The sequence below is a fragment of the Mustela erminea genome, chromosome 12, assembly GCF_009829155.1.
Source record: "Mustela erminea isolate mMusErm1 chromosome 12, mMusErm1.Pri, whole genome shotgun sequence".
In the NCBI taxonomy this organism is placed as follows: domain Eukaryota; kingdom Metazoa; phylum Chordata; class Mammalia; order Carnivora; family Mustelidae; genus Mustela; species Mustela erminea.
Window position 1 is genome coordinate 42,227,641 of NC_045625.1, and position 144,179 is coordinate 42,371,819.

The 144,179-nt window shown below is 40.3% G+C and overlaps 1 long non-coding RNA gene across 1 annotated transcript; it reads right to left on the reverse strand.

The window, feature by feature from the left end:
• Positions 1 to 26,937: 26,937 nt before the first annotated feature.
• Positions 26,938 to 114,678, reverse strand: LOC116570340. The gene is made up of 3 exons (XR_004277399.1): positions 114,605 to 114,678; positions 59,006 to 59,169; positions 26,938 to 27,064 (listed from the first exon to the last, which is right to left on the reverse strand). It is a non-coding gene; the product is annotated as an uncharacterized LOC116570340 (long non-coding RNA).
• Positions 114,679 to 144,179: the final 29,501 nt, after the last annotated feature.

Below are 144,179 nucleotides of genomic sequence, written 5' to 3' on the forward strand. Positions count from 1 at the left end.
GACCTAAACCTTACATCTTATATAAAAAAATAATTCACAATGGATCATAGGCTTCTTAGAATCTGAAACTATGAAACCAAAAAACAGGAGGGATGTCTTTGGGATCTAGGGCTATACAAAGAATTCCTAGATTTGACACTAAAATTATGATCTATAAAAGGAAAGATAATTGAACCTCATCAAAATTGAATTTTTTTCTCTGTCAAAGCCCATATGAAGAACATGAAATGACAAGTTACAGACTGGGAGAAGCTATCTGCAAACCACATATGTGACAAAGTGCTTCTATCGGAGTATATAAAGAACTCTCACAGCACAACTGTAAGAATCTGAGGGTTTTGAAGGGGCGGGGGGTGGGAGGTCGGGGTACCAGGTGGTGGGTATAATAGAGGGCATGGATTGCATGGAGCACTGGGTGTGGTGCAAAAATAATGAATATTGTTATGCTGAATATAAATAAAAGATAAATTTAAAAAAAGAATTGGATTAGAAAACGTGCAAAAGACATGAAGAGACTGTACAGTGAAAAAAATATGCTGATGGCAAGTAAGAATGCGAGAAGATGGTCAACATTATTAGTCATTATTTAAAATGCAAACTAAAACCCCAATGAGATATCACTACACGCCTCCCAGAATGGCTACAACAACAAAAAAATACTGACAATACCAAATGTCAGCAAGGATGCAGTGGGAATGTGAAATGATACAGTCATTCTGGAAAAAAAAAAAAAAATGCCTGGCAGTTTGCTAAAAACTAAACATCCAAACTACCCAACCCAACAAAGGCATTCATGACCATCTATCACCGAGAATAAAAACTTATCTTCATATAAAAAGTCTGCACATAAATTCCCTAGCCATTTTATAATAGTCAAAAGCAGAAACCAGCCCAGATATCCTTCAGGTGATGAGTGATTAAGTAAACCGTGGTTCATACATCCTGTGGAATACTACTCAGCAGTTAGAATTAAGTACTGATACACACAAAAACTTGGCTCGATCTCCAGGGAATTAGGGAATTAGAAACAAAAAAGTTTATCCAAAGGATTACATTCTGTATGATTCCATTTGTATGACATTTTTTAAGTGGCCTATTTTTAGAAATGGAAGATGGAGTAGTTGCAAAAGGTCTGGGACTGGGGAAGGTAGAGAATTGGGACAGGAGGGAGGCGGGATGGCTAATGACGACAACACAAGAGATACTTACAGTGTTGGGATGGTTTGGTGTCTTGACTGTGGTGGATACACAAACCTGCACCAGTGATCAAACTGTATGGATTATAATATAGACAAAGACACAGACACACAAGGGGCTGCAAGTGAAATTGGGAAATCCAAACATCAATGGCTTCTATCAATGTCAGTATCTTGGTCGTGATGCTATACTAGAATGCTCCAAGATGTTACCATCAGGAGATACTAGGAAAAGCTAGTAAGGGATGGCTATACTATTGCCTTGTAGTTGCAGGTAAACCTAGGATGATCTCGAGCAAAAAACTGATTTACAAAAAAAAAAAAAAAAAGTCTCTTTTAATCCACTCCTAATTAAACTTCTTTCACTTCTCCCATTACCTTTTACTTTAAAAAACCTATCAGGCAAGTCAGAGAAGTTATTAGATGTTTCCAAATGAGGTTCCTCTGTTGGTTCAGATCTCTCCTGAGTTCCTTATCATGTGACGTACAATATCTGCCGTTAGCAATTTTAATGGTTCCAGGTGGATCCAAGGGCTTTAGCTATCTTAACACCAAGGCCATAGCTTCAGTGTGTCCTCCCCATTGCCCACCATCTATCCAACGAAAATAAGTGCCAGATTTGCATACCCCCCCCACATGGCAAACAGGTGATTACTTATAATCTAGTCACAAAAGGGCCTATAAAAATCCTTCAAGCCAAAAAGAACACAGAATGACAGCAGATGCCCCCAATCTTAGATGAAGAACTAAAGATGTAAGCAGAATAAACAAAAAGAGCATAAAAGCTCTTGAAACGAAAGCCAACCTTCTATTCCATTTAGCTAGGTAAATGCATTGCTCACCACAATTCCATTCGAGCCAGCAACCATGGTTAATCATAAGACAGGCTAGAACCTGGTACACCACCACAAGGAGATACTCCCAGGCTACTGGAAGGCAGTGATGTATTGCTCAACCCTCCACACCCGACACACAATGATGACCTATAGTGTTCACAAGACCCAAAACCTTGAGTCCTCACATGGAGCTGAACTTGCAGGTGGATGCTTGGTCATCCATTAGAATCGTACTTCAATTTCTTTAGCAGCAAAGTCAATAGCAGTATTAGGGCGGGCAAGGTAGATGTTTGGTCCCAGAGTATTTGCAGATGAAGCCTCAGTGGCTCCGACTTTATTTCTACAGGCTGAACCACGAGTGCTGCTAGTGGGGCATGAGCTGCATTCTCACGTTATCCAGAGGTCTCACCCACTGTCCGTAGGCTCGTAACAAGCAAAAAATTCAGGACTTTTGGTTCTAAAATTTCAAAACTCCCTTCTCCCTAGGTTAAGGGGCCCAACCCAACTAGCAGCATTTCCCATGGGTCAGGACTAACGTGAACATCATTCATCCAAAATTTCAAGGAGTGTGGAAGTCAGAGAGAATACTCAGACAAGAGCTTAGGATAGAAAACAGTTTATAAGCCAGAGAGAAGTTCCAACGGTCAAAAGCCACGGAACCCCAAAGAAATAGTAAGCACCAGATAACGGAGTCAGAGATTCAAGTATCGAGAAGGAAAACAAGATCATTATAATTTGAAAGAGGCCTTAAACTCTTACCAGGAATAAATGTGTCCAACTGAGCCCACTTCGTGCCTCCAGATGCATTGTGGGTGGGAAGACCAGCTGTTAATATAGGACTAAGGATAAGTAGGCAGAGAAAACACGGAAGTGATTAAACCTACTCAGAACACCTGTGTGCCCTGTGTACTGAGTACACCTGTGCACTCAGCTCAGCTAGTCATTGGGGAGTACCAGACTCAACAGTTTGTAATATAATCATTTAGAAATTCCAACCACGGTCTCCATCTAAGTTCCACAGGGAGTTCCGGGAAATAGCTAAGGCACCAGGGAAGGAAAAGATTAAGAGGGTTTCAACATTTACTCTCCCAATTAGATGGCTTCTTATGAAGAACCAGTTTTTTGCTCCCAGGTTTGAGCAGGAGAGCAAATTCCAAGGAAGTCCCATAAAAAGGTGAGTACACCATGACCCTACTATATTGCAAATCAGGTAAATACAGATTAAAAAGAAAAATGAGACCTCACTGGAGAAGCTTTAGGAATTCGAACAGGAAGGCTGGCAGTGAGCAGGCTGCAGATGAAATGTTTGGCAATCATAAACAGCCAGGCTGGCTGGGGAGGAGGCAGGTGGCATTCACGACAGCAAGCTTCCTTCAAAGCAAATACGGGTGCACCGAGGCAATGCAAGACGCAGCATTCAAACATTCACCTTTCTCTCACTGGCTCTGGGGACAGGTACTCTTATTCAGAGCAATGATGGTTGGTAAAGTATTTCTATTCCCTGCAGACACAGATTTAATCAATTGTGGAGTAGATATTCCCCAGACAAGAAGTCTCATGGAGAGAAATTCAAAGCAATGATATAATTCCACTGGGCACTCATGAAAAAAAAAAAAATACTAGTAACCTTCTTGTTCCTTTTGGGCAGGTTTGATTCTCCAAGGATATCACCCCCTTCAATGAGGAAATTCATGGCTATTGCCATGGGAGCTGAGGCTGAGTACTAAGTTGCTCGGCTGTAGTGAATCTGGCAAGGGAGCTCCACAGGAGAAACAGGCAAAGAAGTCCGGGATTACCAACACGAGAGTGAGCGGCAGTAGCAGGTTTACTGAAGTCACCTGGGTCACATTAGGTGTTGCTCAAACTTAAAGCCATGTCATCCTCTAAGGGAAAGAAACAAATGCATTATAAATAAGCTATTTCCAAAAAGTCACTACTTCCTTCTCTTGAAGAAGCTGCTCAGGAGCAAAAAGAAGAGGGCAGCCGTTCCATGTCCTGTTTCTTCCCATCTTCACATTTAAATTCCTCTACCTGACTGCCCGGGTCCTCTACTGCCCTGTTTCCTACTACCCTGCCTTCTTTATCCTCACATACATCTGCCCATTCTGCGTCACCCGTTCTTGTCAGGTAGACAGGAGGAAAGAAAACAGAAGTATGGCCTGGTAGTTTTTCCATGTAAAAATGGATTCTTATATTAAAAAGACCCTTCTTTTATGCAGAGTAAGACATGGAAGGGAGGAGTATAAGGAATCCTAGAAGATGGAAAGAGCTGGCCATGGAAGCCTGAAGGGCTAGGTCAGGCACTGATCTCACCGTCTGTCAGTCTTTGTCCATTGGCCATTCAAATGGTGCAAAGGGAGCCATCACTCAGATGCGGGCAAGTAGAGAGTAATCCAACATGAAATGTAAATTCTGAAATGTCATAAGTCCAATGCTGCGGTACACTGTTGGTTCAGCGTTTCCCAAAGCATAGTCCATGGATTGAAATAGGGGTCAGTGATGAAAGAGTCCATGCTTCAGTAAACTTTGGAAAAGCTAGCCAGACCGAAGTAAGTGTACATCGGTCTACAAGACTCTTCACAGACATTAATTGTGAATATGGACTGGATTTTCCAAAGGTGTAGGCAACAGTGATAATACCGTAGTACCCCACATTTCCCATTCCTCTTCAACCAGGAAACGCTTTGCTTCACTGAACATCGTTAAAGAGTATTGCTTTTTAGAATCCACTTTGGAAATCCCCATATTATGGAGAGTTAATAAAAATTAACAGGGTCTATGCTTGTCAAAGACACCCCACAACCACAGCGAAACTAGATGTAATGAAACCTCAAAATCACAGTTAAGTGGACTTACCTTCACCAAAGTGGAGATCTGGGAAGCGGCTATCCTGAAGATAAATTAGACTGTACCAGAAGAACCAGGCTAAGAAGGAAGGCAAAGTCCATGGAGATTTTCTGGAGAGCCAAAATAGGCAACCATAAGGCCAGAAGAGGGTGTTACAGAGGCAAGAGGAAACCCCACAGGGATTCAGACATGGATGATTTTACATTTATGTGGCTCCAGAGTTGATAAACAAAACGCTAGCCCCTGATTCCCGAAATAATGTGCTACCAGAGCTCCTTAACATGCCAGCTTCATTTGCAGAGTAATGAAAGGAACATTAAGTTAGGAGTCTTGAAAACTAGATGTTCAGTTACCCCATGGTCTGCTGGAGCCAGCCTGCCCCGGCTCAGCAAGCGCCAATTAAGTGCATCTTGTCCCATTTCCAAATAAAGTCACATTGGTAGCCATGGTAAAAATATTTACATTACTGAAATTCGACAAACTTTACAAATCAGGGCTTTCTTACTACCCCTCATTCCCCACTGCCCGCCACTCTGTACAGAGAGCTGCTTATTAAACATTTACCAGCACACACCACAGGCCATGACCTAGGTTGGTGACATTTGGTTTATCTAGCCTTATTTGTGAAGTTAAATGAATTGTAATGAGTCTCCACTATTTCAGAGTATAAGGACCCAACTATAAACTAAAACAAGGTATCAGATCTATACATGATAGTTTGTATTCTTTGAAGTTATTTGTTGGGGAGAGAAAAAGACAAATAGCTATTATGAATTGAACAAGTTCTGAACACTGTATTTGTTTTAATCACAAAAGCATCTATAGGTTTGATAAATATTAAATATGAGGGGGAAAAGTGATATTTATTTGATAAGAGGCAAGGCAGCATTTAGAATAACTAAGATAATTGCATTCCCCACTCTTGTAAGTCTTGGCCCATGATTTGAGAACCAGTGGGCTCCCTGGCGATTCCCCCAAAATGGCCCAGCGACGGAATCACTGGAGATTGCTGAAACTCAGTTTGCCATTTCAGGTGCCAGCCCAACTTTTTTTTTTTTTTTTTTTTTTTTTTTTTTTGTCAGTGAGAGAGAAAGCACAAGTAGGTAGAGCAGCAGGCTGAGGGAGAGGGAGAAGCAGGGAGCCCAATGGGGGATTTGATCCCAGGACTCTGGGATCATGATCAGAACCAAAGTTAGCTGTTTAACCAACTGAGCCACTTGGGCACCCCAGCCCAGAGCAACTTAATGAGAATCTCCAAAAACGAGCAAATTTCCCCAATGATTCTTACGTAGGGTGCCTGATAGTAGAGTTACCATAGCCATCCAATTGGGATGGTCTTGATGATCTTTTATTTCCTTTTTATATACATATTCTACAATCCTGAGAGCCTCTTTAATCCACTTTGAATAGATGACATTTGAAAGATCATTTTTATTTCTGGAGACCCCAGGGAAAAAAATGGAAACACATCAAGAGCAGTGGCCAATAAGGTGAAGAATCTGCAAATGATACCTTAGGGAAAACAATGATTAAAAAGAAATAAACTCAAGGAGCACCTGGGTGGCTCAGTGGGTTAAAGCCTCTGCCTTTGGCTCAGGTCGTGGTCTCAGGGTCCTTGGATCGAGCCCCGTGTCGGGCTCTCTGCTCATTGGTGAGCCTGCTTCCTCCTCTCTCTCTCTGCCTGCCTCTCTGCCTACTTGTGATCTCTGTCTGTCAAATAAATAAAATAAAATAAAATAAAATAAAATAAAAAGAAATAAACTCGGGAATAATTCTGCTTTAGAAAAAAAAATATTGAAAAAACTGTTGAAGAAAACTCCCTAATCGGTCCTCTACATTTCTTCCACTCCTTGCTCCAGCTTTGGGAACTAGTCCTTTGCAATCTTAGATTAAGTGTTTAGAAAGGTACTCCTTGTAACTAGGATGACCTTATATGGTCTAAACCAAGACCATCGAAGAATGGAAGGAGGGGCCATCAGTAAGTAATTCCCCTGGGATTTCAGGCAGAAAGGTATAAACTTGGACTGCCCCAAGCATCCTGTGGTCTAATTTCATTTGTTAGCTTACAAAAGCCAGAAAATAGCTACTCTCCTCTCCCTCCTGGCGTTTTTCTACTTAAAAAAATGTATATTAAATACATACAAAATTATTATATTGTAGAGTATAAAAAAATAACTAACAGCCCACCTGCAAGCAACCACTAACAATTCGGGGAATGTCAGCATTGTACTTGGAAGTCCCTCTGTTACTTTCACTTCCCATCTCCGTTCTCTCTCTCATCCACCATCCCTAAGAGTAACCAATACCTGGAATTTGTGTGTGTCATCTGTCCACAGTTTGGTCGTCTGTCTATAGCTAAGAGCCAGGAAAACATGGGAAGCAGGGGATGAAGACCCCCACTAACCCAGGGAAAGATAGCTCTGCCCTGTATAGCCCACAACTGGCTGACTTAGACTATTTTCCTACAGCTGTTTGAATTACTAGGTAAAGACCCTGGATTTGGCCATTTCCCAAGCTGACTGGATGTGGTTGATATAGAAATGCCATTTCCATACAGCTGTGCAGAATGCTGAGGGTTTAGACTGAGGAAACAGGGGAATCTGGCACCAAAAACCTTCACAAACCAATGATTGTCACAGTGCTGTGCACCCAAAAATCAACCACAGCAGCACTTTAGAAGTAAAATGGACTCATTTAAATCAAAAAGCCAACTGAACTCAGGAGTTAACCAGAGAAAAAAGCAGTGGGAGAGAGAAAAAGCTAGGCTGTGGCCTGGCCCCTTTAGCCCTTGTTAAGTTGGGAAGTGTTTTCTGAGATTCTGTGTTTTACCTTACACAGTCCTATTGCTTAGCCCCACATTTGCTTAAATCTCATTTGAAAGGAAGACAAAAGCAGGGAATAATTATATCATGAACAGTATGGGCAGTATGCTACTAAACATCCTTATATCCAAGTGCTAAACTGTGTGCCCCAGGCCACTGGAAAACCAGGAAACCTTGCCTACTGCCCTGTAACAAGGGAGTGCTTGTGAGGTAGAATGAAGTACACACTAGTGATGTGAAAAGGGAAAGATCAGGTTGGCTGACAGCAGAGAAATCTTCATAGCAGTAGCAACATTTGAGCTGGGCCTTCAACACACATTAGGGAATGAGGGAATGCAGACTGAAAGCATTCTTATACTAGGAACGAAAACAATTGGTGTTCATTCTGTACCAGGGACTGTGGTAAGCACTTTGTGTGCCTAATTTCACAGACTCCTACCAATAAACCTCTTAAGTATAAGCATGCCCATTTTACAGACAAGGAAACTGAGACACAGAGAGGTTAAGAAACTTGGCCAAGGTCACACAACTAGGCAGCAGTAGTTGTAGTAGTCAGGATTCACACTCTTGGGATATTGGACCCAATAGCCAGGATGCCTACGGAGAGCAACAACAGGAGAGGGAAGCCCAGACATGGACGAAACATGGTGATTGTCAAGGACTTAGCAAAGATTAGTCATATTGAAGGGCCAACAGGGTGTTTGGGCAAGTCATTCCTCCGCTAAAATTCCTTAACTATCTGCCCCATCTGTTGTGCCTTATACACAGAGATGTTCAAGACTGCTTGTTAAATTTAATTGGCAATATAAGGAAAGGCCCCCGCACAAGAAGCTATGATATAATTGGGATTCTATGCCTATTATGTCTTCTAGTTTGACTAATATTTTGAAGTTTAACAGGGCATGAACAAGTTCATACAGGGAAAAATATCTTCAATACATCAATACAAATTGGAAAAATAGGGATAACACAAGAAGGAACATGTGAGGAGACTTTCAAGAGCTGTGAAGTCATCTTTTATTCATCTCTTCATTCAGCACATATTTCCCGATTGGCCATTTTGTATTAGTCCCTGTGCTGGGGCACCGGGGATGTGGGCCCCTCTGAAGGGGCAAAGCCAAAGCAAGAGCTTCTACTATGCTTCATAACAAAACAGAATTCAATGAGCAGCTGCATTGTTCATTAAACAATGGACATTTATCGACTCCTAATATGTGTTGGATACTCTAAGCAATGACAGACATACATTCCTGTCCTCAAGGGCCTCCAAGGGGAGATTAAAGCAGTGAACAAATAATGGCAACACAGCAGAATGAGTATCACCTACAAGGGGTTTATAAACTAAAACAAATGTCTGTACTAAAGGGGAATATATGATCCTGATCTGGTCTGCATCTGTTGAGTTCATTCAGAAAGAGTTTGGTAGTTTCCTGTGTTGGTTGACTAAGAAATTCATCTCCCTGGATGCCAACGACCAGATCAGGTGACCTAAAAAAATCTTGCATCTCTAGGATTCTAATTTTGCACTCCCACGACAGCTGAGAAGTCAGGGAGCGCAGGCAAGAAGAGGAAAATAAGAGTAACAGAACACCAAGTACAATATAATACGTACCCAGATTTGCTAATTCATAAGCTGGTTGAAGTTTCAATTTCACAATATTAAAAACATGGCTTTTGCCTAATTGCTAAATTCTAGAATGTCAGTGGTGGTCCACAAAAAAATCACATTTCATTAACCAGAAAAAGTGAATTCAAGTAGTTACGTTTCATCAGTTTGTTAGAAAATATAAAATTAAAAAAAAAAAACCTCAGTAACTCAATTGCATTATTTAAAAGACTAATTCCAAATCAAAGCTCAATCAATGATCACATAGAGGAAGGATTATAACAGCAAAGACAATTTTTTATTAAAATTACTAAAAGAGGGGCGCCTGGGTGGCTCAGTGGGTTAAGCCGCTGCCTTCGGCTCATGTCATGATCCCAGGGTCCTGGGATCGAGCCCCACATCGGGCTCTCTGCTCAGCACGGAGCCTGCTTCTGCCTCTCTCTCTCTGACTGCCTCTCTGACTACTTGTGATCTCTATCTGTCAAATAAATAAATAAATCTTAAAAAAAATTACTAAAAGAAAAATCTGATCTCAGGCTATACCTCACTAGCTTGTGTGATGTTATGCCAGCCACTTACTCTTTCTGGGTATCAGTCTTCTCATCCGTACAACAAGGGGATTGGCAAAAAGTTCCATCTGCATCCTGTGATATTATGAAAACCTAGCATTTTAGAATCATAGTCAAGAGATGGCAAATATTTTGGCCTCCAGTGATGCCTACAGTGGATTGGTGTTTATGAGCTGCCTGGAGAATGGAGAAAGATTCTGATGCCCGGTCCAAGCTCAGAAGGAAAAGAGCCAAGGACTTTACTACTATCTGGATGGGGCACGTGGAATGAAGGGCACACAGAATGATTTTTCTAATTGAAACTCGTTTTTTTAAAACTAGAAAAATTGAACTCAGAATGGTTTAGTGACAATGAATAATCACAGAACAAATTCGTGGATAACACAAATTCTAAGTTGAATTTTTATGACCTATCTCCTGTATTCTTTTTTAAAAATGACAATTATTGTATCCTCTTTCATCTTGTTTCCAAAGAATTGAAGTGGCTTACAAAGGTGCACATAATGCAGTGAGATCAATGGCTACAAAAATAAGACAAAAGGAAATCTATACTTCATTTTATCATACTCAGTGCAGTCAAATTAATTTATCCAGAACATTCACTTCATATTACTACTCTTCTCAGTGATTCCCTGAAGTCCTTCATTATTTTTCCTCAACAGCCCTTCCGAACCCGTACTTGAGTCGTACTATTCTACAATTCCCCACACACCCCACAGTACATCCTCATTAGGGAACACCTGACCGGCATGTAAGTCATCTTCCCTTAGCAAGGAACTTCCAGATCTTCCCCTGGAAACTAGGTTTATGTGCGACTTCACTCTCCTTGTTGTGGTTCATGAGACTGACATAAACGTAAGGCAAGAAGATTCTCTTCGCTGCCTTTTATTTATTTATTTAGAATGTTTTATTTATATATTTTTAAAATTTATTAAGTTAGTTATTAGTTCTTTGAGAGAGAGCAGGCGTGTGCATGTTTGAGGTGGGAAGAAGGGGAGGGGCAGAGGGAGAGGGAGAATCTTAAGCAGAGTTCCCATCCAGAGCAGAGCCCACTGCAGGGCCCGATCTTACAACCCGGAGATCATGACCTGAACCAAAATCAGGAGTCAGATGCTTAACTGACTGAGCCACCCAGGAGCCCCTCTTTGCTGTCTTTTAATCAAAGAGTTGGGCGTGGCTATAGTCCACCGTGTGAATGGAGAAGCAAACAAAGCAAGTCTATCGAGAGAAAAAAAAGAAACCCAAGTAAAAGAACTTCGAGTTCCTAATTGCTTCCCAGCCTTGACACCAATCTCTCCCTAAGGCCTGGCTCCATGTCTGCCCTTGAGTTCCCCAAAACATGCCTGAAACCCTACACTAATTTCCACCCTCTTAACTTTATTCTAGTTAATTATTCTGCATCCCTATCTGTGTCTTTGCCTTACCTGCATCCTGCCTGAAGTCCCTGTTCAAGGTCACTTCCTCCAGAAAGCTCGTTCTAATCCCCTCAAACAGAAATAATGCCTTAATCCCATAAATTCCTACAGTACAGCATTTATATATTTCTGATGACATATCTGCCTTATACCTTCACGATTATGCATCCTATTTTTTTTATCATAATTTCTAAGCCGCTTGTGGGGAAGGAGCCATGCCTCACCCATTACTGTAATCTCCATATACCAAGCACAGTGGAAGAGGGCAGTCATCAATCTTTGTTAAGAGAATGGATGAACAAATGGACACCTTTTATTCATTCTCTACTGTTGTGCATATCCCTAAACCTCTCTCCTTCAGGCTGGTATTACAGAAGTGGAGATTTGATCAGCCAATTTATCCAGCTAATGTGTGCAATGTAGACAGACAAATAGGATAATTGTGACCCAAAAATCTACTCCAGGGCCAGAATGATGCCGTTTGGTTGTCAATATTGATCACGTTTAATTAGAAAATTGCCAGATCTCTGCTGTTCTTAGTCCTGTGTGGGCATCACCTAAAAGCAAAGGGATGACAAGCTGTTCTGAGCATCTGCAGCCTTTATATAATAAACATGTTTTCATTTAAGAAGATTTGTGCCTGTTCCTGAGTAGGATCAGAGCCTTTTAGAATTGCATATCTTTTCCCCATACAAATTTTCTTCAGTGGTTATGAAGAGGGAACTATTAATGTATAATTCCTAGAGTTATTAAAGTAATGTTAATTTATTTTAATTCACACCATATAAATGAATACTTGCATAGTAGATGCATAATATGGTTAAAAATCAAGATTAGGGTTTAAGAAATAATCACCGCTGGAACAGAGTGGAGTCACCTGAGGTGCATTGTGACTTTGGGAAGTTGGTTATTAACACGTCAGTTACCTGTGTCCCTTCCAAACACCTCTTTGGTCTTTCATGACCTTATCAGAGCCCTTTCCAGATGAAAGCATAGTTATAATCACTCAATTTTATGCCATACACTCAGTTTCTCAAGTAACAGCTAACTCTCATGGTGTGACTTGCTATTAGATCTGTCTATATCTATGTTAACCTGCCATCAGTAATAATTAATGGATAGAGCAGCAAAAATGTAAGTGTTCACTTTGCCAGTATCCATAATCTGAAATGGTCATTCAGCAGTAACCAAATTGTTCACCTTGGCATTCAGGCTTATGTTGCATTTGCATGCAGTTAACAGGTAAATAAACCTTAAGTGTTTGTTTATTGAGTTTAAACTCATTCCATTGCTATTATCAAAAATAAGCCAAGAATTAAGACTCTTAATATCTATGACATTTTCTTATCTGTGCTTATCAACCTTAGTTGGGTATGCTTAAATCCACACTTTGAAAAGGCATTTTGGAAAAGCATCATTCAATATCTCTAACATAAACAGCTGATTGTCATATCTTCTGTAATTTCAAAGTCTTTTTCAACCTGAAAAGAAAAAGTCTTATAAGATTGGTGAGAGAGATTTGAAAAGAGAATTCTTCCTTAACTTGGGAAGTTCTTTTTAGCTACCTAGGGTAGAAAGTGGAAGACAGACCCACAAAGAAAATTTTTAGAAATCAGCATTAATACTACTTTCCTGAAAGAACCAAGGTCAAAAATTGTTTTACATTCTTTCAGTCAAAAAAAAAATTCTTTCTGTCATCTTACTTTGCATAGATATAGATGTAAGTGTGATTAGAATTGAGATTTAAAATTAAAATGGTACCATACCATTTATATGGTCTTGTAAGATGCTCTTTTCACTTGACAGTATAGCATAAATATTTATCTGATCCAGACGCTGGCAAATTTTTCTGGGAAGGGTCAGAGAGTAAATATTTAAGGCTTTTGGGCCAGTCTCTGTCACAACTATTTGACTCCACTGTTACAGCAAGAAAGCAATATGTAAATATGTACAATATGTAAATGGTGGTATGTAAATGAATAGGCATGACAGCATTCCCATAAAACTTTATTTACAAACACAGGTAGTAGTCATAGTGTGTTCATGGATTGAAAGACTCAACATAGCTAAGATCTCAATGCTCCCTAAGTTGATATACAGGTTTAACATAACTCCCATCATAGTCCCAGCATAATTCCTTTTGCAGATATAGATAAAATTATTCTAAAATTTATATGAAGAGGCAAAGAACCAGAAAACAATTTCCAGAGAAGGCTATAGTGGGAGGAATCGTTCTGTCCAATTTTAAGACATGTTTTATAGCTGCAGAAATCAAAACCATGTGGTAGTGCAAATTATGAATCTGACAAAAATCTCACCAGATTAGATATCACTACAGATGTATTGCAACAGCTAAAATAAAAAAATAATAACAATACCAAATGCTGACAAGGATGCAGAGCAACTGGATCTCTTACACATTGTTCAGGGGATTATATAATGGTATAGGCACTTAGAAGTTATTTAAACATCTAAACATATACTTACCTTCCGACCTAGCAATCATATTTCTAGGCATTTATCCCAGAGAAATAAAAACTTATGTCCACACAAAAACCTACACACAAACGGTCACCGCAGTTTTATTTGTAACAGTCAAAAACAGGATACGAACATAAAGTCCTTCAATAGGTGAATGGTTAAACAAAACGTTATATTCCATATCATAGAATATTATTGAGCACTAAAAAGAACTGAACTACTAATGCATGTAAAATTTAGATGCATCCAAAGACATGATGCTGAGTGGGAAAAAAAAAAAAGCCAGTTCCATAAGTTATTATTTCACTTCTGTAACATGCTCCAAAATGACAAAATTACAGAGATGAAGAGCAAGGTTTGGAAATGGTAAGGGAGAAGGGTTGGGTATGACTATAAAAGAAGAGGACAAGGGATTTCTTTGGCTAACGTCATAGTTCTATATCTTGATTGTGGTCATGATTATAGGAATCTACGCACACACTGTACTAATAATGTCAATTCCCAGTTTTGACCTTGTACTGTAGTTATTTGTAAGCTGTATCAGCAAAGGATATCAGGTGAAGGATACATGCTGTACTATCTTTGCAACTTCCTATGAATCCATAGTTACAGCAAAATAAAAAAGTTAAAAAAACAAAGCAGATGGCAGGCCATTGCCATAATCTGGCTGTAGTTTGTTAACTCCTGACTTAGACATTAGATATTCTGACAATAATATTTGTATTAGCTGCGCAGTCTGTCTTTCATCACATACATACATATATATACATGTGTATATATGTATATATGTATACGTATATGTATGTATTTCCAATTTTTCTCTTTCTAGAACCAAGACCTAGGATGTTTGATATCTTTATTTTAAATTTTTATTTATTTTTAAAATCTCTTTTCAGTGTTCCAGAATTCATTGTTTTATGTTTTTACACATCTACGGTTATTTCTTTAGAATAAATATCTAAAATTACAGTGTCAAATATAGACATAGCTTTAAACTTTTGGCACAATATTGCCAAATTACCTCTACAAAACCTTCAAGTCCTGAGTAAGATATCACTTCCTACGGGAAGACTCCCCCAGTCTCAGATGTCCCTCTTACTGGCTTCCACAGTACCCTGAACTTCCTCTACTATATCATTTATACTCTGTGGTCACTTGTTTGTTGCATAACTTCAATTTCAAGGTCTAGACCTTAATCTCTGTAGGACAGAAGACTTTAATCTCCATAGGGCTATGTTTGTCTTACTCCCTTTTTTATGCCCAGCATGAACACAATGCTTGACAAGTTGTAGGTACTCATTAAATACTCTTTGAATCAATGAATGAGAAGGGAATATATATATGTGTATCGATCATAAAGGAAATGTTTGACTTTTGAGAGTTTACAACACTAATAGTGAGAGTGTTTTCTAACACCCTCCAGGAAAAATGGTCCCTTACCTATGAATATAGTTATCAGGTCAAAATTGAGACTAACACTATAGGCGAGAGATGAATTCATCAGATTGTCATAGCTTGATGAAACTGCCACTGAGATCACCCAAATAACTTTCGTAGTGAGTGTATGCTCCCACGATCACTTTTTAGTTATTATTTGTTTTTTAGGCATAAAGTATAGACTACCCTCATGGAGAATATGCATATGTCATACAAGCTTAAGTTTTCTGGCCTCTGTGACAATTATATATTTTACTAAAAACTAATAAAGAGACATCTGATTTGTGCATTAGTTGCTTATGAATTTTATTACAGAATACATTCCTCAGAGCCTCCCCTAGAAGGTAGTAATCATATCAATGTGCTACCAACCCCCATCCCTCCAGGTTATTGTTTGCGTCCTCAAACTATAACAGGCATAATTTTTAAATCTCTGTGGTTCTTATACCCAAGTATTTTTATTTCATATGACTTTTTTTTCTTTTATAAAATTTCAAGTCTCTTCTAAAACTCCTCATGTAGCCTCTGCGCTTTTTCTGCCTTCACCAGAATACATTCGTTGACTGTAACTGAAGTACATCTAAATTTGGGGAGTTATTTTAACGTTCCTGCTCCTGATCATACTGCTATGGCCCCTCTTTGGCATGGGGTCTGAAACGTGATATTATTCTCTATCAAAACTCCTCTATCTATACCAATTTGCTCCTCATGTCTAAGGATTTGTTGCATTTAACACACCACTAAATTTATCTAAGGTAGTCAAGTTATTATAGGTAGAGTGGCTTTTAGAAAAGATCAGAAAATATGTTTAGTGGCTGAGATTTAAATATATGTAAAGCAGAATTTCTTATTTGAGGATTATATTCTGGACCATGAATGCTATAACAAGTTGCTAAGGGAGACTATGGAATTGTATTCTGTCTGACCTGGAAAAATCTGGAGAGAGGAAAATCTGGAGGAGCTGGCAAGACATTGCAGAGGAAACACATCTGGCTGTAATCCTGTCACTCCCTTATAGAGGGACTCTGTGCTCGCCACTTCACCTCAGAGCCTCTGTTTCCTCCTCTAAAAACCAACGCAGGTGGACCAGAAGAAAGATAAACTCCTTACCAGCTCAGAAGTTCTATGATTCTGTGATAAAGCTGGTCTATCCCCTTGCTCTCCAATGTGAAGTAGAGACATTTGTCTTGGAAATCTATGATTTACAATCTAATCAGGATCCCTTCCCTTGGATGTCCATCTGTAATGCTCCTTTTTTCATGCAGATACTTTTCATTGTCCCCCATACTTCCTAATATAAGGAGACCCTCTCAGGACTTAAGCTCAGTTGGTTCCCATTAGCTATCTCTCCTTGTCACCCAAGCGTCCTCTTCCCATTTCTCATCTAGTAACCAGCTCTCATTCTTCTCTTCTCTAGGCCAGCTCTCTAATCCTACCTAAACCAGTTGTCATCAGTGAAAGAAGGTCCAAGGCAGTGCTCAAAATCGCATTCTCAAATACCACCACATGTAAACAAATGTTCCTCCCTTAATTCTAATCTAAGGAAGGAGAAAGACAACTAATATCTGTTAAATAACTAGTCTGTGCCACGTCAATACATATCACATTCACTTCTTATGACTATCTGTTGACATATATACAATACTTCCCCCTATTTTGTTGAAGTTGAAAAACTGATGCTCAGGTAAATTAAATAAATTGCTGAGATCAAGAGGTAGTAGCGGCAGAACTGGAATTCAAACTCCCAGTCCCTCTACCTTGAGAGTTGTTCTCTTTCCACCAGACCATATAATATCTTGTGGTCCACAAAACTCCTGGGTCCTGGGGTATTATCTCCGGGCCCTCCAAGAAGAGTGGATGGGACTTAGGCTCCAACCCTGTTTTTACTTTAAGGATGTCCAGAAAACACATGCTTGGTGGTATTTATTTTGTAATTATTACTATGTAATTTGAAGAAAAAAGACTCCACTGCTTTAGAAATGTCTGTATAGCACTTGTTTAAAAAACAAATGGCATGGGGCACCTGGGTGGCTCAGTGCGTTAAGCCTCTGCCGTCAGCTCAGGTCATGATCCCAGGGTCCTGGGATGGAGGCCAGCATCAGGCTCTCTGCTCAGCAGGGAGCCTGCTTCCCCATCTCTCAGCCTGCCTCTCTGCCTACTTGTGATCTCTCTCTGTCAAATAAATAAATAAAATCTTTAAAAATAAATAAATAAATAAAATAAAAAACAAATGGCATTCTAACCTAGGGTATTGCCTTTTCTGATGTGTAGACACTTATTCTCATAGGCATCTCAGGTGATAATCTCAGATTGAATAACCATTCTCACCAGTCACACATTCTTATGGGCAGACTAAGAAATAATGGAGCTATAGTAGATCTTCAGCAAATGTTAATCTGCATCACTTCTCCCAGCTCTATCTAACTAACCTCAGCCACGTCACAGATGACTGTAGGGTGGTAGACCAGTATCCTAGTTTGGAAAAATTCTACAGTTCCTGTAGATGTACAATTGTAATTTCATGGTAACATGCTCAGGGCAACATCAAATTGTGTATCCACCTTTTTCTGTTGTTGTTGTTGTTGTTGTTGTTGTTTTTTCTCCTGCACCTGCATCTACCCCCTTCTATTCTTTGAGCCAATAGGTCATAATGTGTGAAAATAATGTCTACACAGAGAGAATGGAGGTGTTACAAGCTGCATGTGTGAGCAAATGATAGATAACTAGATGTATTCCTGGCCAGTGTTTTTTGAAACAGACCATTTAGTAACTTTGCAGTCAGAGAAGGGGAAATAACATCTGAAATTAGCTACAGGGCTTATAAGTGTCCAGCATCAGAAAGGTCAACGTGTGATCAACAGGTAAGGAAGAAGCCAAAAGAAACAGCAGCAGGAGGAACAGATAAGGAGCAAAAAGCATTGAACAAATAGCCTCAGACTTGAGAGATGGCCTCTGGGTGTTTGTTGGGCTCAGAATTTGCAGCACTGAGTTTGAGTATTTCCAGCCCTTTTTATAATTATATCATTCATCAAAGAAGCCACACTGAAAATGGAGATCTAGATTGAGTTATTTTCCTGCTGACTGCAAGGTACTTACAATTTGTCTGGGGATGGCAGAGGGACAAAGATGAAGACCTCCCATTTCCTACATGGGACTGCTTCACAAAGGTGGAAGATGGCCAATAGTCACCATTGTGATCCATGAATCCTCTGCAGAGGCAGTGGACCACAGATAGAACATTCCAAGATGCTTAACTGATGCTTTTCTCACAGCCTCCATATTACTGCCAAGACCAGTGCCTCTACAGGAGCATGACATCGTTTCTCAGATATGGAACTAGATCATGTATGCAGGCATCCTCAGTATAACAGGTGCTGTGTTAAAGATCTTCTCTAAAGCTGATACTTTCTCTGAATTGAATTCATTTTTGCATACAGTAAATCTGAGATGCCTAAGGGACCGTCACATGGAAATACCAGTATTCAGTGGGACACTACCGTCATATGGAAATACTAGTATTCAGTGGGAAGATATGGCCTCGAATTCAAACAGGAGAGGCAGGTTTCTGCACGTGGGAAGGGCTGGACATGGAGATGGGCCATTAGTCAACTGTGCAGTTAGAGACCAGAATCCCCTATTCTGAAGGCTGAGCATCACATAGCATGTCTCTAACCTTATCATTTACAGTATTTTGATCATGGTTGGTCAGTGACCCTAATTATGGACTGCATTTATTCTGCACATTTCAAAATAAAATCTTAAAAGTCACTGGGCACAGTGTTAGGAAAAGGAAACTTCTCGAATGACTTATTTCCTTGGTTAAGTGCTATAGGCCTTCCCCCACATCCCAGACTTGAAACTTTTGCTCTAGTAAGTGCTTCAGTGTCTACCATTCTCCATCAACAGAAGGGCTAGTGGTTTAGGTCATGGCCTTGTCTCTTCTTTTTGGCTCGCAATGAAGAAAAAACATACATTTTAGATTTCAGTTATGAGCTCTCCTGGTTGACCCTGCTGGCTTTGAAACCATAAAATGATCCCTCTCTGTGTTTCATGTTTCTCCTTTAAAAAAAAAAAACAAGCGAAATTCAATTGGTAGGAACATGTGATGAAGAAAATTGGAGTGAAACTGAAATTGCCTTAAACACCAGATGCCAAAAGAACAAACCTGGATAATGATCTAACTTTTAAATATATTATGTGCTTTCTAACAAAGAAAACAGGCAACATAAATGTCTCATAATGTCTACCCATTTAAAAACATTAAATTCTACTGGAGCAGAGGTAAAGGGATTAAGAGAAAGAAAAATACAGCTAATATCATTTGAATTCCTACTGTGTGCTGGATACCTTGGTATATACATTAAATATTATTTCACTGTCTCTAGGCAGTTCGGGAAAACACTGATAGTCTGGATGGAATTTAAGTCTGTCTCAATTTGAGCTGTAGAATTTTCAGATGCCCACAATAAAAGCCTTTTGATAATTCTTTCATTTTTTATTTTTCAAAGATTTTCTTTTTTTAGGGGCGCCTGGGTGGCTCAGTGGGTTAAGCCTCTGCCTTCAGCTCAGGTCATGATCTCAGGGTCCTGGGGTCGAGCCCCGCATCGGGCTCTCCACTCTGCAGGGAGCCTGCTTCCTCCCCTCCCCCCTGCCTGCTTCTCTGCCTACTTGTGATGACTTTCTGTCAAATAAATTTTTAAAATGTTTTTTTTTAAGTCTTCTTTTTATGTTAAAAAAAAAAAGATTTTTGTTTTTATTCATTTACTTGACAGAAAGAGAGAGAGAGACCACAAGCCAGGGGAGGAAGAGAAGGAGGGGGAGAAGCAGACACCCCATTGAGCAGGAGCCAATGTGGGGCTTGATCTCAGGACCCCAGGATCATGACCTGAGTGGAAGGTGGACAATTAATGACTAAGCCACGCAGGCACCCCTTTATCATTCTTTTAAAAAATAAAAAACAGGAGTTCTATTAAAGATAGTATGTCAGGATTCCCAAAATCTATCCAATGTTTGGAGATTCATCTAGAAAGATTCATGGGATTCAGATATGGTTGTGCTAATGGCTAAGATTTATTATGGCAAAGTATAAGGATAAATGGCTGAATCATAAAGGGAAAATGTGTAAGCGGAGTCTAGAAAAATCCACACACATTTTTCCTAATGCCCTCTCCCTCTCTGAGTGGCTCAGTCGGTTAAGTATCTGACTCTTGATTCGAGCTCAGATTATGATCTCCGGGTCCTGGGATCAAGCCACGTGTTGGGCTCCGTGCTCAGCGTGGAGTCTGCTTGAGATTCTCTCTCTCCCTCTCTTCCTCTCCTCCCCCTGCTCATGCTCACGCTCTCTCACACGTACACTCTTGCTCTCACTCACTCAAATAAATAAATAAGTAAATAAATAGAATATACTGGCTAGAGGGGTTCATATCCATTAGAAGTATTTGCTCAGACTGAACCTAAGCAGAATTAAAGTAAAATATTTAAACTTAACCAAATGAACCAGATCTACTGTTTTCACAATCATTTAAGTTTAGTCTTCAAATGGTTCCAGATGCCTCACGAGTAGTTTAAATGCAGCCCTGGGCAATAGAACTTTCTATGAGAGTGGAAATGTTCTTGGGGTCCAATATAGTCACTACTCACCACGTGCAATTACTGAGTACTTGAAACGTGGCTAGTGCAACTAAGGAAATAAATTTGTATTTATATTTCTTTTGAGTCAATTTCAATAGTTACATGTGGCCAATGACTTCTGTATTGAAAACACATATTTAAATGGGCTCCTTGCCTTGTTTTTATTCATTCTAGGAGCTTCTTTCAAAATGTGTTGACAGATCAGTGATTTGGAGATGGTGTGTGTGTGTGTATCTTTGTCTTTAGGAAGTGTCAGCAGCACCATTTATAAATATACATACCTAGTTATCAGAAAGAGATTCTAGTACTACTTTCAATCACTACTTACTTCACCTGTCATCTCCTCAGGTTTGTAACTTAACTCATTGGAACTCTACAAGCAAACCTCATTCATTTAAGTGGAGGGGCCAAGTTAAACCTCCTGAACATCCATTTGTTTGAAGTCTCACAGAATACATTAATTTTTCTTAAAAAATAAATAAAAAAGAGGAAGAGGTAGTGGTGATGACTGGTAATGTCCAGCAAAATCTAGACCATGTATGAATAATGGGTCAAGTTATAGTTTATTAGAAAAAAGGATGGAATATTTTCTATTTTTCTGTAAGAATCATAATGTTCTGAAAATACAGATTCATCAGGACACCATGCAAATTCTAAAAATAAACTAGTAGAGAAATGCTGACACATTAGTCTAGCTTATGATGAGTAAGCTTCAGGGAGTGACATTCATTTGTTCATTAAGTTCATAACATGTTCTGCATGTCTCCAGTGCACAAGGCACTGTGCTAAGTACAATGGATGGTACAAAGATAACTCCCTGACCTCCAATAATTCTGATCAAAACCTGGCACCAGGAGTAGATAAATCTGTAAAGAGAAGTGTCAGCATAGTATATTCTTGACTGAATTTTCCAATCATTTCATTTTTACATACAGTTTTGCTTATGAGGTACGCTTAAGAGGTTATGATCAGAGCATTTTCAGTGACATATGGCCACAGTATTCATCCTTCTACCATAAAAACAGACACAACTAAATGCAATATAGCATCTTGGATTGGATCCTGGAACAGAACAAAATATTTGTGGAAAAACTGACAAAATCTGATTACACTCTAAAGTTCAGCTAATAGGAATTAACTTCTTCACTTTTCAAATATATCACAGTAATGTTAATATTAGGGGAAACTGAATGAAGAATGCATAGGAATTCTCTGCACTGTCATCTTAGTCTGTTTCTGATGTTATAACAAAAATACCATAGACTGGGTGGTTTAAACAACGATGTATGATTCTCACAGTTCTGGAGGCTAACGAGGCCAAAATCAAGGTGCCAGCAGATTTCTTATCCGGTGAGGACCCACTTCCACATTCATAGACAGGCATTTGTTCACTGGATCCTCACATGGTGGAATAGGAGAGGTAACTCTTAGGGACTCTTTTATAAGGGTGTACACCTAGTCACTTCCCAAAGGTCACATCTCTAAATACTATCACATTGGGGATTAAGGTTTCAACTAATGAATTCTGGGGTGTCATGTTTATTCTCTTTTTAGCAACTAACTTTCCAACTTTCCTGTAAGTCCAGAATTATCTGAAAATTATGTATATTGAAAATAGATATGGAAGAATAAGCAGGAATGTCTAAAGCCCCTTAGTGCTCTCTCTGAATTACATGGCAGTCACCTATCTGGGACTGGGGGTTGCCTTTCCCCTGGAAGGAGAAGCTGGACATGACCTCAACTACCCCCCCCCCCAAGGTCTCCAATAAATGCTATCAGCAACTGGCACTAAAGCCCAGATGATTCGGCAGTCTGTCTCAATCTATGTCTCCGGTGACAATGCAACTCTCACACTTGCTCTATAAAAATGCACAGCAAGCGGGGCTGGGGGTGGGGGGCTTCCTAAGTTCTATCCCCAGGATAGGGCCATCTGTGCCCAGACATACCCTTTTGAGAAGACAGGAGATCAGTGCATCTTCTCATCCTTCTTTCTGTGGATTCTCACAGAAGCCCAGTTCATGAAACTACGCTATAAAAATGCCATCACTGGGGCACCTGGGTGGCTCAGTTAGTTAAGCATCTGACTCCTGGTTCCAGAGGTCATGATCTCACAGTCTGTGAGACTGAGTCCTGCATCTGGCTCTGTACTCAGCAGGGAGTCTGCTTGAAGATTCTCTCATTCTGCCCCTCCCTGTACTCGCACTTCCTGTCTTTGTCTTTCCTTCTCTCTAAAATAAATAAATAAATCTTAAAAAAGAAGAAGAAGAAGAAGTCAGCATACGTTATCTTTGATTTTCCTTTTGGACGTTTCAATTTATTTCACTAACAGAATAAGAGTTTCACACTTAAGTTATGAGCTTAATGAACAAACCATCTTTTCTGTGGTTATTCATACTGAAAGTGGACAGTCAAAGGAAGGGGGTACTGAAGGGAGGGAGAAAGTAACTGAATAGAACGCAGACATGGATGTGGCAAAGCTAAATCTGAAAAGTATAGATCAGCCAGATAGTATTTTAATTAAAGACCCACAGTTCGTGTCATCCTCAATGGGGAAAAATGGAGAGTTTTTACTCTACAGTCAGGAACAAGACTGGGATGTCCACTCTCATCATCATTATTTAACATAGTACTGGAAATCCCAGCCTCAGCACTCAGACAACAAAGAGAAATAAAAGTCATCCAAATCAGCAAGGAAGAAGTCAAACTTTCACTCTTCACAGACAACATCGTACTCTACGTAGAAAACCTAAAAAGACTCCACCAACAAATTGTTAGAACTTAGAGAAATTCCAAACCAGTCTTTAAATGGTCATCTAACTTTAGTGTATGCAGGATTTGTGCAAGGAAGTATTTAAGTATAAATATTTAGATTTGCTTATTCAAAAAGCACTAATTTATATAAATCAGAAACTTCAACAGGTAGGTAAACTCACTAATTTGAAAAGCCTAGATGTATTTTTTGTAAGCAAATATTATAATTATGGATAGGAAAACCCCATTAATTTCCATGCATAAACTTAGAGGTTAGGGTAAAAAGGCTTTAAATAAAGAAAAATTCAAAATTTTGGAAAATGTGGGTAGAAAGCTCCTGCTTTCCTCAGACCTTAATCTGTACCCTTAATGAGGAACGTTACTGTCTTCACAATTTCAAAGGCAGCTGGAAGTTTTTACACATTGGTATAGGCAAGCCTATGCAAGACCTTCTCACATTGTGAACAGGTTTTTAAATAATGTGTGAAAATTCTGAGGTTGTAATAGACTTAGTAGTCTCACATGACAAAATAAGAGAAGAAAAATCAATTCCCACCCTAAGAATGAAAGAGTGCTCCTGCAGGGGCAATACATCAACTGAGTGAACAATTTCAAATTTGGGCAACAGACTTTGTAGAAGAGTAGATTTATATCCTTTGTGAAAATACTGGGTTCAGAGTTTCTTCAAATAGTTTTACAGGCAAAAATCAGTAAACTTCCTTAGAGCGGGGGAGGGCAGAAAAATAGGAAAAAGCAATTAAATGCAAAGCCCTCTTGTATCTTCTTTTTTCCTTGCCCATATGGCTTTCCACAGATCCTGATTTTTCTCAATCCTCTTCAAATCTGGAAGGCTTTTCCATTTTCTTGATAATCTATAGTAACAAAGCATTTTCAGCCTGCTTTGGAGAAAGTAAAGGTTCTCCTCCAACATGGTAAGGAGACTCCACTACAGCCTATATTAGCCTCTGATTACAAGTAAAACCACTTACCAAAACACAGAAAGCAGCTACCTGAGGACTCTAAAAAGTACACAAAAGGCATTTGGTTGGAGAGAAAGCCAGAAGTTGGAAAAGAAAACCATCTTTTCTGTGGTTATTCAACTGTGGTTCAGCAGTAATTCGGGGGGCTAAAACTTCATATTTCAGGCCAGACAAATGGGATAAAGAGCCTGAAAGGTTGGAGAATGCAGGGAAAATTTGAGAAAGGTGACACCTAAAGCAGGGGATACCCTTATTCTGAAGACCACTCTCAGATCACCCCTGAGCCTACAGGTGTGAGAGAGACCCAAATAGCAAAAGCACAGGCTCTAAGAATAGGGAGAAGATTCCAACCACATCTCAAATCACAGGACATCTGAGAGGCACATGTGCACAACAGGCCCAAAGCATCAGAGCAATGGATGGGATTGGATTCTCTGGATGGGAACCATCTCCCACAGAAGGTGTAAGAAAACTAAGATAAACAGATCAAGAACTTGCTGAAACAACAACAGCAAAAACAATCAACATTCTCTAGAACCAGGAACATTACTAGGGATCAAGAGGCGCAATGCAAATGATAAAAGAAAATGTAGCGACCCTAGATATCTATGCACCTATTGGTAGAGCTTCGGAAAACATGAAGCAGAGCCTGACACAAAAGAAATAGAAAAAATCCACAGTTTCATTTGAAGCCTTCAGCATTATTTTCTCAGCAATCAATAGAACAAGTTGACAGAAAAATCAATGAGCACATACAAGATCTGAACAAGATTATCAACTAATTTGATATAATTGACATTTATAGAATATGCCCAACAACAGCAGAATATACATTATTGTCAAGTCCACATGAAGCATTCACCAAAACAGACTACATTCTGATCCATCAAACAAACCTCAACATATCTAAAAAGAGTAAAATCTCATAGATAAATTCTCGAATTAAACTAGAAGTCAATAGCAGAAAGATAGCCAGAAATCACCAAATACTGAAAAATTAAACCCATTTCTAAATAATCCATGGGTCAAAAGCAAAGGTACAATGTCACAAGGGAAATTAGGAAAGATTTTGAATTGAATAAAAAGCAATGTCAAAATGTGTGGGATGCAGTTAAAGCCATATTTCAAGGAAGATTTATAATATCAAATACTTTCATAAATAAGAAGAAAGACCTCAAACCAGTTATCTATGATTTCTCCTTAAGAACTAGAAAATGGCAATAAATTAAACCCAGAGCAAGAAGCAGAAGGAAATAATAATAGAGCAGAAATCAGTGAAATTAGAAAGAGAAGAGTTTAGTAATAAATAAATATAAAAAGCTGGCTTTTGAAAAAAAAATCAATTAAAATTGATAAACCGCTAGCCAGAAACAAAGACACAAGTGACTAACATAAAGAATGGGAGGGGCACCTGGTGGTGGCTCAGTGGTTAAGCATCTGCCTTCGGTTCGGGTCATGATCCCAGGGTCCTGGGATCTAGCCCCACATTGGGCTCTCTGCTCCATGGGAAGCCTGCTTCTCCCTCTGCCACTCCCCCTCCTTGTACTCTCTCTCGCAATGTCTCTCTCTGTCAAATAAATAAATAAAATCTTTAAAAATAAAATAAAGAATAAAAGAAGGGACCTCACAAAGATTCCCACAGATATTAAAAGGATAAGAATTAAAAGAAAAAAAAAGGATAAGAAAATATTACAAATAGCTTTTATATGTGCATGAATTTACCCATTTAGATGAAATGGGTAAATTCCTTGAAAGATACAAACTATTAAAGGTCACTCAAAAGATAATCTGAAAAAGATAGTTTTTTATTATAGAAATTGAATTCATACTTGGAAACTCTGCAAAAAGCTCCAAGTCAAACGGCTTTCACTTCAGATAAATACTTAATAAAGAATGTCAAATATTTAAAGAAGAAATAATACTGATTCCATATAAACTCTTACAGAAAATAAGAGAAGACTTGCCAACTAGTTTATGGGATCAGCATTACCCTGATAACACAGTTACAAGAAAACCATAGACCAATATCCCTCATGAAAATGGGTGGAAAATATTCAATAAAATATTAGCAATATGTAGAAAGAACAATATATCATGATCAACTGGAACTTACTCCAGAAATGCTAGGTTGGTTTAACATTTGGAAATTAATATAGTTCACCATTTCAGTACACTAAAGAGCTAAACAAATCATAACCAAGTTAGTTGGCTTTTAAAAATGTAATGGTAAAAAAGAAAAAAAAAGTAATGGTAACAACTCTAGTACTAACTTACTATATAGATCTCCACCATATAATTTATAGGCAGTATCAAACATCTTGTCAAACACATAATGAATTATTTAAAATCTCACTGGCTTTGGGGGATAAACAAGTGATCAAAGAATGCATCTTAAAAGTGTAGGTGTCATAGACGAATTCTCCTCTTACTTAGCAGTTTTATCTTCTTTCGGGTCTCTCCTCCTCCCTGCGTTGCTGTTTCTCACTCCCAGCCCTGAAACAGAAAGTGATGGAGCATCTGCTTTATCTCGATCGCTTCCTGAAGTGGCCTGTTACAACAGGTTCTGGAGCACCATTCTGCATGCTTGTGTGACCTTCAGCTAAACAGTAGCGTCTCTCCAGCTCTAAGTGAGGGCATTTCACTACTAGAGCTTTCCCTCTTGGGAAAAGATAAGAAAATGCTTGAAATGGTCTCTTTTTGTGGGTTGAGCTGTCATGCGGTTACACCAGGTCCTGGTCCTGTGAAGTCACGGAGCTCCGTGGTGATTCACTGCCTGGGGAGCTGGCCCTGCCCGCCCAGCCTCCGGCTGGCACTCACCCCCTCCCCCCCAACCCCCGCTCCGCCCCAGGCCTGGGTCTTGGAGGACAGGTGCCACAACCGCCAAACCATGGTCCCCGGAATGCAGGGCAGGGGAGCCCCGCCCTTTATTCATAAGTGTTCTACTTTCCTCACTTGCATTTTCTTTGTAGACTACATACAATATTGTACATTTTAAAATAAGGGAATATTTGGAAATTTTATTCTCAAAACAGGCTGTCTTAAATCAGACTTTTAAATAAATTTTTGATTTAGGACGTCGTGTTCTTACGACTTTTGATCAATAAATGCTCCAAAATTCTTTAGAGGAAAAAAGAACATGTTTATTTGAATGAAATTTATATCCTCATTACATATAAATCATTCACCCGTTTATACAGTCAGTTAAGTTTCTATGAGAGAACAACATATGTACACTGGCACCTTACATTTCTAGAAAAATTGTTTCCTTTTGAGCTTTTACTCAAAGGAGGAGGCTTTGAGATTATAGGAAATAGCTTCTGGTGAATTTAATCACTTCTCCCAGCCTACACATACCCATTCCCTGTCCCTATTCCCATGAAAACTTAAACTCTAAATCTTCCTTAGGAAATACCTTCCTCATATCACCCCTCCTGACCCTGGATGTGTTCCCATTTGACAGAAATTTCATGAGGACAACAAATACATCTATTCATTTACTCTTATTTTCACTACCTAGCACTGCCTGAGATATACAAGGGAACTAATAATAAATAAATATACTTGAATGGATGAAAAACTAAGTGTACTATTGCCACCAAGGAAAAACTACCCCCAAATCACATTTACGAGGAAGTAAAAACATCTAGGAAGATGGAGAATATGGTTTACCTCCCTTGAGAAAATAGCATTTTTTTTATAAGAAGAAATATTTTCTGGAAAAATATTTTCAACCCAAATTGCTATGGAATATTATGTATCTATTGATAAAATTGAAGTAAATATGTAACTAGATATGCGAATATGTTTTTAATGCAATACATAATTTAGACATCATATGTAATTTGTTTGATTTGATCATATTTTTGTTTCAAAAAATATAAATGCACAGAGACAAACAAAATGGGATTTTTACAGGGAGTTGTTCAATTTATACCTTCTACTTTTTATACTGTAAAAATTTTAAACAAATAATCTTTCAGTCAGAAATAAAAAACTAAAAACTTTTGTGATTCTGTTTCAATTCTTCTGTTAAATACTAATATGGCAAGAATTTCAGTAGCATCAATGAATTCATCATTAGAATAAAATGTCAAATTTTGCTGCAATAAGACATGTATTTGGCCTTTTTACATTATTTATTTCAGGGTAACCGATATACAGAAAAGTGTACAAACCAAATCGCCTCAGCTTAATAAATTCTGAGACAAATTAGACTGTAATTTTCCTTCCTTGCTATATTCTTTAACTCTTCAAACATTCTCCTGCCTCATTATCTCTATCTCCTCCTTCTGAGATTTGTGTTTCATGTACAAAAATCTTTTTCACCAAGTCAACATGTCTTTGATGCTTTTTTCCTGGATTTTCCACTCCTTTTCTTCCTGAGCTTCAGTGTGGTTTCTATTGACTTTCCTTATCCTGTCTTCTCATGTGCAGGCTTTTCTTTAAACCATCTGTTACTGATTTTTAAAATTTTAAAAATTTGTTATTATATTTTTAACTCTAAATTTTCTATTTAATTCTTTTTTATTAAAAGAATAAGACTGAAATCCATGGGCAGATTGAAGAGAAGAACAGCAATTCTGGAAACAGAAAAACAACCACTTTCTGAAAGGTAGGACCGGCGGAGAAGTGAATCCAAAGCGACGGGAAGATAGACCCCGGGGGGAGGGGCCGGCTCCCGGCAAGCGGCGGAGCAACTGCGCACAAAATCAGGACTTTTAAAAGTCTGTTCCGCTGAGGGACATCGTTCCAGAGGCTAAACCGGGGTGAAGCCCATGCGGGGTCACCGTGGCCTCAGGTCCCGCAGGGTCACAGAAGGATCGGGGGTGTCTGAGTGTTGCAGAACTTGAGGTATTAGAACGGGGAAGCTGGCTACAGAGACAGAGCCGACAGTGAGCTCAAAGCTCAGGGTTGCCTTGAACCAGCCGCAGGCTCGGTGAGCTCGGAGCACGGCCGGAGGTCAGGCAGACGGGAGTTACTGGGTGCTGTTCTCTGAGGGCGCACTGAGGAGTGGGGCCCCGGGCTCTCGGCTCCTCCGGGCGGGAGACCAGGAGGCCGCCATTTGTATTCCCGTCCTCTGGAACTCTACGGAAAGCGCTCAGGGAACAAAAGCTCCTGAAGCAAACCCGAGCGGATTAGCCCGGCCCCTGGTAAGGGCGGTGCAATTCCACCTGGGGCAAAGACACTTGAGAATCACTACACTAGGCCCTCCCCCAGAAGATCAACAAGAAATCCAGCCGAGACCAAGTTCACCTACCAAGGAGTGCGGTTTCAATACCAAGGAGAGCAGCAGAATTCCAGAGGAGAAGAAAGCAAAGCATGGAATGCATGGCTTTCTCCCTATGATTCTTTAGTCTTGCAGTTAATTTAATTTTTTTTCTTTTTCATTTTTTTCTCTTCTTCTGCTAAAATTTTTTTTAACTTTTACCCTTTTCTTTTTTAACGTTTTTTAACTAGTTTATCTAATATATATATTTTTTCTTTTCTATACTTTTCTTTATTTGTTTTTTTAAAATTCTTTTCTTTCTTTCCTTTTTTTTTTTCTTCTTTCTTTCTTTCTCAACCTCTTTTTATCCCCTTTCTCCCCCCTCACGATTTGGGATCTCTTCTGATTTGGTTAAAGCATATTTTCCTGGGGTTGTTGCCACCCTTGTAGTATTTTACCTGCTCCTTCATATACTCTTATCTGGACAAAATGACAAGATGGAAAAATTCACCACAAAAAAAAGAACAAGAGGCAGTACCGAAGGCTAGGGACCTAATCAATACAGACATTGGTAATATGTCAGATCTAGAGTTCAGAATGACAATTCTCAAGGTTCTAGCTGGGCTCGATAAAGGCATGGAAGTTATTAGAGAAACCCTCTCAGGAGATATAAAAGCCCTTCCTGGAGAAATAAAAGAACTAAAATCTAACCAAATTGAAATCAAAAAAGCTATTAATAAGGTGAAATCAAAAATGGAGGCTCTCACTGCTAGGATAAATGAGGCAGAAGAAAGAATTAGTGATATAGAAGACCAAATGACAGAGAATAAAGAAGCTAAGCAAAAGAGGGACAAACAGCTACTGGACCACGAAGGGAGAATTCGAGAGATAAGTGACACCATAAGATGAAACAACATTAGAATAATTGGGATTCCAGAAAAAGAAGAAAGAGAGAGGGGAGCAGAAGGTATACTGGAGAGAATTATTGGGGAGAATTTCCCCAATATGGCAAAGGGAACGAGCATCAAAATTCAGGAGGTGCAGAGAATGCCCCTAAAAATCAATAAGAATAGGCCCACACCCCATCAACTAATAGTAAAATTTACAAGTCTTCGTGACAAAGAGAAAATCCTGAAAGCAGCCCAAGAAAAGAAGTCTGTAACATACAATGGTAAAAATATTAGATTGGCAGCAGACTTATCCACAGAGACCTGGCAGGCCAGAAAGAGCTGGCATGATATATTCAGAGCAGTAAACGAGAAAAACATGCAGCCAAGAATACTATATCCAGCTAGACTATCATTGAAAATAGAAGGAGAGATTAAAAGCTTCTAGGACAAACAAAAACTGAAAGAATTTGCAAACACCAAACAGCTACAGGAAATATTGAAAGGGGTCCTCTAAGCAAAGAGAGAGGCTATAAGTGGTAGATCAGAAAGGAACAGAGACAATATACAGTAACATTCACCTTACAGGCAATACAATGGCACTAAATTCATATCTCTAATAGTTACCCTGAACGTTATGAGCTAAATGCCCCAATCAAAAGACACAGGGTATCAGAATGGATTAAAAAAAAAAAAACCCATCTATATGTTGCCTACAAGAAACTCATTTTAAGCCCGAAGACACCTCCAGATTTAAAGTGAGGGGGTGGAAAAGAATTTACCATGCTAATGGACATCAGAAGAAAGCAGGAGTGGCAATCCTTATATCAGATCAATTAGATTTTAAGCCAAAGACTATAATAAGAGATGAGGAAGGACACTATATCATACTCAAAGGGTCTGTCCAACAAGAAGATCTAACAATTTTAAATGTCTATGCCCCAAAGTGGGAGCTGCTAACTATATAAACCAATTAATAACAAAATCAAAGAAACACATCAACAATAATACAATAATAGTAGGGGACTTTAACACTCCCCTCACTGAAATGGACAGATCATCCAAGCAAAAGATCAACAAGGAAATAAAGGCCTTAAATGACACACTGGACCAGATGGACATCAGATATATTCAGAACTTTTCATCCCAAAGCAACAGAATACACATTCTTCTCTAGTGCAAATGGAACATTCTCCAGAATAGATCACATCCTCAGTCCTAAATCAGGACTCAACCGGTATCAAAAGATTGGGATCACTCCCTGCATATTTTCAGACCACAATACTCTGAAGCTAGAACTCAACCACAAGAGGAAGTCTGGAAAGAACCCAAATACACGAAGACTAAACAGCATACTTCTAAAGAATGAATGGGTCAACGAGGAAATTAAAGAAGAACTGAAAAAAAATCATGGAAACAAATGATAATGAAAACACAATGGTTCAAAATCTGTGGGACACAACAAAGGCAGTCCTGAGAGGAAAATATATAGCGGTACAAGCCTTTCTCAAGAAACAAGAAAAGTCTCAGGTACACAACCTAACGCTACACCTTAAGGAGCTGGAGAAAGAACAAGGAAAAAACCCTAAACCCAGCAGGAGAAGAGAAATCATAAAGATCAGAGCAGAAATCAATGAAATAGAAACCCCCCCCCAAAAAAAATAGAACAAATCAATGAAACTAGGAGCTGGTTCTTTGAAAGAATTAATAAGATTGATAAACCCCTGGCCCGACTTATCAAAAAGAAAAGAGAAAGGACCCAAATAAATAAAATCATGAATGAAAGTAGAGAGATCACAACTAACACCAAAGAAATACAAACTATTATAAGAACATACTATGAGCAACTCTACGCCAACAAATTTGACAATCTGGAAGAAATGGATGCATTCTTAGAAACATATAAACTACCACAACTGAACCAGGAAGAAATAGAAAGCCTGAACAGACCCATAACCAGTAAGGAGATTGAAACAGTCATTAAAAATCTCCAAACAAACAAAAACCCAGGGCCAGACGGCTTCCTGGGGGATTTCTACCAAACATTTAAAGAAGAACTAATTCCTATCCTCCTGAAACTGTTCCAAAAAATAGAAATGGAAGGAAAACTTCCAAACTCATTTTATGAGGCCAGCATCACCTTGATCCCAAAACCAGACAAGGATCCCATCAAAAAAGAGAGCTATAGACCAATAATCTTGATGAACACAGATGCGAAAATTGTCACCAAAATACTAGCCAATAGGATTCAACAGTACATTAAAAGGATTATTCACTACGACCAAGTGGGATTTATTACAGGGCTGCAAGATTGGTTCAACATCAGCAAAGCAATCAATGTGATACAACACATCAATAAAAGAAAGAACAAAAACCATATGATACTCTCAATAGATGCTGAAAAAGCATTTGACAAAGTACGGCATCCCTTCCTGATCAAAACCCTTCAAAGTGTAGGGATAGAGGGCACATACCTCAATATCATCAAAGCCATTTATGAAAAACCCACCGCAAATATCATTCTCAATGGAGAAAAACTGAAAGTTTTTCCGCTAAGGTCAGGAACATGGCAGGGATATCCATTATCACCACTGCTATTCAACATAGTACTAGAAGTCCTAGCCTCAGCAATCAGACAATAAAAGGAAATTAAAGGCATCCAAATTGGCAAAGAAGAAGTCAAACTATCACTCTTTGCAGATGATATGATACTATATGTGGAAAACCCAAAAGACTCCACTCCAAAACTGCTAGAACTTGTACAGGAATTCAGTAAAGTGTCAGGATATAAAATCAATGCACAGAAATCAGTTGCATTTCTCTACAACAACAAGACAGAAGAAAGAGAAATTAAGGAGTCAATCCCATTTACAATTGCACCCAAAACCGTAAGATACCTAGGAATAAACCTAACCAAAGAGGCTAAGAATCTATACTCGGAAAACTATAAAGTACTCATGAAGGAAATTGAGGAAGACACAAAGAAATGGAAAAATGTTCCATGCTCCTGCAGGGGAAGAATAAATATTGTGAAAATGTCTATGGTACCTAAAGCAATCTACACATTCAATGCAATTCCTATCAAAGTACCATCCATCTTTTTCAAAGAAATGGAACAAATAATTCTAAAATTTATATGGAACCAGAAAAGACCTCGAATAGCCAAAGGGATATTGAAAAAGAAAGCCAGAGTTGGTGGAATCACAATTCCGGACTTCAAGCTCTATTACAAAGCTGTCATCATCAAGACAGCATGGTACTGGCACAAAAACAGACACAAAGATCAATGGAACAGAATAGAAAGCCCAGAAATAGAGCCTCAACTCTATGGTCAACTAATCTTCAACAAAGCAGGAAAGAATGTCCAATGGAAAAAAGAGAGCCTCTTCAATAAATGGTTTTGGGAAAATTGGACAGCCACATGCAGAAAAATGAAATTGGACCATTTCCTTACACCACACACGAAAATAGACTCAAAATGGATGAAGGACCTCAATGTGAGAAAGGAATCCATCAAAATCCTTGAGGAGAACACAGGCAGCAACCTCTTCGACCTCAACCGCAACAACATCTTCCTAGGAACATCGCCAAAGGCAAGGGAAGCAAGGACAAAAATGAACTATTGGGATTTTATCAAGATCAAAAGCTTTTGCACAGCAAAGGAAACAGTTAACAAAACCAAAAGACAACTGACAGAATGGGAGAAGATATTTGCAAATGACATATCAGATAAAGGACTAGCGTCCAAAATCTATAAAGAACTTAGCAAACTCAACACCCAAAGAACAAATAATCCAATTAAGAAATGGGCAGAGAACATGAACAGACATTTCTGCAAAGAGGACATCCAGATGGCCAACAGACACATAAAAAGTGCTCCATATCACTCGGCATCAGGGAAATACAAATCAAAACCACAATGAGATATCACCTCACATCAGTCAGAATGGCTAAAGTGAACAAGTCAGGAAATGACAGATGCTGGCGAGGATGAGAAAGGGGAACCCTCCTACACCGTTGGTGGGAATGCAAGCTGGTGCAACCACTCTGGAAAACAGCATGGAGCTTCCTCAAAATGTTGAAAATAGAACTGCCCTATGACCCAGCAATTGCACTACTGGGTATTTACCCTAAAGATACAAACGTAGTGATCCGAAGGGGCACGCGCACCCAAATATTTATAGCAGCAATGTCCACAATAGCCAAACTATGGAAAGAACCTAGATGTCCATCAACAGATGAATGGATCAAGAAGATGTGGTATATATACACAATGGAATACTATGCAGCCATCAAAAGAAATGAAATCTTGCCATTTGCGACTATGTGGATGGAACTAGAGGGTATCATGCTTAGCGAAATAAGTCAAGCAGAGAAAGACAACTATCATATGATCTCCCTGATATGAGGTAGTGGAGATGCAACATGGGGGCTTAAGGGGGTAGGAGAAGAATAAATGAAACAAGATGGGATTGGGAGGGAGACAAACCATAAGTGACTCTTAATCTCACAAAACAAACTGAGGGTTGCTGGGGGGAGGGGGTTTGGGAGAAGGGGGTGGGATTATGGACATTGGGGAGGATATGTGCTTTGGTGAGTGCTGTGAAGTGTGTAAACCTGGCGATTCACAGACCTGTACCCCTGGGGATAAAAATACATTATATGTTTATAAAAAATAAAAGATTTTTAAAAAATTTTTTAAAAAAAAGAATAAGACTAAGACCTTTTGATGAGATCCTCCATATCATCTGTTTTCCCCCTTATTTCCTTCTATTTGGGGATATATTACTCACAGTTACTTTAGCACCTTGTGTTTCTAAGTCCAATATCTGAATCTCCTGTGAAACTCTTTAGGGGCGCCTGGGTAGCTCAGTGGGTTAAAGCCTCTGCCTTCGGCTCAGGTCATGATCTCAGAGTCCTGGGATCTGGCTCTCTGCTGGGCAGGGAGCCTGCTTCCTCATCTCTCTCTCTACCTGCCTCTCTTCCTACTTGTGATCTCTGTCAAATAAATACATTTTTTAAAAAAACCTCTTTTTAATAATCTTCTATCTTCTCTCAGGTTATAGTCCTGTATCTCGGCACATATAATAATATTTTATTGAATGTCAGGTACGATCTGTAAGAAAATACATACAGTCTCCATATCTTATCTTCCTTCAGAAAAGGTTCACGCTTTCCTCTGAGACAAAACTGAATCAGAACTGGAAGCAATTCTGGAAAGTTCCTTTTACCTCCAGTTCACCTCTGCTATTAAGGTCTTCACCAGGAGAGGGCTTCACATCTGGTGGGTCCTGGTGAATCCCGAGTCTATCCACATTAGCGCCTGCAGGCTTCTGAAATACCTTGCTTTGTTTTCTCAGAGGGTCCTGAGAAAGGCCTGTCTCCTGTCCCTTTGTCACATGCAAATTCAACAAATATCCTGAAGCAGTTATCACGGTCTGTTCACTCCTCCCTTCTCACTGGGATCTTGGCCCCCAAAGTCTTCAGTTAAGTCTCACCAGCCCCATAAGACCACCCAACCCTCTCTTCCTTACTTTGTCCTTCAACACAGCTGTTCTGCCTAGGAAAACCTTGGATACTTCCTATCTGCAATTAGCAGATGCCCCCAGGACAGAGGTTGCAACAGAAGTTCAGCTCACCTCTCTCCAATTCCCCTTTCTACACAATCTTGGCCCCTCCAGAACTGGTTACTTTAACAGCGCTCTTACGGCTTTATACAGATTTTTAAAAATACAACTTTATTCATTGTCCTGATAGCAACGATCTGCAACAAGCTACTCCATCAGAATTATAAACAGAAATATCTCGTGGAATGTTTTTCATCACATTTTTCATCTGTCATAAAGAAAAAAAAATCTATGTTTTTTGATTAAAACAACTAGTAAATGATGTATCATCTAATGAAAATAAGACATAAAGATATTTCTATCAATAAATTTCCGGTATTGTTCATATGTATTTTTGATTCTGCAATTGACTTTATCAAGTGTTTCCACATATTAATTGAAACTATCTGCAACGTAATAGTTATTCAGAACTACAGGGACTCATGTAGTTTTTTTTTCCTTCCTAATGCATTGGTCTTTGCTGTAAATTTTCTTCATTTTGGAAGAATTCCAAATTCTTCATTTGGAAGAATTCCAAAATTGTCTTTTATATTTACTTTTTGTGATATTTTACTCATTGTTCTCATTATATCAATAAGTTAGCTAGAATTTTGAATGCTTACCATTGAAATTGCATCAGTTTTCCTTTTTTTTTTCATTTTCAGAGAAAAAGGGTAATTGATTATTTAAGCAATAAAATAATGAAATACCACAGGTACCATTATGAGTTCATAAAACATAATTAGATATTTCTTCAGGTACTTATTACATTAGTAGGTACTTATTTTGAAGCACATGGTATTATTTTGTTTACATGGTTTATGCTATGCAATAAACATAAATGCAGTCGATTTAAATTCTTCAGTGGCAATTTAACATAGAAATTGAACTTGAATAGAATGTTATAAATAATAATGTTATTTCCTCTTTAGTACTGCCTTTCAAAAGAAAAAGTTAACAGTTTTTGCTTATAATCATTTGCAAACTAATTATAGCATAAACATTGAGAGTTGACTGGTGGTTAATAGTTAACCCCAAACTCATGTGAAATTTCTCCAGAACATTAGATTGAAATCCTGAAAAGACTGTGAGCTCTCTATTCATGTAGAAGCTAATCATTTTTCTTTAATGTCCATTTAATATGTATGAACTTAAAGAGGCATATCTGGAAAACACTTTCATCCAGGAAATAAAGCAACAGCCCGCAAACAGTCGTCATATGACGACTCATTTATAAAAATGGAAAAAACAGTATAAATTGACTTTTACCGTGTTTCTCCCTTAAAGAACTTCCCAACCTTTAACTCCATCTTTACTCTCCATCTCATTCACATACATGTTTTTTTTGGAGTAGTATCAAGTAAAACTTTATACAGAGCTGTCTAAAAGCATGACAGATTTAAAATGTTTTACTATAAGAAATCAGGGAATATTAGTGCCTTTTCTAAGTAATGTTTCTCCTTTGTTTTGCACTTACCTAAATCTTTAGGAAAATAGAAATTCTTTCTAGAAAGGCTCTGGGAAGACACAGTTTAAAAGCACCCAGTGCTTATGCTCAAGTGGATTGGGGGAATCACATATTCTTCATTTATTTAACCAAAGAATTCTAGTGTTAGAAAAGACCTTACAGCCATCCACTCCAATCAAACATCTGATATGGAAATGCTCTCCTCAACTTGCTCAACAGATTATCTCACAGTTGTTAGGTTCTTCTAGTGAGTAGAAACTCACATATCCCAAAGCATCCTTAACATTATAAACTGAAATCTCCCTGGAGCTTTTCACACGTTAATCCTCATTAAAATGTTTTCAGAGGCAGCCCAAGATGGTGGCATAGGAAAACACTGAACTCACCATCTCCCATGTAAAGATGTAGAGAACCCACTTAAGACTGTTAGCTGATTTTTCAACATAATTTTGCAGGCCAGAGAAAGTGGCATGATATATTTAAAGCACTGAAGGAAAAAACTTCCAAACAAGAATACTGTTCCCTGGCAGGCTGTCTATTCGGAACTGAAAGATAGTTTTCCAACAAGCAAATGCTGAAGGAGTTCATCCACACTAAACCAGCCTTATAATATATACTAAAGGGACTTCTTTAAGGTGAAAGGAAAAGGAAGTAATTAATAACAAGAAAACATATGAAAATAAAAATCTCACTAATAAAGACAAATATATAATAAAGGTAAAGGATTAATCACTTATAAAGCTAATATAAAGGTTAAAAGACAACAGTAGTGAAATTAACTATATAATTAGTTAAGGGACACACAACATAAAAAGATGTAAAATATGACATCAAAACAAAACATAGAGGGAGGGGCAGTAAAATTTATAGTTTTTAGAATGCAGTAATTTAAATTGCTATCAACTTAAAATAGACTGCTCTATATATAGGTTGTTACATGTGAACCTCATGGTAACCACAAAGCAAAAACCTATGCTAAATAAACAAAAGGTAATAAGAAAGGAATCTAAACTAAACTAAACACTAAAGAAAAGCAACAAATTACAAAGGAAGAGAGCAAGAGAAGAAGAAAGTAACAGGGAGGAACTATAAAAATATCCAGAATACAGGGAGCTCTGGGTGGCTCAGAGGTTTAAGCCACTGCCTTTGGCTCAGGCCATGATCCCAGGGTCCTGGGATTGAGCTCCCCACCGGGCTCTCTGCTCAGCGGGGAGCATGCTTCCCCCTCTCTCTCTGCCTGCCTCTCTTACCTACTTGTGATCTCTCTCTGTGTCAAATAAATAAATAAAATATTTTTTAAAAACACATCCAGAATACAATTAACAAAATGGCAATAAGCACATACCTATCAATCATTATTTTAAATGTAAATGGACTAACTTCCCCAATCAAAAGATACAGTGGCTAAAAGGATAAAAAAAAGAAGACTCATCTACATATTACCTGCAAGACACTTATTTCAAAACTAAGGACACACACAGACTGAAAGTAAGGGGATAAAAAAAGATGTCATGGGGCGCCTGGGTGGCTCAGTGGGTTAAGCCTCTGCCTTCAGCTCAGGTCATGATCCCAGGGTCCTGGGATCGAGTCCCGCGTCGGGCTCTCTGCTCAGCAGGGAGCCTGCTTCCCTCTCTCTCTGCCTGCCTCTCCATCTACTTGTGATTTCTCTCTGTCAAATAAATAAATGAATAAAATCTTAAAAAAAAAAAAAGATGTCATGCAAATGGAAACAAAAATACACCTGGTGTAGTTATATTAATATCAGACAAAACAGATTTTAAACAAAGAGTGTAATAAAACACAAAGAAGGGCACTGAATTATGATGAAAGGGTCAATCCAACAACAGGATATAACATTTGTGAAAGATTATACGCCCAACATAGGAGGACCTAAATATATAAAGCAAATATTAACACACATAAAGGAAGAAATCGACATAACACAATAATAGTGGGAAATATACTAATGTACTTACCTCAATGGCTAGATCAACCAGGCAGAAAATCAATAAGGAAACATCAGCCATGACATCTTACATGACACATTAGACCAGATGGACTTGATAGATATATACAGAACATTCCCTCCAAAAGCAGCAGAATATACATTCTCAAGTGCACATGGGAGATTGTCTAGGATAGATAACGTTAGGCCACAAAACAAGACTCAATAAATTTAAGAAGACTGAAGTCAAATCAAGCATCTTCTCTGACCACAGTGGTATGAAACTAGAGATCAGTTACAAAAAGAAAACTGGAGATATCACAGACATATGAAGATTAAACTATATGTTACAGAACAACAAGTGGATCAATGAAGAAATCAAATGGGAAATCAAAAAAGACCTCGGGACAAATAAAAATGGAGATAAAATAATACACAATCATGGGATGCAGTAAAAACAATTCTAAGAGGGAAGCTTGTAGTGATACAAGCCTACCTCAAGAAACAAGAAGCAATCTACAGATTCAGCTCAATCTCTATCAAAATTCCAACAGCACTTTTCACACAAGTAGAACAAATAATTATAAAATTTGTATGGAACCAGAAAAGACCCTGAATGGCCAAACCAACCCTAAGAAAGAAGAACACAGCTGGGAATATCATGCTCCCTGATTTCAAACTATACTACAAAGCTATTGTAATCAAAACTGTATAGTATTGGCATAGAAAGAGACACATAGATTAGTGAAACATAATAGAGCACCCCCCCCAACACCAAAAAACCCATATATGGTCAGTTAATTTATGACAAGGGAGCCAAGAATACACTGGGGGAAATGAGAGTCTCTTCGATAAATGGTATTGAGAAAACTGAACAGCCACATATAAAAGAATGAAACTTGATACCATAAACAAAAATTAACTCAAAGTGGATTAAAGACTTGAATGGAAAACCTGAAACAAACAAACAAACAAAAACTCGTAGGGCACCTGGGTGGCTCAGTTGGTTGGGCCACAGCCTTCAGCTCAGGTCATGATCCTGGAGTCCTGGCATCCAGTCCTGCATCGGGCTCTCTGCTCAGCAGGGAGTCTGCTTCTCCCTCTGACCTCTCCTTCTCATGCTCTCTCTCTCTCTCTCTCATTCTTTCTCTCTCCAATAAATAAATAAAATCTTTAAAAAATGAGCAAATAAACTCTTGGAAGAAAGCATAGGCAGTTAAGGACTTTGACATTGGTCTTAGCGCTGAATTTTTGGATCTGATTCTAATAGCAAAGGCAACAAAAGCAAAAATAAATAAGGACTATATCAAACTAAAAATCTTCTGCAAAGCAAAGGAAACCATCAACAAAGTGAAAAAGTAACCTACCAAATGGTAGAAAATATTTCCAAATGACTTATCTGATAAGGTATATACAAAGTATATAAAGAACCCAAACAACTCAAAAAATCAAATAATCCAATTAAGAAATGGGCAGATCTAGACAGTTTTCCAAAAACAACATACGAATGGCCAATAGGCACATGAAAAAATGTTCAAGATCACTATCAAGGAAATGGAAATCAAAACCATAATGAGATATCACCTCATACCCATTAGAATGGCTTTTATAAAAAATTTTTAAAAAGAAAGAAAGAAATAACAACTGTTGAAAAGGATGTGGAGAAAAGAGAGTCCTCGTACACTGTTGGTGAGAATGTAATTTGGTGCAGTCTCTATGGAAAACAGTACGGAAGTTCCTTAAAAAATTAAAAATGGAACTACCATGCAAATCAACTATTCTACTTCTGGGTATGTATCCAAAGAAAACATAAACACAAATTCAAAAAGATATATGCACCCCTGTGGTCACTGCAACTTTACTTACAATAGCCCAGATATTCGAAAACCTAGGCGCCCATGAGTGGATGAATGGTTAAAGGTGAGATATATAGACAATGGAGTATTACCATAAAAAAGAAGGAAATCTTGACATTTTAAAAACAGGGATGGACCTTGAGGGTATTATGCTAAGTAAAATAAAGTCAGGCAGAGAAAGACAAATACCATATGATTTCACTTATATGTAGAATTTAAAAAACAAGACAAAAAAACAAACAAAACAAAACTCATAGATATAGAGAACAGATGGGTGTTTATCAGAGGGGAAAGAGAGTTGAGAGGTGGGCAAAATGGAAAAATAGCGTCAACTGTACAGCGACAGAGGGTAACTAGACATTGTGGTGATCACTTTGTAGTGTGTACAAATATCAAATTATATTGTACACCTGAAACTAATATAATGTTACATACCAATTTTACCTCAATTAAAAAAAAAATGATCCTCTCATCCAAGTCTCCAATTACATATGCATGTTTTCTTGCAAGGTGCTGTTTAATAACACATTCGTCTTTTTAAAGATTTGTTTATTTATTTGAGAGAGAGAGCTGAAGCAGAAGGGGCAGAGGGAGAGGGTGAAAGAATCTCCAGCAGACTCTGTGCTGAGCACAGAGCCAGATGCAGAGCTCCATCTCACAACCATGAGATCCCAACCTGAGCCAAAACCAAGAGTCAGTCACTTAACGGACTGTGCCACACAGGTTTAATAATGCTTTAAATGGCAACAAACAAACAAGCCCACTTCCAACGGTATCAGTCTAATCTTTCTCCCACAAGCAGTCTTTATATATTTGAAGACCTCCATGCTGTTGCACCTCAGCTTTCTCCTCTCTAAATAGTCCCCATTTGATAATAGTTTTGAGGTTTTCCCCAAGTAAATATTCATTAAGTGTCACTGGAGTGCAAATTACGATATTTGAAGCAGAATAAATAAATAAAATAACTTTTTCAATATACCTCCTCAAGAAGGACTTTAAGGAAGCATCTAGAGGAAAATAAGCCTTGATGAGTGACTAGTAATTATTTATTCATTCATATGTTTAAAGACAGGAGAGCACACTTTATATGCAAAATGTTGATAATTCAGAAATAAGATTTTAAAAATCTATTGTTAGATGCATGAATGAATCAATGCATGGTTAAGATATAACATATACCTTCAAATAACTAAGTCGGTTAGATCTATTTCTGAATACCTTTTACACTTAAAATCGTCTAAAATAGTCTCAATGATCACACAATGCTCTATATGAGTTTACATTTAAGTCATTAGGTGTGTTTGTATTTTATGACCTGAAAATATTTCCACTGCAGAGTTGATACACCACTATTGTGTCTTCAAAAAAAAAAAAACCTAAAATGCTACCTATTATACCATATTGGAAATACAGTTCTCAGCATCTCTCAGAAGTCCAACCTCCTGTGAACCATACCTGTGTACTTGTTTTCTGAACTTGGTGCCAATGAGTTCCAAAATAAGGTTTTCCAGAAATCAACTGGTAACTTTTTAAGTTTATTTTATCTTTTTAAGTTTACTATTTTTTAATTATAAAGTACATATACACACTCAAAGACTAAAAATAAGGATATTATTTTTTAAAAGAATCATCTCTTCTCCCTATTCGCAAGCCTACTATCCAGATGGATTCACTGTTGTCAGTTTAGAATCTATTGTTTTATTCTTCCTGACCTTATTTTAATGCTCACACAAACACATACACTGAATCACACAAATATTCCATGTCATAAATAAGTATGTCTAATGGTTAAAAAAAAAAAAAAAGTAGTCACAGAAACAAAATCCGAAATTCGTGATCCTTCCTCTATCCTATAACGCATCATTATTGCTCAAGTGTTCCCTTTTCTGTTGGTAACCTCGTAAGACTTGAAATTAGTATAGATTGTTTTTTATTTGGGTAAAATATGTAAGTAGTGGGTGCTTTATCTCAGGGTTATTTGGAGTTTTGAAAGTAAAATTTTGTCAACTCACATATTGGGCTAAATAACTCCTTGAGAAGCAGTGTGCCAAGCAGTTAATATAGAGAATTTAATTTGCTTCTTCTGAGTTTTACCATTGAGCTTTCTGCGGGAAAGCTCTCCCTAAAAACACACTTTATTGGCTCTAATTAAGAATGCATCCAGTAGTGTTCTCTCAGGCTTTGGATGCCTGCTGGCTTAATTTTTAAGCTTCTCCATTCTCAATAAAAGTGCTGAATTGAATTTAAAAGTCTATTCCTACAGAATTACCCCTTAGTGTGCACACCACTCATGCTTCTGTAGAAAAGATTAAAATACTATTTACTACACATGGCAGACATTGTTTTTAAAAAATGAATGGAAAATGAGTCTATAGTTTAGTAATAATTTTGAAATGAAAGGTTATTTCGAACATATGGCTTTTGTTTTTTGGTTTATTTTTACCCTGAACCAAGACAAGTTATTAATGGAGCCACAGAATATAAGAAAATAGCTGTTAAAAGTCTGCAAACAGATTCATGCCCTTTGTTTTTAAAGGCTGAAAATGTTATAGTTCTTTCTTTATAACCAAAGTGTATATGATTAACCTTGGGATTTTCTCATTAAGTAGACATTACCCTTGATTAGATTCCATGAGTGTTTTCCTTCTCCATTTTGCTGATTCCATTAATAAAGAAATGGCAACCTTTGGTGCCCTTAGTGACTAGTCCTAAATGGATTGGTTTTGTTTTTGTTTTTGTTTTTGTTTCTGTTTTTGTTTTTGTTTTGCTTTCAGGAAACTAATCAATATCATGCTGACTGATTATATTCTTTCTACAATAGAGGCAGAGATTTTGTACGCCAAATTATTTACTTAATTATTCTTCAAACATATATTGTATCCTACTACATGGCAGATACTGTGAGCATATAAGAAGGTAACAGTCTAATAGAAGAAAATCATCACATAAAAAGAATCATTTAAAAAAAATTAATAAAATAGTGTCACAGATACCACAAAGAGATAAAAACCATATACAGTGAGGCACGAATGATCTAGCAAGCAGCCTGGGCTCAGAAGAATCATATTAGATTGAAAGGCGAAGTCAGGACCGAAGAGGTTAAGGCTGAGTGGGTTTGGCAACATAAAGATCTGTCAAGGCTTTAGGGGGAGCACGGGCACAGGTTAAGACATAAAAAGAAAGAAACAATGGAAAGATCAATGTAAACTTTTATTAAATTTAATACTTTTTGCTTTCAACTAGATTGAAGTACTTACTTGGAATGATTACAGTGATCCCTATAGGGGCACAAAGTGCTCCAATTTCTAAAGAATCACCGTTTGTGATGCAGAGAATAAGCAGTAGTGAGGGTCAAAGTGAGCAAAGGAAAGAGAAGTGAAGAGACTGTTGGAATAGTCTAGGAGAAAAATATTGGCTAAAGAGGTCAAATTCAGGTGTAAGGACCTATTTTATACTTTTATTTTAGCCAGAGGCTTCCATTGAGGTTAACCCTTAAACTGTCCCTGCTCCCCTTCCCCCAAGGGACTTAAAAACAAGTCCTAGAAACCAGCTCCAGGTGTGGAGGCCAAGAAAAACAAGGCTGTACCCACCTCGAGTCTAGCACTGACATAAGTACAGTCATCTTGGCAAAGCAAAAGCCGGCACCTTGCACTGTAAGAGTGGGTTAGCATAAGAATGGCCAGGAAGCCATTTTACTGAGTGTCCCTAAACAGCCCACAGGGCGCACGTGTAACTTGGGATAAGAGAAAGTAGCTAAAACCTAAAAAACAACTTAATCATATACCACCAGGGCGGTTAGGCGGTGGCACCACAGGGACTAGATGTTAAAGAAAAACAAATAGTTAGCTTGCAGAGATCCAATCCTGCAAGACAGGAGTCTCCCTTGGTTTGCAAATGTCCTGGTGATTTACAACAAAAAGGGCTATCTCTTCAATGGCCCAATTTCCAGAGACAGATGGCTCAGTTCCTCAAGGCCTAAGGTTGCCCTCCCCACCATAAAACTGAAGGAGGCTGAGGCAGAAGGAAATGTAAATAAAGTTAAATTTCTTTTAAACCTAAATCTCACTTAACTGCCAGGATGGCGCCAGGGTGATGCTGAGGTGGCGAAAGTGTAAACAAAGTTAAACTGTCAAAGTGGGGCACAAGATATGTATGTAGCCATGAAGAAGTGCCTTGAAAATGCTATATAAACCCTTGGCTTTGAGTGCTCGGGGTCCTTGTTGACACCCACTGTGCCGGGCGGATACTTGCACCCCAGCTAGCTGGAAATAAACCTCGCTGTGTGACTTGCATTATCGAGAGTGTTCTCTGTCTAATTGAGGGGTGGTCGACTCCGTACCCTAACACAGGATATAATTTGAAGCTAAAACCAACTGGTTTTACTGATGAAGCATAAGGATATAGTTTGTGAAGGAAAGACAAGAATTAAGCATGGCCCTGGGTTTTCGGCGTGGGCAACTGAAGGAATGTGGTGCCATTTCCTACGGGAAGAATGAATGCAGGAGGTACAAATATGTGTGTGTGTATGTGTGTGTGTGCACACCCATGTACCCCCATGTTAGGGTGGAAGAAAACTAAAGACGCTGTTTGGCTATGGTACATTTCATACTCTGGTGGAGTGGTCCTTAGTTGTAAGACTGTAATGATCAGTGGAGAGTCTGGATGAGATCACCTAGGGACTCAGTGTAAACAGAAACATAAGATCCAAGAACTGATCCCCAGAACATGTTGACATTAAATACCAAAAAAGGAAGGAGAATATATGTATATATACAATACAAGAGTGTTCAACCATAAAAGAGAAGGAAATTCTGCCATTTGCATCAACATGGGTGGACCTTGAGGGTACTGTGCGAAATGAAGTAAGAGAAAGACAAATACTCCATGATCTCATTTACACATGGAATCTAAAAAAAATCAAACTCACAGAAACAGTAGACTGAAGGTTGCGGGGTGCGGAGGGGGGAGTGAAAGAAATGAGAAGATGTTTGTGAAAAGGTAAAAACTTCCAGTTATAAGAGGAATGTGTTCTAAAAATGTAACATACAGTAATATGATTGTAATAAGTTAACAATACCATATTGTAAAACTGAAATGTGCAAAAACAGTAGATCATAAATGTTATAACCACAAACAAAAAATAGCTTCATCAGGGGATGGATGTGTTAACTAACTTTACTATAATCACTTTCCAATATACACATACATCAAATCGTCATGTTGTACATCTTAAACTTACACAATGTTGTCAATTATATCTCAAAAAAGCTGGGAAAAACTGAAGAATGGGCCCGAAAATGTGACTGAGCAGAAAGAGTCAGTGAAAATGGTGATCCAGCACCTATGTGAAGGAAATGTTCCAAAGACAAGGAGATAGTAAACTATGTCAATTTTTTCTCATAAGCTCAACTAAGATGAGGCAAGAGAAGTCATCATTGAGTCTGGCAACATGGAGGACCTTAGTAACCTCAGAAAAATCAGTATGAGTGATTAGTAAAGTAGAGGGAATGAAAGCCATTGGAACATCTACAAAGCTACAGAGAAATGAGAACATAAAGACATTAATGTGGCATTTTGCTGTATGGGGGGACAGAGAAATAGGGTGATAGCTAAGGAAAGTGTGAGTCAAGACAGGGACTTTATGGTGCAAAAATATTTAATAGAACTACTTACATCATTAAGATGAGAAATAAAACAGCAGAAAGACTTAATCCAGTGGTAAGTGGACACATTTTGAATGCAGAATAAAGGCAATAATTGCCAGAGTCCTTCTCATGAGTACATGGGGGAAGGATCCCGTGCAGAGTGAGGAGGCTAGACTTAGTGAACAGCAACAATTCATCCAACTGAGCAGTCAGAGTATCAGACAGATTAGCTGAATGAATGGTAAATATCCCCAAAATAACAGAAGTGATGGTGAAGAGGAAAATAGTGCTAAATCTTCAATGAATAAAAGAGTGACCAAGAGTTTGAGAGATGAAGACAGGGAAGGTGAGTGGGGGAATGTTCTGATGGATTCTTTCAAGGAGATGCTTTTTTGAGAAAGGAAGAGGGAGAAATGTGTTGGAAGAAGAAATGAGGAGTAAGTAGTTAAGTATATCTCACTCCCCTCCATACTCACTATCTATTCATAAGAGACAAAAATAATAATATAACCACCCCTTGAGAAGGAAGACATGTCCTTGAGATGAGCCAGGTTCAGTTAGAAAAACAAAGTGAGGAGGACACTTCCAGAAGAGGAGAACATAAGGGACATTTACCTTTTAACACTCCGAGAGTTCAAACAAGGAGGTGAAAGGGTTTGGATGGATCAGAAGTAGTAAGAGAGTCTCATTAGAAGATTTGGAACATCATATGGGTGTTACATTTTGGACAATAATGGATTTCTTGAGAGATCTGAACTTTCTGATAGTGCAGGAGGTAAAGAGGCATACGAGGCAAAATGAGATTGGGTCTGATGGTCTCTCTGGGGACAACAGAAATCTGGTTCTAGGATAGCATCATTTGGGGGATTAGTGTCTTGCAGCTGGTGGTGAAGAGGCTGGAGTCTCATAGTCTGGCAGTGATGGGGTGCATTCTTCAGACCTCCCTGCTAAAGAAAACGTTCTAGTTAGCTGACAGCCTCCAACTGTTTCACCTTAGTGATCCACCATAGTTTTCACACCAAGGCCACACTCTTCTGGGGCAACTCCCAGCCAGACCTAGCAAGGTGGAAGTCCTAGGGACAGGCCATTTCTGCCAAAAGCAAGACTCTGCACTGGGCCTCCTTATGGGCATAGTCAAAACTTTCCCAGGCTACCCAACCTCCTTCTTTCCCAACTTTTCCACAGATGTCAAAATTGTTTCCAGGTCTGAGGCTTTCCTTGACTAGGTCTGCCTCCTTTCCTTCCCTCTTTCATAGGCATCTCCCACAATAAGCCTCTCACACTTGTAACTTGGTTTAGCGTCCACTTCTGGGAGGACACGAACGGACCCTTTTGGGGAGAGATGGAGAGGCTGAGCTGGAGTAAACTTGTGCTGGATTTTATTGGGAACTCTCACAGCTCTTGGATCTCTCTGGACATGTTATGATCAGGGATGACCTGGTTTACCAGGGATGAACTCTACGGATGTTCCTGCTATTAACCCCTGCTATCTGTGGTGTGGCCATCAAGTTAATGCAGAAGTTTTTCTATCCCTATGTACTTCATTATCCTCCTTGTATGCCAAACTAGGAATGCTACAAAACAGCAAGCAAGTCAGGAAAAATGTATTAAGGGCTTACTCTGTAGCAAGCTTTGGACTAGAGGCTTGCTCACTGCTTCAGAATACTTTCACTGAATACCAGGATACATGGGGCACCATCTTGAGTCAAAATCCAGGCCAACACTTGCTTTTAAAAAATCATTTACATCCTGCCTTGCTTATACCAGTACTGTGTCTGTCTTAGAGCAAGCATGTTCACAAGCTGTCATGTCATATAAATTCTCCCTGCTATCTTGCTGACTGGATGCTTCCAGCTCCTCCCAGCGGCATCTCAATTTTCCTCCTGGAATGAAGCTAACAAAGGGTCTCTTTCTCTCCATTGCATGTTGCGAATGTTTCAAAAATGACAACATACCTCCAGAATACTGGAATACATGAAAATTGGTGCCTTCATAAAAGGAGTTTCTGGTGTTGTCCACTTCAGGGTTTCCTGCGCCTAACAGGTATGTCTGCCAGTTTCCCAGTAGACAACCCAGCCTGAGTGAAGGCAAAACAATGTTAGCTCCCAGCTCATGAGAAACAGAGCTGTGGGTTTTGGGTTCCTTAGAATTCCTGTATTACTTATTTGACTGGTTTTTACCCTTTTCTGGGATGGTTGTTTAGAATCTCACACCTCGACACCCCTTTATTTTTCCCTTTAGTCAAAGGCTTAATGAGGAGCAAAATGTGTCTCTGCATCATAAACACATTTTAGAAGTTAACAGGAGTCCCTGGCCCCTGCTAAATGCTAACCAAATGTGTTAAAATCAGCAGTTTGATGTTGCCCATAGAGACAGCTGGGGAAGGGGAGGGGGGTTTGAGGGAATGTCTCACAGCTGGAGAACCCAGCAGGAAATGACACTATTGGAGACTTGCGACTAAACAAACAACAAAGTGAGAGAACAGAGAGAAAAGAGAGAGAGAATAAGAGTATGGGAAACCAGCCCAGCCGGGTCATAGAAGTGGTAAGGGGATACAGATGATACAGCTAAAATTAAAAATGATTAGCTGAGAACTGTCTAATTACTGAAATTAAATATAAAATCCACTAAGTGCTTACTATTCTAACTCCTGTGCATATGTGCTGTGGTATAATCTAAAAGTTTCATAAACTCACTTCTAAACACTTAGCAGTAATTAACTATAGGCTTCAACCAGAAAGTTGCAAGAGCTGGACAGTTGGAAATGCCCTCTCACCTGCACGTGCCACTCCTGGGAATAGAATACAAGAACACAACATGTCAACAAAGGTAGGTCTTAGTATCAGCATTGACTCTAATAAGATTTTTAAACAATGAAATTGCTGTATAAATCATATACTACTAACAAAACAAAACAGTACAAAGAATATTTGCATTTAGGAATTAATTTCCCCACGTTACAGGATGCTGAATGAATCTTTTCATGTTGTCTTCTGAAATTCAATAGATGGTAAGTAACACTAAAGAAGAATGCTACTTTTATTCTTTGCCAAGAATAACAGAACTAGTTTGACCATTATTAATCCCCACCACCGACCTAATAGCTTCAAATAGGGGAAACTAGGAATTCTAAAAGGTGAAAAAAAGAGAGCTGGTAGGAGATTTTTCTGAGATGAAAAGTGCAAAGAATTTATCCCCCCTCCTCTCTTTGGGGAAGAGGGCACCCTCCTCATCAACTGATTGAGAAGGATCTAAGAAAGTGTCCATAAAGTAATGTGTCTGTATGAAGGGAAGCTGGCATCCCTCACCTTGCCTAGATGTTTGCTGAGTTGCAGACATTTGTAGTCTGAAACCACTACACCCTCCTGAATGAAGGAGGATATAGGAACTCTCAGGAGTTTGATGTGTCCATTGGAATTTCACATACACAATCATAAACCCAGGATCTGCCTCTTATCTGGAAAATTCTAAAGGTAGGATTCTGGCTAGAGCAGCATGTGATAGCAAAGCAAACACAGACTGCCCAGAAAGGATGCATGAATTTCTTGAGAATTGAGAGGATGCCTTAGAAGATAAGTAGGCCATCTTCAAGGTATGAGACCTTGAGCTCACCACCAGCAGTAGGAGCAATAGGAACAGACAGAGGAGATGAACTAGAGAGTGCACTGCCCTTACTGGGTGCATGACTGGTGATCCCGTGCATCCTCCAAAGAATCCATCAATGTACCAGACAAAAAAGCCAAGATTTAGATACCTATCATGGGAAATATAGTAGCTACATGATATATATATATACACTACATTAAAGACAAAGTAAAGACCTTTTCTCGTTTTTCTCTAGTCTTTCTCCTTCCTCTAAACCTATAAGATATAGGAAGATTCACAAGAGAAATTAAACCAAGAAATAGCAATGAAGAATATCATGCTGTATACCCCATTACAAGACCCCAAGGTACAACTCAAGCCTGCTAGAGAGAGGGGAGAAGGTGAATAGGATGTGAGATTGAACTTGTTGTGTATACTGGCCTGACCGGTCATAAAAAATATATATAATTATTGATTATTACTATTTTAAATATAATAAATAATATGCATTTAAAATACAAATATGATTGATTATGAATGTTAATATTATATTATATATAGTCTTAATTACCATACATGACACAATTTTCTTTTTTTTTTTTTAAGATTTTATTTATTTACTTGACAGAGATCACAAGTAGGCAGAGAGAGAGAGAGGGGAAGCAGGTTTCCCACTGAGCAGACAGCCTGATGTGGGGCTCGATCCCAGGACCCTGAAATCATGACCCGAGCCAAAGGCAGAGGCCTAACCCACTGAGCCACCCAGGCGCCCCATACATGACACAATTTTCTAAGTGAAAGTACCTGGAAAGCTACAGTGTATACACAAAACAAATTTAGAGGTGGGAAAGACAGCAATGCTCTTGCCTTTTTAAGGTCATGATTTTTAAAGTCAAGGAAATAAAAGGTTTTTTATGTGTGTATTCCCACTGAGTTCATCTCATTTACTACATCAGTAATATACAGCACTGTGGGAAAATTAATAATTTTCAAGAAAGTGTGCTACTTGGGCTATGCTTTCTGTCCTTTTGTAAATTCAGGTCTTTTTAGCTATGAGAAGATCCACTGTCTGATCCCAGAGCAAGGAGATTTAATTTTAAAATATCAAGAATATAGAACTCCAAGGAGCATTTGGAATATGACAAGTGAAATATTCTTAAATGGTGCTTCCCAAAATGTGTTGCATAGAACTTTATAAGATGCTCTCTCCTTTGCAAAAAAAGAGATACAATCGTATAAGTTTGTAGGATTTGTATTTGTTATCTTTTGTCTTAGCTAGTCACAATTCATATTAGCATGTCTAATTTGAGGAATGCTTCCATTTTTTAAAATTGCTCATGTTTAATCCAGTACATTTGATATGCTTCCCAATATTCAGTCTCAGTACCACAGAGAGATCCGATGAGCAGCTATGGAAGAAACCTTTGGTACAAGTGCCTTGTCTATGAGTTCCCTCTGGGCACAGACAGCAGTGGGAAACACAACTTTCTTTTTTACATCTTCTTTCATGGACACTGATTTAGGGTCATAGGAAAGTGAGAAGGAAAAGAAAAAAGGCTAATGAAAGGGACATAACAGAAATTAGTAAGGATGAAAGTGAAGAGATTCCAAGGGAGGCAGAAGGTGGGTGTTCTTCTTTCCTGAAGGCTGAGATACTGCTTCAAAAGGTAAACTTCACAAGTGAAATCACGACCACAAAAGAGAAACCTCTGGCCCCAGCCTGACCACTCCCAAGGCTTCATTCACCAAAAAGATTTTGAATAAAAATAAAGTTGACCCAATGGTTGGAACATGGAAGATGAGCAGAAGGCAAAGAAGTATACATATTTCAAGCAAGATGGGGATATTATTTAGGTTTGGATATGGGGTTGGGAAGGGAGAAGGATCTCACAATTTTCTAGAAGGAATATATTCTTACTTTTCTCTCTGGGGAAGATAATCACTGGCCTTGGTTGCAGGTACTATGTAAAGTAAGAGTTTAAAATAGAACCAAGGAAGGAAACAGAAAATGCTCCAGGGTGGGCTGAAAAACTGCCTTGCCAAGCTTCATAGAGCATCAGTATATCAAATGAGCATTCAAGGTCCAGATCTGTCAATTCCACTCCCTCCAAAAGGAATAGGTTCTTAAAAATGCATCTATGCTATATTTAAATGAGGGAAACCTATCAGCCTCTCTTCGGAATTTACCGGTGGAAAGCCGCTGAGGGTTTTCCTTAGTGAAAATGACAAATAGCAAGGTTTGTCATTTAAGATATGCCATTACCTAAATCTTACTGAAAGGAAAGTGATTTGCATCAATTAATTGACTGTGTTTAAGGTCTGTTCTAATTTTCCCCAAACCACAAGAACCTCCAGTCTCCAATATTACCAAAGGGCTGCAGGCCAAGAAGAGAGAGGAGGGCTTCCTTTAAGTTCTTTGGAGTGACTGTGTTCCTTTCTTTTCTCCTCCCATTGTGAGCTGAGGAGTCCAAGATCGAGGTGCCAAAACATTGGGTATCTGGTAAGAGTAAATTCTGGGTTCATGTGAGGTCATCTTTTTTGCTGTACCCTCATCTGGTAGATTGGCCAAGGGAGCTCTTTGGTGTCTCTTTTAAGGGCACTCTTCTCATTGATGAAGGCTCCACCCTCCTAACCTAGTTACCACCCCAAGGCTCCACCTCCTAATACCCTGGCATAGGGAATTGGGTTTTAACATAGGAACTTTGTGGGGGACACAGTCTACAGCAGGCTCCAAAGTCAGGCTTTCTGGGTTCATATCTGTAGGACCTCAGCAAGTCCCTTAGCTTTTCGGGTTTTCTTTTCCACATCTGTAGAGTGGGGATAATAATAGTAAACATTTAATTGGGTTGCTAGGTTAACTAAAATGTTGTATGTAAATCCAATAGCACCAAGGCCATCAAACCTGTCAATGGGTGACTTGCTGACTAGTTAATCCTAACTTCCAGCCCATTTGTACCACGCCGTCATAGGAATCAGGGGAGTGTCACCAATAAAAGCTTCTGAGACACCCACGCCTTCTTTGGTTTAGTCTTACCTTATTTTTGTTCCTCAAGAAACAGAACAAAATAATACCCAGACCACTGAACTGAACAACACTCAAGCAAAATATTAGATCCAAGCAAGACCAGTAGAGATCAAGCAAAATGGCGGGAGAGGAAATGTTACGAAAGATGACTGAAAGAGAAGTAAAGAATGAGGAGCCACGGCATCCCCAAGGAATCAGAGCAGAAACTGCCGGCTAAATGGGGTTGAGGTTTAGTTCAGGGCAGGGCAAAGGGGCGCAAATCAGCAGGTAAAGTGCCTGCTTCCCTTGGGCACGGCAGAGCCCTCAATAGAATGGAGGGACACTGTGTGTTTAGAGAGAGAAAATGGGAGACACCATGTAAATAGACAGGGTCCTGACTGATCAAAGTGCGATTTACCATCCTTCCCAGAGAGAAGAAAAAAATCACTGAGGCCCCCTGGTGGGTGTGCTAAAGCAAATACCCAAATACCCGAGCCAGGAGCTATTGGAAGAACACACTCTTGCTTTGATCACAGGATGAGGCTGGAAGCAGCATTTTGTTGGTTACACTACATCTTATCTACCCTTTATTGATGCCAAACCACATTTCTTCCCCATTAGAACAGAGACCATTTTTTATTCTAGGCAGCTTTTCGACACGTCCTTTTCTTTTTTCTCTTCCCTAACCAGGGCTCAGTTTGAGGAGCTCACTTTCCGATATAAACTCTGCAAGTAATGTCGGGCCTCTACAGCTGGTAACGCTATGCTCTCCCCATAAAGCAATGCTGAGCACAGCACTTTGAGCAAACAGACAACTCCTTCCCGGTAGCAATGGGGATGTGGTAAGTCACTCAGGGCAGTCTACCCAGACAACGAGAATAAAAATTTCTAAGCCAGACTCGGCAGATATTTGATGTGGCCCTTGTCATTAAGTTTATTTTCTCGAGGCGATAATGGGAACCGTGCATAGCTAATAAATTGGCGTGTATTCCTTTCTTTTGGATTATCGACAGTGACTTAGAATGCCATTCTATGCAGGAGACAGAATAAATGCTGCCGTACAAAAGTGATGGCCTAGCATTTGTAGTACGATTGATTTTTCAGAAGAAAGCGAAGCTATAAGGCAAGAGAAGAACACAGCCAACCACTGGTTGAAATGTCTGTCCCCACATGAATAAGAGATGAAAGAAGATCAGTAAGTAATTCCATCACGAGGCCGTTCCCAGCGCCTGCCAACTCCGGTATCTTTAGAAGTTTTGATTCACGGGTAGGGATGTGAATATGTGAAATAATCAAGCACGTAACTTAGACTTTAAGTATTTACAAACAGCACCAGCAAACACTTTGATGGCATTCACGACGAGTTGGACGCTATTTTCAGCGCTTTCCATGTAGCATCACATTTAATCCTCACAACAGGGAAGTGCTATTATTATCCTCATTTCAAAGAAAAGAAAATCGAGGCACAAAGAGGTAAAGCAACATGCCCCAAGTTGCACTCCTCGCAAGAAATTATGGAAGCCCTAAGGGCTGCTCATAAATATTTCAGTTCTCCTCGGAGGCCCGTGATAGAATTGCACTTAGGTAGAATCTCTAACAGCCACTGTTCGATCCACCATGTTCTCTTTGCTCTGGCGTGGTTATCACGGAGGTAGGGACTGGGACGGAGCCCAGGTTTCTGAGTGACCGGGATGATCATAGGCCTCCCGACAACCTGAGTGGAACATTTAATAGGAGCAAAAAACACGGTGTTAAGCCTCTGCAGCCTTGAGAGCTGTCTGTCAACGAGCATACCCCAGCCTGTCCTGGCTGGAGAGTGACAACGCCGGCATGTGAACCCAGGCAGAGTCCGGTCTCTAGACCACTGTGTTACACGGCCTCCCGAGTGTGAAGTATTGCCTGTACGCCGAAAGAGCTTAGTGTCTGCTGGAAATGGGCAGACACCACAGAAGCAGCCTAATAAGAATGTTAAGTAGCACATGATGGATTTAGAAAATGAACAGCACAGAGTAAAGAAACGGGATGTCAGAGAATGGGAAGACCACGGTAGCAAGATAGGTTGGTCCAAGCCCACTGCGTTGAAAAGGTAAGAAACCCATTCTAATTAGCTCAAGTCAATTGGCGTGAGGTTATACATCTCTTGGAATCTAAAGTAAGGAAATTGGAAGAACTGAGCCACCTGTGAACTAAAAGTACACCTGAAAAGTCAGCAAACTTGTGTTCTCAGAGGTTGCATGTCCTCTCTTATCTCTTTTTCTCTTAGCTTTTCTTCTGTTTCTCAGCTGTACTCTTCCCCTTGGCCCAACATGGCACCCGTCTCACCTACTAGATCCATCTCTACCATGACGCAAGAGGCTTCATGTCACTTAGTGCAAGTTATTGAGAGACAGAATCTGCTTGGCTCAATCAGTTTCCCTTTGGCCTGATATGACCTCTGGTTCAATCACCTGCCAGGGAAGGGATCCCAGGGTTCACAGGCTAAAACAACCCCTTTGGCAGAAATGGGATGAGAGAATAAGTCTAAAGAAAAAGATGTGTGGTCAGCAATGAAATCAAGAATGATTTAATCAAAGAAGTAAGAATTTGATTTAGGTGAGCAAAGAGGAATACGGACGGCTAGGGTTCTGCAGGAAGAAGCATCAGCTCGTTTAAATACGCAAATGCTCCTGCAAGCTTGTAGGCAAGGAGGAAGCCAACAAGGGCTAGGAAGAGCAAGCTTAGGTTGCTCAGGGGCAGGAGGCTGGAAAAGTGAAATGAGTCATCAACAGATAGTCATCAGTGACCTTCACCTTTACCTAAAGTTTATTTTGTAAGTGTGCTCTTCTGACAATCTGGGCTGTGATTTCCAGGCCAAAGAGTATATGTCTTTTCTCTGAACTATCCATTTCCGTCATACGAACGTTTCTTAATCTCTTTCAATGATCTCCTATGTTTTATAGAAATTGATACAGAAGCTAATAAACATTTCTTATACCCTCTACAAGAGCGTCGGTTACCTTAAGGGAAGGGAATGTATTTTATACCCATTCCTAGCACCTAGCTCAGTCCCCTTTACCTAACAGAGTTTCATAAATGTTTTTTGGATAAGATAATTAAAAAATAAATGAATCTCACTTTAGGAAGAACAAAGAGCCAGCTGACTTATGTGGCAACACCACAAAGACTTCAAGTTCTTTGAAAAGCAAAGAACCTCTAACATCCTAGGAAGGAAAGCTCTTAATTACTACCCTGACTCCCCACTGTTCGTCTCTGCTCACTAACTAGTCTGGAGGTGCTGGGGGCCTCCCTCCATGCTCCTCAAAGTTAACAAACCACTTTTCAAAATAATGTATTAAGTTTTAGATATCTGAATCAATTTCATAACACCATAATATCTATTATGAGATTACTAGATCATGTGTGAATATAATGGCTGGAAGTTCACAAATTTAGTAACATCAGAAACTTCCAAGCCATCATCTGAATCTCAGCTCAACCTGACCTTAGGCAACTTACTTTACTACCAGGAGTGAAAAATCGGATATAATAACATTTACCTCATACATTTGGTGTGAAGATTACGTGAACACACACATAAAATTCTTAGCCTAGGGATGCATAGTCGGTGTTAAGAAATACTTGTTCTCTCCCTAGTTTCCTCTTTCCTTTGATGAGAACTGCCTTTTGCTAAGCCAAGTGATGTCTCATAACTCTGTGCCATATTGCTCTTTGGACAGATGGACCAGCTGCAATTTAGACTGCTGAATAGAACCCCCAGTGCTAAATTGTACGGCCACTCAGGCCTCAATGGCCTTTGATCTCTCCAGAGTGCTTCATCTCCTCTGGTCAGCGACTGTGCCTCCTAGTCACTCTGGAATAACAGAAGGTCAGAGGAGGGCCCCACACTATTGCAAGTGACAGACTATCTGAGGCATTGCAATTTGGCTCATTCCCTGTTATGACAATGATGGTAACAAGAACTGAAAATGGCACAACACAAATGCATTCCTGAGACCAAAACTGTAATAAAAATGGGAAATTTTACAGGAGCTGTTATCTCCAGAACAGGCTTCTCATTGTAATTGTGTGAATTTTTGTTTTTCTTTATTTCTTGTTTTTTTATAATCTTGTGTTCAGATCTTGGTATTGGCAGTCAGTGAAAATTGTTTGGGCAGTCAGGAAAACAATGATGTTTACCTAGTAACTAGGTTATAAAATTTGAATAGACCAAGGCAACAAATAAATGCTAAAGATAGTTTCCTTTGCAGAAATAATTTTCCTAAATTATACTTTTGACATATTAGGAAATAAGAACACATCAAGATCATGGTAAACAAAATTTGCATCTTGTAAAACACACACTCTGTTAAAGCAGTAGTTCTCAAATGGGAGCAAAGCTTCTCGGTTTGGCCCCTCTCCCCACATATAGCCACCCTCAAGGCGATATGTAAAGATATTTTTCATTGTCACAGTTGGGAGGGGAACGTCACTAGCATCTAGTGGGTAGAGAGCAGGAAAGCTGATAAACATCCTACAGTATACAGGCCAGGCCTCCTCAACAAAGAATTATCCCACTGAAATGTCAATAGTGATGAGACTAAGAAACTTATGTGAAAAGAAGTCAAACTTCTTGGCTTTGCTTAAATCCAATACCATAACATTTCGTTATCAAATGCTTCTGCATCTCATTTCCTTGGGATTTATTAGAGGAACATTGTTTTAAAAAAAAGGAAAACAGATAAAATAAAAACTTATAAAATAGGAACTAAAAAAACTTAATCTGAAACTTTTCAGGAGTCAGTATGAGCCACATAAGCAAACACTGTATTAGTCGCCTTTCTCATTAATGAACTCAATTCCCAACACTTATATTTTGCTTTAAATAGCACATTCAATTTTAATCATCTCATTGGATCTCCTCAAAAGTCCTGTGGGGTAGATATAATTGTCTACAATTTAAAAGGGACCAAGTAAGATTCAGAGAGGGTAAGTACTTGTCCAATGAAACACAGGTAATAAGAACACCACAGGAACCAACGAGAAAAATGAATGTTTGGGATCAGGAATGCTGAGCTTCCTTACGTCTCCCATTCACTAGCCACATGTCACTGTTTCACCCTGTGAAACCCTGGCCTCCGCACCTGCACAGTGGAAGTGGTGATAGCTAGCTCGTGGTGGGGGAGGGGAAGGCTGGTCACCAAAGGGACTGACTAAAGCCATGGATCCTAAACAAAGGAAAACAAAGGAACTCACCTTATATGAACTAAGACACAGAGGCGGTATAGTGCCAGGGCCCAAGCCAGATGTTCTGATTACAAGTCCAGTGCACTTTCCGCCATCCCATGAGGGCCCACCATGTTTCCTAATACTGCAGGAATTGACGTGGTAAATTTCAATAGCAAATGTGTATAGCTTGCCTAAGGAAAAGATAAAGAACAAAATAAAACCCTTAAAATCACTTAGAACTTTTTTACTTTCAACTGTGTATTGTTCAAAATTGACAGGAGATTTCTTTCTCAGCCAGGACAAGATAAGGAGAAACTTTCCATTTTCCATGATTGAATAGTGTGCGTTTTTGTGTGTGTTGGGGGTAGGGATGGGGAGAATGAAAGCATCTCAAAACAGTCTAAGGCAAAAAGGGACTTAATCATCTTCACTGAAATGAAGAGAACATGCTTTTATTTGTTCAGAGGAATCTCATACCAAGAGAGTATATTTTTCTCAAGCATCCAGCAAATCTTTGGGGGCCTGAATCAAAAAGAAGCAAAAATTAAAAAGAAAACTTGACCCTGTAATTCTACTTCTGGGAATCAACCTGAAGGAAAAATTATTTATATATATATATATATATATATATATATATATATATATATATATATTATACATATATTTTAATATCCAACACACATAGTATCATCAGTATAATTCTATAAATTATGTAATCTTTTATAAACATGAAAAATTGAAACCAAATGAAATATCCAACAAAAGGAGAATAGTTAGGCAATCATTAAAAATTATGGTGAAGGGCAGTTATAACAATACAATTAATGCCTGCTAAAAACAGTGGTTAAGAAGAAAGCAGAAACAAAATTACAGATTCAAAATAAACTTAATTTTGTTTTGGGGAAAGTCTAAATAAAAAGATAGGAAACAGTCTAATATGTTATAGTGGTAAGGTTATAAATAATTTTTTATCTTTCTTATTTTCTACTTCCTAGCTTTATAAAATGAGCATATATTCATGTTACAACAACAACAACAAAAAACAATAAATATAATGGCAAAGCTAAGATCACTTGAAAAAAAAGGAGTTGTCTTGAAAAAATACATAGAATTTTATGTGGGGAATTTGCTACTGCAAATAAAATAGTTCAGTAAGGCAGGGGGAAGAATGACTTGATTGTTACACTATTGCAAAGCCCTTAAGACCGAATTCCTCTCAGCCCATCAATTTCACATTGATTTCATCTTGACATGTAACATGCCCCTCAGTTCTACAATAAAAGAAGCCATGAAATATCAATGGTGACTTCTAGAGGACACACATACACATGTTGATTGAAGATTAATTTCTCAGCAGGGTGGCTCATCATCAATATCCTGCCTTTTGTGTGACATAGGTCAGGTGACCTTAATGATTAATAAGGGAACCTGCTTTGAGTTGGCTCTGGGTTTCCAGGAAGTATGAGTTATTCTGAAGTAAGCTCCAAGAGGATGCTCTGGATTGACCATATATTTCATTACAGAGCATCATAATCCGAGTAAGGGATTATCTGAATGGTCTGAAATGCCACTGAAAGCTACCATATGTATAAACATACTGATGGCTGATTCTAAATATGGGGAAGTCTTTCTGGATGGTATATACTACCTGTTAACCTCGACTATGTCCCATGATATATCTTTTTCACCCTTTTCTTTTTCCTCCACACATAATGTTCCAGCAAAACTTTTAATAGCACATGACCATGAGGGGAGATAGATTAAAGAAAATATTTAATCAAATGATCCGGATGATTTAATCAAATGGGCTAAATCCAGTAGGCATTTAAACAACTCAGTTGAAAGTTCAGTTTAAAAAGAAGTATAAAAGGGGCACCTGGGTGGCTCAGTGGGTTAAGCCGCTGCCTTCGGTTCAGGTCATGATCTCAGGGTCCTGGGATCGAGCCCCGCATCGGGCTCTCTGCTCAGCAGGGAGCCTGCTTCCTCCTCTCTCTCTGCCTGCCTCTCTGCCTGCTTGTGATCTCTCTCTGTCAAATAAATAAAAAAAAATAAAATCTTTAAAAAAAAAAAAAGAAGTATAAAAAAGTCTCATGGGGCACCTGGGTGGCTCAGTGGGTTAAGCCGCTGCCTTCGGCTCAGGTCATGATCTCAGGGTCCTGAGATCAAGGCCCGCATCGGGCTCTCTGCTCAGCAGGGAGCCTGCTTCCCTCTCTCTCTCTCTCTGCCTGCCTCTCCGTCTGCTTGTGATCTCTCTCTGTCAAATAAATAAATAAAATCTTTAAAAAAAAAAAGTCTCATAAATCCTCTTTGAGTGCTCTTTTGGATTATGCTGCAAGGTGTTTTTTATAACTGTAAGGAATTAATATATCATAATTATAAGATCTGGCTATATGTAAATTATGCCAGTTACATCCTATTTTATGTGATAATGCATAATAAATGCCTAGCACAGTGTCTAACACATAAAAAATGAAAAATAAAAACAAGAAAGCATAGATTCATAGCAACAGAAACATGAAGACAGAACAGATTTACCAGCCACTTTTTGATCAACATAATGAAAACAATTAATTGGTCCAAAATATCTACCCTCTGCCATGGTTGTGGGCAGATCTGCTTTGGGCAGTCACAATGACCTCACTTTCTTCCCCACCCAGAAAGGTCATCTCCATAATATGTGAACTTATCCTTCCCCCCAGTTCTGCACAGTTTTTCAACCAAAGACGGATATCTGTCCGAAGTTACGTCAATAAGTTACTCTATACATGACTTTGGAATTGGGATAGAAAGGCAAACAGACAAAAAACAGAAAAAAAGAAAGGCAGCCAGTTGCTATAGGTGGCTTTAGAAATGAACAGTATGAACATGGCCATCCTCCGTTGTGTGAATGAAGAGTTGGGAAAGGCTGCACTGGAGTATATGTGGAAAGAAGTCTGATTAGGCCCAATACAGAGACCTTCTTCCCTGCCCAAGTTATGATCCAATTGGGAGACTCAGGATACTTGTTAAACTCAAAATAGCCCATTTATTTCAGAGATGGTTTGTCATGGCTTTAGGTATGACAGAGCTGCCTTCCCAGTTCATAACCCCAGATTAGGCAGACCCACCCAGCACAGTTATTTCCCTGCAGGTATCTTCCAGACATCTTAAAACATATGTCATAGAATATTACGCAGCCATCAAAAAATGAAATCTTGCCATGTGCAATGATGTGGATGGAGCTAGAAAGTATTATGTTAAGCAAGATAAATCAATCAGAGAAAGACAAATATCATATGATCTCACTGATATGTGGAATTTAAGAAACAAAACGGAGGATCATAGGGGAAGAGAGGAAAAAATAAAACAAGACAAAACCAGAAGGGGAGACAAACCATAAGAGACTCTTAATCACAGGAAACAATCTGAGGGTTGCTGGAGGGGAGGGGGGGATGGGGGATGAGGTAACTGGGTGATGGACATTAAGGAAGGCATGCGATGTAAAGAGCACTGGATATTATATGAGACTGATGAATCACAGGTCTGTACCTCTGAAACCAATAATATATTATATTAATTAATTGTATTTAAATTTTTAAAAATTGTATACCATAATGGGATGAAGGAACAGAGCAGAATGTATGTCCTCTGTAAGCAGACAGGTCTCAAAATTAAGGAAGAGGCTGAGGCCAAACATGCCCAGTGTATTCTTTCAAATCTAGTTAGATGCGTTAAATACATCACCCCTTCCCAAGAAGGAGTGAGTGAGAGGGTAGAAAGTAGCCAGGAGTCTGACACTAACAGAGCTCTTTCGACATGGAAACATGGGATTGTTGGACTGAGAGTATGGACTAGATTCTAGCTGGGTGGCTCTTAGATTGCATGCCCCTAGTATCCTTCTCATAAATTTTCCTCTAGCTTAGATTAACTTAAGTTGGTTTCTCTTACAATCACAATCATCCAGAGTCAACTGTTTGCAATTAGCGGTCCACGTTAAACTCCCAAAGGACACCGCCAGTGCTGGTGTCCCAGCAAAATTAGTTCTAGTCTCTCCGTGTTTTGTTCTTATGTTAAAGGTGAGAAGGTAGGACTCATAGAGATAACATATACATGGTTCTAACACCGCTTGCTTTGGGCTTTAATGAGCACCATCATTAGAAAGATAGAAGGAATGCTGAGTCTCAGAAACTCTCTCATTTATAATCCATTAGTTGTGTTACACTGGACAGAAAGCAACAGAAAAGAGTTGATGAAGCAGAAGCTGAGAGATAAGATCCACAGGCATCACCAGCTACAACGTGAAAGCACAACAAAGCACTAGTGAGACCATTCAGGGGACACTGTGGTGTGGCACCCCATGCCTCTTAAGGACCGAGGCATCTATTCCTCGGCTGCTGGTAGTGTTGGCAACTGACAGCTTATAGCTGGGTCCTCTTCCTGGGATTCCCCCTTTACTGAAAGAGAGCTGCTTCTCCCAAGTTATGTCCCTGCTCCAAGAAGAGAATGGGACAGCCAACATCCAATGACTGCTGGTGAAGAGGTATAGAGACCTGGCTCCCTTTTCTGAACTCTAGATGTTTTTGAAGAGCATTCCCAGGTTCAGACTTCCCCCAAGATATGCTGAGGCTCCCTGTGTGACCACTTCACAGTTCAACCTCTCTCTTTGCCTAATCTTATTTCTCTCACTCCCTTCCAGATTTATTCCTAAAACTACTCCCCAGTCAATTTCTTGAATACAAAACTCTACCTCAGAGTCCATTTCCTGGGGGACTCGATTTGTGACACCCAGATGTTCAGAAACAAACAGTATCAAGGGCATTGTAGACCTACAGAGCCTTCTACAGTGATGGAAATGTTTCATAGCTGTGCTGTCCGGTAACCACTAACAGCACACGGCTATTGAGCACTTGAAGCGTGTTACTGAGAAAATTAAATTTTAATTTGATTTAATTAACTTAGGTTTAAACATCCACGTCTGGTCAGTGGCTACCATACTCAACAATGCCAATCCGAATATTAGGATAAAAATCAAAATTCAACATCATGCCATGATCCTACCAAAAGCCTGGGGAAAAGAAATCAAACATGGTGGGAAGGGGTAACTAGGTACTGGATACAAAAGAGGACAAAAATCCAGGCTGTTTTTTACTTATCCAAGGTAATATTAGCCTCATTATTCAGCTAAGAAAAAGGTGGCTCTAAACTGGTACCAGGTCATATATGTGGTAAGTAGGAAAGCCAGAACCTAAAAATGACTCTAAAGCTCATCCTCCTTTCAAAGTGCTCAAAAAGCAGCAAACCCAGTCCATAAGTAAGCAGCAAATATCTGCACATATTCTTAAGCCTTAATCCTTCTTCTCTTGTTTATGATTCTTAATTGTGCATAGCGATGTAAGAGCAATTATGTGGGAGGAACTGCTAGACATCCAGTGAGTCCTACCTGCTACCCGTTAACTACCTACCATGTGTTGGGTGCCTGAAGCAGATACTGACATGAGTGAGAAATTAAGTCATAACTGTAAGTTGTGGTGAGTGGGACTAACATCGTGCAACATACCTGCTGACTCTCCATATTGTGGAGCCCTGAGGCATAGTAACCGCTCAAAGGTACTACATACGGGCAGGTATAAATCTGGCTAAGATGGTAGTCATCAGTTCCTGTATTCCCTCTCCTCCTAGAGAACTGCCTGCCTCCTGCGCATAGGAGTGACTTCTGGGAAGGGAAGAGGCACTCCTCCCAGGGTGGGCACACCAGTCGTGGCAGAGTCTGTGTGAATGGCACCCCCCTGCATGCAGCTCTATTGGTGCACAATTTTTCTCGGACCCACGCTAATTCCTGTTTGCCCGTTTTGTTTTTTTTTTTAAAGAATGGGGTAGAGAGGACTCCTGGGCCGATCACAGCAAATCTGCAGTACAAAAGAGGTGATCAAATAGAAATGTGCTTTCAGCTTGAACCAAACCAGAAACAGACAGCGGAAGTCAGAGGTTTGAACTGCTTCACTTCTCCCAACGTAAGATTTATCCATTAGCCTCATGGCCCTGAGCTCCTTCACAGGTAATCCTGGGCCACCTATGTAGACAGCAGTCTGGATCATTTAAGGAGATCACAGCCAAGTAAAGATGGCACAGCAATAAATTATTGCTGTTCAGTGATAACGTCTATGGAAAAGGGATGTGCAGATGCTCATGGGAGCACAAGGAGGGACTACTCAGAGCTTCTCAGGTGCCTTCTTTTAGAGCTGTGTTCAGTGAGGTAAGAGACAAGAAAGCTACTGAACAATAGCTTAGTGTATGTGCCTGACCCATGGTGTGTTCGTGGGTGCTCTTAGCAGTCAACCCCAGTGCAGAGCATCAGCGCTTCTTCCAAAGGGGCCAGATTGGTCAATAAGTTTTTTGTACTGGTCCAGCCTAAGCCATCTATCAACCAAGGGAAGGGAAAACATGAGATGTATGTTTCAGGCTTCCATGCCATATCCAAATCCATGCTAGAGCTTTACAATCTCCTTTCTTCCAACAGATTATGTATATGCACAAAAGAAAGTATGGCCAAAACGGTTCTGCAAACCTCCTTTAACTCATTAATCATGAAGCTGGGCAATTTCAAAGTTGACCTTAGAGCACCTAAGGTCAGTACTAAATTTTCCACATAATCTGCATCCGCAATCCATGAGGGAAGACTCAAGCATGGACTCCTAAGGGCCGAGATGGTTCCATTCATCACTGTATGATCACTCCCCACCATGCCAGGTAGCCCACAGATGCTCACTATGTATTAGCCTTCCTTCTCCAGACAGTAGTTCAAAAATTTCAACACACATTTATAAACACTCTTTGTGCCCCACATCATTCTCAGAGCTGGGGCAGGGGGTGGGGAGATGAGTAAGGCATGTTGCTCCTTTGCTCTGCATAAACACAGGGCACTCAATAAATGTTCTTTGGATTGAATTGCTGACTGAGTGGTTCCACAGGAGCAGGCTCAGAATCACCAACGAACTCTGAACAGAAGCCTCCAAACAACTGAATCCAAAAAACTGATGTGAGATATAACGATAGGATACTGATAGACACATGGCTTGAATTTCTCAAGCAGTTGTGAGCACTGTCTCAGTAGACCTATGTGGATTTATTTCTTCCTATACTCACCCCCGCCCTGGCTTTTTTTGGAGCTGTGAAGCCCAGGATAAAGTTTTCTGTCTATGGTCATAGGATACAGGGAAACACACAGATCTACACAGGGCTTGAACTGACATCCTCCGTTAGCACCACGCTTCCGCCAGCTGGGCGCCCCGCTCACTGCAGATGGGCCCAGATGGATTTGCTATCACGTTGACACAGCTTTACTGCATGCTCTTCCGTATAATGTAGAACTGTTCTTCCGAGTTGTCGGCAAACAGCATTGAAATGGACAATTTCTGGATTTCCCGATTTTGTGAGCATATCTCTAGATTAACATTATGGAGGTTATAAAGGGTTTCCCTCCCCCCCTTAGTACTCTGGTCTATAAATCATGCTATTTACATTTGTTTGCCCCTAATTGTCCAAGGCAAACTGTCCTTGTCACTGGGAAATAAGGATGAGTGGTCACACAGCGGCAGAACACGGGCAATCACAAATAGTCAGGGAAACAAAAACGAGCAACAAGATGAATGTACTGGAAGCAAGCGTACAAAGAGAGGCGGCAGCGAGCACGGACCATTGCTTCGGCCATGCAGCCAGGGCCTCTGTGCATAAATGCTCAGCAGGCTTCGGAGGGAGAGCTGGAAATAAGTTTATACCTGAGGCCAAACAGACTGTCAAGTCAACTTGAGGCCAACAGAAGCACAGGTGAGAGGAGGCTGGACGTGATTGGCAGGGGCCACTCAGCACTTGCTGCGTCACATCCCAGACTGTCTAGTCTCCTCAAAGAAATGAGGTCTCTTGCTACTGAGCCAGTGTGGAAGGCCTGTCCGGCTTGCCTCTCTCCTGGGCCTCCCGGGTCCCAGACAAAAATGAAGGGGCCGTATAGAAAGAGCTAACACTTGGGGCTTGGGGATATGTGTGACGCACACCAGCAGTGGATCCTGCTCTCTTGTCACTAGTTCACCTACCAGAGAGGGGAACAGTCCCCTACACGGCCCCCAAAACCACAGCTGCCAAAATTTAACTTGTTTTGAAGCTCACGCAACTTTGATGTTTTCTGAACCCAGCCAGGCGCTTCATTAAAGCACCATGGAGCACACCAGCTCTGTTTTCCCTGGGGCGAGCTGGACGAGATCCAGGCTAGAGCACCAGGCACACACAGGCAAAATTATACAGGCACGGAGGTAAACCTCGTTATCTTCCCGAGACACACTTTTACCTGCTTTAGTTAATTGTTGTATTTGTGCAGGGAGGGGCGTCCCTTCATCAAAGACCTGTTTTTGAGAGACGGGTGGTGGTCTAGAGTCTGTGGGAGCCTGTCCAGTCAGAGGCTTACAACTGAAATGGAGGCCCAAGCAGGACAGGTGGCCGGGAACAGCGCTTCCTCCCACGCAGGGGAAGGCGATGAAGAAAATTCAAATTTGGGGAACACTTTGTTTTGTTTTTGTGGCACCAAATAGGTGCCACAAAACTGACACTTTGAGAACTATAGCTTATTGTATTGGAATCAGGATTATTTGACCTTAAGATCATTGACAATTGAGGGACAGCAGTTGGGGGAAAGAGGGGAGAAAAAATGCTTTGAATTCACTGTCATGCTCCTGAGACTTTACACAGTATAGTATTTATGTAAGGAGATGAGTCCCTTCAAAACCATATGATTTCATACAACAATCCCCAGTTCCTTTATTCATTCTTTCGTTCTCTCAACAGTATTTATTTTCTATATACCAACCATTGTGCTATACTGTAGGAATATGGCAAAAAAATAAGATAAATATGGTTCCTCTCTTTTTATAGCTAACCAGTTAAATACGTACTAAAGTGTGATTTTTTTTTTTAATGGAAGAGTATGGACAGGAAGCAATGTACACATATGGATCACAAGCCAAACTTATTTAGTGAAACATGGCAGCCTTTCCAAAAAGATGTATCACCAGGACATCTGGTTATGCTGGGATGATTAATGGTCCAAAGTCTCAGGGACTTACAAGTTCCATGCTAAGCCTAGATGTCCACTGTAGTATACCAGGGACCTCTGTTGGTCATGGTTACTCAGGGACCCAGGCTGAGAGAACAGCCGTCAACTCCAATGGTACCAAATGCTAAGGCAGAGGGACAAGTACCTCTGAGGGTCTGGCATTAGCATCTGAAAGTTCCACCTGTAAGTGCACATATCACCCTCCTCGATTCCCTTTGGCCAGGACTAATCACGCATCCCATTGAAGTAGGAAATGCAGTCATCCCAGGGGCCCAGTAATGACTTGTACAATAAGTAATGACTCCGGATCATGAAGCAGAGGGAGGTCTGGGGCCTGAGGAAAAGAATTCCAGACATATACCAAGACCACAACATGTGTGAAAGCCATCTAATTCCTTCTTGGAGTGCACTTCTCTTCTCTAGACACAAGTAATTACACACCTGCCTCCAGACTAGACTGTAAGTTCCTAAATTCATACTTCCTAGCAGAGTGCCTGACGCAAAGTAGATGCTCAGTACAGACTTGGAAATAAGGAAAACAAGATTGTCTTCTGGACTGGATGTAACAGATCAGAGCAAGAGCATGCAAAGTTCACTGCAGAACCATAACCACCTCTAGGCCAAAACAGATACTTGCTTGAAGACTTCCTGAACTGCCTCTATCCCACTCCCACTCAGAAAGAATTGAGCCCTTCTTTCTTCTTACCCCAAATATAAACTGTTCAGGTAATTTAAGGACCTGCAATACCTTTGTCTCTTTCATCCTCCTAGATGTTGAGAGCCGGGTCCCATCTTATTTGTCTGTGGAGCTATATAGAGACCAGTGCCTGGCACATGGTAGGGATTCAGTAAATATCTACTGGATGATGGAATGGATCTGAATTAAAAGGTATCAACAGAAGGCTGTTTGGACTGCAATGGAAGTGTGGGGAAGTCAGGGGTCGATAGACTGAAACAAACACCCATTTCAGTGGCAGGGATGTCTCCCAGGAGTGTTGCAAGTTACTGTAACTATAATATAACAAGTTATTATAAGTTGGAACCAAAACACACCAGCAACTTCCTCTACTCTAATGTCATGCTTACACATGACATTTGAGACCCAAAGTGCCATCAGCCTTCACAGACATCCTGGTCTCTCCAACACACCATTTTCTTTCCTCTTCCTGTCTGCCCAGACTCTATACCTCTGCCAGAAGCCAGTCCATGATGGCCACAACAGCATCCACCTTGTGTCTGTTTCACATGTGGATTTCACAAATGACTTCATGTCTCTTATTTCACCATCCAGAAAGGCAAGTTTTGTGGCATTCAGCCATAAATAATGATTTGTTGTCACTATCAATCAGAGGAAGAGAAAAAACAGTGTGTTGTCTTCACCTCTCCTTCAGGTTCGATTTTGCAGAGTAGCTGAGATGCTGTTCAGTCTCTTCTCCCAGCTCCGCTGGCCTTAGTAACTGCCCAAAACAGCAGGACTCCAGGCAAATATTCGGGCTTGTGACCAGAGAAATTTGAATGGAATGTCCATTTTCATGCATTTGAGGTGTACCAGGCTGCTCTAATTCTCAAGAGTCATACGTTCTGCCAGGAGACCCGACCCCATGGCGGCAAAGGCAGCCTGTCACTGTCACCACGGTTGCTCCAGGAAGGGCTTACGAGCTGCAATTTTTCACACCATTAATGCATTGCTTACACCAAGGAGCCCAGCTGGCAATCCTGGGACTGCATTAGAGGCTTTGGTGAAAAGCCCTGAGACGGAACTATCAAGGAGGAAGTGAAGGGTGATCACTGCGACTCTACCAGCTAACTCCATGGGGAACCAGTACTACTTACGCATTTACCAGAGCTCTGCTTCTGATTGTAATGGGGCCCTTGACAAACGGGGGGATTTTTACATTGCCACACTTTAGTGGGACTAACAGGATGCCAGCATCAGCTTTCAATGCCTTTTCCTGATGACCCACGCATAATAGCCTCCTGTGCATGGGCTTCAAGTATCCAGGACTCACTTTGCAGCTGATCCTTACATGTTTCTAAACATGCTCGTCATCAGACAGCTCTATACACCCTAACTTTCTATCATGAGCCTTATGGTATTGTTAATGGTTAAGAGCATTTCCTTTCCAGTTATACCACCTGGTTGCAAACCTCCATTCCTTCACTTGCTAATTGTAAGACTTCAGATAATTTACCCTCTCGAAGTCCCAGATTCCTTATCTTTAAAAGAGGGGTAATAAGAGCAACTACTTATGGTGAAGATTAAATGAGAAAACACAGTGCCTGGCACGGAAAATGAGAATGATTTTTTTTTTTAACTGCCCCCCCTTTTTTTAAAATAGAACACATGTTAGGGTTTCATAAAACGGTGAAATGATTACTAGGTAGAAATTACAGGAAAAAAGATTTCAGTAAGGTATTTCTTCCCAGTGTCAAGCACTGCCCAGGAAAAAAGGACATGTTTTCAATAAATATTCAGTGAGGACCTACTATTATATGAGCCACTAAGCTCCAGGTAGATAAGATGTCTGTCGCTGGATGTTTTAAGTGTGGGATGGGCAACCAACCGCCTGGTGAGAGCAGGACCCAGCAGAGTGCATTCACCCTGGAAAAGCTAATGCAACCTAGGGAGACCCTGGGGTAGGGAGAGTTTTAATCAGATTTCTAGACCGAATAATCAACTTGCACCCACTTGCATCAGCCTCAAGTTGCGTGTGGGCCACTTCATTCTGAGAGGTGTCTATATTTATAATGAAGGATAAAACCGAAGGGGGTTGGGAGAACAGCAGGAAAATTACATAATTGCCTATTCCAAATTGCTTGAAAGACTTACCTGAAGAAACATACATTATAATTAATGCCTCTGGGTTCCATTTAAGAAAATGCTGGAACAATTCAATTGCTTTGCTCCCAGGCACTCTTAGAATTTTTTCCGATTGTTGCCGTTATTATTTTACTGAAAAGTGTTAATCATTACTGTAGGCTCTTCAGTATCAAAATATGAACGGGGGAAATCTCCTTACCACCTTGAGCTTGCTTTTCCATTGATATCAACACTTGAAAGGAGAGGTGGGTACAGAAGCAGGAGCGCGGGTGGGGCGGCGGTGGGCAAAGGCATTGTGTAAATATACAGGTCCAGGTTATACACTAAGTAATGCTTTGAGCAGGCCAAACCCCTTCCATCTGACGAGTTCCCAACGCCCTCCCTGAGGACAGAGAACCTGGCGAATGAGCAGCTGCTAGGCTGCGGAGGTGGCAAGGCAAGCTGACAGCCAAAGCAGACCATGCGGTTAGTGGGTGAGAATGTACCAGGGGAAGAAAACTGGCAAAGGAAGGAGGACTGGAAAAGGCCCACAAGTTACATTCGGAGAAGGCAGCCCACCCCAATAAGCACATACAATATGCTCCCAGATGTCTCCTTTGTGTTCTTCATCTGCCACTGTGGTTCTCAAACTTGAATATGCACATGAGTCACCTGGAAATCTTGTTTAAATGCAGGTCCTAATTCAGTAGGTCTGGGGTAGAGCCTGCCATCCTGCATTTCTAACAAGATCTCAGGTGACGCTGACACTCACAATCTACAGACCACACACCTTACTAAGTAGCAATGTACTAGATCAGGATTGGCAAATTACAACATGTAGTTCAAACACAGCCAGCGACCTGCTTCCGTAAATGAAGTGGGATTGGAACCCAGCCACACCCAACTGTTTCCTTGTTGTCTGTAGCTGCTTTTCACAGCAACAGCAGAGCTGAGTAGTTGCAGCAGGGACTTCTGGCCCATAAAGCCTAAAAAAAACATTTACCATCTGGCCCTTTACAGGAAAATGTTCTAATCCTTGTTCTAGACAACACTTAGTATTGAAACTAAGAAAAAAGGATGAAACAGGGTTGTTTCAGCCTGAAGGAACTTGTATTACGAATTTCAACAAATAAGAGAAAAGTTCTTGCTTTGGCAACAGAAAATGATCATTTGTTTAAGATTTACTTATTTGAGGAGGAGTGAGAGAGAGAGGGAGAATCTCCAGAGACCCCATGCTGGGATCATGACCTGACCCGAAACCAAGAGTCAGACGCTTAACCAACTACAATGCCCAGATGCCCCAAAATGATCATTTTTATAGATACTTAAAGGAGATTCCTAGTCCGTAAATGAATCTAAGGAGAAGACATTTCAGAGTTCCATGGTTCTAGAGGAGAGACCTGGTCCCTTAGAAATATTCTGTAAGTTTGAAAAGAACTAATGAAATCCTGCATGTTATCATAAATTGGGTAAATTTATCATAAATTATCATACCATAAATTATCATAAATCCTGAAGTTGATCATTAATTAGATTCAGAGACACAAAAGTTTACGAAGCCATCTCAGATCAGTTGAAAAGAACATGTCTCTGCTCCTCACTGCCTCACCATGGTTTCCTTAGCAACTTGGTTCTTTTTCTTAAAAGAGGTACCAATAGCAACAATTGAAACTTAATTTTACATGACACTGCATTTTTCCAAAATTATTTTTCGCATGCAATATAATACTAGATCTTCACATTAATCCTCCAATATGGGTAAGCTAATTCTTTCTGATGCAGAGAAGCAGAAAGATAAAGTCTTCTCTCACAATCAGTCATAGCCATAAATGTCAATGTTGTTTCATAATGGCCAGTAGAGGGGACACGGGTATGACTCACGGAAGGGCACAGGCTTTGCAAGGCTGCCAAGCCAGCATCATATAGGTTTTTAAATTAAAGGAGGGAGTGGTAAGGAATGAGAAGGTTGTAACGAAAAATGGCAACCGAACCCAAACCTAAAGGAAAGAAGATGTTAATGGTAGCATTTTACACAGAATGTTCTTATGAGATAGAAATGTTCATATTAGAAAGTTGAGGCTCAGAATTAATACAGATTAATTACTGAAGGTAGGATTCCTGTTGGAATCATCTAACTCCAAACATTGTTTCTTTCTACTGTGATAGTGGCTTTTCAAGGATGATTCTTTTTTCCAGAGGATAATGGTAATCTGGGATGATAACGACAATTCTGATAATGATCACTGACTTTCACAGTTTGTTTCCCATGTGCCAAACCCTATCTTTCAAAGGACTAGCTCCAATAGATGGATGTTATATATGAAAAGATTTCAACTCAGTATAATTAAAATCCTTTAAATCTTTGGAACTGTCTGGCAAAAGAAATGGTGTATCATACATAATAAGCCTCACTTTCTTAAGAGAAGTGCCTACGATGAAGCTGAATCCACAAACGGCTTTGTAGCAGAGATTGCTTTTTGTTGGACTACGAAGTCAGGATGGATGACTTCCAGACTCTCCAATACTACATTCCCTCAAAAAAAAGCCAGTGAGTTTCCCAAAGCCACCCAATTACTCAGTGGTTCAGCCAAAGCTAAAACCTACATCTCCCACTTCTCTTTTCTCTACCTCCTTCTCAAGTGGAACTAGTAATATCAGATGTAACTGATGGGAAGATTGTTGAAGGACCAAGCACTATATTCCTGGAAGTGGAATGGAGTTCAGTATAGACACTAATAATGTAAATGGACGTAATTCTCAGCAGAACCCTGTGAGAGACTTACTGAACCTCATTTGAGCCACTGGAAGTTTTCCTCATTCCTCATCCTCTCAGTCCTTAAGATCCTGTTCTCCAATTACATGTTGGGCCAATTAGGACCGTTCTTGAGTACAGTTCTTGTTCTTCAGGTACCACCCAAATAGCATACATTATGTTTTGACCACGCTGGATTGCTACTTTCTTTTTCTAATTCATATGCTATTATACATAGCTTTCTATATCACAGTAATTTAGCTATGAAATATGTATGAGAAAGCTGAGTGAATGTGAAACAAGATATGGTGAAACCCCAGGGAATAATGTGCTCTCTTATTTTATAGCATATTGTAATATTTTATGATACCACGGATTCAGTCACATGTTTTCTTTATGGAATGATCTATCAATCCAATCCTTTTGCCAATGTAATTGAAAAAGCACTTACTGCAAAGCTCAACTCTGAGCCTAGTCCCCCACCAGGCATGGGAGTAAAAGAAAAGCATTCTCTAATGAGCTTGGGACTGTAATCTCAAGGGGTTTTACACTCAAGGAGATTTGCAAGCATGTAACCAACTGCTCGAGAGAAATGCAGCGCCTTCTAAAATAGCGGGCCAAAAGAAGTAGAATAGATAATAAGTAGCTCAGAAGTCGATTCAATATTGAATGGGAATTTCAACATTAATTTTCATGTTTCAGCCACATTATAGATTGACTAGAATACCCCTGATAATCATTTAATTTATTCTCTCTTGACGGCCATCCATATGTGCATCAGTTGTCATGCCACGTAATCAGCAGACAAGAACCATGTCCCATGTGAGCGAGATGAGCTGGTCTACTGTGGCTACGTTATGATTTCAAGCCTCGTTCCCTGTAATGCCTCTATAATGCAAAACCTAATGATTTTTTTCTTTAACCTGCATAGTCTCCAGAGGTGGCGCATCTGATTCAGTCTCTAAAGTAAGGTAAGCAGTGTGGTTTGGAGGTCAGCACAGCATGTCAGAAAGCAATAGAAACAGCTGTGCAGCCAAAGAAAGTGCTTAAGATTCTTTTGAAACTGACTTTAGCTTTTAGTACCAGAAAAAAATGAAATCAAAGGTACTGGTACTCCTCACCTTTATGCCAAGTATAGATTTTCATAAATTAGTCAAACACAGCTCTAAGAGCTAGTTTATCTGGAGGTTAATCTCAGATGAGAAATTAATGTTTAATTAATTTTAGTCAAGATAAAAGGTGCCCGATATGCTCCCTTTCTTTTTGTTTAGTTGGAATCTAATTACAAAGAGGTCATTCATTCTTTCACTGGCTCTGCAAATATTTGTTTAACTACCTGAAGCCTTTTGTTTTTTAACTAAAGCAAAACTCACTAGAAATTTCCATGTTGCGTGTTTCTTAATTTTAGATTGCCTAACTCTCCTAGGATACCATCCTTGCCTTGAGTGAGTAGTTGAGCAAATTTACATCAAAAATATTTGCCACCTGTAACCACTCCCTAATTAGCAAAAATGCCAAATCAGTGCCTTTGGATTTCTAAATGACTTCGACATAATGAAGCGGTACTATAGATTAGTTTAAATTATCTTTAGTCTGGGAGACTTTCACCATCCAATAAGTGGGTTTTATTTAACCCTCTCATCATGCAATAGTCTAATGTCTTATTTCTCAAGATCAGTGGTTTGCAGCCTTGCCTGTACACTGGGATCACCAAGAAATACGTGAAAACTAGTGAGACCTGGTATCCATGCCTGGCGAGACTGTTTAATTGGTCTGGGGTCAGGCCCAGGGTTTGTTTAAGTATCCTACGTGTTTCAAATGTGCAGCCGGAATTTAGAACCACCACTCTGAATTAGAAGAACACAAGAGAACACGATGTCCTTGCTTCACTAACAACCTTCTGGTGACTCAACAACTCTCAGGTCTGCTGATTAAAGTCGAAATCCCTCATGTGGTTGTCAGTGCCCTCTACGATCTGACGCCTGCTTCTATGTTGCTCCCTCTTCCCAGACCCTCAGCAGAGCACTTCCCAAGCTGCCAGTCTTCAAACCTGCCACTCCTTTCTGACGCTCTTCCTTAGAAAGCTGCTCCCTTTACTGGAACATGCCTCCCCCACCTCTTAATCTGGCCAACTTCTACTGATCTCTAGTTTGGGTTAAAGAGTGGCTTCGTGTAAGTAGAACATTGTAATCTCACCCCATGACTCTCATCCTAAAAGAAGTTTCCCTACCACACCTAACACTTTACTTGTTCATTACAGGGAAACCGCAGGGTTTTGGAGGACAGGAACCATGTCTGTATTCTTTACTGCTGTGTCTCCACTACCTAAGCCCAGTGTCTGACACAATAGGAACTCAGTAATTATTTGTCATTGAAGCACACCAGAAATTTGAGCAGGGAAATGTTTATATACAAAATGCTTACCTAGTAAAAAGTGATCCTGAAACAAGCTGAAGAGGACTGATAGCAAATGTTGGGGGTAATCACACCCTTAGGTGAAAGAGAATACACAAAGAGGGAACTAAAAATTTGGAAGGGCACCAACTCACCCCTGAAATTTAGACTTCATTGAAAGGATCCAACTATAACCTGCTGAAAAACAGAACTTTCACTGGGTGTTGTAGGCGAGAGCTGATCTGCAGAAGGTCACATTGTTGGGGTGCTGGTAAAGTTCATGGGGGTGCCATGGGGTAAAGTTAGGTTAATTAAAGTGCTCTCTGGGGTGTTTATAGATTGTTGTTGGTCTATAGGAAGTCTTCTACTGAACTGCTGGAAAGTCTCATGGGAGATTGAAGGCCACAGGGCCACCCACCTGGGGCCGCTGAAGGAGGAAGAGAAAAGCGCACCAGGAAAGCCTTTCTCTGCTAAGCCTGTAGTGTATCTCTAGCCCCCTCTACTGATAAAATCGAACATCACACCAATTCTCAAAGTGAAGTGTCCAGCCCAAATCAAAAAGCACAGCAAAGGGCAGAAGATTCGGAGCTGAGGCAATCATTTGAAAACTAGCAGTGTGAAAGAGATCGATGGATAGATAGATAAAAATATAAAAATATAAATACCTCCAGTAAAAAACTAAAAAAATATGAATCCCTTCACAAATGTAAGAATCAACCGTATATTCAAAAGAAAAAATGAAAACTTGACATGCACTTTCTCCGATTACATTTCTTATTATTTCTTTTTTTTCAATTTGCAGTTCAAAACCCACACCATATTGATGACTGCCATCTCATCTATCCCTATTAGAGCTGCACCCCTCTCTTCATGGATCTGAAAAGCCATGTAAACTGGATGAAAGCAAATCTTGGATTAGAAATCTGGTGGCTTTGTTTATTTGCAAGATGGACATTAAATTCCTTTAATTCCACTTTTCAGGAGATTCTGGTAGCTATGTTGCAAACACTGAGAAAGTATAAACCAGAGAAAATAAATTAATCAGGATATTGCTTGTCATACTTTCATATCATTAGGGATGTCTGAGTGCCAAATGAAAGCTTTGATGCAAAAATTAAAGCACAGAATTGTAAGATTCTTTTGATCCTTGATCAGTGCTCATAACTTCTGTGGAATATCAACTGTGGCAAAGAATCATTAGTTTTCAGCTAAATTTAAACTTCTGCTTTATTTAATAAGCAAACAGTGAAAATAAATGCACATAGCAGAAAGATGATCTTTAGCTGGTGTCAGGGACTGAATAAATAACCATCTATTCTAGCCTATCCTTTCATACAATCAAGTACTTGACTCAAAATCAAGTGAATTTCTGAAAGCAATTAAATTTGCTTAAAAACACTCATGCATTTTTGAGGGTGCAATTAATGCCACACCCTTTTTGGAAACCTTTCTAAAGAACAATTAAACGATATGCATAAATAAGGAAATAACCCGGTATATTTTTAAAAAAGCTTCATTCTAAAAAATCTGTCATGCAATATTTATAAGCTGCTCCCATACCATCAAAAGAAACCAAATAACTGACAATAGGAGAATTGTGGTACCATCTGATGATAGACACTCATATAGGCATTAAAAATAAGCAAAAGAGAACAGTTGTTGAAGATGGTGGGTAGGAGGACCCTAGACTCACATCATCCCATGAATACAACTAGGTCTTGCTCTCAAATCATCCTAAATACCCCAGAAACTGACCTGAAGACTGGCAGAACAAATTCTACAACTAAAGGAGGAGAAGAGTTAAGAGGTGCATAGATGTGATTTGGGAGAGAAATGCAGCTGCAGTTGCAGAGAAGGGCTAGAGACAGATAGCACACGGGGGAGTACACATGACACAGAGGAGTGTTTATGGTAAGAGGAATCCTCAGAGCAACTGACTTAGAAAGATAGAGGGGCTGAATTTCATGACTTCTGGCAGCCAGCAGGGCCTAAGCCTGGAGTTGAAATGTGGGTGACTGCTCTTGCGGACTGCTCTTGGAGAAAAGGCAGGCAAAAAACCCTGAGACATACAGCTGAAAAGTGGAGAGGAGAGCACCAGGAGCACACAGTGGGAAGGTTCTTTGCTCATTTCAGAGTGTGTCCCAGAGCATTCACAGCGAGAGGGCTCTGGGAACAAAGGAACTAAAAGGCACCACTTTCCTCCAGCATCCTACAGCATAAACAGAGCCACCTGTGGGAACCAGTGTAGCACAGACACTCAATACCTAGCTTGCTTACATCAAGCCCTGCCTCTTGCCCCCAAACTCCAGTGCAATCACCTTTCCCAATCTAGCTGGCTTCAGTCCCAGCAGCAGCAGGCCCTCTTCCCCAGAAAACAAGCCCAAATCCCTACTCACGCAGCACCTCTCACCTAGGGAATTTTGCGAAGCCTCAGTTCCAGTGGCAGTGGTGACAGGTCTCATTCTACAAGCAGACCAGGGCATAGTTAAAATGTACAACATTCAGGCCAGGGTAGGCAAAGAGCCTCTGCAGACAACTGGCCTGAAGGATAAAGTGGCCAGGACACAAAAGCAGAGCACATACAGCATACATTGGCGACTCCCAGAAGTGCCAGGCTCCTGGAATTAGGAGATACTACATTGTAGGCCACTACAGGACCTCTTCTTCATAAGGCCATTACCCTCAAGGGCAGGAAATGTAGCTGAATTTCTTAACACAGAGAAACAGGCACAGAGACTTAGACAAAAAATGAGAAAACAAAGAAATTTAGCCCAAATGAAAGAATAAGGCCGTGGCCAGAGATCTAAGTGAAATAAATATAAGTGACACGCCTGATTGAGTATTTAAAGCCACAAGCATAAGGATACTCACTGGCCTTGAGAAAAGAGTAGAAAACATGAGTGAGACCCTTACCACAGAGATAAGGAATAACACAGAGATAAAGGGCTCAACAAACAAAATAAGAAGCATGGTTGATGTAATGATCAGCAGGATGGAAGAAGCAAAGGAACAAATTAAGGACCTAGAAGAGAGATTAATGGAAAGTAATAAAGCTAAACAAAACAGAGAAAAAATGAATTATATATTTAAAAAAAAGACTTAGGGAACTCAGTGACTCCATCAAATGTAATAACATTCATATTACATGAGTCGCAGAAGAAGAGAGAAAAAAGAGGGCCAAAGTTTTTTTGAAGAAAGAATTTGAAAACTTCCCTAATCTGGTAGAAGAAACAGATAACTAGATTCAGGAGGCACAGAGAGCACCAGCAAAATTATCAAAAGCAGACTCACACCAAGACATACTGCAATTAAACTGGCAAAATGCAGAGCTAAAGAAAAAAAAGTTAAGTAGCAATACAAAAGAAGACAGTTGCATACAACTGAAACCCAATAAGGCTATTAGGGGATTTTTCAGCAGAAACTTCCCAAACCAGGAGGGAGTAGTATGATACATTCAAGGTGCTGAATGGGAAAAATCTGCAGCCAAGAATACTCTATCTAGCAAGGCTATCATTCAAAATAGAAGGACAGATAAAGAGTTTCCCAGACAAACAAAACCTAAAGGAGTTCAGGACCACTAAATGAACCCTGCAGGAAAGATTAAAGGGAATACTTTGATTGGAAAGGTGAGATCAAAAGTGACAGTATATAGGTAAGAAACACAGAAGCAGTACAAATAAATATTTCCTATAAAATCAGTCAAGGGAATCACAAAATAAAAATATATAAAATATGGCAACATACACCTGAAATGTGGGGAGGCGAGGACTAAAGAATGGGTTCCAACTTAAATAACCGTCAACTTGGTATAGACTGCTATCTGCAAAGAGGTGGTATACAAACCTAATGGTAACCATATATCAAAAACCACTAATTATATACAAAGAATAAAGAAAAGAAGTTCAAATATATCACCAAAGAAAATCAGCAAACCATGAATGAGAGAAAAACAAGAAAGAATCAGAGAAAATCTTCAAAAACAACCACAAAACAAATAATGAAATGATAAGAAATAACATATCTATCAATAATTACTTTCAGTGTAAATGAACTCAACACCTCAATCAAAAGACATAGGATGACAGAATGGATTAAGATAAAACAAAACAAAACAAAAGGCCCATCTATATGCTGCCTACGAAAGACTCATTATAGGCCTGAAGATACTTGCAGATTCAAAGTGAGGGGATGGAGAAACATCTGTCATGCAAATGAATGTCAAAAGACAGCCAAAACAGCAACACTAATACCAGACAAAATAGACTTTAAAACAAAGACTGTAGTAAGAGATAAAGAAAGACACTTTATAATAATAATGGGAGCAACCCAACAAGAACATATAACAATCATAAATATGTATTCATAGTTGATAACAAACACAAAGGAACTAATCAATAATAACACAAAAATAGTAAGGGACTTTTACATCCCACTTACATCAATGGACACACCAGGTAAACAGAAAATCACAAAGAAAGAATCCCTTTGAATGATACAAAGGAATGGATGGATTGAACTAACATATTCAGAACATTCCATCCTAAAACAGCAGAGTACACATTCTTTTAAGTGCATGAAGAACATTGTCCAGAATAAATCACACATTAGCCCACAAAACAAGCCTCATCAAATTCAAGACAATTAAAGTCATAACATGTACCTTTTCTGACCACAAGCTATGAAACTAGAAGTCAACCACAAGAAAAAAAAAAAAAAAAAAAAAAAAAACCTGAAAAGACCACAAATCCACAAATATGTGGAGGTTACATAACATGCTACTAAACAATAAACGGGTCCACCAGAAAATTAAATAAATAAATAAATAAATAAATACATAGAAACAAATGAAAATGAAAACACAACAGTTCAAAACCCTTGGGATGAACCAAAAGTGGTCCTAAAAGGGAAGTATATAGCAATACAGGCCTATATCAAGAAGCAGGAAAAATCTCAAATAAACCACCTAACCTTACCCCTAAAGGAACTACAAAAGAACACAAACAAAGCCTGAAACCAACAAAATGAAGAAAATAATAAAGATTAGAGCAAAAATAAATGCTACAGAGACTTAAAACAAATAAACAAATAAATCATTGAAATCATGGAGCTGGTTCTTTGAAAAAAAAAATCAATAAAATTGATAAACCTCTAGCCAGACTTATTAAGAAAAAAAAAGACTCAAATTAAATTTCAAGTGAGAAAAGAGAAATAACAACCAATACCACAGAAATACAAACAATTATAAGGTTTTGAGGGAGCATACCTCAACATAATAAAAGCCATATGAAAGAACCCATGGCTAACATCTTCCTTAACTGGGAAAAATTGAGAGCTTTTCCCCTAAGGTAAGGAAGAAGACAAGGATGTCTCTCAACTCTCAACACTTTTATTCAACATGGTACTGGAAGTTATAGCCACAGCAATCACACAACAAAAAGAAATAAAAGCATCAAAACCAGTAAGAAAGGAGCAAAACTTCCATTATTTGCAGATGACATCATAGTCTATACAGAAAACCCAAAAGACCACCAAAAATCTGCTAAAACTGATACACGAACTCAGTAAAGTTGCGAAATACAAAATCAATGTACAGAAATCTGTTGCATTTCTATTCACAACAATAATGAAGCATCAGAAAAAGAAATTAAGAAAAGAATCTCTACAACAGAACCAAAAATAAGAAGACACCTAGAAATAAACGTAACCAAAGAGGTAAAAAACCTATACTCTGAAAACAATAAAACATTGATGAAAGAAATTTAAGAAAACACGAAGAAATGGAAAGACTTTCCATGCTCATGAATTAAAGAATAAATATTGTTAAAATGTCTCTACTACCCACAGCAATCTACACATGCAATGAAATCCCTATCAAAATACCAATAGCATTTTTCACAGAATTGGAGCAAACAATTCTAAAATTTGTATAGAACCATGAAAGACACTCAATAGCCAAACAAATCTTGAAGAAGAAAAGCAGAGGTGCCTCGGTGGCTCAGTGGGTTAAGCCTCTGCCTTCAGCTCAGGTCATGATCTCAGGGTCCTGGGATCAAGCCCTGCATCAGGGCTTTCTGCTCAGCAGGGAGCCTGTTTCCGCCCCCCTCCTGCCTGCCTCTCTGCCTACTTGTGATCTCTGTCTGTCAATAAATAAATAAAATCTTTGAAAAGAAAAGAAAAGCTGGAAGTATCACAGTTCCAGACTTCTTTATATTACAATGCTGTGGTGATCAAAACAGTATGGTACTGGCACAAATCAGATGTAGAGGTCAATGGAACAGAACAGAAAACCCAGAAATAAGCCCACAAGTATATGGCCAATTATTCTTCAATAAAGCAGTAAGAAATATGCAATGGGAAAAAGCCTCTTCAACAGTGTTTAGAAAACTAGACAGCTACATAAAAAATAATGAAACTGAACCACTTTCTTAAACCAACAAATAAATAAATTCAAAATGTATTAAAGACCTAAATGTAAGACCTGAAACCATAAAAATCCTAGAGCAGAACACAGGCAGTAACTTACTTGATATCAGCAGTAGAGACTTTTTTCTAGATGTCTCCTGAGCCAAGGGAAATAAAAGCAAAAAATAAACTATTGGGACTACATCAAAATAAGAAGCATCTGTACAGCAAAGGAAACAATCAACAAAACTTAAAGACACTTGCTGAATAGAAGAAGATATTTGCAAATGACATATCCAATAAAGGGTTAGTATCCAAAATATATAAAGAACATATATAATTAACACCCCCCCAAAGTCCAATTAAAAACTGGGCAGAAGACATGAACAGATATTTCTCCAAAGAAGACATTCAGATGGCCAACAGACATGAAAAGATGCCCAACATCATTCATCACCAGGAAAAAACAAATCAAAACTACAATGAGATATCTTTTCACACCTGTCAGAATGGCTAAAATCAACAACACAACTGACAACAGGTGTTGGCAAGGATGTGGAGAAAGGGGAACCCACTGTTGGAGGGAATGCAAACTGTTTCAGTCACTCCGGAAAACAGTATGGAGGTTCCTCAAAAACTTAAAAACAGAACTACTTAATGATCCGGTAATCATATTACTCGGTACTTACTCAAAGAAAACAAAAACACTAAATCAAACACTAAACCTGAATCCCTATGTTTATAGGAGCATTATTTACAACAACCAAATTATGAAAGCAGCCCAAGTGTTCGCTGGTTGATGAATGGATAAAGGGGTGATACATACGCACAACAGAATATTGTGCAGCCAAAAAAAAAAAAAAAAAAGGAATGAAATCTTGCCATTCTCAACAACATGGATGGAGGTAGAGGGTACAATGGTAAGTGAAATAAGTCAGTCAAAGAAAGACAAATACCACAGGATTTCACGCATATGTGGAATTTAAGAAATAAGACAAAGGACAAAGGGGGAAAAAAGGAGAGAGAGACGCAAACCAAGAAACAGACTCTTAAATAAGAGTCTTAAATAAGACTCTTAAATAAAGAGAACAAACTGATGGTTACTGGAAGGTAGGTTAGTGGGGGATGGGTGAAATAGGGGATGGGGATTAAGAAATACACTTGTCATGATGAGCATCAGGAAATGTTGAATCACTATACTGTACACTGGAAACTAATAAAACACTATCTGTTAAAATAATAAGCAAAAGACTTTGAAATAACACAAGGAAATTATTATTTTATAATAATCTCATGTTAAATGAAAAAATTGGATACAAACTCATGCTCCCTATAGTTACAACTAAAAAGTGCATAAGAGAAAGCCTGGTAGGCTTTTTTTTTTTTACCATTTTCTGTAGGATGATCTTATACAAATCAGGATACTAGGAAAAAAGTAGATAAATATAAAATTTTGGTAGACTGCCAAATTGTCCCCCAGAAAGGTGTTGCACCACATTTACTTTTCCACTAACACTGCATTTAACATATTTTCTATGTGTTCTATAATGTGCATAAATAATATTTACACTGAGGAAAATAGCTTTTAGATTTTGCTCAAAAATTTTCAGAGTCCAATCTTAGAGATAGTGCCAATACTCTTGACAAATTGAATATAGGCAGTATAATTGTCTACTTCTTTTATAGCTCCCATATTTCCTAACATAAAAGACATGCCTGGGATGTCAATCTGTGTTTAATTCATGCAATTGCCTTATTTAGTTGAGCAAATATATGTACAAATTGTTAAACGAAAGCTATGAGGAGAAGCAAAAATAAATCAAAACTCTACCCTTAAATAACTCACAGGCTTTTACACATAAAAACTATGAAACCAGGCAGGTCAAGAGCCTACAGATGTTCACTATGATTTGGGAAGTGTATGGATAGGCAATGAGTAGTAGCCAGTAAGTATGGGACCCTAGAAAATCTCTTGCTAGAAATGCAAAGGAAACCATGGCAGAGCCTGAAGGGTACAATTCTATGTTTTCACCTTTGTTTTTGAAAATGATAAACCTCCTCCAGTGACACTGAAATTCAGGAATATTTTCCACTACCCACTTTTCAATAAAAGGATTAAACTTACTCCCAAACTGTCAGGTTCCACACATGCTAGCTGACTCTAGGAATATATGCATTAAATAAAACAATAACATAAAACTTTTAAAAGTGTTCCAATTTTTAAGATGTTTACACCTCACTCTAGTGAAAAAAAAATCCAAATAATCAGAAATCAAAGTTGTTTGAGTAAATACCTATTTAAAAACAAAACAAAAAAACCAGCTGAATCATATGGAAGATGTCAGCTTTTTAAGAAACTTCCAAGCTGTTTTCTAATAGCTGTGTAGTGAATATCTTGTTTTGATTTAAATTTTCCCTAATAACCAGTGATTCTGAGCACCTTATGGGCTTATTTATCATCTCCGTATCTTATTTTGTGACATGTCTTTTCAAATCTCTTTCCATTTCTTTATTAGGCCATCTTTCTATTTCTGGTTTAAGGGTTCTTTGTATCTTCTGGATAAAAGCCCTTTTTCAGATACATGGTTTGCAATTATTTTCTCATCAATGGCTTGCCTTTTCATTTGTTCAACATGTACATGAGTGTTCCTAGCAGCTTTATTTATAATAACCAAAAACTAGAAACAATATAAATGTTCATTAACAGGTGAGTGGGTAAACAAATTGTGGCATGTCCATGCAATGGAATACTATTCAGCAAATAAAAAGTAATAAACTATTAGTATACACAACAATATTGATGAACCTCAAAATAATTATGTTGAGTCAAAAAAACCAAACAAAAAATAAGAACATGTAGCGAATGATTCTATTTATATAAATAAACTCTCTGAAAGTCAAACTAGTCTGGGGCACCTGGGTGACTCAGTCAGCCCTGTGTTCAACTCTTGATATCGGCTGAGGTCATGATCTCAAGATGGTGAGATCAACCCCATGTCAACCCTATGTCATCAGGCTCCATGCCGGCTGTGGAGCCTACTTAGGATTCCCTCTCCTCTCTCCTCCCCTCCCTCTCCCTCTCTCAAAAAAAATTTAATAAAACAATAAATAAATAAAATGAAATAAAATTCAAACTTGTCTATGGTGACAGAAAGCAGATCAGTGGTTGTTTGGGGTATCCAGGGATGTATGAGGGGCAGGAAGGGAATGTCAGAAGGGATCACATGGGAGCCTAGGAAACTTTTAAAAGGGATGTAAATGTTGATGATCACAACTGTGGGCATGGTTTTACAGGTTGTTCACATGTCAAAACCTATCAGATGGTATAAGTTAAATACATATGTCTGTTATATTTCAGTAAGTATTAAGAATGCAATGGGGGGGGGCACCTGGATGGCTCAGTGGGTTAGGCCATTGCCTTTGGCTCAGGTCATGATCTCAGGGTCCTGGGATCGAGTCCCGCATCCGGCTCTCTGCTGAGAGGGGAGCCTGCTTCCCTCTCTCTCTCTCTCTCTCTGCCTGTCTCTCTGCCTACTTGTGATCTCTGTGTCAAATAAATGAATTAAATCTTAAAAAAAAAAAAAAAAGAATGCAATGGTGTGGGCACGCCTAGGTGGCTCAGATGCTTGGGCATTTGCCTTCGGCTCGGGTCAGGATCCTGGTGTCCTGGGATCGAGCCCCATGTCAGGCTCCTGGCTCAGGGAGGAGTGTGCTTCTCCCTCTCCCTCTCCCTCTGCTCATGTTCTCTCTATATATATCTCTCTGTCTCAAATAAATAAATAAAATCCTTAAAAAAAAAAGGAATGCAATTTGGGAAATGTGACAATATAGATAACTAAAGGTTGCTACAGAAGCTCAGAAAAAGGGCATCTCATTTTAACTGAGGGTTCAGGGGCTGCTTCCTGAAAGAATGGCGCCCAAGCTGAGGCTTGCAGAAAAGGACAGGAAGGGTGTGCGTGCCACCCTCTTGCACATTCTGACCAACAGACCTTATCAGCATTCATTTCATGTCACTTCAGAATCACTTCCAATACAGTCCTCTAAGTAGGAAATCCTAATCTAATAGTACTGGGATGAGAGGTAAAAATGAATTTACCACTCCTGGAATCAGAATTATTCTGGGGAGGAAGGGGCTCAAGGATTTTAGAATATTCTGTTTCAAAACTGGTTCTGTCTTGTCCCATCAGGAAACCTGAGCTGGTTAACCACAGGATACCAACTGTCCCCGGGAGCTCTTTGCAGACAGTATCTCATCAGGCTGGATTTCTCAAAGAAGACTTAGGCAGGAATTTTCATACAAGGCATTGACGGAGAGTGCCCTGAGGAGACAGGGAGGAGGGGTGCAGGGTAGGGTGGAGAGAGCAGCAGAGCCAAGCCAGTCCTCAGGTGGAGCCTTGTTTTAGTGCCATCCCAGAGGAACTCTGCAACAAAAGCTGCACAGCAAAGCTCTTCTCACCTTTGCATCCTGGGTTAATGAGTCACTGGCTATGGGGGCTGTGGGGTGTGTGTTGGGACGGGCGTGAGTCTCAAAGGACGGTAACTTTGCCAGCAATGTGGAAGACAGGAAGGGGATCTGTGAGCTGTTAGCAGCCAACACTCAGGGCAGCTGGGGATGGGGACCAGCCTGGAAAGAGGGATGGTAACTTGCTCTTTGCCACAGTAACTCACTCTTTGCCCCTTGCTTCTCATATTCTTACCATTAGGCTTTACAACAGGGATCCTAAGCTTCAATGCCTGCAGGAAGAGGCATGAGAGACAATGAATGAGATGGCTGTAGGTACAGAGGAATATTTTCTTTACCTTAAGAAAATATATATATACACTAACAAATGCAATAATAAGTAAGACTCAGGTGATCCTGGCATCAGGGAGAGAATAAAAAGAGGTAGAAACTGGCTAGATGGAGAACATTCAGCCCTAGCTCACCTAATTCTCACTGTCAGCGCCAATTAAAATAATAATCATTTTTAAAAAATGAAAAAAATTATTCACAGGTCAGAGTTGGCCCACGGGCAATCAATATGTAATTTCAACTTCAGGCAAATAATAAAAACATACTCCCCACAAAAGCTTTCCCATATTTTTGGAGCTCAAAAGTAGTAAGTAGGCAGCAACAAATAGATTTTTTTTTTTATTCCACCATATTTTTATTTTTCCACTGTATTATTTTTATTCCACTATATTAAAGAAATCTAAAAATCAAATGGAATAGTAATACATAAGAAAGACAAAACATTAGGGAAAGACCCAAAGTATACCAGGAATGGGGGGGGGGGGGTTTCACTTCCTTACGAAGGTGCTGATTTGATGTTTACTTTAAAAAGTTAAGTAAGTCAATTCAAATAAACTCTTTGTTAAGAGGCTCTGTTAGGAAAAAGGGGTCAGGGCCAGCCCCAGCCATGTCTATGGTGTCTCACAGGTGGGACCCTCAGATGTTGTCATGGCTACCAAGCAAGAGTCACTAGTCAACAGAGAACAGAAGCTGTCACTAAGTCTGAGTCCAAAACTGAAAGACCGGTATAGGTACCTTCCCTGGTGGGGAGCGGCAAAGCCGGTGGGGACACACACTCTGCCATTCAATGGCCTTGACTGGATTTTTCAGTCTTCTACTGAGTAGAAGACTGCTAAATGCAGGTTCATCACCACAGAACAATAGCTACTTACAATCTGCTAAGCATTGAGCCCTGGGGGGGAAGGCTGTCTTCCTCCAGGCCAAGAATTGTGCTAAGGCTTTTTTTTTTTTTAAGATTTTATTTATTTATTTGACAGACAGAGATCACAAGTAGGCAGAAAGACAGGCAGAGAAGGGGGGGTTGGGGGTAGCAGGCTCCCCGCCAAGCAGAGAGCCCGATGTGGGGTCCGATCCCAGGACCCTGGGATCATGACCTGCGAAGGCAGAGGCTTTAATCCAGAGAGCCACCCAAGAGCTCCTGTGCTAAGGCTTAGTTGAATGTGCTTGGGAAAGCCATGGTGTTACCAGGCCACTCTGCAAACAGGTCGCTGCCAGAGACGAGGGAGGAAGTATCCACCTGGTTCTGGTAATCTCACACCACTCCCTTTCCTTTAAAAATGTATGAAGTAAAGCTTTTTTTTTTTTTTTTAGAAAAACAAGAGAATCTTCATCACTATCTGGTGTGTCTTCGCGGAGACCCAAACATATAGATTTCTGTGGGTTCTTTAATTGTGGAAGCAATTTTAAACTCTGTCAACATTGGCCTTATTAACCCAGATGGTGTTAATTTGCAGTTCTCTACTTAGCTTCCGTGTTTCCTTTGCATTAAACAAGAGTTGATTCCTTATTCCGAATCTTACTACCGTCCGCTCAGGAGATACACTTCTACCAGTGGCGACCTGCGTGGTATGTAGATGAGCTCTTGGAGATGAATTGAAATCCCTCAGGAGATGGAATAATGTAGTTTAAAGGAAGCCCATATCCTACACATCTGCCCATATCCAGAGGGCCAGAGCCATTAAGGAACACACAATTCACACTGTGTTTCAATATTGCTGTGCTTCTAGATTGCTTCCCAGTAAATCCAACTCCTGACAGTCACCTGTAATTGATTACCCTGCCTTGTCCAGCAGCTTCTATTGTTTTTATTTATAATGAAACAGAACTTGATTCTCAGCAACCTCCCCAGGTCTCTTGGAAGCTATTTCATAAAATTAAAGTGTTCCTCCCATAAAAAAATAAAAAAATAAAAAAAACCTGCTCCCCCAAAGTACAAGGATTTGATTCAAGCCCAGCTTGGTAAGTGACTGGGAGGGATTTGGCCACCTACATTCTGACTGCTTAATGAAGCAGAGAAGAGAAACTCAGATTTCTCAAGCATTTACTAGGCACAATTCCTCCGCAGGGGCTTTATATATAGGCAATCTTGTCCATTTTCCTTCTCATAACCAAGAAAGGTGCTGCTATCAACATCTTGCAACACAATGAAAACTCAGGTTACTTATCATCGACCTAGTTAGAAAGAGGTCAAGTTTAGGGGTAGGCTTAAACCTTTGCTCAGCTTCTTACTAGCTCTGTGACCTAAGACTGATCTTCCTTTCCTCATGCCTAATATGGGGGAAATGGAACAGGTGTTGTACTAGTATTAGTTTAATGAGTGCGGAAGCCCCTTTACACACTGTCGGGCATGTAAAGGCAGTCTCTTTCTCTGAGCTTTCTCCTTTCTAAAGCTCATGGGCTTTGTGTGTGCATGCACACAGTCCTTGTGAGGTTGAAACCATGGCAGAAATGTTCTCCTTCACAACTGGCTGAAAACATAAGACCTGGGCAGGTTCTCCTGTGGCCAATTTTCATTCTCTGCCTCCACTCTTTACCACACATCCCTCTCCTTACTCTTCTGTATTTCTTACTCTACCTCTCCTGGTCTCTGTTCTACTACTTCCCCTCCTTTCTCCCTACCAAAGATTTCCTCCTTCCAGACTGCCAGCCTAATCCTAATCCCCTTGGTTAGGCACTCTGCCTCCAAAGCATCTTGATGACCTCCACAGAAGCACTTCCTGCCTCACCATAACCAGGACAGGCAGTGGCGGTGGACCTTGTGGATAAATATACACTTGGAGATTAAAGAGCATCCTGCTAAAGAATGAATGGGTCAGCCATGAAACTGAAGAAGAATTTTTAAAAATTCATGGAAACTAGGGGCGCCTGGGTGGCTCAGTGGATTAAAGCCTCTGCCTTGGCTCAGGTCATGATCCCAGGGTCCTGGGATCGAGCCCCACATTGGGCCTTCTGTTCAGCGGGGAGTCTGCTTCCCTTCCTCTCTCTCTGCCTGCCTTTCTGCCTACTTGTGATCTCTGTCTGTCCAATAAATAAATAAATTTTTTAAAAAAATTTATGGAAACTAATGACAATGAAAACATATCTGTTCAAAACCTTTGGGACACAGCAAATGCAGTCCTAAGAGGGAAGTACATTGCAATACAAGGCTCTCTCAAAAAATTAGAAAAATCTCAAATATACAAGCTAACCCTACACGTAAATGTCCTGGAGAAAGAACAGCAAATAAATCCTAAACCAAGCAGAAGAAGAAAAGTAATAAAATTTAGAGCAGAAATCAATGAAATAGAAACCAGAAGAACAGTAGAACAGTTCAACAAAACTAGAAGCTAGTTCTTTGAAAGAATTAATAAGATTGACAAACCTCTGGCCAGACTTACCTAAAAGAAAAGAGAAAGAACCCAAATTAATAAAATCATGAATGAAAGGGGAGAGATCACAACCAACACCAAGGAGGTTCAGACAGTTTTAAGAACATACTATCAGCAACTATATGTCAATGAATTAGTCAGTCTGGAAGAAATGGATGCATTCCTAGAAACTTATAAAATACCAGAACTGAAAAAGGAAGAAATAGGAAATTTAAACAGACCCATAATCAGCAAGGAAATTGAAACTGTAATCAACTCTCCCAAAAAAACTAGAGTCCAGGGGCACCTGGGTGGCTCAGTGGGTTAAGCCTCTGCCTTCAGCTCAGGTCATGGTCTCAGGGTCCTGGGATCGAGCCCCACATCAGCCTCTCTGCTCCTCGGGGAGCCTGCTTCCCACTCTCTCTCTGCCTGCCTCTCTGCCTACTTGTGATCTCTGTCTGTCAAATGAATAAATAAAAAATCTTTTTAAAAAAAAAAAAAGAGTCCAGGGCCAGATGGCTTCCCAGGGGAATTTCACCAAACATTTAAAGAAGAAATAATACCCATTCTACGGAAGCTGTTTCAAAAAATAGAAATGGAAGGAAAATTTCCAAACTCTTTCTATGAGGCCAGCATTACTTTGATCCCAAAATCAGACAAAGACCCCACTAAAAAGGAGAATTACAGACCAATATCACTGATGAACATGGATCCCAAAATATTCACCAATATACTAGCCAATAGGATCCAACAATACGTTAAAAGGATTATTCACTGCCAGCACATGGGATTTATTCCTGGGATGCAAGGGTGGTTCAACATTTGCAAAGCAATCAACGTGATAGATCACATTAATAAAATAAAAGACAAGAACCATATGATCCTCTCAAATGATGCAGAAAAAGCATCTGACAAAGTACAGCATCATTTCTTCATTAAAACTCTTCAAAATGTAGGGATAGAGGGAACATACCTCAATACCATAAAAGCCATCTACAGAAAGCCCACAGTGAATATCATTCTCAATGGGGAAAAACTGAGAGCTTTTCCCTTAAGGTCAGGAACATGACAGGGATGCCCATTCTCACCACTATTGTTCAACAGGGTAATAGAAGTCTTAAACCTCAGCAATCAGACAATGAAAAGAAATAAAAGGGATTTAAATTGGCAAAGAAGAAGTCAAACTCCCACTCTTCACAAATGACATGATACTTCATGTGGAAAACCCAAAAGATTCCACCCCAAAATTGCTAGAACTAGAATACAGCAATTCAGCAACACAGCAGGATACTAAATCAATACACAGAAATCAGTCACATTTCTATACACTGACGATATGACTGAAGAAAGGGAAATTAAGAAATTGATTCCATTTACAACAGTACCAAAAACCATGAGATACCTAAGAATAAACATAGCCAAAGAGATAAAGGATCCACACTCTAGAAACTACTCTCTAGAAACCACACTCTAGAAAGAAACTGAGGAAGATACAAGAAAATGGAAAAACATTTCATGCTCATGGATTGGAAGAATAAATATTGTTAAAATGTCTATGCTTCCCAGAGCAATCTACAAATCCAATGCAATCCCTATCAAAATACCATCGACATTTTTCGCAGAGCTGGAACAAACAATCCTAAAATGTGTATGGGACCAGAAAAGACCCTGACTAGCCAAGGTAATGTTGAAAAAGAAAACCAAAGCCGAGGGCATCACAATGCCTGACTTCAAGCTATATTACAAAGCTCTGATCATCAAGACAGCATGGTACTGGCACAAAAAGAGACATATGGATCAATGGAACAGAATACAGAACCCAGAAATGGACCCTCCACTCTATGGTCAACCAATCTTCATCAAAGCAGGAAATAAAAAGACAGTCTCTTCAATAAATGGTGCTGGGGAAATTGGACAGCCACATGCAGAAGAATGAGACTGGACCAATCTCTTACACCATATGCAAAATTAAATTCAAAATGTGAGATAGGAAAGCATCAAAACCCCAGAGGAGAACACAGGCAGTAACCTCTTCAACCTCGGCCACAGCAACTCCTGCAAGACATGTCTCTAAAGGCAAGGGAAACAAAAGTAAAAATGAACTATTGGAACTTCAGCAAGATAAAAGTCTTCTACACAGCAAAGGAAACTGTCAGCAAAACAAAAAGGCAACCTATGGAATCGGAGAAGATATCTGCAAACGACATAACAGATAAAGGGCTGGTACCCAAGATCTATAAAGGACTCACCGGACTTCAACACCCAAAAAAACAAGTAATCCAGTCAAGAAATGGGCAGAAGACCTGAACAGACATTTCTCCGAAGGAGACATACAAATGGCTAACAGACACATGAAAAAATGCTCTGCATCACTTGGCATCAGGGAAATACAAAGCAATACCACAGTGAGATACCACCTTACACCAGTTAGAATGGCTAAAATTAACAAGATAGGAAACAAAAAATGCTGGCAAGGATGTGGAGAAAGGGTAACCCTCTTACACTGGTACAAGCTGGTACAGCCTCTCTGAAAAACAGTATGGAGATTCCTCAAGAAGTTAAAAAATAGAGCTACCCTATCCCAGCAATTACATCACTGTGTATTTACCCCAAAGATACAGAGGTGAAATGAAGGGACACCTGCACCCTAATGTTCATAGCAGCAACGTTCACCATAGCCAAACTGTGGAAGAAGTTGAGAAGGATTTGTTGAGCTGGGAAAGACTGTTGAAGGACTTCAACAGATGAATGAATAAAGAAGATGTGGTTCATATATTCAATGGACTATTACTCAGCCATCAGAAAGGATGAATACCTACCATTTACATCAACATGGATGGAACTGGAAGAGATTATGCTGAGTGAAATAAGTCAATCAGAGAAAGAGAGTTAGCATAAAGTTTCACTCATATGAGGAATATAAGAAACAGAGGATCATAGGGAAGGGAGGGAAAGCCAAATGAGAAGAAATTAGAGAGAAAGACAAAATATGAGAGATTCTGGACTCTGGGAAATAAACTGAGGGTTGCTGGAGCAGAGGTGGATGGGGTAACTGGGTGATGGGCATTAAGGAGGGCATGTGATGTGATGAGCACTGGGTGTTATATGCAACTGATGAATCATTGAACACTACATCAGAAATTAATGATGTACTATATGTTGGCTAATAGAATTTAAATTTTAAAAACAGGAAATCAAAAGTAAAATTAATTAATTAAATGGCCCCTACTGATCTGAGATGAAGGTATATCTACATGACCCCTCCCAGTCCACTCAAAGACCATGAAGACAGGTACAGTCCTGATACCCTGAGGGCAGCCAATAATCACATACGTGACTTCTTTGGGTTCCACTCAATTGCCACAATCACCTCGTTTCTCTGAGTATTGACATGCAATTTTCCATGCCTGTTTTCCTTTCTTGGTCTTTGTCTACTTATTGGCTGGAAAATCAATGTATGCACTCTATTCTTACACCTCATGAATCTGAGAAAATTGAGGAAACTCACACTTCTGTGGCATAATTCCCTTAAATCTGAAAGGTCTAGTTCCAAAGCACACTGTTTACCATAGCCTTGTTCTCTATTTCATCTAAAATGTAATGGCAATAATGGTGGACAGCAGGTACACCTAGGTGGCTCAGTCAGTCAAGCCTCAATTCTTGGTTTCAGCTCAGGTCATGATCTCAGGATCATGGGATCGACCCCCATGTCAGGCTCGACAATCAGTATAGAGTCTGTTTGAGATTTTCCCCCGCCCGCCCCCCCCCTCCACTGTGCACAGGTTGTCTCTCTAAAATAAATAAATCTGGGGAACCTGGATGGCTCAGTGGGTTAAGCCTCTGACTTTGATTCAGGTCATGATCTCAGAGTCATGGGATCAAGCCCCCCATCGGGCTATCTGCTCAGCGGGGAGCCTGCTTCCTCTCTCTCTGCCTGCCTGCCTATTTGATCTCTCTCTCTCTCTCTCTCTCTCTGTGTCAAATAAATACATAAAATCTTTTTAAAAAATAAAAATAAAATAAAATAAATATTTAAAATAATAGTAATAATGATGATAGGGAGCAGATGTGCAGTGCTTTCTGCGTGTTAGGCCCTGTGCTGAGAGACTTCCACACCAGCCCTGAGAAGGTGATGATACTACCCTTATTCTATAGATAAGGAAACTCAGATTAGGCAGCCTTGTCGAAAACAATGATCAATGGAAAGGAAATGAAATATCTCCTAAGGAGCAGATACATGAGATGCTATTGTAGAAGGAATTATGAGCCTCAGACCAGATAATCCTGAGTTTGAGTCCCAGGCACTTGCCAACTGAATACACAAGGAAAGCTGCTTCACCTCAAATAGTGAAGCAGTGTTTTTTTTCATCTCTAAAATGGGAATAATAAATCCTATTGTACAGGGATTATTGTAGGCATCGTTGTAGGAGTAAACTAATATAGAGAATAGAGTCTGAACCGTAATAAAACCTCTGCAGGTGTTTATTACCTTCCCTCCCTTATCACTGCTAGGTTATCATATAACCCAGCCAGTGGGCCTTCCCGAGTAACGCTCCTGGCCATGGGCTAACCAATTCTGAAAATATGTATTTATTACCCAGATACCCTTTAGGGCCATTACAGTTTCGAGGAGATCTATCTCAGTTCATAGACCACTGGCCCAAGCAATCATTAAAAGCTAGTAAGTGTGTGTTTTGTCAATTCTGTTGTCACACATGAGCACTAAGTCTTTGCACTCCAAATCTTCTTGCAACATTTTTTCTAACTCATTACGTATTTCCGCCGTGGATTTTTTCACTCACTTCTGTTATATTTTTTGTTTAAGAGTGAGAGGGAAGATGGGATCGGGAGAGAGACAAACCGTAAGAGACTCTTGATCTCACAAAACAAACTGAGACGTGCCAGGGGGAGGAGTGTAGGGAAAGGGTGGTGAGGTTATGTACACTGGGGAGGGTATGTGCTATGGCGAGTGCTGTGAAGTGTGTAAGCCTGACGATTCACAGACCTTTACTCCTGGGGCTAATAATACATTCTATGTTAATTAAAAATTAAAATAAAAATAAAGAGTGAGAGGGAGCCAGCTCCTATAACCCATCTCCCCTGTAGTGATTCTGCTCGTCTACAAGAGTCTACCACACTGCGCGGTAGTGGACTGAATCCGTATGTCCCAGCAAACTCACACCCTTGAAAATAATGGCTTAAAATAGGAACGCTGACACCACCTTAACTTACACGGCATAAATTCAGGGCTGTAATTTTCTATGCTACTTAATCTCCTGATACAAAAACCTCTGTTGCTCAAGGGAATTCTTCATCCAGTCCAGAGGAAAAAAGTAAGTTAACAAACCAAATTAGCATGTAGTAGGGTTTTGTGGCTCTTATCATCCACATTAACCTCAGGGCTCTCCGAGGCTAACGTCTTTAGTTGTGCTGCTTTTTGCTTGCTGTCTCCAAACCACTAACCTTATTTCTCCATGGGGGAATTGAAAGCTGTGCTCTTTGCAAATCTCCCTCTGATTTTCATTTGGGTGTTTTTTGTTGGTTTGTTGGTTTGTTTTTGGTGGAGCTAAGTCTTCAGTTTTCAAAGTCAGAAGAGCTAAGCCCCTTCCAAAAGGAGCTTACTTCGGACTGACACAACAAGGGGCTCCTCTTTTTAGCAGACCCTTGCACAGACATCAAAACACTTCGCCATTTGAAATTCAACTTTCTTCTCTTGGCACAGTTGTGGGCCTCAGAAGAGACACATGGAGCAGCAGCGCCACCTGCTGGTTTTCTCTACATAATTTTTGCAGCACTGTAATTCTCTTGGGTTTGGGCTTTTGCATCAGAGAATGAGGTTAGCTCACTTCGGGATTCTATCACTCCCAAGCAAGTCAAATGCTAGAATATCTTTAATAACCTTTTTGTAGCCCCTGCCTAATGAGATGATTTATCTTTAGGCCTAACTTTCAAGATGGAGGGGGAAATGGTAAAGTCAAAATTGGAAATAAATAAAATGTTTGTCTCCTCCCAATGGCATCTTCCCCAGACACCTGTGGGCACTCCTGTTCAACCTGTTGTGTGTCATGTTGGTTGATCAAGGACCTAGCTAGCTGCATAGCTGACACCATGGCGTATGGTCAGCTTCTACCTCTGTATCAGAGTGGAAAAAACAATGGTCCAATAAGTGACTTTTTACCTGAGGCAGAAAAGCCCGCTTTCCCTTAAGTTGAGGGAGAGCTGCCTAAATATAACATCACAGCAAAAATGCCCCAAAACAGGAACTGCAGCTGGCACGATGGATGGCTTAGTGATCAACTGGACCAGTTGGCTGGTGCTACCAAGGACAGCAAAGTCATGAATCTAACCCTAAGGGCAAGTTTAGAAAAACTCTGTTCCATAGGAAGAGGAAACCGGCATCTCAGAATGCAAGGTGCCTACATGTACAAAAGCTGTCCAATTTTATTTTGCCAACTTATCAATACCATCACCTTCATCAGTGACAGAAAAATAAACACTGAGTATCAGCTATAGGAAAGAAAGTTATGCTGTGCCTTTCCCTAAGGAAAAAATTTCTATGCATCCCAAAACCCACAACGAGGCCATTTTGCCCTATCTACCTCTCCAGTGGACCACATTATACGATTTTCATATCCAGAAAAATAAAGATAAAGATGTTTCATATTCTCAAGGTTTTAAAGGGACTTACTATTCCTAGGAGACAGTAAGTCAACAACTTTCTCGCAGACTATATATATAAACCACTTAGAAATCAGAATTTTCCCACCAAAGCATTTAAACAGTTCTTTCAAGATCACCAACGATCTCCACTTGTCAAGCCAATGGTCAGTTTTCTGTCTTCGTGAATGGAAAGTGGAGAAATGGTCTCCGGAGGCCACAACAGGCTATGTCAGAAGTAGGTCTCTCTCCTTCCCTGCTTACTGGGGCAGTACCTCTATGACAGCAAGCAGGCTCTATGGGTATCTCATTGTACTCTTTCTGTTACATTTTAGAGTTTTTTTTACTGCTTTTTATATTGTGAAGGAATACATACATAAATGTTAAAATAGCATGCAGTAGAGGATGAGGACAAACAAAAACCACCCATAATCCCACTACTCAGAGATGGCCATTGTTAACATTTTGATGTATTTCCTTTGTATGCATGTGTGTGTATGACAGAGAAAGAGACTATTTTCCATTTTTCTATTGGGATTTTCCTCATATATGTATATGTATCCTGTACATATACATATTTACATATTCATATAATATATATCATCAAACATATCAGCCTGGAAAAGTGTTTTAATCTTAACAGCAGACACTGGAATGCATGTTAAGTAAAAAGGATTTAAAAAAAAAAAAAAAAAACTTTGGGATGCCTGGGTGGTTCAGCTGGTTAAGTATCTGACTCTTGGTTTCAGCTCAGGTCATGATCTCAGGGTACTAGGATCAAGCCTTGTATCCTGTGTGGTTGCACGCTCAGAAGGAAGTCTGATGGAGAACCTCTCGCCCCTCCCTTCACCTCACCCCCAATCATCATGCACATGTGTGCTCCCCCCCCCAAAACAAATAAATAAGTCTTTAAAAAAAAAAAAAAAAAAAACCTTTGTTAAGTGTGCAGGTGGGAAGTGGCACCCACCCCTCCCTACTCAAACTAAGAACTAAGGGTTAGCTGGCACCGAGGCTTAGAGGAAGAAAAAAAAGCTTAATGACGGAAAGAGGAATCTGGAGCTTCTAAAGCAATTCAGGAGGTAGACAATGGCAGGAAAAGACAGAGAGAAGAGAGGGACTCAGTGTGAGGACCATACAACAAGACCAACGAAAACCATGCCTCGAAGTCTATGAAACTGAGGAGCACTTGCATGCATTTGGGAATGAAACTGGATTAAGGAGATGAGGTTCCCATGAAGGAGAGCACAAGACAACATGCAAAGAAGCCAGAACCCGGAGGACTGAGGTCAGGAAGACAGATAACTGCTTGAGGCAGAGCAGAAATTCTTAGGACTTCTACAGCCCAGAGCATGGGTGAGTGTGTGTGTATGCGTGCATGCATGCACACTCACACACACACACATACTCTCACACACACACGGAACAAAGATGCTGCATTTCAGGAGTTTCCTAAATATCCATCATGCTGAAGTGGTGCGTGCGTGTGTGTGTGTGTGTCCATTTCTATTTTTAATAAAGTGCTACATTTATAATATTATTTCTACACAAATTACTGGAAAAGGCAAAAAAAAATCGGAGTAAAGGACACAGAAAAAACATAGAAAGTGGATCAACAGTTAAACTAAACATTTATCAGATTGAGCTATCTGTAACCCTGTGGAGGAAAAAAACAGCACCATGCCATCCTCCTCTCCTGGCCCCCACGTGCACACGCTAGGTAGGTCTGCCGAGTAATATCTATTTCTATTCATTTCCAAACTTACAAAGCTCAGGGCCCTTTTTCTATTTTACTTAAAGCAAGACTTTTCCAAATAAGGTAGCTTTTCATAAAACTATTCCCCCTCCTACATCTATGTTCCCAGTGTCAGCAAGCCATAGAGGCTGCTATTTTCCAGGGCTGTCATTGTATTCTGTAACAAAGCACCCTTCCCTTTAGCTGAGCTGAACACTAGAAATGCTTTCAAACTAAAGTTTTCAGAGAATCTAGGCATTTTTTACCTTTAGCTGTGGGGTCTGACTTAAGCAATTTTCATTCCTCCTCTTGATTGAAGCTCATTTTAAGTTTAGAGAACAGTAACTGTAATCCCAATTCTCCTTCAAGGATTCTAGAAATGGTAAAAACAGTATCACTTGATTCTTGGGGTAATAATCCATGATGTATCAGGACATCAGTGGATACAGAGGCATCTGAGAGCCAAGATAAACCAGTGACCATTCAAGAAATTGTCACCTGGGTCAGCAGTAGAAATCCTTAGGTTTTCCATCAAAAGATTGCTGGGAAGATTGTATCCAGGATGCTTTAGAAAGTGATACTACGGGCAGCAGTAACCAGGTCTGGAGGTGACAGTCTCTGAACCCACTGGCAATGACGTAGGGCAAACTGTCATAGAAGCATCATAATCTCTCCCTTGCTTTTTCCTAAACCTGACCCTGTGGTAGTTCCTACAGCTTGAAATGTTTTATCAAATCTCTAAGAAATGCTCATGGTAGTTTTTTGGTATGTATATTTAACTCCATAACAAAAACTTACAATTTAATGATGTACTAGACACTGTGTTATGCATTAGAGATTTAAATAAAAGAAGCATGAATAATGTATCCTCAAGTAACTCACAGCTCAGGCATCACCTCTCATAGGAAGTCTTCCTCAATCTATAGCCTGTGGTAGCAGAATTCTAACCTGGCCGCCAACATCCCTGCCTCTCTCCCTAAACCTGAAGGATCCCCTTTCCTTGAATGTGGGTAGGACACAGGTACAGGTCATGTCTATGACCCCATGACACTCCTGTGATTAGGTTATACTATCTGGCAAAGGTGAGAGGACTCTGCAGATGTAACTAAGGTCCCAAACCAGAGGACTATGAACTAATCAAAAGGGATATGATCTTGGGTAGGGCTGACTTAATCAGAAGGAAATCCTTAAAAGAGGAACTGAACCCTTTCTGAAGAGAGAGATACTTCTGCGGGTCTTGAAGAAGTAGACTTCCACACTGTCAGAGGGTCCAAGGCAATGAAATGGGTCTCCAGGAGCTAAGAGCAGCTCCTGGTTGACAACCCAGAAAGACAACAGACCTGAGTCCTATGAATACAAAGAAACATGCCAATAAGCATGTGAACTTGAAAGTGGACTCTAAGCTCCAGAAAGGAATACAGCCCATCCAACATCTTAATTGCAGCCTTGGGAGACCCTGAGCATAGGAACTAGCTAAGCCATGTCAAAATTCCTGGCCCACAAAAACTGAGATAGTAAATGTGTGTTGTTTTAAATCACTAAGTTTCTGGTAACTTGTGACACAAAAACAGAGAACTAGTACAATGCCCAATTCTAATCTAAAAGTATGCTATCAACAAGAACAAAAATGAAAGAAGCTATGTCCATAGTACAAAAAAAAGGCAGTACACAGAGAGGAAAATATGCACACTATTATCAGGAGATCTTGATTCTTTTTTTTTAAGATATTTTCATTTATTTCACAGAGAACACAAGCAGGGGGGAAGGGCAAAGGGAGAGGGACAAGAAGACTCCCCGCTGAGCAGGGAGCCCCATGCAGGGCTTGATCCCAGGACCCTGAAATCATGACCTAAGCTGAAGTCAAATGTTTAACCAACTGAGACACACAGGCACCCCCGGAGATCTTGGTTCTGATCCTGGTTCCTCTGTGACAGCTCTATCTCAGATCATTTTGAATGAGCTCAGCCTCAGGATACGACTACTCAAGAATGGACTGTCACCTCCCAGATAGGGTCATTTGGTAGACAGAACTTTCAGCAACATTCATTTGGTGTTGCTCAAACATCCGGGCCAGAAGTGGTATCTTGGTTTTGGCACTGTGTGCATTTAGTTCTTCTTTCTGACAAAAAGAGATCAAGAGGTTTTGCTGTTTGGAGAGGCTGTTCTTGAAACTGGAAATGGGCCCAGATCACTGGGAGATGCTGGCCTTTGAGTACACCATGGCCAAGGGTGCCAACGTCCAGCCCATCTGAATACTAGACCCCTGTAGTCAAGTTAGAAGCAGAGAGACCAGGATCAGGTTTCACATGATTAAGAATATAAATTTTAGGTTAGGTATTCTCTCCATCAACAGCCTTACCTATTGTTACTGTCCTCATCATATGGGCTTATGAAGTGCCAGGAGAAGTCCAAGATCCTTGCATCCCAGGGAGGTATTGCCTCCATCACCACACACTCTGAATGATAGTTGTCTCCTGCCTCCACGAACATATGCCAAGGCCATCACTTCCTGGTGTTAAGGTCTCTAATAGGTAAAACCCCTTTCCCTCATCGGAGCATTAAATAAATTTAAAGATAAAGCCATAAAATGGCAAATTGAGGCTCAAAATATTACCTTTATTATCAATATAAATGAAACTGGAGGATGTAACTTAGTGAGAAAGCCACATATGCTGGAAAATGAAACACAAGATTAAGAAGATTTGCACACTACTCCCCAAAGAATTGAAGATTTTTCCCTGGAGAAAAAGTGGAGAATTAATATTCTCTGTAGCTAGGTTTCACCAGGGCGGGGGGGGGGGGGCAGAAGGAGGGGGAGCGGGGCTGCCTGCATCCACTTTGTTCTTCCCAGTTTTACCAATGAGGTAAAGAGCGCCCCTCCCGCATCTTGTGAAGAAAGGAGACGAAGGGCGGCCAGGAGTTAGACTAACTGATTTCTGTGCACGTGAAGAGAGCACCAAGCCCGGCTGCTAAGTACAGCCCCAGGTGAGAAGTGCCCTTGTTCCACCGAGGGGAGAACACTCATCGGGATTTTCAGTGTGCACCAGAAAGGAGGAAAAAAGCCAGTCTGAAGTGGGCGGTAGGAACCGCGCACCAGGATGAAAAAGGAGCAGAGGGGAAGGGACACTAAGGACTCGCTGCAGGCTTCTCAGAAGCAGGGAGGGACAGCACGTAGAAGGTGAGGGCTGACGATAATCTGGAGAGCAGAAAAAGGAAGGGATGATACTCTCTCTCTCTCTTTTTTTTTTTTTTAAAGATTTATTTATTTATTTATTTGACACAGAGAGAGATCACAACTAGGCAGAGAGGCGGACAGAGAGAGAGAGAGAGGGAAGCAGGCTCCCTGCTGAGCAGAGAGCCCGATGCGGGACTCGATCCCAGGACCCTGAGATCATGACCTGAGCTGAAGGCAGAGCCTTAACCCACTGAGCCACCCAGGCACCCGGGATGATACTCCTGATCAAGGAAAAAGCCGACCAGCATGGAGCAGTGCAGTGTGAAGGACAGTCCAGACTCAGCCAGGTGAGAGAGGGGATGGAAGGCCTCTGCCACCTGAGCAGCAAAACACTGGAAGTCTTAGAGGTCCATTAGCCAGAATAAAAGGCTTAACTGTGTGAATGCCCTGATGGGGATAGTTTCAGTGATTTGGTCTGAATGGTTTGACCTTGGAAATGAAACGGCTAAATTTGGAAATCAAAATTCCAATCATTCGTAACATTTGCTTAAATACGTAATCATACTTTGTATCAGATATAGAGTTTCCATATCGATGCAAATCAAAATTATGACTCTATCTGTAAAAAACAAAAAAAAAATTGTTAAGAAAAACATTTGTTGCGGTGCCTGGGTGACACAGTCAGTTAAGTGTCCGACTCTTGGTTTCGGTTCAGGCCGTGATCTCAAGGTCATGAGATCAAGCCCTCCTTCAGAGTCCATACTCCGCGTGGAGTCTGCTTAAGACTCCCTCCCTCTCATTCTGCCCCTCCCCCTCTAAAATAAATAAATAAATCTTTTTAAAAAAATTTGTTACAAGACATTTCTATTTTCTAAGGAAATTACATTTTCTGGCCAGGAAAAGCTTTTAGACTTGCTTTGGTGGGCAATACAAAGCCACTGTAGGTGCCTGATAGGTGCTCCTTGAGGAAGGGAAGTGATCAAAGTGCTTCCAATAAAGGGAGGCCAAAGCAGAGACCAGACAGAACTATCTGCTGAGACCATCGAAGATGCTCTCTGGGCACAGGGCTCTCAAGAATCCATGAGATCCTTGAGGGGTGGTCAAAATCTCCCAGGCATAGCTTACAGGGCCAACATTTCAGAGAAAATCCTGCAGCATAAACCATTTTTTAAATTTCCACCTCTTTAGTCAGTCCTACGGAACCTTTTTCAAACTGGAGTATCTCAACCCTCTCCTTCTACCTGAGGCAATACTGTGAGAAAAATTCATCCTCGGAAGTCTTGACTGCTCCTGCCATCCTGCCGTGTACGTATTCTCTCCTCCAATTCGCAGAGGGGTGCAGAATATTCCATTTCCCCACTTCTCTCCTTCACAACGTACCTCAGACAGGTTCACCTTCACTCGAACCAGATAATGTTCAAGAGCCATTTGCTTGGGACATTTTAAGCTCTTGATGTACAACGTACAATGAAGGCTTTTTCCCCCATAAAAGAATTTGAGCCCCTGGAAAGTGGAGGAGGAAGATCTCCATAAAAGGCTTTCCAGAACATCAGGTGTTACCCCAAGGACAATAAGATCCTGACCCCACTCTCTAGCTTCCATCACTCCTGCCATGCACACAGCTTTCTATGCACCTGTTCCTTCCTCCAGGCCAATCCAGCTGTGTCACCCAGAGGCTGTGCTTCTCTCTCCTGCCTTGGAATAGAAATGCCTACCTCCAATATGGAAACTGCACCCCTGTAAGAGCTTCCTGGCCCCACCACTTTGATTCTCTCCTTACAGTCTGCATAAGTGCCTGAGAACACCTCAGCGCTGGAGGGCCATACTGAGCAGTGCAGTTTCAGACTTGTCTGTTGGAAGTGAGGTCACAGTATGTGGGGAGAGGATGAGGAGAATGTGCTCCACACACCTACTCCAGGTTACTGCAGTGAGCCCCAAGGGCCAGCTTCATTCATGTATTTATTCATTCATTCATTTATTCAATCAACAATTCTACCAAAGCACTTAGCTAGATGGGGCATAAAATATGACATCCACTTTCAAGACTTTGGATACTAGACTGTTAATATTAGGAGGACCTTGGAGACCATCTGCTCAAATTCTTGCCTATAGAGAAATCATCTTTCCAATATGCATGACAAGTATTGGAACAGAAGCAGCCCATTTCCTCCATTGACAACTCCAGTCCTCAGAAATTATTCTTTTGCAGGAAACCAAAATCTGCCCATATGCCAGTCTATTTCTAATGTCTAGAGACAAAACTTATTCTCCGTGGAAAATCCTTCAAATGTTTGCATGATTCTCGTTGACTATTCCCAAAGGCAGTATTCACCTGCTGGTTGATTCACTCATTCCTTACCAAGAACAATTTATGAGCTCTTTTCTATCCCAGCTGCTGTGCTGGGGACTGCTCTGGTGTTTCAGAGCAAAGAAGACACATGATGACCAGATCTTCAGATGGTGTTCCAAAAGTGGGGTATACAATCGTCCCAGTGCCCAGAGGGGCTTCTACTGGCTCTGAGCTACTATTGTTCTTTTCTCCTGGTGACCGAGTCAGGAACATAAATAGCTAAGAGAGGCCGAGCTCTATACTGGATCAGATAACACGGACTCTGGACTCAGACTGACTAGAGTTCCAAGAAGAACTCTGTCAATTACTAGCTGCGTGACCTTGAAAAACTTACAGAACCTCTCTAGTCGCAATTAATCAAGTATGAAATTAAGATGATAATGCCTTCTTTATCAGGTTATTGTGAAAAATATATGAGATACTACATGGAAAAAGCATTGCACAAATTAAGAGCAATTAGGGGAGATATTATTATTGTCAGTGCTATGCAAGTGTCCAAAGTCCAGAAGAGACTGGAAAACAAAGGCCTTTATTGCTCTTTAGGGTTGACGGTTGGTCCCTTCCTTCCAGCAGACTCCTACCGACCTACATTTAAAGCTGTTCTTTCTGTTCCTCTATTGGTGAGAAGGGGAAATAAACATCACTCTCCTGGTGTGTTAGATTTACAGCCTTGAGAAAGCTCAGTACCTGCCACGAATGGGCCTGCTTCCTTTGCAAGTTAGAGACTCCTTCTGTCTACTGCCGGGATCCCAGCTGTACTCACCAGGAGGACTGGGGGTGAGATGTGATGTAGACAGTAGGAGGACCAACCCTCAACATTCCACCTCCGACTGTTCCATCTCCATATATCCTTGGCCCCTATGTGTTCTAGTCAAAGAGGCTGTCACATCGTAGCCTGTATCAGTGGTATCAGTGGAACTCCCACACCTAATCTTGAGCCACTTAACTCTAGCCCACAGGCTTCTGCTAAATACTCATATATCAGAAGCGAAACTAGATATTATTTCCTGAAATTGGTGGCAGTCACTGAAATAGTGGGAAACATTACAGCCAGGTTGTCATGAAGGGATCCATTCCCTGAGACTTTGTGTCTCTACCCTGAATTTGGGGCAAGATGCAGAGGCCAAGAAACACAAGAAGGTATAGGGGCAGGTGTCTTATGTCTGTCTGTCTGTCTGTCTGTCTATCTTTCTTTCTTTTTTTTTTTTTTAAAGATTTTATTTATTTATTTGAGAGAGAGACAGTGAGAGAGAACATAAGTGAGGAGAAGGTCAGAGAGAGAAGCAGACTCCCCGTGGAACTGGGAGCCCTATGTGGGACTCGATCCCGGGACTCCGGGATCATGACCTGAGCCGAAGGCAGTTGTCCAACCAACTGAGCCACCCAGGCGTCCCTCTATCTTTCTTTCTATCACCCTAGTAGGAAACTGTTATTCAGCACGTCAGTCCTTGAGGAAGAGGTGGGTGCTGGAAGAGAGGTCATAGGTTGTCTTCAGAAGGACTGACCACTTTTTCCCTCGGATTTTGCACTTACTTTCCTGCCAAGACTCCTAGCATTGTCTGCCGCCAGCTTTCATATTCCTCTGTACCAGGCACACCAATCCGCTGCTCATCCCACTCACTGGGCTGATGCCACAGTGGTCCAGACTGGCTCCCCAACAAAGTCTGAGCGTTTCTTGAGGCACACGAGGCCCTTTGTGCTAAAAGCACCAGGAGCTGTTCTCCTTTCATGAATACATTCTGCTTTCTCTCTCCTGCTGGACAAATGAGCTTACCAGAACCTGCCACTGCACTGTGCCAACAGCCATCTCAGCGCCGCCCTAACTAAGCAAAGCCTGGCCTTTGGCTTCCTTTCACTCCTCCAGGCTTTCAGAGGCTCTCATCAAGTCTGCAGCTCACCTTTTCATGGTGCGATCCCATGGCCTAACGCAGGGCATGGAAAACCAGCCATCCGTGGCCCGTGTTTCCTGGCTCCGCATTTCCCACAGAAGGCCTCCTCCTCTCCTCAGCATTCACTCTGGCCTCCTGCCTACAGTTGATCCTGGTCCCATCTGTGATCGTATCTACCAGAAGAACAAATTGGGGCAAGGCTAAGAATAAAAAAGAAGAAAGAAAAAAGAGAGAGTGGGGAGGAAAAAAGAGGAAAGGAGTCTTCCTTAAAGGATTCAAAGGAGGCCAAGTCCTCTCTTTGAAGACCAGTGTCCATCACCTCAGATCCCAAAGGAACCCCAGGCCCTAGGAGGTCAGATGAATGGTGAGAATCTTCCGGATTATAAGCCAGATCATCTGAGCCACAGTCTTGCTGCACCAATGATAGGGATGCTTGCTTATTATTTCAAACTCCACCTTTCCTAAACCTGAGCCATCAGTATTTCAGTCTTCATGCTCCAGTAGGGCCCTGAAGATTCCATGGCACCCCCATCGCCATTTACCACCCTGATTTCCCCTCTTTCTTTTCTCTCCAGGTCACTTGACTGCCTCCCACACCTGTGCTGTGCTTCATCAGGGGAATACAGATCTCGGCTCTCATTCTGTCTCCAACTCTGGTCGCAGCATATCCCAGGACATTAGACCTCTTGTCCATCTTCCCGAAACCACATTTTTAATCAGCAAACACTAAAGATGCCAGTTCCTCCTGGTGACTGTCAGGCTGGTACCGAAGACTGACAGAGGCAAGCAGCCACTGGGCGAGGAGTTGAGGATTCACTTTCCTGGAATCCAACACAGCTCAATGCATTTTGTTTTGTTTTCTTTTACTGAACTTCAGTTTCTTTCAAAAAAGTGAAGGTATTAAACTGTTAACCTAGATGATCTAATTGCTCCCTCCTCTCTGTTCCCCTAATGGGCACACAGAGGGGACCACATAAAGGGGGAGGGGTTCATTTAAATGCTGGTACAATCATATATGCGCAGGCTGCGTGCAGGTAAAGACTTCTGATACGGCAGACCTAGAGGAGCAACTCACAGATGTCAGGCCCAGGTTTCTCATAGGTTCTGTGTTGCCTCAAGTATATTTTGTGTCCTCAGGAAACACAATAATTATAACAGCCACTACCACCACGCCCACCCCCTCTGCCATGCTTTACTTCATCCCACACTGAGGGGTCTGGGATCTTCCGAGTCCTTCTTCCTAAACATGGATCAACTCTGTCCATCCCCACTTACACTTCCTTGAATGAAGGTGATCATTGTTCCAAGAAAGCTTCTCTCACCTCCTCTCACCTCTTTTCCTTCTAGTTGCTTATACTGTGGACAATATTCCTGGTTGGACTAGGAACCAGCCTTTCCTAGGTGGTTTTTTAAGACCTAATCTTGTCCCTGAGCGCATATAATCTTTCAGCTCAGAGATATACCTGACCATGACTCCCCAATAACTGGGATATCTAGATTTGTAAAATCTCTAGAGGAATCTACACTTACATCAACCAGAGTTAGCCTTGGGTCTCAGTACATTCTCAAGGACGTTCAAGGACGTTCAAGGTCAACCTTGAACCATTATCCATTATATTGTCCTCAGATAAAGCTGACATCTAGCAGACTGTGTGGTATTCTCACTGACATCTCCAAGAACAAAAACAAATTTTCCCTCTGGAAAATTGCTCCTTGCCCCACATGCAGTGTCCTTTTGCTGCAATTACATTTAAACACAAATGTTTGCTTCACTCTCCAAGGGGTTTTGTTTCTAACTCTTTGGAATTCCCCCAATAACTGGTTCTAGCTTCTTAAAAAAAAAAAAAAAAACAAGGAGTAGCTGAATAGACTACACAAAATCTCAATTAGTTGCCCAGTTCAAGGAGCAAGAATCACTAAAAGTTTTGTTCACATACCTAACCCCTACTTTCTCTTTAGCATGGTCAAAAAACAAAAATAAGAACAAAAACAAAAACAAAACAAAAAAAAAAACACAATAACAACTCTAGTTGCATACCCATTAAAGAACACTAAAAACAGAAAATCACCTACTTTCCCATGGCACTCACAAAATTGCTACTTTTGTTTTTCTAATCCTTGGCTCTCCATGAGTAACAAAGGCTACACTTTTGGACATAGGTATAATACCATTTACTAGATTTCCTTTTGTGATACAAATATTTTTTCCACTATTACTACAAAGCCCTCAATTACAATTTGTAAGGGTTTCAGGACAGTCCATTGATTTGATGAGTTTATTTCATGCTTTCCGAGTACTGGACTTATAAGCAATTCTCAGATTTTCTCCAAAACAGACAATGCAACAGTGAATATCATAGTGCATAAATCTTTGTCCCTTCATCAGATTATTTCTTTAAAAGACAGTCCCAGGAGGGAAATCCCTGTGTCAAAGCATAAACCTTTTAATGGCTCTTAAAGTATTTTTGTACTATGCCTTTCCAATCAGGGGATATTCTTGTCTCCTGCCACTGCAATTTTTAAGCACATTGCTAGGAGAATGTCTGTGAACGATGAAAAGAACTATTTCTTTCTCCAACATAGCAACAAAAGATTCAAACCTAAGCTCATATCAAGGCACTGGCAAATAATTTCCCTCGGCCTTTTTCCCATCCTTACTGATGCCAGGTGATGTCCTCTCAACACTATACCTCATGGGTCATTTCTACACTTGCTCTCTATGACCCAACATCAGGAAGGCAGTGCCCAGTTCCTCCAGCCACAGACTGTACCTCTGAGACTGGCACTCTGAAGGCAGTCTTGTCTGGGTCTGGGTCTCTTTTGTCCTGACTTCTCATGCTGCCAAGGCTTCATTTCCACTAGCATTAGGTTCCTCTCCTTCCTGGTCCAGACCAAGCTTCCCTGTCCAACTGCCCTGTCAACCCCAGCAACTCACCAGTCTCCCAGTGAACTGAAATGGAACTGCTCCCTTTCAAACTTCCCTAGCTTCAAGTCCCAATGCCTCCCCCCCCATCATTACTTATTCATAGTCTTAATGGGGGTGTGTGTGTGTGTGTAACATTTTCCAAAGGAAATGGGAGGAGACTGAAAGTATTATTCAAACTCTTATTAAAAACAGAAAGCAAGAAAGGTCTGAGAGGAACAATAATAGAAAAATTAATATCCTCCCAAATTCCCATCCAGGCATAAGAAATGACTTGCCTTCCTTTAGCAAAACTGCTAAGTTTGAATATGAGGTTTCTATTTAATAAATGTAAGTTCACGTTCAGCTGAAGCAACCATAAACTAGCAATGCTTGCCAGATGCCAGAATTCCCAGGAAGCTAACAGCCTGGGACAGTTGGCTGAAAACATCAAGGTCACCTGAATGGAGATTCTCCACAAAATCAAAAGCTTGGTGATGTGGGTGTAGATATTTGTCAGCTCCAAACACAAGGCGGTGCTTAGGCAGTACTCAGGATGAGGCAAAACTCAAATCAGACTTCTAGATGATTCCACATCATGGACAACACATCACATAACCTTCAAACCTCTGGACTACAGCTACCCATTCTGATTGAAAAAAGAAAAAAAGAAAGAAAATCTCATAGTTATCTAGTTTTTCTTTTCAATTTATCCATATTAAAAATAACATACAGAAATGCATGTGCTAGGACTTGGGAGCAGAGTAAGAAGATGCAAATACAGGTTTAACTTAAAAAAAAAAAAGGCAATCTCCATTAGGCATTTATTACCATCCTTGCGCATTTAACTCACAAGCACTACTCACTGGACAAAGACACAAGGTCAAGGTCAAATCTCTGCCCTCTCTGAGCATGAGGTTTAATCCTCTTTGTGTTAAACAGACATTGATCCTTTTAACTGAAAGTGTATGGAATTTCTAGAAACTTACAGCACTATTTCAGGAATTTCAGAAATTTAGAAGTGAGTTTGGATGGAAAAGAAACTGAGGAAGTAAAGGAGGAAATAAAAGAGGAAGGAGTGGGTGGGGTTCGGAGAGTAGTGATACTCCCTACCATGCATGAATTAATCATTTTCAGTTTTATTGTCTCACTAAAAGGAAGGTATTAGTTTCACCATTATCAAATAAGAAAACCAAAACATGGGACAAGCGAGTTGTTAAAACCATGCAAGAAGAAGTGGTGGAGCCCCATTTGAACTTGAGATCCGTACTCCTCTCAACCCAAACGGTGGGATTCATGCACCAGAAGTCCACTGAAGTCCACTCCTGAGATAACTGCAAGAATTCTAGAATATAAACTCCACAGAAGAATGAAGGTATCCCAAGAAAAGGGCCACACACACATGCTCAGTAAATGTTGGTTAGCATTTTTAACCTCATATATTGATTTAGCAAAGGAATAAATTCTGATTCCCAATGAATTGTACCTCATTGTAATAAATAGTAACTACTGTTTATTTCTTTGTTTACTCTGTGTCAGGCACTATGGTAAGTGCTTGAAATGATTTAATTTCCACAACATTTCTCTGAGGCAGAATTTACCATCCCCATTTTTTAAGTGGGGAAACTGAGGCTAGGAATAAGGACAAACTTGACTGTTAGAGAACTAACCTGTGACAGAAACAGACTTCAAACCCAGACCTCTGCCACCAAGGTTTGGGCTCTTAATCATCCCACTGTCCTGCCCCCCCCACCCCCCACCATGGAGCTTTGTTTATAACCCATAAAGCAGAGCAGATGTAGTTTAAAGAAGAGTGAGGGGATGGAGTCAATGTCCTCATGTACCCTGATTCCCGCATTGAAGATGCTCTGAGAGGGTCTCAGGGATGGGAGAGAGAACAGAGGCAGGCAGACTGCCTAGCACAGCTTGGGGTTCAGACACATTGTTATTGATTACAGTGCAAACCTGAGCTTCTCCGGGATGCTTCTCTGGTGTACTTCAAAGGCAATGTGAGCTTGGAAAGCTTGTGGTCCATGTAGTCAGAGATGAAGAGGGATTTGCCAAATCTGAAGGCCGGAAGCAACAAGATGATTTCAAAAGCAAGCTGTTCTCCTGGAAGTTTAAGATCCAAGTAGAAGGTAAACCCTTAGTCTCCAAGAAGTGAAGTCTGAGTCCCATTGGCCAGACAGCTTCAAAAGAGATGGATGGCCTGAAAAGTGGAAGAATCCCAAGCTCCCAGAAAAGCAGTCTGTAAGGAAGAAGGACTTCCATTCAGGGCAGAAGGCAGTGGGGATGGACCGGAGGAAAGGCGTTCTGCATTCTCAGTGTGAGCAGGACCTTCTCTACCATCCCCTAGTCCGGATGTCAAACATCAACACCTGCCTCCCCCAAGCAAAGCCCGAGCCAAGAGAACAGGAAGAACATCGCAAAAGTGACAGGATGCCGATTGAATGTGCAGGGTTACCAGGGCACCACGGAAGGGTCTGCCGGAATCAATGTGAGAAGCGCAGCCGAAAGCCCGCCCGGCCAGGGCAGGGAAACAGGGCTGAAGGAGCGATGTGACAGCGGCATCACTATCATGTGGCAAGAACTGGGAACTAGAGGAGCAGTATTAGAGAAAGGACAGAGAGCAATGTCACAGGAGTGCCTCTGACAGGTGGTGTCCTTGGGGAAGACAGAGAGGCCAAAGTACAAAGAAAATGCTATGGCTTAATGCCACTTGCCCTCCTGCCCCACGATCACATCATCGCACTGAGAAAAGACACAAATGTGTGAAGTTTGGTACCGTTGCTCCTGTACTTCAAAAGCAAGCTGAGGCATTTGACTAAAATATATAGATATATCTGCTAAAAAATGTAGCCTGCCATGACATTTAAATTTATTAGCTGACAAACACTGTGTTGTACCATCTGCTACGCTGTACTCAACTTCCTGTAACTAAAGATACGCAAGCCCTAGAGAATAAGCATTAGGTAAAATAGATTCATTTTATATAATTGAACATAATTGTGCATGTAATGTTTTAACGTAATATTACTCAACAGCTGTGCAAATAATGGAAGGGTTATTCACCATAGACCATATGCTGGCAATGAGATATGAAGGCAGCACTCTAACCGGCCAGTGAACCCACAACCTCCCATGACGTGATGGCTTGCCTTCGGAAAATGTTCAGGTTAAAAGCAGAAGAAAAAGCGGAGCACCACAAAACTCAGAAGCGAAGGGGCAAGGCGACCCCCTGACTCCTGCTGCAGAGAGAGGGCCATGGCCTTTGCTCATGTCACCCTCTGCTCTTCCTTTCTTTTCTTCAGGGAGTCTCTTCCTTTTCACAACTTTCATGGTATTTTCAGTCATCTTCTACAACCGTATATACTGACTAACCACAAGTGGACTCATCCTCTCTTGTTGTACATTCTGCTTTAAAATAGCATGGCAAGTGAGCTCTGGAACCCAAATTCTAAATCCCTAAAATGACTCATTTGCCCTCTCATGAAACTCTTCCAACTGTCTTCACGTGGATCATAAGTTTTCCCCACTATGTGGGTAGATTTTATGTTTCCGGTTTTAGGGAGGAGAAAACCGTGGCTTGGTGTTTCAATCAACAAGTGTTTACTGAGTACCTAGTATGGGCCAAAATCACATAAGTCACTTGGTCTGCTGTGGTACAAATACATAGTGGCAAAGCTAAGAATTAGGACATAACACTTTTTTCTTAATACTGGTTCCTTAAGGGACATCTGGGTGGGTCAGTCATTTAAGTGTCCGACTCTTGATCACAGGTCAGGTCATGATCTTAGGGTTGTGAGATGGAGCCCTGCATCGGGCTCCCTACTCAGCATGGAGTCTTCTTGAGACTCTCTCCTGCTCTGTCTCTGCCCCTCCCCCCTGCCCACATGCACTATTTCTTTCTCAAATAAATAAAATCTTTTTTAAAAATAAAATAAAATAATACTAGTTCCTTTAGTGATTCACTGCTAAGCCACTTTGGACAAACTATTTAATATGCCTATAACTCAGGTTTAACATTTATGAAAGAGGAACCAAAAAAAAATCCAACTCATTGGAATATATCTTTATCCCTTTGATCAAATACAAAAATTTTTAACACCTAACCAAAATGAGTCCATAAACATCCAATCAATGTATTCCATTTCAGCCCTTGATTCTATTAATTCCGTTCCACCTTCTCTTTAAAGCTTATATGCAACCATTTTTTTTTCCCAAACCTGCCTTGTTATAGTGGTCATTTCAAGTCTATGGAATAAGATGAGATATATTTTTTCCGATGTATTATGCTAAGAAGTGTCTTACCTGCAGGCTAACCATTGTAAATTGCCTCCACTTTCACTGTATTACACATTTCACATTGTTCTGCCTATAATATTAAAGCTTGGTCTCTTGGAAAATATTATAAGGGAATTTAACTGTACATAAATATTAATAGATGCAATAAAATAAGAACAGCATAAAAGTATTTCAGTACTAAAAGTTAAATGTGTTGGAGCCTAAGGAGAATCTTTTACTCTTTTTCTTTTTGTAAATGACTTTAAACTCATATAAGATGATGAAATTATAAAAATGAAAATAACAAAACACACAAAAAAATTTATTACAAATATTAAGGAGAGGAGCTAGTGGCTTAGAAAGCTCCAAGATGACGAAGAAAAGTATAATATTCCAGAATTGAAACAAGTGATCACAATTGCTCAAATACCATTCTCTACCACAGTGTAATGATTTTCTTATGAACACTCAGACAAATACAATAATCTTAAACTATTTTAAGGTTGAGAGAAGGTTATGAGGAAGAGTTACTGAAGCCAATAAATATCAAACTTGGAGCTGACATTTGGTCTCAAATCCCCCAGTGTTTGCAAGAATTTCTGCACAGGTGGTAAGTACAATCACCGTATGTTCAAACTAGAGACATCTGCAGAATCAGAACCAAGAGATTGTCAACTTAAATGCTTGCTCTTTTTGGTAGAGAAAGTAGTTATTTTAAGTTATAGTGAGAATAATTTAGCTTAATCCCAATTCACTTGAAAAACTGAAGATTAACCCAATCTGTCAAGTGTAGTTCTGATCACTGAGTTTCTTTTCTAAATACATTCCTAAAAGATCTGTGCAATTTGGATGAGAGATTATGGCTAAAAATATAATTAAATTTAAAAGAGATATTTCATAATCCCTTGATCTCTCTGATCTTCAGTTTTCATGAATTCAGAAAGTGGAAGTCAGATTATATCTCTATAGCCACTTTATCATTATCTGAAAACCATGAAAATCCAGATACAATGCAACCTTTCAATGGAAATGAATACATTGGCTTTAAAAGTAATATCTTAGCCCTCTCACCTGATCAGTTTCAGGAGACTGCTACAGAAGCAAGTCAAATCAGCTTTCAGAAATACCCAAAATCTCACCACTTCTCTCCACCTGCACCACTGTTGCACTGACCTAAATGAAAGAAACAAGTAGATATGATAGTGTTCTAAGTGTTTTCCATGTTTCCATCATTGCTTCCTACAACTCATTCTTACATAGTACCAGAACAATCCTGGCTGTAACCTGATACTGTTGAAAGTAGCTGCCCGTTCATGACCCTCATTGTCCTCACTGTACTCCTTTCTAGTCACAGTTGACTGGATACTTGATCCATGTTGGGTCAATGAGATCCTGTATCCCTAGAATCTAGATTAGGGTTCATGGCCCCAAGTCATTCTCTCTTGGGCACTTAATATAAAATCTATACATTTGGTAGCTATGTAAGTGTTCACCTTTCACCAAAGGCACAAAAAAGAAAACCATGTCAGCCTTTGGGAAGAGAAGGTATAGCAGATGCTCACAGAGAAACAAGAGACAAAAGGCCATGCTGAGAGAGAGAGATATGAAGGGAAGAAAAGATCGAGAAGGAGACACAGACAGAGACAGAGAACGCACCAGCACATTGGTTCCTGATGACTTGCCAATGACTGATTCCAAGCAGTTGTTGGGGCCAGAGTTCCACAAGATATCTCTACATCCTTACAATAAATCCCCTTCTCTTACCACCAGTGACTTCAAGCCCCTGACTAGAGATGCAGAGGCAACAGCCTCCCTCAGACTTCACCAAGTTTCACACTTGACAAAGATCTGATCCCTGCAGTAAGTTATTTATTCCATAGCACCATCAGAAGTCACTCTGCTTCCCTGATAAAACACCAGCTGATGCATAAAAGGTCTGCACTTAATAGCCGTGTTCTCAAAAAAGTCATTTCTCTAAGCTTCAGTTTTATCATCCATAAAGGGGGGATGGTAAATCCTTCCTCAGAGGCCTCCTTAGGGAGGACTTACATTGAAAACACTTAGCTTATAACATCCTAAGTACCTTTATTATCATCATCATTATTCAAACAAGCCTGTATTATAAATCAACTATGTGTTACAAGTTGAACTTATTAATGAAATGTTTAAATAGCTGGTCTGTTCTTCCGGAGAACATACTAGAGAACAGAGCTTAGTTGCCATTGTTTTTGCTTTATCCTAATTCAGAGTCAGCTATCAACTGGCAAAAGACAGTACAACAGGCTAACATAGTATCTTTTTAACACTTAAAAAGCCCTCTTTATGGAGTTAATATCCTAATGGCAATTGTGCTATGCTGTGATTTCCATCCTGTTTTATTTATTTGTTATTTATTTTTGCTTATTCTTCCTTAATGTTTCTCTTATCAGGACACCACTGTGGCATCTGAACCAAAGGAGGCCAATGTAATAACCACAAAAAGCACATATACGACACTCTTGAGTCTAAAGCACAGCAACAAGCACAGCACTTGAAGAGTTCAGGAAAAGGGCAATATTCAGCCCAGGAAATAGGCTAATCAGTGCCCAAGACATTGGTGTCAGTGCCAGATGGACGGTTGGTCTTAGATACCGGCCTCCAAAGGAGTCCACAGCTCATCCTGTGTTGCTGTCATCAGCCAGGATGCTTTTGTGTCGTCCCCTTTTGAAGACAGTCTATCTCTGCTGTGGCTGCAACTCCACAGAGGATGTCCTCTATTTTTAAACTCATGAATTTCACTTTCCTAACCTGACAAAAGGTTCTGTGTTGGATGACGCATGGATGTGGGATGATTACACAGGAACCATCAGAGAGACAAGACTGTCTGCTCTTATTAGATTTGATGGCTAGGCAAGACATATGCTGCTTATCTATAAAAGCTGTGAGGACAAGAAAGCTTTAAATTGGGTTAAGGTGACTTAAGGCAGAATTTGAGATGTGAGTTGCTTCAGAAATGAAACTGGGCTGAAATGCACTCCACTCCAAAGTCACCTCCAAGGAAAGAAGGAGTGCAGGTGCTTGGACCACAGAGACACACCACACCATCGCATCTGAAGACCACGCAATAAACAGAATCCAGTGTGCACGGAAGTGGGGGAGTGAGGAGGGTGAGCAGAAAGTGAAATCTGCACTCTCCTAAGAGGAAGGGAGCCGAAAAGGAGCAGCACAGTCACCCTAACCATGGTAAAGCCAAGTCACTTCTGACAGACCCAATGGAGAGGCCAATATGTTGCTACTATGAAGACAGGAAGAAAGAAGTCAGGGATTTTTCTGTTTCATTTAACAATGAGTTGAGCATCAACTTCAGCCTTGTTGGCACCAACAGGATTAAGACTTTCATGTATAAGTGTGTCCCAGAAGGATCCAAAATAAGAATTAAAGTTGTGCTCAAAGAAGAAACCTTGAATCTCTTCTGGAAAGAAAGAAAGAAAGATTCTAGAGTTTTTTGCCATGCAATATCAAAGGGCTAATTTAGGGGCACCTGGGTGGCTCAGTCAGTTAAGTGTCAGACTCTTGGTTTCAGTTCAGGTCATAATCTCAGGGTCCTGGAATTGAACCCCATGTTGGGCTCCACACTCAGTATGGAGACTGCTTGAGGATTCTCTCTTTCTCCATCTGCTCCTTCCTCTACTCTCTTTCTCTGTCTCTGCCTCAAAAACTATAAATACATCTTTTATTTTTAAGTGCTTAATTAAATCTGAAAGCATAAAAGGAATGTTTTATAAATATACCATTTCTATCATAAGAACTTAGTCTGGCCTTCATCATTACTATTATTACTCAAATAACTTACTTGTATTATAAATCTACTATGTGTTTTAAGTTGAACTTATTAAGAGAGATGTTTTACTGCTGGTTTCTTCTTTTGGAAGACATAGAAAACAGAATTTAGTTGCTATTGTTTTTGTTTTATTCTAATGCAGTCAGCCATATCCCAGCAAGAGATGATACAACATCCCAACATGGCATCTCTTTACACTTGACTTTAGGTAAACTTGTATCCCGCAAGCTTCATAATGCCAGTGAATACTATAGTGGGAGAAGTTTATCCCTAGCTGCCTTTCCCACAGTTCCCGTGAGTTACTCACAGCCTTGACTGAGCTCTCTGTACCCCAATACTGTGGTGCCTCCTGGAGCAGTCAGCTCTGTCTTTGTTCTCCTTAAGTTGCCTCTGATGGGATATGGATGCAGGGTTGAACTGCGTGACCTTGAACCAGCTAAGACTAGCTGTTTCGGAATACTCTCACAAAATGCCTTGGTATTATAAGCACAATCAAATGGAATCAGCAGTGCTGCATAATTAGGAGCTAAAACATTTCTCCATGATCTATAACAAAACGTTTAATACTAAGTAAATAAATCTAAGTATGCGTTTCACCACAGTTGTTACTGTTTTTCACATATTTTTATATAGGTAATACATATTTTATATGTCTTATAAATGTTTCTAAATATTAAATAATTTGTAAATACTTACATATTTTATAAATATTTTTATATACATATATTTTATATTTTCAGTTACCATTAGATCAGAAGTAAATGACTCTGTTTTCACATATCCTTTGTTTGCATCATTTTTTCAAATCCTGCATAACACCCCATCATTATTGTCCATTTAGAGAATTCCAGAAGTCATCACAAAGAGGGTTTTCTGTCCCTGTCTTCCTTCCTCTCTCCTTCTCTCTTCTACCTTCTCCCTCTTCCTCCTCTCTTTTAACAACTCACGTTATTCTATGGAGAAAGTGATCTCTGTTGTGAGGTTCTGGGACTCAGCTGAAACTCAGACTCAAGACGAAGGACTTCTGTGATTCAAAACACAGAAACATTTCAACCTTTCATGATGTTGGGGAAATAAACATGAAGAGCTCCCATATTAAATGTTTCCCTGAGTGCTGGTGTCAGAGTGAGGTGACAGATGTCATTTACATTCAAGCACAGCACTCTAAAGTTGGTAACATACTTTGTCGGGACACAGAGATAACCTCTATGAAGTTTACCACTATTACTTCTCTCCCTCCTGGGCATTTTATCTAGACTTTGTTGTTAGCCATTCATCCAACATTCATTCTCCTGATTCCACGTAGTTCTACCACTACTTGAGTAAAGGGAGGTCCTCCACAGATAATAATGACCTTGAGTGGAGTCATTCATTCATCCATAGACATACAGTGGCCTGACTAGACTGCTTTTATGTGTATGACATGATGCCAACTCAGAGTAAGTAACCAATAAATTTTTTAATAAATTTTCAATAAACAAATACTCATTGGGTGCCAACCATATATCAGGTACTGATTAGGTACTAGAATTAAATCACATTGTATTCTTCCTCAGAAAAATACAGAATTGGCTCTTGCCAAATGCAAGGTAACAGATGTTAGCTTAAAAACCCAGAGATACACTTTGTGCAGGACGAAAACACCTACCTCACTGCTTTCTCCAACTTGGTATCCATGTCTAATAGCACCAGTAAATTAAGCCCTGTTGGTAAGGTAAAAAATCTTGAGCAAAATTCAGACTGGGGAGGTACTATTAAACAGCAAGCCATAAAATAACTGTAAACCTGTTTATGAACTACCTTGAAAGTAATTTCAGGACAGTAGAGAAGGAACTGATTACCAGGAACAATAGCTGCCAGGATCTTTCACGCCAGCCCCTTATAAATGGGAGTCACCTTAGCAATCTCCACCAGCCTCCCACGGAGAAGAAAAGTAACTTGTATTTAAAGATTTATAATATCTACTTAAAGGTGACCTGGGATGGAATTTGCTACTCTCTTTTTTTAACACCCAACTTCTCTAGGTCCATAATCACTGTGACACAGTGAATTCTACCAGCTCATCTTCAGGTGTCTTCCAGGCTATAGCAATAAATGGTCTTTCAGTTTTCAAGGCCAATTCTAGTTAAGAAAGGAAGGAAGGAAGGAAGGAAGGAAGGAAGGAAGGAAGGAAAGGAAAAAAAATCCCATTGGCCCTGCCCTCAACTAACAAGAAGGTTTGGGTTTCTAAGACACACTTCTAGGCCCTAAAGATTTCGTTAACCATTTTAGTATTAAGATGAAAGTGTCTCAGTTGCGTAGATGTCAGTGCAAGGGGCTTGATGGCTAATGAACGGTTGTGACCTTCTCAGTAATAGCAGCAGGATGGCACTCTACAAGGGAGGTGACTTCTCCATAGGCATTCTGGCCAAAGTGAGTATTAAGGATTCCTCCTCAATCTCCCCAACTATAGCAAGAGAGGAGGGCAAAGTCCACTGAGGACATCCACAGCCATCATTTCTAAGACTTCTCCAGGTGGAAAAATACCCTCCAGGATTCAGATAGTGTACAGCCAATGGTCATTCATATATAATATCTGTTTCCTCAGGATTCAACAAGATATACTATTTAATTAGAAAAACTACTGATTGGGTTTTCTTTTTGTTTATAATCATGGTAGAAAATCAAAAATACCTGTTTTAGAAGTTACCTAAGACAAATACACCATGATTATGCTGTAATACAGAGCAAAATACTGAGCCTTCATCTCCTATTCAAACTTCTGTGTTAAAACAGACATAGATAATCTAGGACAGTTTCTAAGGAAGATACTAGTTCTGGTCATAGGTGCTCTAAAACCCACTAAACCGATAGGATATGAGGACCCATTTAGGTGCATACCTTAGTTAGATTCCTATTGGGCTGGGGGGGTGGCAGTATTTCTACAGGGTGCTGATTCTATGTGCTGCCCCCCTGGTGTCTAAGCACATGGATCTGCCCTACATAGTAATCCCTGTATCCAAGGTGCTTAGTAGCATTGATGACCTCTGAACTCTGCTCTTTATTTCTTCCCCAAAGCTTAGCTGCCCAAATTCATGTTTATGAAAAATCCTAAAGTATATTGCTCCAAACATTCTAAAATTTGTCCTAAAGCCAACAGTTCTCTACCTTATTAAAAATACATTTCAGGGGCGCCTGGATGGCTCAGAGGTTTAAAGCCTCTGCCTTCAGCTTAGGTTATGATCTCAGGGTGGTTCAGGGGTTTAAAGCCTCTGCCTTCAGCTCAGGTCATGATCTCAGGGTCCTGGGATTGAGTCCTGCATTGGACTCTCTGCTCAGCAGGGAGCCTGCTTCCCCTACTCTCTGCCTGCCTCTCTACCTACTTGTGATCTCTGTCTATCAAATAAATAAATAAAATATTTTTAAAAATACATTTCAGAGTCGTGTTGTAAATAAATAAATACGGGAAAGGAAGATTAACTGGAGCCTGTCGCTACTAATTATGGACATCTGGTGATTTTAACCTCCAGGGATCAGTCCAGGCTACTCTGGCATTACACAAACCCCAGTTGTCAGGACTGGCTCTAGTGGGTAAGCTGTAAAAACAACAAAAATATACACTTCAAAATGCTCTCCCACACCACAACTAGAATTAACTTGGTATGTTTTTCTAACTCCTCTGAGTCTCATATTTATATCTGCAAACTTTCCTCACTGGTTTCTGATGAGATTTAGAATGCTGAGAAACAAATACAACACTTCTTATCTCTGTTTTATGCCTAAGCCTGCACTGTTCACTAACCTAGGCTAGATTATCATCTATAATCCAAGAACACTATTTTCTTCCTTATCAAAAATTTTTATTATATTTTAATTTGTTTGCCTATTTATTATCTACTTTCCCCATTATATTTTTGAGCTCTGTAAGAGCATACACCATGCCCATTTGGTTAGCCACTATGAACACTGAACCTCTAATGCCCCCAGTGATACCTAACTGGCTAATCAAATAGATGAATAAAATGAATAAGGGTATTAACATTTAACAGGAACATTAACTTCTCTTATTATTTCTGTATTACAAAATTATGGCCACTTGACATACCATCTTAGGAAAAATTCAGTGGTTTTGTTACTTGCTAAAATATTATGCACACCATTTGAAGCATGATGAGCAAATTCACCTATATATAGCTATGCGTTTCAGAACACTTCAGATTGTCTGTGATAATTGTATTCTTTTGTATTAATATCCCTTATATATAAAAAATAAACTTATAAGACCTAGTTAAATCTTATTTAAAAAATCAGGTTAAAAATTGTATAAGATACAATCACTGGTTACATATACATATTTTTAAATATTTATTTAATAAATTTATTATTACACAATATTTAATAATTAACACTATATTATATATCATACATCATGTGTACTGTCTATAATATGCATTATTAAATTTAAATATAAACATATATTTATGATTAATACATATGAATGGTTTCTATTTATATACTATACAGATATACTTATTAACAAAACATCACATGTCTACAGCAAAATATTTACAGTGTTTATCTCCATAAAATCAGAATCTTTTCCTACTGTATTTATTTTCACTGCTTTTTCTTCTATAACTATCAAGGATTACTTATGTATTTAAATTTCCAAAATTCTAAATAAAAGACACTTGCTAATTTAATTTTAAAATTGTTCAAAAGATTGCATTTTAGCAGGAATTTAAAATTCATAAAATACTCCTTTGTCAGAAAATCGGTCTTTCTTTTCATTTATTTGGAAAATAAAGTCAGCACAATCATAGAGTCTTGGGGTCATTTATTTCCCCACGCTGTTCTCGGTATACTTTTTTTTTTTTTAAGATTTTATTTGATGATTTTGAGAGAAGGACAGACAGAAAGAGGGACAGAGGTAAAAGCAGACTTCCCGCCAAGTAGGGAGCCCAACACCAGGCTTGATCCCAGCACCCTGAGATCAGAACATGAGCTGAAGGCAGACACTTAGCCGACAGAGCCACCCAGGCACCTCATCAGTATACTTCTTTTTTTAAGATTTTATTTATATATTTGACAGAGAGAGAGAGAGAGGAAGAGAGCATAAGCAAAGAGAGTAGCAGAGGAAGAGGGAGAAGCAGACTCTCTGCTGAGCAGGGAGCCCGATGTGGGGCTCTATCCCAGGCCCCTGGGATAATGGCCTGAGCTGAAGGCAGACGCTTGACCAACTGAGCCCCCAGGTGCCCCTCAGTATACTTCTTAAAAAGCAAAGACATTTCCACTTAAAAACAACATTTGATTTTGATAAAGACCCTGTATACATGTGAAAAGAGTCCTATTCACTTGGATCTCAGAAGAGTAAGACTTATTCTGTGCAACTGTGTATTACACATGCATGTCAAGTGAGTGGTAATCAACTGGGCTAGGGGCACCTGGGGCAAAGTTCATGCCATCCATATGTCTAAAATCCAGCTCCAACCACACTGATCCTCTCAACTATTCTGATAATCAAATGTAAAAGTTGCTTCCTGGTTTCCCAGAGACATGCTCAACACACTGACTAGAGATAACCATTTAGTAGTAGAAGGAGTACTGACAAATAACCTTTTATTGAGTACTTATCATCTCCCAAGACATGATTTAATTCCCATAAAAATTCCTGTTTTGTGAATACAATTATTAGCTCCATCTGCAGAGGGGGGAAACTGTAGCCCAGAAAAAAAAGAGAGCTGCCTGATGTCACACAGTTAGTTATTGGTGGCATAAGGCTTAGAAGGCAAGGGTTGACTCTGTAACTTGCACTCTTAACTGCTACTCTCTATGACCTCCCAGCTCTGCTGAAACCAACTTCCCTGAAAATACAAATTACCTATGAGAGATTACCAAAATTTCTATTTGCCATTGAAGATTTCTCTTTTGCTTGAAAATGAGCACTTTATATACATTCAACAGTTATTTTAACAGGATGATATCATGAAGTCTTAACATGTGACTGTTTCTCCCTGTATTTTTCTCTTTCTCTTTCAAATTGGTTACTGTTCTATCTCCTCACTTTGTTTATTTACTTTTTCATTTATTTTTTAGAGAGAAAAAGAGAGAGAGCGAGTTGGAGGGTGGAGAGGTAAGGGAGAGGGAGGATCTCCAGCAGAGTCTTCGCTGAGCTTAGAGCTCGACATAGGGCTCGACCTCACATCCCTGAGATCATGACCTGAGCCAAAATCAAGAGTCAGACAGCGAACCACTGAACCACCTAAGTGCCTCCTACCTCCTCCCTTTAGAGAAGACAAAAGGTGGAGAGATTTTCAAAGCTCCCTTGGGGGAGCTGGCAGATAAAACACTAGGTGCCCAATAAAACTTGAATTTCAGGTAAGTGACAAAGTATTTTTTAAATATAAATAGGTTCCATATTTTGCATGGGATATACTTATACTAGAAAATGATTTGTTGTTTGTCTGAAATTCAAATTTAATTAAGCAGCCTTTATTTTTAAATGATAAACCTGGCAACTCTGTCCTTGGGAAAACCTGGATAGTTTATGAAGGAAGTAAAAGGAAAGAAAATCCATACAATAGGCAGAGAGTCTTAGAAAAAAACAGGAGGGATGATATCTAGGCAGAAGAAACCATAAGCATCTTGGGAAAAGACTCCAGCGTCCAAAGCAGGAGCAGAAGACTGCCAGCCCCAAAGCCTGGGAGGACAGAAGGCCCTGGGCCAGCTGCTTCCCAACTCCGGTTGATGTCAGATCCATGCTCCGACTCTAAGTTAAACTAAGATTTGACTGAGAAGCCCAAATCAGATGGCTGGGCCAAAACGAAGGCATTGTGGATAAAGAGAAAAGCCATTACACAGGAAAAATATGGATACCCAATGGTTTTGATAGAAGAAAATTAATACTACAACTTATAAGGCCCGGAAAAGCTTAAGAATCCTCTTCTTCATGGCACCTGAGTGGCTCAGTGGGTTAAAGCTTCTGCCTTCGGCTCCGGTCATGATCCCAGGGTCCTGGGATCGAGCCCTGCATCGGGTTCTCTGCCCGGGAGCCTACTTCCACCTCTCTCTGCCTGCCTCTCTGCGTACTTGTAATCCCTGCCTGTCAAATAAATAAATAAAATCTTAAAAAAAAAAGAATCCTCTTCTTCATATATGACTGAAGCAGAATTACATCTGCAGGTAAAGGCTTTGATCAGATCAAATTCCAAATAATAAATTTGAGGGACACCTGGGTGGCTAAGTGGGTTAAAGCCTCTGCCTTCGGCTCAGGTCATGATCTCAGGGTCCTGGGATCAAGCCCCGAGTCGGGCTCTCTGCTCAGCAGGGAGCCTGCTTCCCTTCCTCTCTCTCTGCCTGCCTCTCTGCCTACTTGTGATCTCTGTCAAATGCATAAAAATAAAATCTTTTAAAAATAATAATAATAAGGGCGCCTGGGTGGCTCAGTGGGTTAAAGCCTCTGCCTTCAGCTCAGGTCATGATCCCACGGTCCTGGGATCGAGTCCCGCATCGGGCTCTCTGCTCAGCAGGGAGCCTGCTTCCCTCTCTCTCTCTCTCTCTGCCTGCCTCTCCATCTACTTGTGATTTCTCTCTGTCAAATAAATAAATAAAATCTTTAAAAAATAATAATAATAATAATAATAATAATAATAAATTTGAAATACTAATTGCTTGCCATGTGCCATGTCCTGCCTTGTACTACAAACCAGACATACTGAGTTAAGAAACACAAGCCCTGCCTTTCAGGCACTTACAGGCTGGTAAGCAACAGGTCAAGAAACAATTTCAACACTAGAGTTTTCTATACATAATGCAAGTTTTCAGAGGAGGACAGGATTAACTGTCTCAGAAATGACAGGGAAAACTTCACAAAGGAAATTGCTCCAGAGAGAGATCTTTAAAGAACAAGCTGGTATTTGTCAAGAGGACCGTGTTAAGAAGGACAGTCCCTCTGAGGTATATCTGATATTTCTGGAATATTCAGTGGCCAGAAGAAGAAAGGAAAAAACAAAAGGCTCTAGCCTATAACACACAAGTGCTTCCCAAACTTTATCGTATGCTCCAATTATCTAGGGATCTTGTTAAAATATAGGTTCTAGTTTAAATGCAGCCTCTAAGATTCTGCATTTCTAACAAGCTGCAAGATGAGGCCAATGCTGCTGGCCTAAGAATCTTCCTTGGATGAGCAAGGCTGAATGTCATGCTTTGGATCTTCAATCTTTTCCTGCAGACACCGGAGAGCCATCTTGAGGCTTCTCCTGCCTGAAAGTGACTAGAATTCAAAAGAGCTAGAAGCAGGCAAGAGACTCTTCCTACAGGCCAGGCAAGAAATGCCTAAACTGGAGACACTGAAGATAAAAAGGGGATGACTTTAGTAATGCTGAGAAACTGAAACGGACACGCATTGATACTCGGTGTAGGCACAGATAAGGGAAACAGACTGAAGATGATGCCTAAGCTATGTTGTTTTTTCACAACTACCTGGTATGATTTGAGGTTAACATTCATTTAGCATTCGGAACATCCTACCGTGATTCATTGTAGCACCTTTTTTTTTTTTTTTTAATAAGAGAGAGAGAGAGTGCACATGTGGGTGGGGGAGGGGCATAGGGAGAGGGAGAGAATCTTAAGCAGGTTCCATGCTCAGCACGAAGCCAGATGGAGCCAGACCTAAGGCTTGATTTCACGACCCTGAGATCATGACCTGAGCTGAAACCAAGAGTTGGGCACTTAAATGACTGTGCCACCCCAACATCCCTATTACTAGTTATAGGACCCCTTTAAACACAAGATATAACTTTAAATGAGGAGTTATGTTTTAAATGTATTTTGTGGATTCAGCCACATTATTGTAAAATCACTCCTGATAGGGGTACCTGGGTGGCACAGTCAGTTAAGCATCTGCCTTTGGCTCAGGTCATGATCCATGGGTCCTAGGATTGAGCCCTGCATGGGGCTCTCTGTTCAGTGGCGAGTCTGTCTCTCCCTCTTCCTCTGTGTGCTCTTGCTTTCACTCTCATTCTCACTCTCCCTCAAGTAAATAAATATAATCTTCAAAGTTTTTTTTAAAAAAAAGATCACTCCTGGGGCGCCTGGGTGGCTCAGTGGGTTAAGCCGCTGCCTTCAGCTCAGGTCATGATCTCGGGGTCCCGGGATCGAGTCCCGCATCCGGCTCTCTGCTCAGCAGGGAGCCTGCTTCCTCCTCTCTCTCTCTCTCTGCCTCTCTGCCTACTTTTGATCTCTATCTGTCAAATAAATAAATAAAATCTTTAAAAAAAAATTTAAAAAAAATAAAATAAATTTAAAAAAGATCACTCCTAAATCACAACCAGTCTTTCCAGATAGAGTGTAAACTCCTCTCGGGCGGGCACTGGCTTCATTGTGTCCCTCAGCACAGAGCATGTGTCTGGTAAATGAAGCTTCCGTCTGATTGTGTTCTATTGCTATGCAGACATCCCATTCCTGATCAAACACCTTACTTCACAAATATGTAAGCTTGGGAAAATTCCAAAGCATCAGCCCCCACAGAGTTTCCTCATTTATTTTCCCTCTTCTGTTTTTAAAATCTGAAATAATAAGAGATTTCAATGCCAGTACTGAAACTAAGAGCTCATTCATTTCTCAAGTTCCGGAATAACATCCTGAGGTAGAGATCCCGGTGGGCCTTCCTAATGACTGATTAGAGTTCTTTTCTCTACCTCCTACTGATGATTACTTGTTTTGATATCACAGATTGCTTAGCACATTGACTTAGCACCTGTGCTAATTGTTTTCTCCTGTTAGAATCTGATTTTCAGTGTGTTACAATGTTAAGCCAATGGTTCTCAGCCCTGGCTAAACATTAGAATCACCGAGGATCTTTTTTAAATGTCTATGCTCCACCCCGGGTATTATAACTGAACTGGACTGAAGTGGATTCCAAGTACTGGTGAAGTTAAAAAGCTTCCCAGGTTGTTCCAGTGTACAGCCAAGACTGACAACTACTGAGTTAAGCAGACCTAAATGAGGATGTTCCTGGGCACATGAGCGGCTCAGTCGATTAAGGGTCTGCCTTCTGCCTAGGTCATTTTCTCTGGGTTCTGGGATACAGCTCCTCATCAGCCTCTCTGCTCAGCAGGGAATCTGCTTCTCCATCTCCCTTTGCACCTCCCCTTGCTCATGGGGGCAGAACATTCTCTCTCTCAAATAAATATAATCTTTATTTAAAAATGAGGATGCTCCCCCAATTCAGGATCCAAATCTGCCTCCTCAAACCACAGACCATCCAAGCAAAAAGTAAGTGAAAACTTTGATCGTATTCACCTAAGTCTGTCTAAAGCAATCTCACCTAAAAGGTGCACCAATAAGAATGGGGAAGGAGTCCAAACAAGGTGGTATGAAGTCTATACAGAAAGGTGCTAAAATAGAGCTTAGACCTGATGGTTAAAAACAAAGAACTCTATTATTTTCCTAGTTATTTAACACTGAAGATGTTATTGTCTGCATCTCAGTTTTCTCATCTAACAGCACACCTAAATCTTCTTCATGAAGTTGTTAAGTAGGTTTGATGAAAGCCCTATATTAATATGCTTACAAAAGAGTTTGCTCGTGTTTCAAATCCTTTTGAGATTCTAACATCACTCTGGGCATGCTATTTTTCTTTTTTGCCACATTCTTGGCATTTGAAAGACTATTTTAAACCAGTTACTCTATACCATTTGCAACTTAATTTTATTTTTCTAATGAGTACTTGTCAAATGTGAAGCATGATATGAATGATGGCATTATTCTGTACTTTTGTGGGTATCTTCATCTCATGTATAGATTTTAAATAGTTGTGGGTTTTGTTTTTTTTTTTTTTTTTGCAAGGCATCTATATCAATGAGGAACTGCTAACCAACAAAAGAATATCCAAAATCTCACATCTGTGCCCACCGTTATGGGCCACTAAACACCGAGAGTCATGTGGAGGCTGATCACTTGGCAAAGTATCCTGATTATAGTTTTGTCCCTGAGGCAGACAGCACCTTGCTAGAGACCTACCCAGCACAGTAAGCCAGAGTTCAAGCCCCTAAGCCAAGAGGCTGCTCTTATAGAAGCAGGTGTGTAGGTGTAGCCCAGTGTCCAGTGGTAATGGTCAGGTCCAGTTTCTCAAGAGGAGGCCCAGCAGGATTCTAAGTGGGTGAGGGAATACAATAATTCCTCACCACCAAAAAGAATGACCAAGTTGTAAAATAATATGGTTTTATAAATTTTTATTAAATCAATAATCTCATTCTTGGAAAATTCTGTTTGGTTCCATACTCTTACAAAAATAGGAAGTGTGTATGTGATTTTCATAACCATGAGGCAAATATAGACCTTTCTCTTTATAACTGAAATAATTTCTATCACAAGTCCTTCATGGTTCTTGATAACAAATTGAATCTAGTCACTTCTAAGTAAATTCGACAACCTCAGTAATTTATTAGGTATTTCATTATAATACTCAGTCATATTATGGATTTGCCCCTTCCTTCTCTCCAGGGTTGATTCTATCTCAGGTGTTTACGTAATAATGCAGTATCTTGAGAAAGCATCTCTGTGGTTGTCCCAAGTTGACATCTACTGATATATACAATCATAATACCGGCTCCTTAGTGTTGCCACATTCCAAAATGGGCTTGCACTCATCTGGTCTCAGACTGACTAACCCATGCCACCACATATAGTTGCATCCCCTTGTCATGACCTTAAGAATCCTTTGGATATCCATATTTCTCTCTCACTAAAATATGCATCCTTGCTTGGGACATGAGGAATGTCAGTGTTTACTGTTTCATATCACTCCTGGAACGTGGTATGGTTAGGATCTGTCGGTAAGCCCTCCCGTGTTGAGTAGCGTGAGAATCTTTGTGATATCTCTCCCCTCCTGCCACTTAGATGGGGAAAAGGAGACATCCCATTCAGGATAGAGTACATTGTGCTGTAGGAATAAATTACACCTAAAAGGTCAGTAAAATTTCTTTCCTAACTCATGTAAAATCCATCATTAGTCCAAAACACTCTCCATGATATCAGTCTTTCACATCTTGGCTTAGACCAGCAAGACCAAAAAAAAAAAAAAAAAAAAGCAGGCTGGAAACATCTAGCACCAGCAGTTAGGTACTTCAACAAGGAGATGATCCACGTCACTTCCATTAACAATTTGTTGGTCAAAGCAAGTCAGAGGGTCATGCCTCTCTTCAAGGGAGAGGGGCAGTACAATGCTCCCTATGCCCAGGAAAAGAGTGGGGCCCAATACTAGCACACTGCACAAATGTCTTCAACAACACTGTTTCCCTATACCCTAACACTTACCTGGAGGTCTTCGAGTCTCTTAGCCTAATTACTTGGTTCATTATTTGAGACTTGGCCCAAAATAGGGATTCGCTCTTAAATCAGTGTCTATCTTTATGAGTTTCCAACTTTCTTCCCTCTCTCCAGTTGGGAGCATCTTTATCTAGTAAGGGAGGGGTGACAGAAAGGAGAGATCAAGGGACAACACAGAAAGATGATTTGAGACGTTTAACTTTAAGACTTAGGAAATGAACATCGGTTTTTCTGTCCTCTTGACAACTTCCACTGTCCTGTGTATTCCCTGACTGTACCCTCCATGTGGAATGTCAGCCTCACATATCTTTGGACACAATGAAAGGGAGCAGGGTCATGGGATTAAAAGTCAGTAAAGGTAGGTGATTAGCAATTAATACTTCACGTATTGTCCTTCCACCACCAGCCGTGCAACACTCTCCCCTTTACTACACCACACCTGAGGGAATCTATGAGGCTGGACAGAGAAATCAAGTATGTTTCACTTACCAATACACAGATCAGAGAACAGGTCTAGAAAAATGTGTCCTGAAGTGGTGTAACAATTTGTGAAGAGGCCAGCAGTTATACAAGCACTCTGCCAGCACTTAGTGAAAATGAAGGGAAAGAAAACAGAAGGAAAAATACATTCAATTTCAGACCAAGAAGCTCTGTATAAAACTTTTAGAAGTGATGCCTTCCAAGTAGCTTAACACTTGCATAAGCAAATCACAATGCCACAGTCATTTCCACTGAAGGTGATTCAAGAGCTGGGTTACCCACCAAAGGAGGCTTTTCATGATGAAGAATCTCTGTATCTCCCATCAAAAAACATGAAATCTTGCCATTTGCAACAACGTGGATGGAACTAGAGGGTATTATTCTAAGTGAAACAAGTCAGAGAAAGACAATTATCATATAATCTCTCTGATATGAGGAATTTGGGAGGCAGGACAGGGGGGTCATGGGGAGAAGGGAGGGAAAAAATGAAACAAGGTGGGTCCGGGGAGGGAGACAAACCGTAAGAGACTCTTCATCTCAGGAAACAAACTGAGGGCTGCTGGGGGTCAGGGGAGGAAGGGATAGGGTGGCTGGGTTATGGACACTGAGGAGGGTGTGCGCTAGGGTGAGCGCTGTGAATTGTGTAAGACTGATGATTCACAGACCTGTACCCCTGAAGCAAGTAATACATTATATGTTAATTTTTTAAAAAAAGAATCTCTGCATTTAAAAATACATTGAATAACATTTTAGTCATTCCTTCCCTAGGTCTCTCTTGATTATGAAACTTCAGTTTTGCCTATCACAATACTTTCAGGATCACAAGCTCTGAGACCACTGTTCTTAAAGCCAGTTATGGTTATGCCGCCTACTGTATCCATCTCCTATTGCTAGAATTAAAATGTCTAACAAACAACCACGAAACTTCAGAGCCATATCGCAACAAATGTTTGTGCTCACAGTCTTGGGGGCCAGCTGGGTGTCAGTAAGGTGGCTCTGCTGATCTAGGCAGGGCTATTTACATATCTGGGGGTTCAGCTGGTGGTTGGCTGAAATGGAATGGCCTCAGCTGGGAAGAAGGAATCTTCCACCATAGTTTACATGTCCCTCTCTTCCTTCTGGGACCAGCAGTCTAAGCTGGTTATGTTCACAGGGTGTTTTGTTAATGCACAAGAGTGAGAGAGCAAGCCCAGGCCCAAACACAGTTTTCAAGGCTCTGCTTCCATCACATCTGCTATAATCCACGGGCCAGAGCTAGTCACAGGAATAAACCCGGCGTCACGGCAAAGAAGAGAGGGAAGAAGAGGTGAAGAACCCAAGCCACACCATGCCATCACCACGCTGAGGCTTCCATCCAGCAAGAACGCCTGAGCAGGGCTGAAGCGCCAATGGGTCTGGGCACTAGCCCAATGCAGCTTAAGGTGGGGGCCAGCTCTTGGGCACTCAGGCAGGGAGGCAGAGCAAAGGAAATGGGATATGAAACTGAGCAGAAATAGGAATTCAAAAACTGTCAATTCCAGAAATTAAAAAGAAGAATTAAGAACAACTGAAAATATCCAGTCTGTAATTCTTAGCTCTGCTTTGTGTATGTGTATAGTACCTTCTTCTCTGCCACAGAGTGTTGCATGATTTCATGTCTCTCAAGTTCATCTCAATCGTTCCCAGCAGCAGACCGCACACAGTGACAGGTGGGCGTTGCTTCCCCAATTGAAATGGGAAGCTATTGAGGATTGCAGAAGTAAAGTGAGGGGCCCAAGGTAACAACACTAGTAAGTCATCCGACTGAAACGCAAACCCAAGACTGATTCTCTTTTTCCACTCGACAATGAAAACCTTTGAAAAATAAGGTTTGAAAAAGTAACATTTAAAAACATCTTCCTTATAAATCTCCAGCATAAAGGCCAAAGTGCCAAGTGTCATCCAAATTAGAAAAAGATACACAAATTGGTGGTTGCTATGGAGTCCCTTGAGCACTCCTTGTTTGTGAAGTTGGGATTGACACTGAAGGCTATTAAAAGTTAAAGGGAATCATGAGCCAACACTTACATATTTCCTAAGGAAAGACAAAAACATAACAGGATTCATACGAAACTGGGGGAAAAAATGGTTCAAAATGCTATTAGAGAAGGGGGGGGATTGAGTGGGGGAATCAGAATCAATCAGCAGGTAGAGCCTTTGATGGAAAAGATTGCTTTGAAAAGCAGGGTAAAATCAAAGGTATAAATCATGACTATAGAAGCAAATAACATTTGTTATAAAGGATAAAAACCAGAGATGACAAAATATAGGCAGGAAACCTAAAAGATTAAAAAGAACACAAAGATGCGGATTATTACCAATCACAGAGAAGGTGAGTCAGTCCAAAGCTTGCAGGAAAATCTAAAGAAAGAATCTAAAGAAAGAAAAATCTGGGCTAATTTTCCCTCTGAAATTAAAAATATGTATTGTTTAAAGGATCCTTTAATGTCTCTAAATGTAGCCCATATTGCAGGTTTGTTGGAAAATAAACAGGAAGACTTGAAGCTGTCCCACACTTAATATCAGAGTGCTGTTTTTCTTTAAAATGATCTGACAACTTGGGAAAAAGAAATCGGGTTTGACCTTACTCCTGCTACCTGATAACAGACGAGGGCCTGGTTTCTCCGAAACTGCTGGGTGTTAGGCAAAAGATGGGACGTGCTTCAAAAGAGGTGCAGGAAGAAAATGACTTCTGATGGACTGGAAAGCCCGTAGAAGGCTAGAGTATCAAGGAAGGCTGAGAGTAAATGCCATGCTGTGAAACTAAGTCTCACCTAGGATACCTGAAAGCAGATTCTCAGAAATTCTGAGTCCGGGACACAGCAAGGCCGCCACTTACAGCAACAGCTTATCTAGACATCAATACTCTCACTTCTGAGGGGCAACGCCAAGAGATAAATAAATGCAGAGGAGACACACGCTTTGCAAACCATTTTCATAGCCATTACCCTCTCCTGGGTCAGCCTTCATTACCAGCAATGATTTAGATAATGATCAGGAAAGAATGCTCACCAGATTATTTAAGGAAATAGTAAGTATGGGAACAGAGGTACAATAATGAAGAAAAATGGCCTTGAAACAGACAGAAGCAAGAAGATGAAATTCAACAGGGATAAGAGTACTACTGTGCCAAAGGCAGATGCAGGAAACCACAGTTATGCTAGTGAAGAGAAGACATCTAGGAGCGGTATACAGCGATAACGAATTTGGTGTTTAAATTGGGTATGAGCTCAATGCCAGTCTACCTTTAACACAGGAATTATTAACCTCCTTGGGCACAAGGATTCCCAAGAGCATGATAAAAATTAAGTATTATCCACACTTTCGAAATGAGTACATTTTGCAAGAAGCTCACAGAGGGCTCACAGGGCATCGATGTACAGTTGGTGGCTGAGAACATGGGACTTGATCTGAACAATTCAGTCCAAGACCCAATCACGTCTCCAGCACTCACTTTCTTATTCAGCCTTCCAAGAAGTAACATAACCCTCTCTCTGCAGCTGAGCTTCCTCATCTGTAAGGGCAACAGAATAACAGCTGCACCTAGCTCCCCCAACAAGTGATCGTAAGAGATTCCTATAATAAAGCACAAGTAGTTGGGGGGGGTTATATTTGTATTATATTTTAAACATACTGATGTACTTTGCTATATGTATATTTATTATATGTATTACATTACTAAAGTCACTGCTCCTTTATGTAACTTTTAGGTAACTTTTCAGTTTAGTAAATGAGGCAGAAGAGGGAATTATGCCCCTGGGGCTGTTGCTATTTGGAATAATTACTGGTACCTTGAGTTCTGATCTGGGCATATCAGCATTAAGAGGGACAACTGGAATGTAAGGAAGAGAGGCCAGGCAGGATAGTGAGGGATTGTGCAATCCAGCATAAGAAGACACATGGAGGAACTAAGGATATTTAGCCCTGAGAACAGAAGACTTAACCAAATTCTAATTCTTTATTTTTTTAAGATTTTATTTATTTGACACACCAAGAGAGAAATCACAAAGGCAGAGAGGCAGGCAGAGGGGGGGGGGTGGGGAAGCAGGCTCACAGCACACTGAGATTATGACCTGAGCCGAAGGCAGAGGATTAACCCTCTGAGCAACCCAGGCGCCCCCAAATTCTAATTCTTAAAAGGTTGTATTGTGGTGGAAGAAAGGGAATTGTTCTGAATTAACTCCAGGAGTCAAAATCTGGGCCATTGGAGAACATTTCAGCTGTAAATATGAGCTGTAAATATTTCTTTATCACTGAGGGGTCCATACATTCATTTATTTAGTAAACATTTATTGAACACCTACTGTGTGCTGGAGACCATGATGGTATCAGGAATTCAAAGATAAATAAGATACAAACCTAGTTTCTTTAAAGGCTCCCAGTTTGTTGGGAGAAACAAGTAAAATAAGTATTTTCAATATCAGCAGAAGCAATGGTATTGTCTGGAGATCAAGGAGGACACCTACCTAGTCTAAGGGATGCGGCACTAGAATTGAGACCTAATGAATGAAGAGGAACTGGCTGGGTGGCCAGGCATGCTAGACAGAGGGCACAGGCACTAAGGTGAGAAACAGCACAGAGCGCTGTGTGTCTAAGGAGAGCTGGGCAGGAAGGACAACACAAAGAGGAGAAGGAGAGAAGAATTTAGAGATCATCCTATGGATGGAGCCAATTAAAGGATTGTAAGCAGGGATGTGACCTGGTCAGATCTGTGCTTTAGATGTGGTCATATCATTACTAAAATGTTTGAGGTGAGAGCTGGTGGTACAGATTCCATTATTCATTCTGTATCTCCCCATGAGAGGTCATCAATTAAGTAAGGAGATTCATGACAGTTGGAACACTTTTTTCAATGGATTATTTCACCTTACATAATATAAGAATGTTTCAAACAGGACATTTGTTTTGGGTCTTGGGGCAGGACAGCAAATCTAAAGACAAGCTAAGAGACTGGTAAAAAGATGCAAGGCAAGAACTTGCGGTAAGAGACTACAGGGCCTGACTCAGGTATGCAAAGGTGTGGAGGGACTGGGAGATAGAGCTGATCCTCTCAAGGGCATTTCCAAAGCTCGAACTCTACAGTTTGGCCTTCAAACCATTGCAGAGTTCTATGATTGTAAAGGACACTGAAGCCATCTCCTCCAATTCTTCCACTGTAGAAACTAAACTCCAAGAAGACTAAGTGGTTTTATCACTTTTCCATATAACCAGTTGATGAAAGAGTTAAGAACAGCACACAAAACCCTGGAAAGTACCATCCTTCAACCTTGCCCTCGTCAGTGACCTTTTGTTCTACCATATCACTCAAATTTTCATTCAGTCTTTTTTGTAGCAAATATAATTTCTTAAGGAGGACTACAAAAATAGAGTTCCAAAACACAAGCTGTTTATGAAAAGGAAAATGCCACAGAATTTAGATGTTGCCATGGCTCACAGATACGTTATGGAACAGGAAGGGTCTTCTATTTAAATCCTTCAGAGGGGGCAGAGAGAGCACAGGCTGATTCAAAGCTGAATTCTATACTTGCCAAGAGAATGACGTGGAGAAAGCCACCTAACCTCAAGAGCTCAGTTTTCTCATCTGTGAAACGAAGAGATGATCCTGATCTTACAGAGTTTTAGTTATATGAAGTGCCTCCATAATGTTTAGAGTTCAACCAATATGCAGTGGGTCCTTTCTCCTTCTGTTCCCTTACTTGTCCCCTCCCACCACGACGTGTAAGAAGAAGTTACCCACCATCTTCTCCAGCAGAGAAAAGGGACTCTGGTAGACAGTATAGTAAAGTGGTTAGAATTTGGCCATGGCTGTCAGGCAGACCAAGTGATGACTCATGGCCCTATGTAAACCTGGAGACACTCTTTAATCTCTCTAAGATGATTTATAAATCTATGATAATCTTAAGATCTTATTTCCACCACATAGGGTTGTTGTGAGGATTAAATAATAAGGTGTTTAGAGCAGCGCCTGGCATACAGTGGACAGTGGAGCGGGTGCTAGGATTGTGTTAAGTTTCCTGGCAGAGAGCCTGGTTACACTGTGACTTCCTTTGTCTCCTCATCGTCACTGTTAATGATCTTCTCTTTCATGTACAACCTCATCTTTTCGAGACAATAGTTGCACACATTGTTCAGACGTGGAAGAAACTGAAGAGCTTCCTCCCAAAATTAATTACAGTAAATGTGATCAATGGATCCCAGTGACCGCCAGAAATGGAACAGTGGAACTGAGTATCGTCAGTTCAAGGTATTGGACACCCACCCATCGATCTGTGACCTGCTTTTGATTATAGGTCAATAATTCCTCGTCCCTCATTCTATAGACCAGAGGGATATTGAAGTACTTTCTCTGGACTGAGTGGTTGGATAAACCCCTGTGAAGGTCATCAGGTGAAGATTAGAACTGGTCTTTGGACCCTGACAGGCACGGTATATGCACTCAAAACACCCACTGAACAAACCAGCCAGTGAAACTCCTTCATCAAGCACCTTGGTACTACCGGATTGACTCCAGGGGCGACATCACATTGCATTCAAGAACACAGGACTAAAGGGGATGGCAAATGCAGTGAATAAAAGACTGGGCTCCAAGAGGAGAATATTTGAATCCTGGCTCCATCATCTTTGTGACTTTAGGCATGTCACTTAACCTCTCAAAATCGTAACTTTCTCCTCTTTAAAATGAGGATCATAGATGAACCTAACTAGTGGGGTTCATGTGAGGTTAAGTGAGATAAGTCTTGTCAAGATTTTGGTGCCAAGCAAGTGTTCAATAAATGTGATGGTGACAATGACTACAATTTCCAGTAAGAATAATTAAGTACTGTACAATGTTATACTCTTTAAAATGCACAGGTAAGATATGAGGAATTTGAAAGGCAAAGTGAGGGGTTTGGGGGGTAAGGAAGGAAAAAATGAAACAAGATGGGATCAGGAGGGAGACAAACCATAAGAGACTCTTAATCTCACAAAACAGACTGAGGGTTGCCAAGGGGTGCGGGGATAAGGATAAGGAGGGTATGGACTATGGTGAGTGCTGTGAAGTGTGTAAGCCTGATGATTCACAGACCTGTACCCCTTGGGGCAAATAATACATTATATGTTATATAATTATATATGTTAATAAAAAAATGCACAGGTAAGAATTCATAAGAGGGGAGATCAATGTGGCACTAGTTTGAATATGCACCTTAACCACAGGATGGATGTTTGTTAGAGAAGGCAAGTTCTGAGCCCAACCTTAGAGAAAGTATAGGTTTATTAGAACTGCAGAGGGCACTTTCCATGAGCAAAGAGCCATGAGGATATGACCCCTGACTACATAGAACCGACAGGAGTGAGTAAATGACCAGCTAGAATTTTGAGTCTGTGCCCAATGGGGGAGAGAGTGGGACATTTCAAATTCCTATATGAAAGTGGTAGACAATTTCAGAAAAAAAAAAGTTACCTGGTGACAAGAACTGGCTGATCAAAAGCCATGGTGTGGTAGGGGAATATAGACTTTAGCACAGACAGATCTAGGTATGAATCCTCAGACAAATTACCTAACATTTCCAAGTCTCAATAGTCTCATCTTTGCTATTGGGACACTTTCCTGACCTTGCAGAATTGTGAGGAGGATTAAAGGAGCTCCTAAAGTTAAAACAGTCACCTCGGTGTCTGATTCAACATCAGCTAATATGAGTTTCTAGCAATATATTAAGATAACCACTAGAGGAGTTACACAAATCCACCTGGAAAAACACTTAACTTCAAGTGAATCAAGAAAGGTTTCTCTTCATTCACTATCCTAACTCTCATTACTGGTTTCTGCAGGAATTTCAGTCCTACCGCCAGGTCTTATCATTATCGAGGACTAGACAGAGCTATCATGATCTCAGTTAGTCCTCACACAACCCATTTTTATGTGTCCCATTTTACAGACTTTTTTTTTTTTTAAGTGGTTTAGAGAGATTAGTCACTTGTCCAAGCTCACAGACATTTGAACCAGGGCAATCTGGCCCCGAAGATTGTGAGCTTTTGATCATGGGAGTTGACAGACTACCAAATGGGTAGACCCATTTGAGACCCTTGGACATGTTCCTCCTGATCACGACCTGCTACAACAGCAGGGGCCCACCACCTGGATTCAAGAAAGAAAAACAGTCCAGGAGGGGAAAGTGGGTATAATTAGGTAAGAGGCTGGGCAGAGAGGAAGCTCCTGAAATTTCACCTCAATCCTTCTCTGTAATTTAATTCTCCTTTTAATGCACAGAACACAAACCTTTTCATTCAAGTGTACTGCAAATCTGGCTTCTGCTGCAGGGAGAAGTGCCTTCTGGAGCTACTGGCTTAAAATGGCAGACACTGAATGCCTACAAACTACCAAATCCTTAAGAAATAGGTCTGGTTGTGCCAACAGACATTAATTGCACAACCCAGCATGATCAACTGCAGTCTTGTCTGTAAAAAAAAAAAAAAAAAAAAAAATGAGCTTGCCCCCACAGGTCCTACTCAGAAACTATTCTATTGAGCCAATAGAATTGAAAATCAAATTTGAGAAAGTTACAGAAAATCTGAGGAGGATTCAGTGAAGAGTGGAAAACAACATTAAAATATTAAAGTACTGGTTCTCAATTCTGTTTTCTTCTCAATTTTCTCCATACATTCTTCTCAAGTCTCCCATAACTATTCTAACCTTCTTGTCTCTGATTTCTCAAAGTGAGGGATGGCAGAGGGATGGAATGAGAAAAAGATAAAAGCAGAAGAGGAGGGAGGATGGGAGCGTCTTCAAGGGGGTAAAGGGAAGAGGGAGAATCATAGAAATAGGTGTCTACAGATATCAGGTCTTAGTGAAGGCAAAAACAGATGTAGCTACAATAACCAAGAAAAAGAGCATAAAATATAGAAAGTCCCCAGGATTTCAGCAGATGAGAATCTTTGTGTATTATAAGGCCAAGAGAATTAAAATGGTTTAAGTGGGTTGAAATAGAAGTAACTAGAAACTAAGAAGCCAAGAAACGTGCAGATGAAATCATCCATGCTGTTAGTACTTAACACTCACCAAGAGACCTCACTGGACCTCCTCAGGCACACTGAGTGTCTCACCCTCGGGGCTCCCATTGGTGTTTGCATCGAAGTCATGTAAGGGGAAGGCAGACCTGGCATAGGACTGATCAGGGAAGTGTGTATTTATTTAGATGTTGGACCTTTAGAGCAGAGGCTATATTCCCATGTGCACACAGCTGGTGTCTAATAAGTATTTGCTGCAAAGCAGGGAAGAAAAGTAGGAGGAAGGGAAGGAAGAATGACAGAGACATTCAGCAGACAACTCCTCCTTATCTCAAATCAGCAGGAGTCAGATGGTAATTCTGGTCTCTTATCAGCCATTTCATCCTTTCAAATCTAGCATTTACTTGCCCTGACAATTAGAAAGAAAGAGGAAAAAAGGAAAGTCCTTATTGTATCTTCTCACTAGAAAGTTTGAAAATTAACAGCAGCCAATATTGTGAATAACTAAAACTCAAGGGCAGGCACTATGAACTTAATAAACCATTATCTCTAAAATAATTATTCTGAATGAGCTTTTAAAAATAGTTTTATGCTTTTTACATCACCATCTGTTTCATGCTAAAACAGCCTCAACTCTTAACATTTTGCCTTTAAAATCTTAACTAAAAGATTCAGATATATCACTAAAAACAAACAAACACACAAAAGCAAGAGTAGCAATACCTTCTATTCTAGCCATTGTTCTTTTTATCTTTGGTCACCTTTGATCATCGCAACTGAGGTCAGTAGAATGAGTGGTATTGTCTCCAGCCCACAGGTGTGGAAACAGAAATGAAAATTAGACTGCAGACCGTCTGAGCAAAAATGAAAACCCAGGACTTGGTCTGAGTTTAGTTCTCATGCCGAAGAAATGCTTAGAGGAGGGCCATTCTAGATTGTTGGTCGGTATGTATTTTGAGGCAGAAAAAGGAGCAAAATATTTTCCAACTTTTTACATAGCAGACATGTTCTTACATATGCTAATGTCTTTATTTTATGATAGTTTTTTACTGTTCTCACACAGCTGTGGTTTTCAAACTCCTTTTAAAGGCAAAAACTTTGTATCAAAATTTCCTGCTGACGCCCTCTATACAAAGCAGATAAAAGGGAAGCCCCACTGGCAGGAACAGAGCTAAGAGACTTGAGAGGGGTTTGGGGATAGGGGCCATTGGCCTGTCTCAACACCAAACACGTGAAAACCACCAGGACCCCACCAAACACAGACTGAAGACCACGCCACAGAGCAGGTCTGTCTTCCAGTAGAGTGAGAAGAGCGAGGACTTCACGGTCCCACTGAGTCCAATTTCAAATCTACCACTTGCTCACGGCACGCACTGAGGAGGTAATCAATCTTTCTGAGCCTCTGTTTCTTCATCTCTAGAAGAGTCATCATCACACCTGCTAGGTGAGTCTGTTCTGAGGATTAACTCGGACACCCTACCTGAATCACAGATCACAGTGCCCAGCACGCAGTAGGTACTCAGGCAGTGTCCTTCTAGAAGTCCCTTGCCACATCTACACACTCTTCTGATAAAATAGATGTGTTCTTGTTTCCTCAGAGGGTATAAATCCCATTTGTTCTCTTAAATCCGGCTCATGCCTTTAACACTTGAGGGCTTGTACTACTCCCTCAAACATTTAGCATTTTCTATTCAGTTAGCACAGCACTGAGACTTTAAAAGCAGCTTGAAAACAAACTTGATTCCAAATATGATTTATAATGTCCCAAGCAACAGCTCATTTACCCAAGAAAGCTCCATCAATTATTGACAGATGTACCCTCGGAGGAGAAGTAGCATTAAGACAAGGAGACGGAGGGAAAAGCATGCTTCAACCCCTTAAGCCAATTATCCAAGGTGATTTTCAGCATTAAATCCTTAGATATGCTTAATTTACTGTCCTTGCCTGTAAGCACAGAAAGAAGAGTGAGGAGGAGAAAAAATGCTAAGCAATTTAGGACTGCTTTTAAAAAACAAAGAAAAAGAATAGCATAGAGAGGAAAAATATATAGGAAGCAGTATGTGGGTGTTGAATGCACGTGGGCTGATAGATTGAGCACCCCCGGCCCTCCTGCACCTTGCCCTCTCATTGTAGAGCCCGTTACTCCCCACCTGTCTTTGTTCAGTAAAGAAATAATTGCGCTTACCTGCCTCTGACCTAATAATTACAGCAGTGCCTGATTTTATTCACAGCATGTGTATCGTGGTCGAATTTCCTCGGTTTTCAGTGCAAAGGCCTCAAGAAGGATGCTAGCATTATTTGCTGTAACATCAAGCTAGTGACAAGGCTATGTAAGGTTCTGTAAAAAGCCAAGAGGCCAGTGTGAATCCAGCCCACGGGGGCTTGTAATCTGCATTTGACATGCCAATATTAGAAAACCTTGGCAAGATTACGAGGTTTCCATGGGAGGGAAGAATGGGAGGGCCCAAGGCCAATAAAACGTGAGGACGCTAATATATTTCTCCATAGTTTTCCTGAAAGAAGAAAAACACAGGAGGATTTTTTTTCCCCCAAATCCAAATTAGAAGGCAAAAGGTGACCAGTTATGCCTCGCTGGTCTTAATCTGCATGTGTGTGCATGTGCGTGTGTAAGTGAACACGCACCCGTAAGTGCACTGCACGCCTGCTGTGAATGAACGTAAGGAGATGGACAGAAAGAAATCTGAGGGTCTGTAGAAAAATGCTCGCATGATGAACGGAGCATTTCTGTATTAAGAAAATAAATCCTGGGGCACCTGGGTGGCTCAGTGGGTTAAGCCACTGCCTTCGGCTCAGGTCATGATCTCAGGGTCCTGGGATCGAGTCCCGCACCGGGCTCCTGCTTGGCAGGCAGCCTGCTTCTCTCTCTCTCTCTCTCTCTCTCTGCCTACTTGTAATCTCTCTGTGTCAAATAAATAAATAAATAAATAAATAAATAAATAAATAAATAAATAAAAAAGAAAATAAATCCTGCCATGGGAGACCTGAAAAATTACTACCCTGACTTTTAATGCAATCTATGGTTCAAAGTACAGTTATAGAACATTTGGAAATTACCTGCTTATACCTCATGACTTGGCAGAATAATTATAGGCTAGATTATTTTACCCTTTTATACTTTTTTTTATTAAGAATTAAGAGATTCACTATATTGGGTTATTAAAACCCTGACCTCTTCTAGCAAGTATTTTTATCCTATTATTAAACAGTGCATGTAAAATAGAGTAAGCCTTGACTTTCAAAGCTTCGACTTCTCAATTTCAGATTCAAAATCAACATCTGAGGGCCAGTGGGTGCTCGATATGGTACAAATGCTTTCAGAGGTATTGCTGCATTTGATTAGAGCTTGGATTCCTAACCAGGTCTTCTGATTCCAGTCTAGTATGCATCCCACCAAATCACAACCTTCTATCATGGTCTTGCCTTCAAGTCTCGGAGGGAATCTGGATGGGGGACGGAGGGATGGGAGGAGGGGCAGACTCACTGCCAATGCAGGATGGCTTGTCACTGGCTCGCTCTTAGAGGCGCATGCCTCTGTTCTCAGGGGGACTCCCCTTTCTCTAAATGTGCGACTGAAGTAAGAGCACAACATCTTTAACCAACTCACAAAAATGTTGTCAAGGATCTTAAGTACTCTGCACCTTTGTGAGATTTCCTCAATACTCAAGATTCAACTCTGAACTTTCAGTGACAAGTTATGTTAATAATGCTGCGATTGGGGGTGCCTGGGTGGCTCAGTGGGTTAAGCCTCTGCCTTCGGCTCTGGTCATGTTCTCAGGGTCCTGGGATCAAGCCCCGCATTGGGCTCCCGGTTCAGCAGGGAGCCTGCTTCCCATTCTCTCTCTCTCTGCCTGCCGAATACATAAATAAAATCTTTTTTTAAAAAAATGCTGTGATTGTTTCACATCTTGTGTTAGGGGAGAAGAGGTGTCTGGGGTGGGGGGAGTCCTCTTTGGGGTTACTGTCATCCTTGAAACACATTCTTAACCTCCTCTAAGCTTCATTCTTTAAGGGATGGGAATTTTTTACCCTTTAGAAACAAATCTGAGGGGCACCTGGGAGGCTCAGTGGGTTAAAGCCTCTGCCTTCGGCCCAGGTCATGATCCCAGGGTCCCAGGATCAAGCCTGCATTGGACTTTCTGCTCCCCAGGGAGCCCGCTTCCCTTCCTCTCTCTCTGCCTGCCTCTCTGCCTACTTGTGATCTCTGTCAAATAAAAAAACAAAATCTTAAAAAAAATAAATCTGAAAGAGCCCAAAGTTATTCAGAGCCAAGAGTGATAAAGAAAAGGCTCAAACCAGAAATATCACTTACCATCATCTAAGATGTGCCTATAAGGTAAAGTAACATTATCTTGGGTAACATGTAAGCTGTTTTTGAACACAACTGCAAAAGGTTCACACTCACACGCACACATATTCACAAAGTTCCTTCCTCAAAATGCTCAGATGTTTCAAACAGAAAGCACATATCAAGAACATATTTATTCCATTAATTGGATGAGGAAACTGATTTGGAAAATGAGCCATTGGCCTGGACTACATGTGTGCCCACACATATGTGTACATGCACACATGCGTGCCTATGCATATGTGTGTGTGCATTCACCCATGTGCACATCTCCCACAAACGGGGATTGCCTTCGTTCACATAGCATTCTGTAAGAGCTCTTACTTCACCTAGTCTGTTCATCTGAGCCCCTGAATCTCAAGGACAGCTGTCATGATTCCCAGAGCAGATTTATATCTTCATATTCTGCAAAGAATGTTATTATTTCTGACTTTAAAAAAAAACTAAAGGAATTATGCGGCATCTTTTACTTTTTATTTAGAACTATATACTCCCCGGGTGCCTGAACCCCGGCTCAGTGGGTTAAAGCCTCTGCCTTCGGCTCAGGTCATGATCCCGGGGTCTTGGGATCGAGTCCCGCATCGGGCTCTCTGCTCAGCGGTGAGCCTGCTTCTCCCCCACCCCCCACTCTGCCTGCCTCTCTGCCTACTTGTGATCTTTCTCTA